General features: G+C 32.2%; 6 protein-coding genes across 9 annotated transcripts; 3 read left to right on the plus strand and 3 right to left on the minus strand.

The window, feature by feature from the left end:
• Positions 1 to 8,401: 8,401 nt before the first annotated feature.
• Positions 8,402 to 64,464, minus strand: LOC134708338 (nuclear GTPase SLIP-GC-like). Its single transcript, XM_063568792.1, has 21 exons — positions 64,151 to 64,464; positions 56,596 to 56,679; positions 53,351 to 53,576; positions 49,339 to 49,551; positions 48,335 to 48,517; positions 43,526 to 43,713; positions 42,500 to 42,581; positions 41,282 to 41,416; positions 39,321 to 39,479; positions 38,099 to 38,257; positions 35,690 to 35,878; positions 35,067 to 35,221; positions 30,598 to 30,763; positions 22,461 to 22,544; positions 21,561 to 21,719; positions 19,895 to 20,015; positions 17,363 to 17,467; positions 16,290 to 16,561; positions 15,732 to 16,014; positions 12,414 to 12,638; positions 8,402 to 11,575 (listed from the first exon to the last, which is right to left on the minus strand). Exons 1-21 carry the CDS (start codon positions 64,306 to 64,308, stop codon positions 11,559 to 11,561), a joined length of 3,363 nt encoding a protein of 1,120 aa, XP_063424862.1. The 5' UTR covers positions 64,309 to 64,464; the 3' UTR covers positions 8,402 to 11,558.
• A 2,588-nt stretch (positions 64,465 to 67,052) lies between these two features.
• LOC134708339 (BRCA1-associated RING domain protein 1-like) lies at positions 67,053 to 71,850 on the plus strand. Its single transcript, XM_063568793.1, has 3 exons — positions 67,053 to 67,313; positions 70,263 to 70,361; positions 71,337 to 71,850. Exons 1-3 carry the CDS (start codon positions 67,142 to 67,144, stop codon positions 71,645 to 71,647), a joined length of 582 nt encoding a protein of 193 aa, XP_063424863.1. The 5' UTR covers positions 67,053 to 67,141; the 3' UTR covers positions 71,648 to 71,850.
• Positions 71,851 to 76,041: 4,191 nt separating this feature from the next.
• LOC134708343 (ATP-binding cassette sub-family F member 1-like) lies at positions 76,042 to 110,222 on the minus strand. 3 transcript variants are annotated; one of them, XM_063568797.1, is made up of 20 exons: positions 109,966 to 110,222; positions 108,298 to 108,381; positions 107,753 to 107,891; positions 106,894 to 106,949; positions 106,307 to 106,423; positions 105,462 to 105,562; positions 104,485 to 104,570; positions 102,568 to 102,707; positions 100,405 to 100,553; positions 100,064 to 100,147; positions 97,802 to 97,926; positions 97,341 to 97,453; positions 96,202 to 96,376; positions 95,169 to 95,243; positions 93,995 to 94,065; positions 82,225 to 82,257; positions 81,602 to 81,673; positions 78,291 to 78,452; positions 77,419 to 77,491; positions 76,042 to 76,685 (listed from the first exon to the last, which is right to left on the minus strand). In XM_063568797.1, the coding sequence occupies exons 1-20, from the start codon at positions 110,098 to 110,100 to the stop codon at positions 76,501 to 76,503; spliced, it is 2,175 nt and encodes a 724-aa protein (XP_063424867.1). In that variant the 5' UTR covers positions 110,101 to 110,222; the 3' UTR covers positions 76,042 to 76,500. The 3 variants fall into 3 exon arrangements, with proteins under 3 accessions (XP_063424867.1, XP_063424869.1, XP_063424870.1); XM_063568799.1 differs by having other exon boundaries at positions 96,202 to 96,372; positions 97,337 to 97,453; XM_063568800.1 differs by lacking the exons at positions 107,753 to 107,891; positions 108,298 to 108,381; positions 109,966 to 110,222 and adding an exon at positions 107,685 to 107,690 and having other exon boundaries at positions 106,894 to 106,951.
• LOC134708340 (uncharacterized) lies at positions 82,691 to 85,841 on the plus strand. Its single transcript, XM_063568794.1, has 2 exons — positions 82,691 to 82,787; positions 83,449 to 85,841. The coding sequence occupies exons 1-2, from the start codon at positions 82,747 to 82,749 to the stop codon at positions 84,944 to 84,946; spliced, it is 1,539 nt and encodes a 512-aa protein (XP_063424864.1). The 5' UTR covers positions 82,691 to 82,746; the 3' UTR covers positions 84,947 to 85,841.
• LOC134708342 (uncharacterized) lies at positions 87,351 to 93,842 on the minus strand. 2 transcript variants are annotated; one of them, XM_063568796.1, is made up of 2 exons: positions 93,228 to 93,356; positions 87,351 to 90,356 (listed from the first exon to the last, which is right to left on the minus strand). In XM_063568796.1, the coding sequence occupies exon 2, from the start codon at positions 90,346 to 90,348 to the stop codon at positions 88,597 to 88,599; it is 1,752 nt and encodes a 583-aa protein (XP_063424866.1). In that variant the 5' UTR covers positions 90,349 to 90,356; positions 93,228 to 93,356; the 3' UTR covers positions 87,351 to 88,596. The 2 variants fall into 2 exon arrangements, with proteins under 2 accessions (XP_063424866.1, XP_063424865.1); XM_063568795.1 differs by lacking the exon at positions 93,228 to 93,356 and adding an exon at positions 93,744 to 93,842 and having other exon boundaries at positions 87,352 to 90,356.
• A 2,294-nt stretch (positions 110,223 to 112,516) lies between the features above and the next one.
• LOC134708344 (uncharacterized) lies at positions 112,517 to 121,440 on the plus strand. The gene is made up of 3 exons (XM_063568801.1): positions 112,517 to 112,626; positions 118,562 to 118,683; positions 121,176 to 121,440. The coding sequence occupies exons 1-3, from the start codon at positions 112,612 to 112,614 to the stop codon at positions 121,270 to 121,272; spliced, it is 234 nt and encodes a 77-aa protein (XP_063424871.1). The 5' UTR covers positions 112,517 to 112,611; the 3' UTR covers positions 121,273 to 121,440.
• Positions 121,441 to 121,896: the final 456 nt, after the last annotated feature.

A 121,896-nucleotide genomic window follows, 5' to 3' on the forward strand; every position in this document is an offset into this window, starting at 1 on the left:
AAGCGAATGATTCAAAAGACTTGAGCAGAATATGACTAAAAGTCATTAAATGTATAGCAGAAATCCTTTTAGGTAAAACTCTGCCGGTAGAAACTGGGTCTTTTATTTATATAATATAAAATTAAACTTTAAACAAAAATGTTATCAAGGAAAAACGATGGAAGATACAAAAGTGACATTCAAAACTCAAAATTAAAAAAAATCACTCATTTCAATAAGGCAAAAGACGAAAAACAACGACAATGCTAAAATGTCAATAAAACGCAAAATTGAAACTTGAAATTATTATCTTCGCAAAACCCCACAAAAACAGGAGATGAACTCAGATACTTTGATAGGTAAGCCGTTCATCTTTATCATGTGGCATCCCTCTTATTTAATCACAAGTCTGCTGCACCCCTATTTTTACAATTCTTCCTAGTATATCTGTTTGTTCACGCTTCGTTGTCAATATGATGTAACTTGGTGCGACTTTCATACAAGTAGGAGGTTTAGCGCTGTAAAACTGGGTTCAATACGCGGTTTTCTACCTTGGAAAATGCCTCTACAAAGTCATAAATATGACAGTTGTTGTCCATTCGTTTGATGTGTTTTATCATTTAATTTAGCCATTTTATTAGGACTGTCCGTTTTGTATTTTCCTCGGAGTTCAGTAGTTTTGTGATTTTACTTTTTTATATGAGGATGGTTGAGATCTCATAGACCCGGCCGGATTTTGGCCCCTGTACCAAGTCAGTTATATCAACAAGATATGGAGCGTTCCTCATTTAGGTTTGATTACCTTTACACGTGCAAATAATCTAGAGAATATATAGAACAACAGCAAGCACACTATGAACTATATATAAAACTTCAGACAGGACTTAACCATTTAAACTTTTTAAAATACTTTTCTTTTTCGTGAATATTTAGTTTTTTCCAATTTGCGATGATGAAGTTTTTTAATTCTCGTACGACAAATATCATAGTGATCTTGCTTTTTTATCAAATTTAATTCTATATTACAGTACATTTGTGTAGCTTTTTTTTATGTGACATTTTTACTGCCCAATTAACACCATTAATAATCGTAAATCTGACGATAGAAATACCAATTCAGGGGCAGCAACCCAACAACGGGTTGCCTGATTGGTCTAAAATTGTCAGGACAGATAGATCTGATGCCGACTGACGGCCTTGAAATTATACAAATCGGGCATTAATCTGTTCATTGTTCATTTATTGTTTTCATTTATGTAAGTTTCACCTACCTGCCAACCTTTATTTTCCCATATTTTAACAGTTTTCACAGAGACCCATCGATTTCGGCATTTTGACTTTCACTTTCAAATGAACGTCAAGTCACGAGAGAGTTCGTGGCCTCGAGACTCAAATATGCAAATATTTATATGTTTTCACCTCCTTTATAGGAGATCGATGTTTAACATTTAGTAGCCAACCACGAATTTTCACCTCCTTTACAGGAGATCGGTATTAACCATTTAGTTCCGATCACATTACAATCGGTAGCTCTCGGACATTTAGATAACTTGCATCGTAAATGAACGAGGTGTTAAGTTATTGTAATTTGCATAAATGATCACTGTTTTCTCGTGGTAATGTGATAATCTTTGAAAATGAAAGGCAAAATGCCGAAATTCATGGGTCACTGTGAAAACCGTCTAACTATGAGAAAGTAAAGATTGGCAGGTAGGTGAAACTTACATAAATGAAGAGATAAATGAAAAATTAACAGATTGATGCCCGATTTATATAATTCCAATGCCGTCAGTCGGCACCAGAAGCAACGAAGCAGCGCATCTTTTTGGGGTGGGCCAATATTCACTTTTTGAAATGGGACGAGCTCTGACGTCCCACGGCCCCAGCTTGTCTGGCAAAACAGCCGTTGGGCGTCAGAGTACTGTGAAAGTACTTTAATTCGTGGGTATCAATTTTCGTGGTTTGAGCAATATTTACATGTTCGTGGGTTTTTAAATTCGTAGATTTTAATTTTCTAAAATAAAAAAATTAAAAATTAAAGCCTTTAGAAACGAACGTTACAAATAGTCTGGATTGAAGGAAATTGTAAAGTAAACATTGACCCTAGTAATCGTAGTAATAACACTGATTAAGCCATGATAAAGTGATCAACAGATTAAAGACCATCTAAGGTGTTAATTAGGCCATAAACATGCCACCTACAAAAAACGGTAACATAAACAAATGCTTAAAACGTATCTTAAATTGTCAAATAATTTATATTATCAAGCCCAGCATGAAATTGTTATTTCCAATAATTACGAGAACTATGAGGATATAAAATGAACACTTTATCATACTAGCATATCAAAACCGGAAATCTGAATTTCATCGATCAAAATTATTTTTTATGAGAATTAAATATCAAAAGTTGTACAGTTTATGTTGTTAAAAAAGATTAAATGGGTATAATCCTGCATGTGGTTGTAGTTCTGTGACTGCTATTAAAGTATTCTCAGCTTTGGTGTTATTCAATGTATTCTCTAGATCATATCAGTAGTCAAACCTTCCGATGGGGATCTTTTTATGTCGAGATTTGGATAATGGTTATTTTATTTCGTTGGACACTTAAATCCGTGGATAAAGTCATCTACGAAAACCACGAAAATTGGTACCCCACGAATAAAACTACTTTCACAGTAATATATGACTAGTTTTTTGTCCGCTATAGTGTAATTGTGCTATGGTTATGTTTAGCTAGTTGTTTGTCTTTCAATTTCGCTTATGATGCTTGTCTTTGAAGTGTTTTAATGTCATTTTGATTTATCGTTGTTCATATAATTTCTTTTATTTGTTGTGATTCAAGATTTGAACGCAAGTTGAACACCCGAATTAAGCTAGCTTTTGCATGTATTATTAACTCAAAGTTTACTTTTAATTGAATACTTTCAGTAACCTCGTTCTATCTTAAATTGATCTCAAAAACAATATATATAAATATATATATATATATGAACTGAATTTCAAACTAAATGCATGACAAAAACCGTTTCACAGTAAACTTCGTAAAAACAATAATGTGTCCAAAGTTCAAGGATGCCCCACTCGAACTATCATTTTCCATGTTCAATGGACCGTGAAATTGGGTATAGCATCTAAATTGGCATTAAAATTAGAAAGATCATAGCATAGGGAACATGTGTACTAGTTTTCAAGTTGATTGGACTTCAACTTCATCAAAAACTACCTTGACCAAAAACTTTAACCTGAAACTCCCACTTTCATTTTCTATGTTAAGTGGACCGTTAGATTAAGGTTAAAAGTCTAATTTGGCTTTAAATTTGAAAGATCATATCATAAGCAACAAATGAACTAATGTTTAAGTTGATCGGACTTCAGCTTCACCAAAAACAATACCTTGACCAAAAACTTTAACCTGAAGCGGGACAGACGGACGTACGCACATACGAACGAACGGACGGACGCACAAACCAGAAAACATAATGCCTCTCTACTATCGTAGGTGGGGCATAAAAATGTAAACCTTTAAAAGGTATGCAGTATGCACAATAGACTTTTAATAACAAACAAGGTATTTTACTTTTTTTAAAGGGCTACGCTGATCTGCACTGGGCAATAGAATGTAAATATTATATTTTTAATATTCCGATTGTACTACGTTAACTCACCAGTCAGATGTTATTATTAAATTACTGATATAATTTTTCGAACTTTTCTTCGTGTATACTATTTAGAACTAAAATGCTGAAAACCGTTTTCAAACGGCATATGTAGACAAAACACGCGCCTGACATATTAAATTATAAGCCTGATACCTTTTAAAATAACTATTAACATGTCGTTATGTTCTATTGTATTGTTTATTTGAGCATTTCTCTGTCTTGAATGTTCTTCCATTTATCTGTATTGTAGTCCTGCTATGTAATGTTGTCATTTTAGTATTATATTTAACATTTCAATTAAAGCGGGAAATTTGGCTAGCCACAGGTTCAACCAACCATTTTTTCTTAAAATGTCCTGCACTAAGTCGTGAATGGCTATTTTTATCGTATAGTTTGTTTCTGTGTAAGTTGCATAGTCTTGTGGTTTTTTGTTGCACTTTAGTGTTTCTGTTGTTCCGTTGTTTTAAAATTTCATCTTATATTTGATGTGTTTTCCCTCAGTTTTAGTTTGTTACCTGGATTTGTTTTATCTCAATAAATTTATGACTTTTGAACAGCGGTATACTACTGTTGCCTTTATTTTTCCGTCCGGGGCCTTCATCCCCGATCCTTGCACCCCCGGTCAATCAGTACCTTCAGTTGAATGAAATCCTAAAGCTACTCTCCTTAGAAGCAATGGGCTACACCTTGGGCCAAGCCCAGTACATGGCTACGGACAGAGAAGTAGAGGCAGTTTGTGGTGGCCTTATAGAGGATAAGTAAGTTAGTAAGTAGCTTACAATTTTCTTCAACTTTGTACTATATTTCGCTTTTTGAACATTTGTTTTATTCCAGTGTCACTAATAAATCTTTTGTAGACAAAGCATGTGTCTGCCTCATGAAAAAAAAATCGATCCTGATATCTATGATGATAGATATAGGAAGATGTGGTTGTGTGCCAATGAGACAACTCTCCATCCAAATAACAATTTAAAAATTAAACCATTATAGGTTAAAGTACGGCCTTCAACACGGAGCCTTGGCTCACACCGAACAACAAGCTATAAAGGGCCCCAAAATTACTAGTGTAAAACCATTCAAACGGGAAAACCAACGGTCTAATCTATATAAATAAAACGAGAAACGAGAAACACGTATATATTACATACATGTAAACAAACGACAACTACTGTACATCAGATTCCTGACTTAGGACAGGTGCAAACATTTGCAGCGGGATTAAACGTTTTAATGGGCCCAAACCTTCTCCCTTTTTCTGGAACAATAGCATAACATCACAACATAGAAGTTTATTAACACCTAAACTCTTTAATAATATTCAAATCACCTGTGTGGTTAAATATAAATTTCATTAAAAATTCTCGAAATAACTTTTAACAGAAGATATCATATAAAAAATTTGTAAGGGTTCCGCGGAACCCAGTGTCTCGCCTACTTTTGCTGTAAATCGCAGGCTCAACAAAAATGAGGAAAAAACTCAATAGAAATATTCCTTTTGATACAATCTTCTGATTGTAAGAAGCTTCTGTAAAAGTTTGGTTAAAATTCAGGATAGTTTATGAATCTAATAAATGTTTAAAAACAACTGCAGACTGTGTATGTATGTATGGTTAACTGGAAGAAAATGTAAGTCCATTTAAAAGTAAAATACGGAAAACATGGATTTATTTTTTTTACAAAATTTACTTCTGGATACTATTTTATGATCATTATTAAGCTTCTGTCCAAGTTTGGTACAAACCCAGGATAGTTTAAGAAAGTTATTAAAATTTAAAATCTTTAACCACAGAGTGAATTAAATGTTTCCCAGTAGAAAAACTATGTCCATTTAAAAGTAAAATATGGAAAAAATGGAATTTTATTTTTACAAAATTTTCTTTTGGATACTATATTATGATCATGAACAAGCTTCTGTCCAAGTTTGGTAAAAAACCCAGGATAGTTTAAGAAAGTTATTAAAATTTTAAAAACTTTAACCACAGAGTGAATGTAATGTTTCCCCGCAGAAAAACTAAGTCCATTCAAAAGTAAAATATGGAAAAAGTGGATTTATTTTTTTACAAAATTTACGTCTGGATACTATCTTATGATCATAAACAAGCTTCTGTCCAAGTTTGGTAGAAATCATGTATAGTTTAAGAAAGTTTTAAAATTTTAAAAACTTTAACCACAGAGTGAATGTAATGTTTCCCCGCAGAAAAACTAAGTCCATTCAAAAGTAAAATATGGAAAAAATGGATTTATTTTTTTACAAAATTTACGTCTGGATACTATCTTATGATCATAAACAAGCTTCTGTCCAAGTTTGGTAGAAATCCAGTATAGTTTAAGAAAGTTATTAAAATTTCAAAAACTTTAACCACAGAGTGAATATTTGTGGACGCCGCCGACGACGACACCGACGACGACGAAATGTAGGAATCGCTTAGTCTCGCTTTTTCGACTAAAGTCGAAGGCTCGACAAAAAAGAAGATGTTGTATGATTGCCAATGACACAACTGTCCACAAAAGAGTTTTGTGAATAGGAAGTAAGAAAAACTAGAGGCTCTAAAGAGCCTGTGTAGCTCACCTTGGTATATGTGAATTAAACAAAGGAAGCAGACATTTCATGACAAAATTGTGTTTAGGTGATTGTGATGTGTTTGTACATCTTACTTTACTGAACATTCTTGCTGCTTACAATTATCTCTATCAATAACGAACTTGTCCGTGTAGTTTCAGAGGAAAATGTTAGTAAAAATTTACAAATTTATTTTTATGAAAATTGTTAAAAATTGATTATAAAGGACAATAACTTCTTAAGGGGTCATTTGACCATTATTGCTGTTTACAGTTTATCTCTATCTATAATAATATTAAAGATAATAACCCAAAACAGCAAAAACTTCCTTAAAATTACCAATTTAGGGGCAGCACCCTAACAACGAGTTGTCCCGTTCATCTTAAAATTTCATGGCAGATAGATCTTGACCAGATAAACAATTTTACCCCTTGTCAGATTTGCTCTAAATGCTTTGGTTTTTGAGTTTTAACCAAAAACTGCATTTAACCTCCATGTTCTAATTTTAGCCGTGGAGGCCATCTTGGTTGGTTGCCTGGGTAAAAAACCACACTTTTTAAACTAGATACATCAATGATGATTTTAGCCAACTTTGGATTAATTTGGCCTGGTAGTTTCAGAGGAGAAGATTTTTGTAAAAGATCATGGATATTTACGAAAAATGGATAAAAATTGACTACAAAGGGCAATAACTCCTAAAGGGGTTAACTGACCATTTTGGTCATTTGACTTATTTGTAAATCTTACTTTTCTGAACATTATTGCTGTTTACAGTTCATCTCTATCTATAATAATATTCAAGATAATAACCAAAAACAGCAAACTTTCATTAAAATTACTTATTCAGGGGCAGCAACCCAAAACCGTGTTGTCCAATTCATCTGAAAATTTTAAGGCAGGTAGATCTTGACCTGATAAACAATTTTCCCGATGTCAGATTTACTCTAAATGCTTTGGTTTTTGAGTTATAAGCCAAAAACTGCATTTTACGCATGGTTCTATTTTTAGCCATGGAGGCCATCTTGATTGGATGGCTGGGTCACCGGACACATTTTTCAAACTACATACCCCAAAGATGGTTGTGGCCAAGTTTGGATTGATTTGGCCCAGTAATTTCAGAAGAGAAGATTTTTGTAAAAGATTACTAAGATTTACGAAAAATGGTTAAAATTGACTATAAAGGGCAATAACTCCTAAAGGGGTCAACTCACCATTTCGGTCATGTTGACTTATTTGTAAATCTTACTCTGCTGAACATTATTGCTGTTTACAGTTTATCTCTATCTATAATTATATTCAAGATAATAACCAAAAACAGTAAGATTTCCTTAAAATTACTAATTCAGGGGCAGCAACCTAACAACTGGTTATCCGATTTATCTGAAAATTTCAGGGCAGATAGATCTTGACCTGTTACATAATTTAACCCCCATGTCAGATTTGCTCTAAATGCTTTGGTTTTTGAGTTATACGCCCAAAACTGCATTTTACCCCTATGTTCTATTTTTAGCCATGGCGGCCATCTTGGATGGTTTGCCGGGTCACTGGACACATTTTTTAAACTAGATACCCCAATGATGATTTTAAACAAGTTTGGTGTAATTTGGCCCAGTAGTTTCAGAGGAGAAGATTTTTGTAAAAGTTAACGACGCCGGACGACGCTGGACGCCAGACGCCAAGTGATGAGAAAAGCTCACTTGGCCCTTTGGGCCAGGTGAGCTATAAACAGTAAAATTTCCTTAAAATTACCAATTTAGGGGTAGCAACCCAACAATGGGTTGTCTGATTCATCTGAAAAATTCAGGGCAGATAGATCTTGACCTGATAAACATTTTACTCCCTGTCAGATTTGCTCTAAATGCTTTGGTTTTTGAGTTATAAGCCAAAAAATGCATTTTATTTTTAGCCATGGCAGCCATCTTGGATGGTTGGCCGGGTCAAAAAAACACAAACTTTAAACTAGATACATCAATGATGATTGTGACCAAGTTTGGATTATATTGGCCTGGTAGTTTCAGAGGAGAAGATTTTTGTAAAAGTTACGGACGACGATGACGGACGACGGAAGCCAAGTGATGGGAAAAGCTCACTTGGCCTTTTAGGCCAGGTGAGCTAAAAAAGGATTGCTGTGTGGTATTAGTTTTACTCATTGTTGAAAACAGTATTATGACCAATCATTGCTTACATAAAATTAAAAAAACAGTGTTATGATTATTTATTTCTAATAAGTAAAGTGTTAAAAATCTAAATTATATAAATACTAAAAAATTTATATTACATTCTTGTAAAAAAAATAAAAAAATATTAAACTAAATGAGAGATCTCTTATGACTATCAAATATATATATAAATTAGGCTAATAGTGAAAAGAGTATTTGTAAAATTTCAGTACTGTATCAGTCTAAATTCAAACATCATTAAGTTTAGGGAATCGTGGTCTTTATTGGCAATGTTTTGCATTTCATATTGCTCAATAAATTTCACTTCCAGTGTATTGCTAGGTTTTTTTATCAAATAATAATGATACTTTTCTGGTGACGCCATAAACAACAATTTAATTTATACAATTTTAAAAGCAAATACAGTTTAAGCAGTGTTTAAAAATTCGTCACTAGAGGGCAAGTTGGCAAGAAAAATGAACACATTATTGTAAAACATACCAGATTTTTTAGCTGCCTGTTTCTTTGCCAGTTACATTACATTTTTAAAAGTCTTTGTCATTTCACAAAAAGGGTAAAATTAAACAAAGTTGCAGATTGAATTAATCTCTCTTCAAACTGATAAATGGTAAAATACTTAAACTCATTGATAGTAAAATTATTTCAGTATGAACCAAGTACAGTGTAAAATAATGTTTACCATCATGTTCCCTTAATTTACTGTAAGTTTAAAGAAGTTGATATATTCTTTTAACAATAAATTTATCAGGAAAGAGAGCTTAAAGGAGTAGGAGGGATCCTGATCCCGAAATCCCAGGCTTAAAAACAAGAAAACTTGAGGTCCCAAACTTTAAAAGGTTAAAATCCCTTCATCCTGAAATTCGAAGAAAAAAAAATCCCAGATCCCGAAAGGGCCTATCTCATCACTAGGATGAGCTAGTTTCTTCACTTATTAATCAATATAAAGAGACAAATTCCAACTGCAACTCGCTAACACATAATTTAGCTGAAATGTATAATAAAAAGAAAAATTTATACACAATGATTCATTTCTAATTAAGCTCAATAAGATGATAGGCAACTTCTGTTGGGGCTCATTCTTTGGTCATTTGTTCTGTTGAAGTTTGCACATTTATATTATAAAAAGCCTTCCCATTTTAATTCATTTCTTTTCAAAAATAAATTTCAATTGCATCATTTTGTTTTGATATATGTATGTACATGTATGAACAATGTTATTCAAAAACAATGTAAGTTATGAATATTGCATAATATAAACCATGATACTGGCATATTTTGTCCATAAACTCTAAAATATTTATAAAACTAGGTCAATAAAAATAATCTGTCAAACAGTATTAATAGCTTCTTATATTTGTATACAGAATAGTAACATTATTTACAGTTTCAAAGCTTACTGGTTCGATAATTCTAACAACATGTTTAATATATTTATAACAATAATGAACTTAGATTTTATGTTTACTCTTTCTTCCAAAATGATGCCTCCTATCCTTTTATCTATAATCACACATTTTGACAGCCTCCCCCCTTTACTTAATAATTACTTCTTTTAAGCCTCTCACTGGACGTTAAGCAACCAACAATCAATCAATCTTTTAAGCCTCTGAAGAATATTGCCTTCAAAAAACTGTTTTAGACTTCATCAGATTTGTGGTAAAGCCTTCAATATAAGTAACTGAAAGCATAAAATGGCCAGAGTGAGTTACTTTTTTTTTTTATGAATTAAGGTCATTTTGTACCTGAGGTCTGAATTCTTATTCAAGTCGATAAATTGTAAAATATATATACTGAACCGCAAAAGAAACTCAAATTGTCAAATGCATTGAAAAAAAAAATCATTTATTTTTGGTTTAGGTAAATTACCTTCAAATTATGCTAGGATTATGTTTATATCTCCGTTAAGTCTGACTGCGTTTATTAACTCAGGCCCTCTAATAGTGGTTTCTCTGTGTCTGTGGGACACGTATCGCAGTTAAATTTCATGATGATGAGTCGCAGTCAAATTTCATGATGATGAGTCACAGTCAAATTTCATGATGATGAGTCACAGTCAAATTTCATGATGATGAGATGCACATTGAATCTGTGCCTCTATAAGGGTATTCAAATGGGGGAAGTTTTTGCCCAATCACAATCTGTTTGATGCAGTACTGATGCCATGCCTTAATCCATGGCAAATAGAACAGGCAATATGAAGTTTGAATGCTGGACAGGGACCTCAAGTCGTTGCAAATGCATTTAACTGCAATGTAGGTACCATCTAACGTCTATGTGATTACCACAATGCAACAAACAGTACAAATGAACATCCACATACTCAACGATAATGGCGGACACACACGCTATTGACTGGTGACCTGAATTAATTAAAACTGTAATATGATGTTAAAATGATGTGAATTCGATAGATAACAAGAGTATTTATACGCCCATTTAATAAAGGAATGTTGCATTTTTTCTTTCATTAGGTTTGCCTTAAATTACTGCGACGTTTCTTCTGCAGTTCAGTATATTTCAGACATTCATTTTTGTAAAAACAAAAAAAGCCAGCACACAGGCCAATTGACTATGTTTCAATGTACAATGTATTTTCTGTATTCATGAAAATGAAAGTTTTCTTAAGTGGGTCTCATTGGGGTATAGGTGTGACGCGGGATTGCGGAATTTTTGTAAGAGTGACCCGTAAAAGTCAAATTACTGTCGTGAAAACGGGAAATGAGGTCTTGGGGGACACAGGAAATGACTAAAAGATGACAATTGCTTAAGTATATAGTGTAAGCGGGATACGGGAATCTGACAAAACAGTAAGCAGGATCCGGGATCGCCGTTCGGAACCCCCCAATGAGACCCCCTCTTAATTTCAGCTGTAAATATCATTAACAATTTCATGGATCTTAATGTAATAACATGTTTGAAATAATTCGTTTACAGCGACTGGTGTACAATGAGGAAGACATTGAACCATAATATAAGAGGGAAAGGGACCAAAATATTGGAAAATTCCTTTTACACCATAATACTTTACTATTTTCATATCAATAGAAAAATAACTTGAATATACGACAATAAACATCTCTAAAGACATTCTATTATGTTGCCAATTTATAAAATGTTAAATCTAGTCTCAGAAGTATTTCATGTTAAGTTATCCTCTATTAATTTCAATCCATCCTCTTAACTTTTGTTGGCTCCTAAAATAAATAAAAAAAGTATACAAAACATAAAAATATGACTAAAAAGGCTATGTAGAATTACCATTTTATACTACAGTGACCCAACAATAAAATGAAAGGCAAAAGATTAAAAGATATAAATTTATAGAAAACAAAATAGCATTAATTCTAAATTTGGATCTTTACCTTGCAATAACCATTACAGCAATAATGAAAGCAAATTAAAATTAAAAAACTATTTTTTCAAGGTAAGTTCACTGTATACCCCTATCTTGGATAGTACAATAGTAGTACACAATTGTTCCTAGTTCTTGCATGAATCAGAAAATTTTGAGACACGTCTGCACTTTATGTGTAAGAATGTGTATTTGTATAAGGGAAAATAAGTTATTAATTGCACTATCCAAGATATTTGTATTTATAGAATCTGTTTGTAAACTTATCCTTTTTAAGGGGGATAACTCTTATAGTAAATTTATTTACCCAAAATGTTATCAAAACTTTTATATTATTTTTTTCAGTGACAGCATTTTTCTTTTTAATTTTTTTTTAAAGAATAGGAATTATAAAACATATCTTCTAATATTTTATTTCATAATTCTATCGCATAGATATCTTTTATTTCACAACACAGTGTTTTTCATGAACAAACTGCAAATTTAGGCAATTTTGCATGACTTCTAGCTTGAATTGTAGTAAAACTACAAATACTCATATGATACTGTAGACTGTCTGACCCCCAAATTGTTCCCAACAAAAATAAATTATGAAACAGTCCCTTGCTTATTGGCTTATCTTGTGAACTACTTTTTTTTTTAAAGTTCCCAACCTTGTCTCATGATAATATCAAACTTACCATCATTATAAGCTGCAGGTTCTACAAAATGTTCACCATCAAATATCATTCTTCTTTTTACCCCATATAGACCTAAGACCATATAGTGTGAGCCTGGTACCAAACCATCTTTACAGTGAACAAACTTTTTATTAATCTTTCTTGTAGGAAGATCATTACACTGAGATGTGTTTTGGTCATTTATGTGGTCAACCATTTCTGTGTTTCCTGATGTCTGCGGTGATTCTGTAAATTATAGTTTATGTCAACATTAAGTGAAATATGACAAACAAAAAAATACAAGAACAAGAACATGTCCCCAGTACACAGATGCCCAATTCAAACTATCATTTTCTATGGCATTGAAATAAGAAAGATCAAATCATAGAGAACATGTTTACTCAGTATCAAGTTGATTGGACTTCAACTTCATCAAAAAACTACCTCGACCAAAAACTTTAACCTGAAGTGGGACAAACGATTGAAAGGATGAATGAATGAACAGACGACCTGACGCACAGACCAGAAAACATAATGCCCATAAATGGGCATCTTCGCTAGCCAAGGGTTACGATCCACTCCCGTTCTCTTCACCCTTGGCGGATTGAGATAAAATTTCGGACACACAAGGTAAGGATTTTTATTGGTTGCAGTCAAAACTCGCTGCATCCAATCAAAATGTGCATATAACATGGTCATGTGTAAATGTAGAAAGTGTTTGTAAACAATTGCCACATGTTTTTTGTGCAACAAGCCTTTACATCCCTAAACATACGACTATATTTAGTGAAAACTTGAATGTTTTTAATCAACAAATAGAAGTTCCTGTGTATGTTTCATGCACAATTGCATGAATGTTCACGTATGCTTTCATTTCCGGCTTTACCAAGTGTGTAGAATCTAGACGCTACCGTGTTTTACCTCCAAATTGAAGAGTTCAAGTGCGTAACCATTGGTCAAGACTAATGTATTCGGAATTGGCGTGATTTTTATCTTCCGATAGATGGCGCAACATTGTTTTCACAAATGTTTGCTCAATCTGCCAAGGGTGAAGAGAGCGGGAGTGGATCGTAACCCTTGGCTAGCGAAGATGATAAATGGGTCATGAAAATAAGTTATTCTTTTCTATACATCAATATAAAGAACATCCATGTATGAGGCTTGGGACTATTATACTTACATTATTATAATAGTCCCAGATGTGACAAAAATATTTTGCTTTGAGCAATTTATTCTTTTATTGTTGGTGTTAAACATCACTTTCAGAAACCCTGGCTATATTGTATATGTTGTAGACACCAGTTTTAATTGGCAGACCTATTTTATAAAGATTGGAGTCTAACACTAGTGTGGGGTTCATACTCACACCCTCAGTGTTGGTAGGCTAGTGATACTGTAGATAAGATAAAATTGGATTCTAACACTAGTGTGAGATTCATACTCACACAGTGTTGGTAGGCTAGTGATACTGTAGATAAACTACTTAGATCACATGCACACAGGCCAAAGAAGTCTCCCTTTTACTTTGGAGTAAAAAATAATTTGGTTTTAATTGAAAAAGACAGCAGAAAGGAAAATAAGTCAAGTTGAAATAGATTTGCGCTTCAAAATTTCGACAATACACTTCTAATTTCATCTTAATGAAAACCATTTTTACAGAGATATTTTATGTTTTTAGATATAGCGATGCAAGTATTTATTGCAAAACATATTGAATAATTTGATTCAAATTGACTTTTCTAAAAAAAACATTCTACCAATTGTCTTAAAATTGATATAACGTTGCCACTTAATTTTCCACTTTATAAATATGAAAATGATTAAATATCATTGAGTTTTTTTAATTTTATTTGTGTAAATCATACAAGTGGCTTCGTAATATCTATTATGTAGGAAAATCAGATTTTAGGATACCACACTACAATTACTTATAGTTATTCAGAGCTGTATTCATGCTTTTTATACTTAAAAAAACTATTCAGTGACCATGTAGTATGAATTTAGAAATAATTCATGGGGGCTTGAATATATCGTGATTTTACCACGGGTTGGCCCTTTATGACAAATATTTTACCCTGAGCGATAGCAAGCCCCCATGAATTATTTCGATTCTAATAAGACAAATACGGCAATTCTTTTGGATCGAAGCGCTCTAGGTGGAGGCAACATTTGCCGTTCCCATAAATTAACGCACTTTTAGATTGGCGGTAGAGAACGGAGCAAACAGAATTAGTGACATGCTCAAACTATTTACAATAACATATTTAGATAGATTTGAATGAATTTTAATGATAATTTACTTATATATCTTCTACGTATATAAAAAAGGGCTTATACCACATTTTAGCATCGTTTGTTTACGTTTCCTTGTTGTGATGATTTTCGTTATCAGAGGCGTGTATTTTCCCGTAAAATTATCAAATTATTACGTCATCATATTATGACGTCATGTACTTCATTCATAAACAATCATATGACATGGGAGTACAATCGCAACAGCCCAAAAAATATATTCATATTTTACCACGGGTGTGTACTCAAAGCGTTTGAAGGACCTCATGTTAGAATTATATATAATATGTTTATGCCGTATTTGGAACAACTTTTTGGAATTTTGGGTCATCAATGCTCTTCAACTTTGTACTTGTTTGGCTTACTTTACTTTTTTTTATCTCATTGTCACTGGTGCGTCTTATGTAGACAAAAAGCATGTATGGTGTATACGATAATAAGCCTGGTACCTCTGATAACTATTAGTATGTCGAAATGTCATGTTGTAATGTCTATTTGTGTATCTCTCTGTCCTGAATGTTCTTGTATTTCTGTACTGTAGCCCTGTCATGTAATGTTTTCATTTTGGTGTTAAATTTAATATTGCCATAAAAGCGTGCAGTTTGGCTAATCACAAAACCAGGTTCAACCCACCTTTTTCTTAATATGTCCTGTACCAAGTCAGGAAATTGGCAGTTGTTATCTTATAGTGTGATTCTCTGTGTGTTGCATTGTGATTTTGTTTTTTTTTGTTGCACTGCAGTGTTTCTGTTGTTTCTTTGTTTTCCTCTTAAAGTTGATGTATTAACCTCAGTTTTAGTTTGTAACTCAGATTTTTTTTCTTCTCTCAATCGATTTATGACTTAAGAACAGCGGTATACTACTGTTGCCTTTATTAATGTACTTTTATAGTTCCTCATTAACTAGTTGAAAACAAAATTTCATAAAATTCTGTGAAATCAACAAATTAGGTACCTATTACATACAGGGTAAAACTATTAATAACCCTCTTTAAAGCATGTGGTATTATATAACAATTTCATAAACTACTATTACATTTCCTAGTACCTTTTGGCTGCAGACTTTGATAGTGAGTTTCCCAGTAATGCCCTACTAACAATGGAAGTTTCTCATTACACTCCTCTCCACCATTCACCCAAACTAAACTGTCATCTTTATCTGTATCGGGAGAACTAGTTACTATGATAATATTCTGCTCCAACATTCTCGCCATGGTAACAACTATCACATGATCTGCCCACTCCATGTTCTTTGACATGGATTCACAATACTCCATGAAATCTCCTTCTAACTCAACAAAATCTTTCAGGTTGACCAGCTCCCCATTGGCCTACAAATTTTCCCAGGAAAATGCTTTCATCAATACAATATCGATAAATACAGGTTATATTTAAGTGTTTTACTATTGGGTAAAAGATTGCTTAATTGTTTAATTCACTAAATTATCTATATTTTATGAATACATCCTTGTCACATTAACAAAGAGTCCTTAACTACTGTTACAATTAGAACTTGCATCATAAGCTCATTATGACTAGAAATGAAAAGTTAAGAAATAACCAAGACAACAACAATTGAATAAGATTCAGAGGATAGATAACTCACTGTGTAAGTAGGCTTTATCTTTAAGTAGGTTGTTACTTCTTGTCTCAGAAGTTCTGGAGATTTCCTTGGTAACTGAAGTCTGTCTAGCTGTGAAGAAATAGCTTCAAAGAAACAATTACCATTGCCTGGTGTTCTACCAAGGAATTCCATACCATGGAAGTTACAGTACTCCTTCAATCTTTCTTCAACATCATGCTGCTTAGAGTAGTCAGCTACAGATTGTTTAATAGCTTTATCAAGATCCTCTGGACTGAAGCAAGTTTTAGGCCTACCTATAACATGTTTGTGTTTAAAAAATTAATAAGGCATTGAGGGTATACTGTAAACCAACTTTATTTCGCGTTTTACCTTGTCATGACTACTTCGCCGCTATTTAATTTCGCGGTTATCTGATTTTTACTTGATGAAGTTTATTAAGGAAAGATCAAAGATTAACATATTCGCGATGATTTTTATTCGCGTTATTTTTCTACTCACGAAAGTTGCGAAAATAAATCGCTCGCAAAAATAAGTTGGTTTACAGTATACTCCATTCAGAGGTGCTCCTACTTAAAGGAGGCTAATACACAGAAGAAGAAGAAGTATAAAAGAAATACAGAGGACATGAATATACCACATTTCAATTTTTAATCTATGAAAATAAGGTTAATGACTATGAACATCTGACAGATGGAAACTTCTTTATATAAGGCATTTTTATACAAAGTGTGTATCAGCCAAGTCTTCTATCCTAGAAATCACTGCAACTGAATTAGCATCACTTTGTCTTGCATTTTGGATCTATTGTATCTGATGTCATTTCCAAATTTCACATTCTTATGTTATTAAAGTGAACTCTTCAATCAGAGCAAAGTTTGAAACTTGGCATATAATTTAAATGCCTTCATCCTAGTGTTGTTTATTTCTGTGTCATTTGGTCTCTTGTGGAGAGTTGTTTCATTGGCAACCATACCACACCTTCTTTTTTATTTGCACTATGTTTCAAGTTGGTGTGACCAGACTTTTATGGTAAATTAAAAACTTTACATCTGTAAACTGATAAGTATCTTGGCTCACAATGATTTATTATTTACCTGCTGTTGGTGATGACCTTCCAGTCCTTGTTTCTGATCCAAAATCTAGCTTAATACCAAACGTGTTACATAAAGCTGTTAGTTCTTGATCAGCTTCATCTACATCTATCAACAAATACAAAGTAAACACAATGAGTTCTATGACCAGAAATAGCAGTGAAATATCTTTTGTGAAGGTAAGCTTTCTAAAATAAGAATTGAGGCATTTTCATGCTAAGCATATCCCAACATTTTATTCAAAGTATAGAAAATCATAAAGTAGTTTGAAGGCTTACACATTCAAGTTGATAAATATGTTCTGTGTTACTTGAGAACGTGTGACAAAATTTTTGAAGTTCATTCAAAATATTGAAAATTTCAAAGTTTCTGTAAACCAGAAGTAGGTGTCAGACAGATCATTGAACCCTCATTGGATTTTCACAGCCAAAAATGTTTTTTAATGTGTAAGGCACCCCTGGCGAATTGAAATATGTAGGCTGAAATCAAAAGTATATTTTTTTGAGGCTTAAGAAATTTTTTGTACATAGCTTTTATAAAAACACTTAAATCTGATTTAGTAGTTTGATTGGTAATAAAAAGGGGGAATAGTATACACCTATTGACTGGGTGTGAGGGTAATAGCAAGTTTGTTGTCCCTGAGATACCCACTATTGCTAGTACCCTCACAACCAGTCATTAGGTGTTTTATTATAATGAACAACACAGTCATTAAATGTCTTTATATACCAAATTAACCAATTTTCTAAAAATGTACATATATCATCTGAAAGAAAAGAAAAAAAAATGTCACATAACTTGACATGCACAAGATGAACTATACATTTTTTTAATAGTTCTTCTTGTATTTGTAAATATTTCATTAATTGCATTCAAGACTAGATATAGTAGTGTAAAATTTTCTGTGCATATGATAAATATAAGCTGAAGTACACCAAACGCAAATTCACTTTTAGAATACGAAGACCGAACCCATATTATGAACAAGGATCTTAAAAAAATGCGCTGGAAGATTTGCTCTCTTTTATAATGTTTCTTGTAAGTTAAATTACAATTGACACAAACAGATTATACTGTTTTCAATATTAGATTTGACGTTGCCAACCAAAATTTCAAGTGGTTCATCTTCTTTTGGAAAACTAGGTGTTGAAAATTATGCATCACTAGATTTCAAATTCATGTTCACCTATTTAATCAAATTTTCATATTTGATTTATAACAATATAAAACATTTATCCCAACTATTAAAAGTCTAAAATAAACAATTTTAACAGGGCACTAGCATGAAAATATGCTGCTTCGTTTCATGTGTATTTTAGTCTAGACACCATCTAACTAATTACTGAGTTAACCTCTAAAGTCATCTGATGACCATATACACAATGTGAACATAAATATAGTTATAAATAGATTAAGCAAACTCTTGCTATTGAATTATTCTAGGTATATATAATTTCATATTATAGATGAACTAGAGGCTCTTAAGAGCCTGTGTCGCTCACCTTGGTCTATGTGCATATTAAACAAAAGACACAAATGGATTCATGACAAAATTGTGTTTTGGTGATGGTGATGTGTTTGTAGATCTTACTTTACTGAACATTCTTGCTACTTACAATTATCTCTATCTATAATGAACTTGGCCTATTAGTTACAGAGGTTAATGTATTGTTAAAATTTACAAAAATTTACAAAATTTATGAAAATTGTTAAAAACAGACTGTAAAGGGCAATAACTCCTTAAGGGGTCAACTGACCAATTTGGCCATGTTGACTTATTCATAGATCTTACTTTGCTGAATATTATTGTTGTTTACAGTTTATCTCTTCTTATCTATAATAATATTCAAGATAATAACCAAAAACAGCAAAATTTCCTTTAAAAATTACCAATTCAGGGGCAGCAACCCAACGACTGGTTGTCCAATTTTCTAAAAATTTATGGGCAGATAGATAAACAATTTAACCCCCATGTCAGATTTGCTCTAAATGCTTCAGTTTCAGAGTTATAAGCCAACATTTACATTTTACCCTTATGATCTATTTTTAGCCATGGTGGCCATCTTGATTGGTTGGCCTGGTCACTGGACATATTTTTTAAACCTTTCAGGCCAGGTGAGCTAAGAATAAATATTTATCATCCTTTTTACCTGTATAAGAATGATTTTTTTGTGATTCGAATCAGTCAATCAAATGAATTACCTTTGATTCACTTTCAATGTTGACATTCTTTTCCTTGAAATAACTTTACAAATACAATTCATGTGTTATACATCTCAAGCTAAGGGGTTAAATTGAATTTCACATGAATACAGATTCAATGAGGTCTAATTACTCACTTACAAGTGAATAATTCATAATCAATGTATTTAAGTTTATTTTGAGAAAATTGAACCATACTAGCTGCTAAAAGACAATTATTATATACTATTTGCATTTCATTATTGATTGAACAAACAAAATAATATATTCAATTTTCTATATATCTTGTAGCAAGTGCCCCTTTAAGAATTTTAAAACAACTGAATTACCCACCATCAAATATTGTATTTCGAAGGTCTTGTGTGTCTTTGTGCGTCCACAAAGGTTCAAAGGTCGTCTTTATAGACCTAACCAGTTTGGTACATACACTTAAAATATCTTCTTTTATTACTTTCTGCAATTATAGAAAAAAATTTAATTAGCATTTTTTCTTCAATGCTGAAACTAAGTAACCCACATAGTTTCTACATATATTAGTATGAAATAAGTTTGATTCATTGCATCTTTAACAAAAAAAAATTAAAATATATGATATGTTTTTTCCACTGTAATATCTTTATGAGCAGCAGGTATTATTTAACAGGTAACTGTTTTCATTGCCTGAGTATAGATATCATTTCTCTGCATTGCCATTGGTCAAGAATGATGTAGTCAGAATAGGAAAACTTTTATCTACTGGTATATGGTGCAGCATTTTAATCACAAAAATTGGCTTATCTGCCAAAGGTGGAGATGAGATATCTTTATGCGGGTATAAATATTTGAATAATAGGAAAATATGGTTATGGTAAACAAAGGATAAAGATCATTTTGAGCAATGACATACAAGAAGGAAGTAAAAAGATCCTAATTTATTTTTTTTCGAATTAAGAGGATAACCGATTTCTAGAACTTTTTAAACAAAAGAATACGATGACTTAAGACACCATCCGGTGTAGTAAAAATGTGAAAAGACAAACAAAACTTTTAATGTTCATGTCACAATATTTTTACACAAATCATGACATTAACATATAAACAAATTATTATGGTATTTGTTATTACAAGTTATCAGTTTACAATCAGACAAAACTTTTAAATGAAAAATATCTAATGTCTTCGTACATTTCGTACTTATATGGAAACCTGAACAAGCCAACCTACTATTAAAACCTGCCATTCTTCATAGTCCCGTAGCCGGCTGGTTTATACAGGTTTTACTGTATTACTTTTAAGAATCAGAATATGTCTGACATTTGTCTGAGCGAGGTTAAACACAAAACAAATACTGTAAATTCAGAAATTAATGCGATGTTAAATAAAAAAAAAATAAAAAAAATTGCATTTTTGTCTAAAATGACAAAATCACAATGAAAAATGCACATAATAATTTCTTAATTTTCAGTAATTCACATTAAATTCTGAACTATGTTAAAATGGCAACTCCATATTTGTTGTAACCTTCAGCCATACACAAGCAGGACACTAAATGTCCAGAAAACATAACAGTATTTAAAGCAATTGTCAATTGTATTCCATTAATGTGTTGCTAAAAATATAAATAACCATACCATCAGAGCTTTGTTCTGATAATTAATGTGTTATCAAAGACAAAAATAATCATACCATCAGAGCTTCTAGTTCTGCTAATTAATGTGTTATCAAAGAAATAACCATACCATCAGAGCTTCTAGTTCTGCTAATTAATGTGTTATCAAAGACAAAAATAATCATACCATCAGAGCTTTGTTCTGATAATTAATGTGTTATCAAAGACAAAAATAACCATACCATCAGAGCTTCTAGTTCTGCTAATTAATGTGTTATCAAAGACATAAATAACCATACCATCAGAGCTTCTAGTTCTGATAATTAATGTGTTATCAAAGACATAAATAACCATACCATCAGAGCTTTGTTCTGATAATTAATGTGTTATCAAAGACAAAAATAATCATACCATCAGAGCTTCTAGTTCTGCTACGATCTCTTTTGACACTTCTTTGAACATATCTTTTCTCTGTGTATCTATCCCCTTTTCCAAATTCATCTTCATTCTTTGTATAACACCTTTTCCCTCATCAGCACTGCAATCCTTATAAAGTTGTTTCAATTTTGACTACAAGTAAACAAAAAGCAGGATGACAGGTTGATCTCAAATATGTCTACAAAAATACAGAAAACCAGAGGCTCCAGGAAGCCTAAACTTATGTTTTTGTTAGATAAAACAAAAGATATCTTATTTGAAAAGTCAGTAAATTTGGGTTTTTAAAAGAAATTAGAAGTTGTAAGATGCTTAAATTAATACAATGCAACAAGAATATTTTTGTTGATTGGAAACTGGGTGCCTCATGCTTTTTTTTTTTTTTTTTTTTTTTATCATTTTTGCTATTCAGAGTTTTTGTGTATCCATTATTCCATTCTAGATCCTTGAAATTATCCAAAAATTGTAAAGAGTGTTAAATTGTGATATAGGTTCACTACAACGACTCCTTGAGTTGCTTGAAAATTTCATGTATCGTTTTGTGTAACAATAAAACTGCCTAGCCTTTTTTGCCAATACATTGTATTATGATGGCAATGCATATACAAGATGGAGATGTGGTATAATTGCAAATGATACAATTTTTCATCAGATACCATATGGCATAGTTGTCTGCTATGGGTACACTAAAAATCATTTAAAACAGATTATGAAATAGTTTTATAACACTGTTAGAAACATAAGATATTAATGTTCTAATGAAATTTAATATTGGTTTATAAAATTGTGGATTAAAACAAAAGAAAGTAATAATCACAGTGTACTACTGAAGGAAGGGGGTCACTAAGGAATCCATAACAAATTAAGTAATTCTACCTGAATTTTTGGTGAAGACAATCTATGAATCTGTCTCTGACTGCTGTCCACAAAGTCTTTGAGCTCATCAATTCTATTATGTAACTAGAAGTAAAAATTATCATATTTTTATTTAAAAAAATCAGAGATATTCTGACGATAAAAAAGGTTCTACTTAACAAAAGAAAATTCTATCTGATTATTAAAACTTGTTGATTAAACTAGCAGGTCAATACTTGTGGTAGTGGATATCAGTCCCAAAGGTACTAAAGGCCTAAAAACAATAATTTCAACACCATCATGAAAACTTTACCCAGATAGTTTTGGCCTATCTTTTGATGCTTACAATATTTTTATATATTTTGGCTTTAGAAACTTTGGGTTATGAGAATACTTGATGAAGGTTATTCTAGAAAACCAATTTATGTCAGTGTTGTGATGAATATATCATTTGAATTTTACATTCAATTTGTAACACAAGAGGCATATGTATGTAACACTTCCAAACGTGTCCTTCCCACCAAACGTGTCCGATTCCCCCAAACGCGTCTTTTCTCCCTAAACTTGTCCGAAATGTACAATAATCCCCAAACGTGTCCGATAAACGTTATTCGCCAAAACGTGTCCAATATTTAACGCCAGGACGTCTCATGTCTTTTAGCGATAATACATGTATCTCTTAAAGGGAAATCACACTATTGTTTATACGCATTGCTCTCGGCGCCGCCATAGTGTCGTAACTGTATTATGACGTCGCCGTTTTCGATTCCGCCGTAAATATTGCTAATTTATGAAAAAGCGAAAGCTCGAAGGCATGGTCCACTAAACTTTCCGCAGGAGAAATGATAATGGACATATCATATTTTTTACAACTGATATGTTGTACTAGCGAGTTTCTAGATTGAATTGGGGTTTACCTGCGGAATACAAAAAAATGGGCAAATACTGCAGAATAAAAGACAAAAAAAAAAGTTTGAATGATGAGGTGCTAAAATATCAAGAATACAAATATTGGAAACACGAAATCAACATTAATAAATGAATGACCCACTATCGAGACCAATATGATTAAAAGATCTATGCAATACAAAACACATAATCATCATGCATAATCAACACTAAGAACTTTGGAATTGCATAGCATATTCAATGTAACTTATATTTAGTACCCTCTTCGACCATTTTCTCGATAACGAAGTCGGTGACATATATAATTTTTTTTTTTAATTTTCTGATGTTTATGTTCAATATCTAATTGAATTGTAAATTTCCAAAAATATTATGGACTCATCTTGATCTTAAGTGCAAAAATGAAAATGCTACTCAAAAATAGACGAAAGCGGTCATGAAATGGCACAACTTTGGCAGCGTATTGCTGCGATGCGGTATGTAGGGTTCAGCGTATATTTTCGGGGGGGGGGGGGGGGGGGGGGGGGGGGGGGGAGGGGAACATATAGAGTACCAGCATGTTTGCGTATATCAAACGGAATTTCAACTTACAGTTTTCTCATATCACATGCATGCAACGTCATAACTATTATAGTCTTCTATACTACATGTATAAATAATTCATCAATCATCTCATTTCATATAAGTATTTATCCGGCTCAGCCTGTCGGGTTTTTTATAAAGCAGAGTCGAATTCATATGTTCTAGTTTTGAATATGCATTAAACTTGCCACTGGACGTAAATGTGTGAAGTCCTATTTGAAATCGTTATTTATTTCACATGTGGCGACAAAAATGATCTAAGTGTCGTCCATCTTTCGCAAATGTTCCTTTGATATCTAACGCCTCTGTACCCTGAACAGTTGGGACAAGTTTGGATACAATATTAAAGCTTCATACGGTCTAAATTTGGATTGTGATACAATTTTTGACATAATATAGGTTTCTGACACAAAATAAATGTTGGTAAAGGTATTAAAAATCTATTGTGCAATACTGTGCAATTGGAGATTTCTTATCGAGATATTTCAAAAAAATTGCAAAACTAGAGGCTCTAAAGAGCCTGTGTCGCTCACCTTGGTTTATGTGAATATTAAACAAAGGAAGCAGATTGAAAATTGACTACAAAGGTCAATAACTCCTACAGGGGTCAATTGACCATTTCGTTCATGTTGACTTATTTGTAGATCTTACTTTGCTGAACATTATTGCTGTTTACAGTTTACCTATATCTATAATAATATTCAATATAAAACAGCAAAATTTCCTTAAAATTACCAATTCAGGGACCGCAACCCAAAAACAGGTTGTCCAATTCATCTGAAAATTTCAGGGCAGATAGATCTTGACCTGATTAACAATTTTACTTCATGTCAGATTTTCTCTAAATTATTTGGTTTTTGAGTTATAAGCCAAAAACTGCATTTTACCCCTATGTTCTATTTTTAGCCGTGGCGGCCATCTTGGTTTGATGGCCAGGTCACCGGACACATTTTTTAAACAAGAAACCCCAAAGATGATTGTGGCCAAGTTTGGATCAATTTGGCACAGCAGTTTCAGAGAAGAAGATTTTAGTAAAAGATATATAAAATTTACGAAAAATGGTTAAAAATTGACTTTAAAGGGCAATAACTCCTAAAGAGGTCAACTGACCATTTTGGTCATGTTGACTTATTTGTAAATCTGACCTTGCTGAACATTATTGCTGTTTACAGTTTACCTATATCTATAATAATATTCAATATAATAACCAAAAACAGCAAAATTTCCTTAAAATTACCAATTCAGGGGCCGCAACCCAAAAACAGGTTGTCCAATTCATCTGAAAATTTCAGGGTAGATAGATCTTCACCTGATTAACAATTTTACCCAATGTCAGATTTGCTCTAAATGCTTTGGTTTTTGAGTTATAAGCCAAAAACTGCATTTTACCCCTATGTTCTATTTATAGCCATGGCGGTCATCTCAGTTAGTTGGCGGGGTCACCGGACACAATTTTTAAACTAGATACCCCAATGATGATTGTGGCCAAGTTTCAAATAATTTGGCCCAGCAGTTTCAGAGGAGAAGATTTTTCTAAAAGATTACTAAGATTTACGTAAAATGGTTAAAAATTGACTATAAAGGGCAATAACTCCTAAAGTGGTCAACTGATCATTTTGGTCTTGTTGACTTATTTGTAGATCTTACTTTGCTGAACATTATTGCTTTTTACAGTTTATCTCTATCTGAAATAATATTCAAGATAATAACCAAAAACAACAAAATTTCCTTAAAATTACCAATTCAGGGGCAGCAACCTAACAACGGAATGTCAGATTCATCTGAAAATTTCAGGGCAGATAGATCTTAACCTGATTAACAATATTACCCGTGTCAGATTTGCCCTAAATGCTTTGGTTTTTGAGTTATAAGCCAAAAACTGCATTTTACCCCTATGTTCTATTTATAGCCATGGCGGCCATCTTGGTTAGTTGGCGGGGTCACCGGACACAATTTTTAAACTAGATACCCCAATGATGATTGTGGCCAAGTTTGGTTAAATTTGGCCCAGTAGTTTCAGAGGAGAAGATTTTTGTAAAAGTTAACGCAGGACGACGACGGACGACGACGCCGGACGCCGGACGCCAAGTGATGAGAAAAGCTCACTTGGCCCTTCGGGCCAGGTGAACTAAAAAATTAAAATGAAACGCCACCCCCTCCCCTTTTGGAGTAATTACCACCTAAAACAATCCCAGCCTTCCCTCTGTGGTATGGAATCTTGTAGTAGAATTTTAGATAGATCAATAACACAAGTTATTGTAAAATTATTAATAGTAATTTTAGTAAAATGCTTGTTTGTGGCCCCTAATTCCTGAACGTTTTGAACAATTACATGTACCCCTTAGATCAATTTCAGCCTTTCATTTGTGATATGGAACCTTGTGGTACAATTTCAGAAAGATTCATTGCTTCTTAATGTCATATTAGAAATATAAGAAAATCAAAAGGGTATTTACATCAACAGATATAAACAATTTATCAAAGCGTTTTTGAGTTAATATCCGACATGTTGACGATGAACGGACAGACTGATGTTTACCATTTATGTCCCGTGACCGGGTGTATAATAATTCAACACGTACTATACATTTGGCTTTACCAATCTCCATCAAGAGAAATATTTAACACCCACACACACACACACATGTCTTTATGTAGAGATATACACATATCTCACAGAGTACTGCTAAACTGTAACAAACACATTAATGGTCTGCCTGGTGAAAGAATAGTCTGCTCATATAGACAAATGTTTAGTGCTGATGTTCATGTAATATTTGCCACGAAAAGTTTTGCAAAAATCAAGAAAACAATGGTAAAAAAATTAATAAATACATGTAGTAATAAAAGTTCAGATGTAGGTTCGAGTTTGGATACCTCAATGTGATCACTGTCGACAGTGATAAAGGTATATTGTCGGAGACCGTGACTGAAAAAGACATCCAGTTTTTTCACTCTTTATTCTTTGGTTCTTTAAACAAAAATAACCAACATGATATATCAGAGAGTGCTTAAATATTGGCACACACATTCAATTAATTATTTTCAAATTAACTATCATTAATGAGGGGTTGGGGGCAGAGGGGTCCTGATCCCGAAATCCCGATCTTAAAAACATGAAATCCCGAGGTCCAGAATAAAAAAAAAAACTCCTGACAACCCGAACATCAAAAGAGAAATCCCGAATCCCGAGCTTAAAAACACTTCATCCTGACGTCCCGAAAAAGGTCATGCCCCCTCATTAATCAGTATTGGCAAAAATAGGTGCATTTACCACTGTGACATTGAAAGATAAATGTGATAAAAGAATATACATTCAAACAAAAAGAGGTGCACCAACAGAAAAAAGAAACCACATTCTTACTCTTAATTTCATCAGATCTCAAAATTTAAACTCTCAACAAAATTTCTACTCTATCTAACAGTATAACACAAGAAGTTTCTAAGTGTAACTCGAGCTTAAACTAGAAATCTTACTGGAATAAATATTCGAAATCAAAATAAAACTGAAACTCGAACTTAATTTGTGTCGATTATGGAGCGTTGTGTAATAACAGAAATGTTAGCCAATTTTAAATTTCTTGCGAAAACGGTGTCATTGAGAGCTGGGTTTATTCTAAAGTGCCGAGTTTGTGGCTATTTAAACACGGCAATTCGGGTTTTATCTTCCCCGCAGTGCAATGGACAAGTTAGTGAATTTATTTTGTTTGTAGTCTAAACGGAACATGTTACTTTTCAGCCCAGATACCCTCAATCTTCCGAAGTAGAAGATTCTAAATCTGCAAGCCGTAAATTAATTCTTTAATACAGCATGAGGCACACATTAGTTTTTCCTGTACAACAAAATGCAGTTAAAAATTTTAGATGACTCCAACTTTGACACTTACTTTTTAATAAACTTTTACTGTATGTTTAATAATGAATAATCAAAATACCTTAAAAAAATATTAAAGTTTTAACCCAATAGTTCCAAGCATTGCAAGAAATGCTGCTATGCCAGCAACGTCGTTCCATAACGTAACGTTAGGAGAAAAAGTTATAATTCCCGCCAAAAATTAATAATAAGATTATTTCCACTGTAGCGGATTTAAATTATCGGTGACCCCCCTTTTTTATTAATGCTTTTAAAATCTCACCTGAAGCTGCAACTAATGCAGAAGTTTGAAGGCAATTAAAAATGGCGGGAAATGTAAAAAGGCCTAAAAAATAAGGAAAGTGAGAAAAATAAATGTGTATAAGATTAAAGTTAGAATTGACAGTTTTAGTTAAACCAGTTAAACATCGGTTTTCAATAATTTTGCCTTCTTTTAGCATTTTTGAGCACTATTTTTATATTACAGTATAACGCAATTCTTTACTTTTTGATGACGTCATATCTCGAAAACAACATCGGTGACCCCAATTCTTTTTTCGCCTAAAATATTGAAATAAGTATGATCTGTCTAAATGCGAAATTTCAATGAATTATTATAAGTAGTTTAAATAGTGTGATTTCCCTTTAAATAAAATCACTGATAACGTGTTACGGCAATCTTATGATGGAAACACAGGTGACAAAGTTTTCATTTATTAGCTTTACCTAAGTAAATTAACTGTAGGTTTTTAATGAATATCATAATTCAAAATTTAATCTGTAATTGTTTAAAAGTATTTCAAACTCATTTAGAGCGAACCTGCACTTAATTATAGAGTTGAATTAATCGGTGACTTTTGTAAATTATTTTGTACTTATAAACTCCAATGATGCTTTTATATTTATCCGAACTAAGGACACACAATCTAGAGTACTCTATGCATATTTAGAGCGAAATAGTTTTACATTTGCTGTATAAATTAACTTTAGACTGTTGATAGCGTATTTTCAGTTGCAAGTATTTCATGCATATTTAGAGAACATACATGTTTTAATGATTTTACTTTTCTATACTGTTTGAATTATCTTTAAACTGATGATTGCGTATTGTCCAGTTGCAAGTATTTCATGCATATTTAGAGAGAAAATAGGTTACAAGTTTTTATTTTTGTACTGTATACATTTATTTTAGACTGTTGATCGTCCAGTTGCCAGTGTTTCACAATATTTAGAGAGAACATAAAAATTTTAATGTGCAGAGAAAGGGACATATTCATCCGTCAACTGTATAGTTTATCTAAACATGTTGCTTACAATTTACATACAACATAGCCAAAATGACGCCCACACTTTTACCCAGTTTTTTTTGGCCGGTTTAAAAAAGTACCTTATCTATATCTTTAATGAAATGGTAAAATTAGTATACGTAAATGGAATAGCAATAACCAAATAACGCTTGATATGGACAAGTTTTGGGGAATGGACACGTTTGGGGGATTGTTGAGAAATGGACACTTTTGGGCGTTATACAAATCACACACTTTGGCGATGTTTTTAACTAGACATGTTTTGCAGTTCAGTGACGTCAATGTGGACACGTTTGGGGGGAAGGACACGTTTCTGAGTGTCACATATATACAAAAATCTATTGTCCACAAGATACTTTGCAATGCTCCCCTTAATGCATGACATAAAATCGGAGACAGAACTATAATTTGACATACAGTTTAATGCATTTCAATCATACTGAACATGTGAGTTTCTTTCCAAGTTCATGTGATCACAATTTCTTAACCGAAATCATTAACCTAAAAATTTGTAAGGGTTCCACGGAACCCAGTGTCTCGCCTACTTTTGCTGTAAATCGCAGGCTCAACAAAAATCAGGAAAAAAATCAATAAAAATATTCCTCTTGATACTATCTTGATTGTAAGAAGCTTCTCTCCAAGTTTTGTAAAAATCTAGGATAGTTAATGAATCTTATAAATGTTTTGAAAACTTTAACTGCAGACTGTATGTAATGTTAATTGGAAGAAAATTTAAGTCCATTCAAAAGTAAAATACAGAAAAAATGGAGTTATTTTTTTACAAAATTTACTTCTGGATAACCACAGAGTGAATGTAATGTTTCCCCACAGAAAAACTAAGTCCATTTAAAAGTAAAATGTGGAAAAAATGGAATTTAATTTTGACAAAATTTACTTCTGGATACTATCTTATGATCATGAACAAGCTTCTGTCCAAGTTTGGTACAAACCCAGGATAGTTTAAGAAAGTTATTAAAATTTTAAAAACTTTAACCACAGAGTGAATGTAATGTTTCCCTGCAGAAAAACTAAGTCCATTTAAATGTAAAATAGGAAAAAATGGAATTTTATTTTTACAAAATTTACTGCTGGATACAATCTTATGATCATAAACAAGCTTCTGTCCAAGTTTGGTAGAAATCCAGTATAGTTTAATAAAGTTATTAAAATTTCAAAAACTTTAACCACAGAGTGAATATTTGTGGACGCCGCCGCCGCCGACGACGGAATGTAGGATCGCTTAGTCTCGCTTTTTTGACAAAAGTCGAAGGCTCAACAAAAATGTACTCTTTTCACAATATCACATTTCAATGTGTAGTGATCATTAAATTTGGGAATTAAAAAATATCAGCACCTAATGGTAGAAAGAAAACCTCAAAAAGACTATTATCATTAAAACTACTATTATCATAAAAACTTTTAACTTAAATATGGGACAATCAGAAAAACCCTATGCCCCTAGGGGCCTTTGCTATTATATTTTTTCCTGTATAAATTGAAACAGTACCTTTTGCCAAGCATTGACATTAATTCTTTCCTTCAACCTTTCAAGCTGTGGTGGTGGTATACAAGCTTTCATTTTGTCAGACAGAGACAGTTTGCTTATATAAACTCTTATGGTTTTATCCAGAATGATATCATTATAATTATGTAGTATCTTCCATAAATCTTTACTGAAATTAGAAAAAAAATATCATTCAATAAAAAACCTTTTGAATTCATCATTTATACCAGTTTTCAGGCATGAAAATAATTGTATTTCAATTTGTGGATTTTATTTTAAATTATCATTAATTTAGTTCTATTTTATTAAAAAGCTTATAATAATCTATAATGGAGCCTCTGTCTCTTTTCTTTGATCTCTGAACTACCGACAAGCAGATTTATATACTATTTTACATGAACGTTTATATTGCATAAACTTGCTCAATATATATTGCTCCAGTCTGATTTAAATAAATTTCACCATGATCAAAACTTGACATGTAATGTAGTGGGACCACTTTTTGGCCCCAATATATAGCAGTTTTACAAAATTTATAAAATTTAAACTTTTATTTATTTATTTGAAGGTAGAATGCTGCTGCTACATAAATATAAGCTGTATTTGACAATACAATGCCCTTATGTCGGTTACTAACATCATTAAGTCTTGCTAAATTACTGAAATCTTCACAATTGTTGCATTTTAGTTAAATTTTAGATGGTTTCTGTCTTAAATGAAAGTGGCCACATTCGTGTTCATTTTTAATATTGAAAAGTAAGTTGTATTTGTTGATAAAACATAACATATATAAAGGTTGAGGATGAACACAGATGCGGCAACTTTCATTTCTGACAAAAACCATCTGAAAGGTGACATTTTTTGGCATATTTGATAGATTTTCAGCTTGAATCGGAGCATTTTTAATGACTAAATCAGTTCAAATCTTTCCAATCAACTAATTGAATCAACTGAAATAGACAGTAAGTGTTTAAAAAGTGTTCAAAATCTTTCCTAAAATCAATCTGCTCCTTTGACGAGGTCATATAAAAGCCAATCAAAATGATTGTCAGATTTAGGTTTAAATTGAAAGTTTGTTTTTTAAACTGAAGACGAAGTTGAAGTGATTGTTTTCAAGCATGTATTCAAGTTGAAGTGAATGTTTTCAAGCATGTATTCAAGTTGAAGTCAATGTTTTGAAGCATAAAATTGAGAATGGAAATGGGGAATTTGTCAAAGAGACAAAAAACCGACCAAATAAAAAACAGCAGAAGGTCACCAACAGGTCTTCAATGTAGCAAGAAATTCCCGCACCCGGAGGCGTCCTTCAGCTGGCCCCTAAACAAATATATACTAGTTCAGTGATAATGAACGCCATACTAATTTTCAAATTGTACACAAGAAACTAAAATTAAAATAATACCAGACTAACAAAGGCCAGAGGCTCCTGACTTGGGACAGGCGCAAAAATGCGGCAGGGTTAATTATGTTTGTGAGATCTCAACCCACCCCCTATACGTCTAACCAATGTAGAAAAATTAAACGTATATCAATACGCACATTAAATTCAGTTCAAGGGAAGTCTGAGTCTGATGTCAGAAGATGCAACCAAAGAAAATAAACAAAATGACAATAATACATAAATAACAACAGACTACTAGCATTTAACTGACATGCCAGTTCCAGACTTCAATTAAACTGACTGAAAGATTATGATTTCATCATATGACCATCAGGCACAATCCTTCCCTTTAGGGGTTTAGTATCATACCATCATAACATATATGAGAAGCACATAACCCGTGTCATGCCAACAACTGTTTTTAGAATAAATGTGTTTAGTTCCGATGCAAAGACCTTATCAGTGACTCAATATTAACGCCAAAATATGCAATCTTTAATGTGTCACCAAGGTTCGCTCGAGAGCACTGTTAGATAAGGGGGAGCTAACTCGTTTGTGCTGGAACCAAGGGACAGGGGGTCAGTCTATCGCTAGACTTAATGTTCTGATAGGCATAGCTAAAACGCAAGGAAGGTTTTCATAATTTAATTACTGTAACAATTTAAACGAATGATGATAACAAATCAATTAGGAAACAATTCCAAATAATAATCTAATTAAAGTACAAAGAATCAAAACTAAATATCAAATCCAAAGTAAAGTTATTTCTCCTTAAAATGTAAGATATAAGCTAAATGCCAAAATTACTAAATCATAAAATGTACTTAATCTCAATTTCAAAATATAAAAGTCTCAAAATAAAAGTTTCTCAAAAGTATTTTCTAATTTTAAAATTCATGAGTCAGAGATAAATTTAGTCTCACACTACACAGTCAACTGGTAGACTGGTAGACAGTCTTATAGGGCCAGTATAATGACATGAGTAGTGTGAGGTTACGCTTCCCAAACACTGACTTAGATCTTAAAAATTATCAAAAATAAAAGGTGAGTCAAAAATACATTTTTGTCTAAACACTACAAAGTCAACTGGGAGACTGATCGACAGTCCTACAGACCCAGTATAATAGACTTTAGCAGTGCAAGGTTAGGTTTCCGAAATTTGACTGATTTTCCTAAATTTTACAACGCTATTTATATTAAAACCAAATATAAATCAATATGACTCGACATGTAAATATTACTCTCATTAACAAAAAATAGACATTAATTAACAAAGCCTAATCCTATAATGTTTTGATAAAACTTTGATAAAAAACATAAACTTTCCAAGTGACATATGCTAATTACAATTAGTCTTTCAAAATTAAGTGCTTTGAGCAAACTGTGACATTCCGAGTACTAATGCCACAGCATAGGTAAAATTAATAATACAGATTAATTAAAACTTTTACAAAATACTAACATTTAATTTCCTTTCATAAAATAAAACATATTTTTATCCAAAATAACACTAACACAAATTTAAGCCAAATAACACACCATGACAAATGACTTGACAACAGTATCATAATTATATCCCTTCTTAATAAGTCTATTCAAAGGTTTTGTAAGTTTCTGAGGTGAATACTGACACCTTTATGCTTTATAAAGAATATTTTCATAAAAAATTGGATGTGAAATACCTGAACGTATAAAAAGTCTGCATTTTGAGCTATATTTACGCATGATGTCTTTATACCGATGATAAAATTTAGTAAATGTTTTGACTAGTTTGTGATATCAAAAACCCTGGTGTAATAATTTTTCAGTAATACATAAATTTCTCTCGTTAAAATCTAAAACATTGTTACATACACGAGCGAATCGTACAAGTTGAGATATATAAACACCGTAACATGGTGACAAGGGAACGTCACCATCTAAAAACGGATAATTAACAATAGGAAATGAAAAATCATCCCTTTTATCATAAATTTTAGTATTCAGCTTTCTGTTAGTGATATAGATATCAAGATCGAGGAAAGGGCAGTGGTCATTGTTAGTATTAGCTTTATTTAAAGTAAGTTCAACAGGATAAATTTCATTAATATACATACTGAAGTTGTCATTATTGAGAGCCAAAATATCATCCATATATCTAAAAGTATTATTAAATTTGTTTATCAGATGTTGTTTCGATGGGTCTTTGCTTATTTTTGTCATAAATTGTAACTCATACCAATTCAAAAACAGGTCTGCAATAAGTGGTGCACAATTAGTCCCCATTGGAATTCAGATAATCTGACGATATACGGAATCCCCAAAGCGAACAAAAATGTTATCTAGTAAAAATTCAAGGGCATATATAGTATCATGTATTCAAGTTGAAGTAAATGTTTTCAAACATGTATTCAAGTTGCAGTGAATTTTTTTAAGCATGTATTCAAGTTGAAGTGAATGTTTTCAAGCATGTATAAAAGTTAAGTAAATGTTTCAAGGATTTATTCAAGTTGAAGAAAATGTTTCAAGCATGTATTCAAGTTGAAGCAAATGTTTTCAAGCATGTATTCAAGTTGAAGTGAATATTTTCAAGCATGTATTTAAGTTGAAGTGAATGTTTTCAAGCATGTTATTGTTTAATTTCTTTGGTTACATCTCCTGACATCAGACTCTGACTTCTTTTGAACTGAATCATAATGTGCGTATCGTTATGCTTTTACTTTTCTACATTGGCTAGAGGTATAGGGGGAGGGTTGAGATTTCATAAACATGTTTAACCGGCCGCATTTTTGCGCCTGTCCCAAGTCAGGAGCTTTGGTCTTTGTTAGTCTTGTATTATTCTTAATTTTAGTTTCTTGTGTACAATTTGGGGTTTAGTACGGCGTTCATTATCACTGAACTAGTATATATATTTGTTTATGGCCAGCTGAGGGACTCCTCGGGGTTCAGGAATTTCTCGCTGCATTAGAGACCTGTTGTTGACCTTCTGCTGTTGTCTGTTCTGTGGTCGGGTTTTTGTCTCTTTGACACATTCTCCAAATCCATTCTCAATTTTACTGTAGGAAGGATGAGTACAACTTTTAAGAACTTTGAAGACAATTATGAAACTTACTTAAAAAAATCTGTCCACCTAACCAGAATACTTATGATCAATGGAGAGACTAATTGGTAGTTAAAATCGATTTCTCCGACTCCAACAGATCTTGATTTATAAACACCATATCTGTTGACTGCAGCCTTGTATGATTGCCATTTGTACAATTCATCCTGAAATATAATGTATTTAATTACTTGTCAAAACTGGTTTGTTAAATTAATTCAAATTAAATCAAACTTTACATTTTTTATATATCTCGTAGCTAATGCCCCTTTAAATACATCACCATTCTAGTCCAATTATAGGAACTTGATGTTACAGTAACAGATAACTTTGTACAATAAATACAAGTGAACCCAGTGAAATTAAACTGACTTTTAGAATAATTAAATGCACACAGGAGGTTCAGCAGACTCACAATTTTAATGCTTCAACATTGGAAAAGTTTTTTGTGCTAATGTAAGGTACATGAATCATTAATCTATAATCAGGGGCGGATCCAGCCATTTTAAAAGGGGGGGGGTTCCAATTAAATGTCCCCATTCAAATGCATTGATCGTCCAAATAAAAGGGGAGTTTCCAACCACTGGAACCCCCCCTCTAGATCCGCGCCTGATAATTGAGTGTAAATATCTTACCCAACTTTTACACACTGCCACAGCTGTTTCCTCGGCACTTTTAACACCCTTTGCCAGATTGTTCTCAGTCTTTGATATCTCTTTTCTTAACTCATATAGGAGTTTTACTGAGGTGTTCTGTAGTTCCTGTTGCAATTCTTCACAAACTTTTTCAACTTCAGATTTCACAATTTCAGAGTCGTCTTTGAACTGAAAAAATAAATAAATTTGAAATTAGAAAATTAAGAGGGTGCACACTCACATAACCCACAACTGCCACAAGCCAACATTGTCACTGGGCAAAGAAAATTTCACCAGATTGCTCAAACTCTAATAATTCCTACAAAAGTCAACTGATAAAATTTCTTGTGGTAAGGCCACACCAATTTAATTTCTTGTTCTACGGATTTTTGGACTCCAAAAATTGGGGCGAGCGAGCAATTTGAAAATTTTAATAAAAAAATATTTAATTTGCAAATTTTTGAGGCGAAGCTTAAAAAGTAAAGGCGAGCGATTATAATTTTTTTTTGTAAACATAAAATAGTAGGTTTTGACTATATTAAAACTGGATTTATCACTTGTACCTTGACATTTCTTTAATTTATGAAGTATTTTTTCCCTGTTCGACAAGAAATAATTGAATAATTAAATCTGGTCTATGTATGTGTGACTGACAATGAGACAATTCTCCATCCAAGTCATAATCAGGTTCAGAACAACCCCTTAATGTTATGAATATCCCTTTTATGAGGGGTCAAAATATTAAAGTCATAATATATTTTTTTTGTAAAAACACTTTAAGTACAAAAGGGCTTATATCTTCCCAAAGAACTATAATATTTGGTATTAAATGGTCAAAACATGTCCAAGAATTTTGTTATATTCCTGGACTTTAACCATGTTACCACATTTACTTTAACAGTTTAATATTATTCAAAATAAGTGGACCCATCCCTCTTTTAGAAAAGTTGTTTACAATATAATGTATTTCTCCTCTTTTTGAGTAAAAAATTCTAAGTTGTCAAAGGTTTTGTATAGTGGCACTGTACAAATCCTTAGTATTTCTATTTTCTTTTCTACAACAGACTGAACAGTAAACATGGTAAAATGACCCCTTCAAGGCCCTTGTCTGAGGGATGGTTAGTCCCAACCTGATAATAACATATAATAGGTCAAAGTACGGCCTTTTACACAGTGCTTTGATCAAGACCAACCAGCAAGCTATAAGGGACCACAACTTAGTATTGTACACAATTCGAACAGGAAAACCAACGATCTAAATTATATTTCCAAACGCCGGAAAAATTTACCAATGAACCACATCAACAAACGATAACTGCTGAACGACAGGTCTCTGAATCAACCAGGACAGGTGCACAAACCTGCAGCGGGTATGACCGTCACCATACATTATAATTGCAGTTGAAGGCAAATCCTTCAGAAGTTCTTTGTACTTTATTTTAACAACGTACATTTTTTTTATAGGGAATATAAGTTAGGGGGAAAGAAACCAACGTTTTGTTCTGTACTGGTATTTCTATTTATATCGGAGCACTCTCGCTTGGAATAAATTGGCTCCATTCTGAAACAAATATTCTCGCAGATATTTACAGTGTTGTGGGGTGCTGATAGATTTAAAATCGTTATATAAAGGCTAGACTGTGATTTTAAAAAACAAATGTTGAGATCTTTACATTATATTTACAAAAAAACGATGCGGGAAATGGACATGATTTCATTTCCGGATGCAGAAAGCGGGAATATAATAAAAATTAAAAAAATCTGTTTTGAAAAAATAGGTGCGGGCGGGTCCGTCGAACAAGGAATCAAATTGGTGCGGCCTTTATTTATTCCATTCTTAACATCTACAAGTTTCAGAAAACTCTGTTGGGTGGGTGGTTTTAGAGTTTGCTAAGAAAAACTTTTGCAGTTGAAGATTTAGGCCAAAGTAATAAGTTCAAAGGGGCATAACTCCTAGAACATAAATCAAAACATATTTTCCCCATCATTATTCACATAAGTTGTATGTCCTTATCATCTATATAGTTTCAAGAAATTCTATTGTGTGGTATCAGAGGAGTTGCAATGACATGAGCAGGACTGATTGTTTTTATTCTACATCTCAAAAGGGGGCCTCAATGGCCGAGTGGTCTTAGTAGTTGAATTACTGTATCACTAGCCTATCAACTCTGGGGTTGTGAAATTGAATCCCACACATGAAAGGTGCACTTATCTCCAAACTTTATTGACTAGAATTACCATTTTAATTTCTCGAGGTCATTTTTATTTCTCTCTTTTGTACTCTAGCTTCCTCCACTATAATAAAAACTAATCGTCACGAAATAGCATGACAGTGCTGAAAGCAGTGTTAAACAACAATCAATCAATACATAAATATCTAAAGTCCTGTCAACTCTTAAAGCCTCTTACCTCAAAATCATTTTCTGTCAGGTAATTTTTTATTTCATTTAGAAAAAGACCTAAATTAAACATCAAAAGCTCTGTAGCAGCCTGTTTCTTTCTTTCTCCCATCTCACAGATCCATTTCCTTAATTTAGGAATTTCTGTGTCTTCTACATTGTCAAAAACCTGAAAGAAAAATTTACATTTTAGTGTTTGTTTACATGTTGTATATAAATACATTGATATGGGAGCAGATGTAATATCTATAGACACCAAATTGATGTGTCTTACAGATAGAATAGAGAATGGAAAAGGGGAATGTGTCAAAGAGACAACAACCAGAAAAGATTATAGACAGACATATAAAAATTGCTTACTAATTACAACTTCATATCATAGAGCTACAATCTAGTTTTGGATATTTGGTTGAAATTACCAACTGATTATCTATTACTAATTTAATATTGGTAAGCAGAAACCAACTAATTATCGATTATTATTGCATCATTATAGCTTGCTCTTTTTTATTTATATGAAATCATGCATTAGGCCCCATTAATGTACAACATAGAAAGAAAGAAATTGATGCATGCTTTTTTTTTTTAAACTAATAAATGTATTCATATATGCATTGTACAATCAATCTGTAAAGTCAATGCTTTTATCACGTTTATAAAGAAATAAATTCTTTATAAACTTGATATAATGTAAACCAGAAACAGAGGGGAATTTGATATGCTTAATGTCAGGAAACTATCAAAACAATCTATTGAACATAATCTCAATAGATTAGCAACATCCACAAGCCCAACCACTTATTCTGATAATTGGAACAACACTTATAAAAACAATCTTTCAGACAGACAGACAGACAAGACAGACAGATGGAGTCAACAGTCACTAGACCTCCTTCCACCATCAGTAACATAGGTAAAAGGTTTGTTAAATTAATTTAACATGATAACAGTATCGATCAACATACATTTAATATATATTTCAAATTCCTGGGTAAGAAATTTACTTGTGTTTTCAAATTGCTGAGTTCCTTGTTGTGAACCCACAAACCAATTACTTGATAGTGAAGAAGACCCAGATGACATCATTCTATTGTCAATACTTTAGGTATCACACATTGTACTACAATGTTTCAATCATGATGAAATTTCCTATGATAAATGTCTTAGTTTTTAATCAACTATACCAACTTTCAGTTGAATGGGGCATAAAAAACATGCCCTTGTTAACATACCGTTGGTGGCTCATTTACTTCTTTTAAGCATTGATAGTCATTTGAACTGACACAGAAAACTCTAAGATTATCATCATTGTTATCATTGTTATCATTGTTATCATCGTTATCATCTTCATCGTCTTCATCTATTCCTTGATTGGCAAACCTCTTCATGTCCTGGTAAAATAATTGTCAATTAATTACAGTGTTATCTTTTATATTGTCAATTAATTACAGTGTTATCTTTTATATTGTCAATTAATTACAGTGTTATCTTTTATATTGTCAATTAATTACAGTGTTATCTTTTATATTGTCAATGGTTTGGTTCTGATGGAAACAGGACTGTTAGACTTTGAGGATTCAAAAAGTGGTTTAACTGTTAGTCTCAGAGGGTATCCTTCTCCCAGCAGTCAATGTATTGAATTAGCACAAAATTAGCTGATTGAATTAAATAGACTCTATAAATTTGTTTTACACAAATTTAACATGTTTACCTTCAAGATTTTTATTTCACTAAAAGAGGTAAAATAATTATACTCTCAATTTTTAATTATAGTTCAACAAGTCAAAGTAGTATACGAAATTTCACCAAAAACCTGTAACAGCCCATTTAATGTTACTTGACCATAACCTACCAAATATCACTATTTCATTAATTTCTGCTTGATTAATAATATTATACTTAGATACAAAATAGCCAGCAGAACAATTCTATAACATGTTTATTAAATCATTTCTATATCATTATTTCACAAACAAGAGTGCACACGCTGAAATGTCTCGCCTTCTTTACTAATCATTGATATTATGTTGATAGTCCTAAGTATAAAGCTTTATTACAACTATCACATAAACTTAACATTAACCAAGATAACTAAATAAAGACCAATGAACCATGAGAACGTGGTCAAGGTCAGATGAACCATACCAAGCAAACAAATACAGCTATCAATGCTTCCATACAACAATTATAGTTGACCTAGATACTTATAGTTTAAGAAAAATAGAAAAATAAAACCTGCGCCACTGACATATAGATCATAAAATATTTCTATACACCAAATATAGTTGACATATGGCTTATAGTATTAGATAAAGAGACCAAAACTCAAAAACTTAACTTTGACCACTGAACCATGAAAATGAGGTCAAGGTCAGATGACACCTGCCCGCTAGACATGTACACCTTACAATCATTCCATACAACAAATATAGTAGACCTATTGCATAAAGTATGAGAAAAACAGACCAAAACACAAAAACTTAACTATAACCACTGAACCATGAAAATGAGGTCAAGGTCAGATGACACCTTCCAGTTGGACATGTACACCTTACAGTCCTTCCATACACCGAATATACTAGCCCTACTGCTTATAGTATCTGAGATATGGACTTGACCACCAAAACTTAACCTTGTTCACTGATCCATGAAATGAGGTCGAGGTCAAGTGAAAACTGTATGACGCGTATGAGGACCTTGCAAGGTACGCACATATCAAATATAGTTATCCTATTACTTATAATAAGAGAGAATTTAACATTACAAAAAATCTTAACTTTTTTTTCAAGTAGTCACTGAACCATGACAATGAGGTCAAGGACATTGGACATGTGACTGACGGAAACTTCGTAACATGAGGCATCCACATACAAAGTTTGAAGCATCCAGGTCTTCCACCTTCTAAAATATAAAGCTTTTAAGAAGTGAGCTAACACTGCCACCGCAATAGCCGCCGCCGGATCACTATCCCTATGTCGAGCTTTCTGCGACAAAAGTCGCAGGCTCAACAAAATTCAGAAAATTCAAATACATATTATGTCTTCATAACATACGACAATATTGTTTTAAGTATTTCTCACTTAGAATATCAAAGTAATATTGACATCAAAGTGTACAACAGTCAGTTTGAAAATCATGTATGACTTCAGAAAGTTTCACTTATCAAAATTTTTCAAATTATTCTGCACATTACCCTGAGTCCTGACTTGTAATCTTCTTTCAGTTGCTTCCTTGCTTTTTCTGATCGTGCTTTTCCACATATAACTTTCATAGCCTGTTGTGTTTGGCTCAAGTCTTTATCTATTTGTAATCTCTCATTTCCAGAAACCTTTCAAAAGTTAGAAGACATATATATTATGCACAAGTTCAGTGATGTCAATGTAGGAACAGGAGATCATTTAAAAGTGATGTTCCCTAGAAGTCAAAGGGTCTCAGCTGCTTGAGGCCCTCAGAAGCTCTAGGATTAAATACTGTCAATTCCGATATTCTGGCACCAAATTTTATCTATTAAACAAAAAAGCCTTTTTGAAGTAAATTAAAATGATTTATTGTTTTAAATATTGAAATTCAATGACTGAATCTTGCTTCACGAACATATAAGATTTCCATCATCCACAAAAACTGGTACCTTCTAAGTACTTAAATAAATTAATCCACAGTAAGACCTATCATGAAGTACTTGGGTCGTTTTAAAAATGAAGACTGTTAAGAAACTATCTATCTAGAGCTTGGCACACTGGTATGTTAATCTTACATTATAATCAATTGTCATGATTATCATCATTATGAATATATTTAATACTTTTTAACATCAACTTAAACCCTTGAAAATAATAATGAAATAGTTTTCTGGTTCATGTTTCAAAAACACATACAAGACTTCTTATTTGCCTCTTATTTGTTAAATCTATTCTACAAGAAAACAGTTTACCTTTGCTCTTAGCAATAGAGGATTAAATAAATTGTTAAAAAATTATGGGGTCAAACAAAAATTTGACATACAAATATACATGATGTACCTCAAACCACACAAATCACCAACACATGAGTTCTCCAAGAGCATTTAAAAAAGACAAAAAAACAAAGCATACAACATATGGTACCGATAACAAAGCTTGGTACTATCACAAAATATTGTACAAGCTGGATATTAAAGATAAACGTGCACACAAACCTTCACCTTTGCCTATATGTCACAAAAGTAAAACAAAGAATTAGAGAAAATGTAATAAAGCTCAAACTCAAGAATTAAATCAAAACTATTTTGAACTACACACATATAGACTATATACCTATTTTGAGAACTATTGGAAGAATGATCTGATAAAAGTGATGTTCAAATGGTAATTCATTAGGCTTTACGACCATCACTTAAGCAAAGAACAATGATCTTTCATGGCTTCATACTTACTGTGGTATTTAGAGCTTTCTTTAATTTATCTGATTTGTTCTTCAGAGACATCATTTCAACATTTTTATCTAGTTTTAACTCCCTAAAATGACAATAAAAGACATAAATAATGGTTTGAACAAATAGTTTTTAATCTAAATTATAATTATAAAATTTCAATAACATATGTAGACTTACCTTTAATGCAATTTTTTATAGATTTTACTTGTGTATGTACTGCAGGGTATGTAAATACTTATAATTTTCATCATTATTTTATTTTATTTTTGATTGACTGTTATATATATTTAATATGTTTTTATGGTATCCATTGTGATATATTTTCCCTTTAAATGCTCTTAATTTACATCTTTATTCTATTTAATTTCTGTTTTATTCTTATGTTCATATATATATATATAATTGCTATTATTGTATGCATTGTGATACATGTATATATTTTCCTTCAATTTTCTTCAAAAATGCTAAAATTATCCTTGATACCTGTATCTAAAGTTCATTTCAAGTATTTTGTTGAAGAAATAATGTGGAAAGAGCTTCTTCACTCAGTCGTGCTTTGTAAACGTACACAGATTTTACGTATCCGTTTATGGTCCATGTTTTACCATTGTCAAGTCAACATCCGGTTAGAATGTGAAAACGAAAGTAAAGTAAAGTAAGGCAGATATGTGCACTCTTTGAATGATGCACTGCCAATTTAACAGTTACATCCGAACATCAAATTCATATCATATCAAAGTAAAGTTTAAAATCGTTTTTTTTAAAGTAATGTCAATCATTGGAATGGCCATCTGAATTACCATAAATGCCTTTTGTGACTAAGTCTTAAGGGATTAAAATCGGGATCAGATATGAAAATGTCCGGCTGGCTCAAATATTTTTTGGAAGCCCTGCTTGTGACCCAATCTTTTTATTATTGTTTTTTAAAAAGTATGATATAAACTACATTTTGACAAATTATAAAAAAAATTCTATGGATTATTATTTAGACATCTACCTTAAATGATAAGTGTAAAAGATATATACCTTGTTAATTCTGTACAGTTCAAGTGGTCATTCTTTGTACATACAAATGCTATATTATCACTAGAATAGTTCCCATCCATAAATAATTGACGACGGAAACTTTCTCCCATTAACTCTTTGGCTATTTTATTACTAAAGGCCCGGTGCACTTCTGCCACAACCAGTATGTTTGAACAGTTTTCTAAATGCTAACAAGATATATAATATATGTCATAAAATGTGATGTGATATAGAAAGAACATTTATATTGCAAATAGCAACCGATAAAAGAAAATATGTAAATTTTCTTGTTTTTTTATTTAAGGGCGTTTTCAAGATTTTGATCATATAATAAGCATGAACAGTATTCTGAAAATGAGCCATATTTTTTTCTAATCGTAATTTTTTTTTAATTTTCTATTTCAATTCATATTATTAAAACAAAATATTTTAGGATCAGGGATGAAGATGAATGTGTGGGATATAATTAACATTTACTAACTTTACTACAAAAATAACACACAATTAGAGGTGCCAAAAAAGTATTTATGGCATAACAACAGTATATTGCTGGGTCTTCCAAGTGCTCCACGAAACCCCTTTCTAAATTATTAACATCCATTTTATCAGCAATCTAAGACGGGCTTCAAAGTTATTGTGAAACTGCCTATTCTAGAGGTGGCGTGAATCAGATGTGGATACTTAAAAATTCCAAAGATCTTTTAGAGTACATACAATCTAAATCGCTTTCATCTTGTAACAGTATTAAAACATTTGACTTTTCTACTCTTTACACAAGTATTCCACATTCCAAACTAAAAGACAAATTAAAAGAGTTGGTATTACTTTGCTTCATAAAAAAGAATGGCCAACGTAGATACAAGTATCTTGTCTTAGGGAGGGATAAATCCTACTTTGTAAAGAATCATTCTGATTCAAACAAAAAATTCTCTGAAACCGATATTATCAAGATGCTTGATTTTTTGATTGACAACATATTTGCTACATTCGGAGGACGTATTTTTCAACAGACTGTCAGCATCCCAATTGGAACAATCTGTGCCCCTCTACTTGCTGACTTGTTTCTTTATTATTATGAGGCTGACTTCATGCAGGAACTTCTTAGGAAGAAAGATAAGAAGTTAGCAATATCCTTTAACTCTACTTTCCGCTATATAGATGACGTTCTTTCACTAAACAATTCAAAATTTGGTGACTATGTGGATCGCATCTATCCCATCGAATTGGAGATAAAGGATACTACAGATACAGTTAAGTCGGCTTCATATCTTGACTTACATTTAGAAATTGACAATGAGGGTCGGTTGAAGACAAAACTTTACGACAAAAGAGATGATTTCAGCTTTCCAATTGTGAACTTTCCATTTCTAAGTAGCAACATTCCAGCAGCACCTGCATACGGGGTATATATCTCCCAATTGATACGATATTCCCGTGCTTGCATTTCCTATCATGATTTTCTTGATAGAGGGTTACTGCTCACAAGGAAGCTATTAAACCAAGAGTTCCAAATGGTGAAGTTGAAATCATCCCTTCGTAAATTTTACGGACGCCATCACGAGTTGGTTGACCGTTATGGAAAAACCGTTTCACAAATGATATCAGATTTGTTCCTTACGTCGTAACTACAATCCCCTTCCCTTTCATGAATTTGACCTACCGAATAAGACTATTTACCGGATTTGTAATCATATAAGCAACACGACGGGTGCCGCATGTGGAGCAGGATCTGCTTACCCTTCCGGAGCACCTGAGATCATCCCTAGTTTTTGGTGGGGTTCGTGTTATTTATTCTTTAGTTTTCTATGTTGTGTCATGTGTACTATTGTTTTTCTGTTTGTCTTTTTCATTTTTAGCCATGGCGTTGTCAGTTTGTTTTAGATTTACGAGTTTGACTGTCCCTTTGGTATCTTTCGTCCCTCTTTTAAAGTAATATTACAACTATTACTATATGAGTTTTGGTATTTTGACATGATTTAAAAAACAGTACTAGGGCCTAATCATGATAATCTAGCCCTTTGAGAACCTTCCCCTTAATACATCTTTAATCTCATTGCTTCTGATTACTAATCTCTTAGCACAGACCCAACACTGGCATGTTAACTAAATCTGTTGTAAATAGTATATAATTTTGAAGATTTAATCAATGTTTGGGACTAAAATAAAATATTGTTTGTTTCCCCAATCCCGACCGACCCGGAATAATTTTATTGCCGATTTTGTGTAGAATTTTTTTTTATCGAAATTCATGTGGTGGTGCGGTGCTCCTATGAAATGGAAAAATCAAAACATAAGACATAAGAAGGAGACGCTGTTCTTCACAGCGCCTTTGAAATCGGCATTGTTGAAAACGCCTTGATGACGCGACTTGGCTTTCTTCTTCCACGTGGTCTCGGGTCTTTACAATATTCAGAACAATATTCTCTATGCTGTTCATATATTTACATAGACGCCGTTCTGTCAGTTTTTGTTGCCGTTTATTCGGCTGGAAACTTTAAGAAAGACTTGGTAACAAATGTATTGCGCAAATTTTCAAAGAAGGAAATGTTCGAAGACATATGTGAGGACGTGATAGCCGATTTAAAATTGACTGAAGAGGAGGAGGATGCTCGTGACAAAAATGTGGTTCTACAGAAATATTTAGTCCAGACTACGATGATGACATGAAACTGGCACTAGACTTTAATAAAGACTTTTTGTTTATGTAATTTATACATCTTTCTCGTTACTCGTTTTTTTTTATATAGATTAGACCGTTGGTTTTCCCCTTTGAATAGTTTTACACTTGTAATTTTGGGGCCCTTTATTCAACAATTCAACATTCGTTTGATGTGTTTGGACTTTTGATTTTGCCTTTTGTTTTAGGATTTTCCTTTTTGAATTTTCTTCGGAGTTCAGTAGTTTTGTGTTTTTACTTTTTATACAAGCCTTTATATATATAGCTTGCTAGGTGTGAGCCAAGGCTCCTTGTTGAAGGCCGTACCTTGACCTATAATTGTTTACCTTTATAAATTGTTATTTGGATAGAGAGGTGCCTCATTGGCACTCATTCCACATCTTCCTAAACATATTAAAGTTTTTGAAATTTTGCATTGAATATTGATGGGAACTCTAAAGAAAAAGAAGCCTCCTCTTCAAATGTTGTCAACACCTTTGACAAAATGATGGGAGCCAGTCAAGCTGTCAACAAACTTTCTAAGGGAAAAGAAGAAGCTATTAACAAGTTAACAGGTATGCATAATAAGTGACCGTCCCAACATTTATTTCTTGCAAGCAAAGGTAGACTTTTTTAGGATAAGGACCCACCTTTGTTTGCATTCTTTTTCTTGCAAATTTTCAAACCCTTTACCTAAATTCCCTAATGATTTCCTTATGCCCTTACTAATTTAAGCTGAGGCCTGTAAGCAATTGATTTAAATTAATCATTTGGTCCCTAATAAAAGCAGATCACTCCTCACTAGTCTTGTGAAAGCAGACAGCCCATGCATACTTCTCTAAATAGAAGGCTGCCACAATGGCAACTGTTCGAGAATCCAGAGCATTTGACAGACTGCTAACCAAGTATGACTACTGTTGTTGATCTGTTATCACACCTGAAGGAATGCTTTTATAGTATTCCTAAAAGATTTTCCTATCATTTTTAATATATAATAACATGGTCTTGCATAGCATGATTTTGTTACCCAACATTGAATGAAATTTCCACATCTAACATACACTTTCAGTTCATGATTATATTTTATATGCATGTTCCATTGAGTTATTCAGTGTTTGATATGGGTTCAATGTTCAAACCCTGTTTCAGTGGAAAATTGCATACTTCAATGAAAGGTATAAACTTCATTCTACTAGTACACTCTGACGTTGAACTTGGACAGATTTCTGACAGATTATACTGCTTAATATAATGAACAGAAGGCTCAGTATTTTAGAGATTTTCTTCATTGAAAATTCCATATATATATATATACATAAGTACGTCTGAGTCAGTGACAACCCTACAACAGATGTATCCATCGGATCGCCATCAATGATGGTGATACATGGCTGTGTACATAATGTATATACAATTCGTCTAAACATCAACCCAACAATGTTAGATCTGTAAATTTGCTTTCGCAAATTTTTGGTTCTTCCCTCGCCGGGATTCGAACCCATGCTACTGTGATATCGTGACACCAAATCGCCTGCACTGCAGCCGTCCCGCTAGACCACACGACCACCTGGGCTCTCAAAAAAAGAGCTTTATATACAAAGTACTCTAGGCCGTAGTTTTTTTATTTTTAGTTTTACAAACCCTCCTACCCTAATAATAACTATGGCCCTAGGATATTATTTTTTTTATTTATTAAAGATCTCTGTTGTTCTTTATTTCAGGTGATGTTGTTGAAGGCGTTTTGAATGTGCACCTACAGATAGACTGTGACGAAGACATGTTGAATTCACGTATTATGACTCTACTGTGGCACAGCCCGATATATGTGCCTTCTGTACAGCTGTGGGGGCAACAAAGACTGTGTCATTATTGGAAAATTACCACCCAAAAGAAACCCAATTAAATAAACTATTACAAATTATACATAGAGTTTTATTTAAGAAATCTGACATGAGGAAACTGATAGCTTAATACACCCTAGAATTTAAAATACAGCCCTATAATGATGGTTTGTATAATTTCCTATTTACAAGTAAAACAAAAAAAAAATTACCAAAAAAATAAAATAATTCCCCTACCTACCTACCCTCACCTGACTTGATAGGGTCGGGTTTGGGGAAACAAACAACTATTTATTTTTGGCCTTAACTTACTTCTTGTGCTATCCTATCTCTAGCCGCATTAGCATCACCTACTCCCGGCAAGTCTACTAATGTACACCCAGTAAAAAAATTGGGAATTCGTATCGTCACTGACTTTATGATTGGCCATAAGTGTTGTCCTTCTTCCTCAGTACTTATAATATACTTTTCTATATTACATCTAAATTCTGGAAGCTGAAATGATGAGAGTGTATTGATATGTGAGTATAAAAAATGCTTTAAAAAAGATATCTGTAAATTCAGAAATTATTGCATGCATTTATTATTGCGATATTGTCATTTTAAACTAAGATGTGATTTTTTTGTCTTTGCATAATAGAGAGAAATTCGTAATTCGTATAAAATAATTCAAAATGCAAGTTTAAATTTTTGTGATTTAAACCCCGTCATATTTTTTGCATTTAAAATAAAAACATCGCAATAATTTCTTAATTTACAGCATTCAACATGTTCAATTGGTATTTATAATGTGACAAAATATATAGAAAAACACCATATTATATGGCAGAAATCTAACAATGAAATAATTCCTATAATAAGATTCAAGAGGATGTCCAGCTTTAATAGCTATTTTTAGTTTTTGTCAAATTATTAAAGACCATAAGACCAAAGCTAACATTCATTTGAATTTTATTTTTAAAATGAGGCTTTTTCTCATATATTGCATGTAATATTTTCTTAAAATTTTTGAAATGGCTGCTGCTTAGAGGCAATGGAATTAGGTGACATATGCTATTACTTGCAATAGTGATTCATGATTTTTTTCTTGCTTTCATGTTTATACAAACTTCAATAAGTGTTATAGTCAATTATGTTCCTTATATATATTATTTATATTTATTTTATCTATAACATCTGTTAACTGATTGAAAAAGAAAATACAAATGTAATATCAGCCATGTAGTCCTGAGGAAAAATAAAGAACTGAAGAAGGCCAATGGGCAAAACGTCTCAAAAACTGGTTGATTGATACAAGAATATATTATTTAGTTTACCGTTTTTGATTTAAAATGTTTCATTGTTCCCAAGTGAGAAGTGATGTCGTTTTCTCCATTCAAGTCATCTAGAGATGAGAACTGTCCATAAACAGCTCTCATTTTTAAGAAAGCCACTCCAGCTTCAGATTGTTCATCTGGTCTATTATTCTTCATTGTTCCATCATTCTTGGTCATATCTTTGATTAAGACATCATATTCTTTCTGCCATTCCTGCAAATATTTACATTGTTATAAAACAGAATAGTACTCTATTTTCTCTATCATAAGATGAAAAATTTGCTAATAGATAAAATAATGAAAATAGCTTTAGAATGAATTTTAAAATACTATTGCAATATGCTCACATAAAATACACAAAATTACATTGCATATTGTATAGAAGCTTATCTATTGTTGAAGATTGTTTACTATTTTTATCTTGTTGGGTTCCTGCATGATTATGGTAAACTAAATTAAGTTGTAACACACATCTCCTTTTTTCCTATTTCAGGAATTCAGCATTGTAATTTAGTGCTTGAGTAATAGAATTTTAATACATTCAATGTTTGTCCTCCTAATTACAGCTGTACTAGAATCTTTGTTCCATGATTTTAATTATTTCATGATAACTTTAAAAAAACTTCATTTAAATTGGAACGAATCCTTATCAGCAGTGCAGAGCTTCTTCTGATTATCAAATAGCAATAAATCAATGATTTTTTCATTTTATGCGTGCAAGCATGGTAAGGGGTATTTATAGATGGCTTAAAATGCAAGAATTTGTTTAAGATGACAGAGACAACGGACGCAAAGTGACTGCTTCGTGCCAGGTGAGCTAAAACTACATGTAAATTGGAATGAATCATGATTAACAGTGCAGAGCTTCTTCTGATTATCAAAAAGCAATAAACATGATAAATCATTGGATTTTTCATTTTATGCTTGTAAAGCAAGATTTTGGGCTAAAGATCATTTTGTGTTTAAAGATTAAGTATCTTATGCATGTTAATATGTATGTTTTTTTGGAACAGTCTATATTTCATTTGAAGTGTTGTAATAAATGTAATATGTATCATGTAAGCGTATTTTCATTCCAGCATGTCCAGTATGTACATGGAATGCACTAGAGTACAAATTTAGTCCCTTATGTTTTTATTTAGTTGGAAAAGAAACCTTATAGACAAATGAAAGAGAAAGTAAGAAAACATGTCAGGAAATTTTCAAACTAGCATAATTTGTCCTAAATGAAATATTTCCCTCTCAAAAAGGTATAACCATCAGTAGAAGCAATTGAAATCATGTTCGTCTATCTATATATAAGGATGAAAAAGAAGATGTGGTATGACCAGGGCTTCCAAAATGTTTCTGAGCCAGCCGGACATTCTATATCTGATCCGGATTTTAATCCCTAAGACTAAGTCACAAAAGGCAATTATGGTAATCAGATTGTCATCCCAATGATTGACATTAGATTAATCAAAGAGCTGAATAGCTCTGAGGGGAAAGACGGCCCTTGTTTCTATTTAATTATGTTTTTGGGAAGGGGGGGGGGGGGGTATATTTTGATAGTTTTCATATGAAGAATGAAAAAGAGAACAGCTAGAAAATGTAGAAAGGTTGACAATATTGAAATCAATTGTTGTTTATGTAATTTCATTTCCTTAGTTTAGGATTCAATTTTGACCAATGGAAGAGATCTGCATCTTCTAAATCTAAACATTTGATTAAAGTTGATAGCTAATTATCTAAAACTCAACTGAATTCTGTCATTTCACAACAACTACAGTATTTTTTGAAATCTTGATTGTGTACCACTGAACTGCAGGCTAGGGCCATTTTCCATTTTTTGTGACAGTACTCTTGGATTTTTAAGTTTTTTCTTTAGAAAGTGTGGACTGAAAAATCTTTTCAGTTTTAAATTTCCATTGTTAAAGTTCCGAGTTACAACTCTCATCACAGGGAAACAGGTACTAATAAAAAAACAATATGAGTGATGTAAACTGTGTGAAGCTTGTTTCCAAATCTTAATTTTGAAATATTTGTAAATAATAAATATGTTTAAACTACAAAATGAAAATTTTTATTATGTAGGTACACAAAAATTTAGTTTTAATAGAAGACTAATAATCCAATGTAATGTCACATTTGAAGTGTTTAAATACATTAACTACTATTTTAGTGGATAATTACTCATCAATTGAGGTGCTCCTGAATTGGAGGAAGATTCTCAGAATTTCACAGAAAAAAAGTGGTCTCACTAATTAGCGACAAGAAGAATTTTAGCGACAAGAAGCGACAAAAAGAAGATTTTTTTCTCGTTGCTAAATAGTCTTCTTGACGCTTCTTGTCTCTGATTAGTGAGACCCGAAAAAAGTAATAAAATCGTTTCTTTCCCCTGTCTCATGTAACCCCACGATCTTTGTTTATTTTGAAAGTTGTTGACCTTCAAATTAAAGTATTGTATGTTGATGTTTAAATCATCTACAGTAAACAATATTATGTTTAGATTTAACAAATACAAATTTGTAATTAGTGCACGATCTCTAAGAATGATTTAAATAACCAGTGAACTGGTGAAGGATATCCCTGCTTCTTCCAAGAATGACGTCACTATAAAATACAATGTAGGTTGGATATACTAGTATTTAGAATATATATCTCGTCATACTAATTTTTCCCGGATTGTAAAATAAACGTAAATAGTGTAAAGGAGAGTTCAAGATACGATAATTTCGTGAGAAACAGAAGGGAAATGTGTAAAAAAGTGTTTAAAGTCAAACTATTCATTTCTGGGTCTCCTTCTCTTCAATCTAAGTAAGATTTGTTGGGGGGTTTTCCACACTATAACATGTATAAAAACAAAATGAATGATGTGAGGGAGTGTCACTCTGGTCAACCCCATAGGGGATTGATGGCTTGAAGCCGTCTTTCCCCAAAAACGATATTTAACTTTACTTTGATATGAATTTGATGTTCTGACATAAACTGTTAAAATTGGCATTGCATCATTCAAAGTATTCATATCAGCGTGCTCATATCTGCATTAGACTCTTTATTTGTGCAAAATGAGATTGTCTAGAACTTTATTTTCGTTTTTTAAAGTCACATTTTTCCAAACCTGGATGTTGACTTGACAATGGTAAAACATGGACCATAAACAGATACGTAAAATCCGTGTATGTTTACACAGTACGATTGAGCGTAGAAGCTCTTTCCACGTTATTTCTTCAACAAAATACTTGAAATGAACGTAAGATACAGGTATCAATGATGGTTTTAGCATTTTTGAAGAAATGTAGGATGCATAATTGAATTTCCCACCTGTGCACATGTGCACATGTGTTCTAGTTCATACACCGTAGCTCTGACGATTTTTCATTTAAAACCTTTTTAAATGTTTCATCGAATCATGTTTATAAATGTTTTTTATTATAATTTTGATCTTTTGGACTAAATCAATTAGATACAAACCGCTGAAATGTACGAAAATAATTGTGAATGAACCGATTAATTTATACAATGTCCGGTACTGAAAATAGTTTACCTGTCACCTGAACAGGTTGTTTTCAGCTGTCCAACAACTAATTAGCCTTGATTAAAATTATAAAGTATTGAAGTAGGGGTTGTTTTGATAGTATTTAATCATCATGTCACTTTTATAACCGGAAATGTATGGCTGTTAAAGGCATAAGGTTGGATAAAAAAGATCATGAATTTATATGTTAAAATGACCGAAAAAGCCTTTGAAACTAAAAAGTAGATGACCGTTTCATGCTTTGCCCAGCCAGACTTTTACTGGACATTATACAAATGACCGAAATATATGACCGTTTTGGAAGCCTTGGGTATGACTGTCAATGAGACAACTTTCCACAAGAGACTTTCACAAGCAAAAAAAAAAATGTAAAAATCTAAGGGCGTAATCTGTTTGTTTATATACATAGACCTCTGTTACACACATGTCAATTTAAAATCCTATATACAAACTTATAGATACATGTACAAATGGATATGCACTGTAGTCACGTACCTCCCTGGATAAAAACTCTATGTCTGCTTCATACTGTTCCCCATCTTCATTGTTTTCTATCTTTACCACCACAGATGTACATGCTTGTGTTCCTGATGTTGGTAAAACACTAAACTGATCTACAACAGCATTGATCAGACTAGATTTACCTGCGCCAGTAGCTCCTACAACCGCTATGGTCACTTTTGGTATAATTAGCTGCTTTTCAAGTTCTTCCAAATCTTTTCTAAAAATCAAAAATTGTAAAGCTGGATTGTATTACTTTTCCTAAAAAATCTGCAATTTTCTTGTCATTACAGAGACATGATGAGTATTTGTTGCAATTATCAGAGGCGGATTAAGAGGGGTATTCAAGGGGCCTGCCTCCCCCCTTTTGAAGTTCTGTTGCAAATAAAGCCCCATCCTTTTAAGAAAACATATCTTGTATATAGTTTAAAATTATTAAATGCTATTGTTTTTTTCTGGGTTTGTAACAATATGGAATTGGTGGACATTTCATGATTCTAAGGATTACTTGCGAGATAAAAAAACAAGAATGTGTGACACGGATTGATGTCCCACTATGTATCCATAGTACAAGGATGCCCCATCTGCACTATCATTTTCAATGTTCAGTGGACTGTCAAAATGGGGGAAAATTTCTAATTTGGCATTAAAATTAGAAACAGCATATTATAATTAACAGGTTTACTAAGTTTCACTGGTTGATTGGACTTCATCAAAAACTACCTTGACCAAATGGCAAAAACTTTAACATGAAGCTCAGAACAGATGGATAAATGGACGGTAGAACAGATGCACAATGCCTCTAGGTGAAGTATAAAAACAATACATAAAAAATACAACTATTAATCAGATCCATGTGTTGTTACACAATTCCTCCCCCATAGGTTATGTTAAACAGTTGTTGACAAGGTTGGCTTGATTGAGTCTACATTTATATTTTTGTCAGGTAAAAAAGGTTCTTTGGCACATAAAAATAAAAACCAAGGTAAAGATGTAAAAAAGCGTCATGAAAAGCACAATTAATTAAACAGACACATGACAGAGTCGGTGGAAACATTTAGATTTCAATGGTTGAAACTTGAATGTTTTTCAAAAAATACTTTTCAAAATCTTGCAATCTATATCATGCATGTTAAGTATATTTTTATACTGCTGTCTTTTGATCATAAAAAAAGAAAGCTTCCTTAAAGTTTGACAATGTGTAAAAACTTTAAAACAGATTGTACCTAAACATGCTAAATGCTGCAGTAGACTGAAGTTGTCTGCACCAAGAAAAACAGGAAAACATATTACCACTATTTTAGTCCAATTTAAGATTTTACATGGTACGTTGCAAAAGCACTCATGTTCAAAATCTAAAACTTAATATCACTGATAGAAATAACAATTGATTTGTATTATAACAATGATCATGATGATAACTGTAATATCTGCGATTATTCCATTTAGAGATGAATACACAGTAACATATGTAACGAGACTGAGAGAAAAGGTACACGCGTGTGAGTTTGAAGCTACATACGATGAAAGAATATTGGAACATTGTATTCAAACCATAACCAATCAGGATTTGATAAAGAGGGCTATAAGCAAAGGATGGAATTTAGATAAATTTGTGGAAGAAGCAGGACAGATGGAAGACACATGTTTACAGATGAAGGATATGAAAGGAGATCCCAGAGACATCGGTACGTTGTCAGCAAATAAAATCCAAAGCTATAGGGCACATGATTTTGAAGAAGATTGCGGTTATTGTGGATTTGATCATGGTGAGGGAAGAAAATGTCCTGCATATGGTAAACAATGTAGAAATTGTGAAAAATACAATCATTTTGCGTCAGTATGCAGAACGGAAAAGAAAAAACAACAGTACAGAGCTGGCAATTTTAGACGAGGAGAAAGAAGTGTGAAGAAAACAACGGAAGACAAAAATGAGACAGATTCGAATACAGAAATATCAGATTATGATGAAGATGAAGATTATTTTGGAGAAACGATCAAACATATAATGAAAATACGAAAGGTCAAGACCATAAAAGGCATAAGAGACATAGAAAAAACAGTGACGGTAAGAATAGATGACGTAGATGTGAGGGTGGAACCTGACAGTGGAGCTGATGTAAATGTAATGGATGAAAATCAATTTGTAAAATTTCAAAGTAAAACATACGGCAGTCCAGTATTAGAAAAGAGTAAAATCAAGTTGAGCACACTGCAAAATTCATTACCAATCAAGGGAGAATTTACAACTATCATAAGAAACAAAACATGTGGAACAGAGGCAAAATTCGTTGTTGTAAAAGGAAAAATCAATTCTCCACCATTAATTAGTAAATCCACTTTGATTGAGCTAGGGATGATACAGATAAGAACTGATGGTTCTTTTGTAAAGAAAAACAAATTGAGAATACCGGCAGACAGTGGACCAACTTTCAACTCCGAGAAACATAACCAAGTCACAACAGGACGCCAAATAGCCAATAAAGAAGTTAACTTATTAAGAAAATCCATCAAGAAAACACAGCAAATATCAAAGTTAAAAAAGAAAAATACATATACAGATAAGGAGCAGGAGTTTCATAGAAGATATCACCCAAACTTAAATGAGGGGATAAATGAAAGAGACAGACAACGCAAAGATAAACTCAAAGGGTATGGTGAAAACAGCAACAGGAAGATTAAGAAAATGGGCCCCCCGCAAGACATGCGCGGGAGGGGGCAGTGGACATACAGAATTATGGGCCCCCCCGCAAGACAGGCGCGGGAGGGGGCGGATAAAGAGAACTTTGGAAAAGTCAGGAAACCAGGACTGAAACATAAAGCAGAAGAACCAGGAGACCGATACATAGTGAACATTCGAGAGACTATTATAATTTATACAAATTGAGAAAGTGAAAATCTATATTATATCTTTATTACAAAAACATTATTAATGAACAATACAGAGACTGTGATAATTTACTTAATGTAATCATACTTTATTTTACATATTTTAATTTAAATTTATAAAGTCATTTTCCAATTCAAAGTTAAGGAGGAATGTAATATCTGCGATTATTCCGGGAACGTCACGCACAAACCTTCGGACTTTTACTTGTTACGTAACGTCGCTACGGCGATACCAATTGTATATTTTGTAGCCATTATTAAATTACCATCTGAACCATCAAGTCTTGCTTCCGATCTTTCAATAACCATGATAACCATGATAACAGAAGGAGATTAAAAAATTGTCTTACTTCCAATTATCCAATGTTTCTTTACATTTGTCCTTCTTCTGTTTAGCTAAAGAATTTTTTATATTTGATATCAACTGTCTACACCTGGAAGATAAAAATATATATAAAAAAAAGGAGAGTGGATATAATATGATGCAGCATATACAGAAAATCAATAGTATTAAACTGATACATCAGCAATGTGAAATGTACATATACTCAGGTACTTGTTCTTGAAATGTGATAAATTATGTACATGTATCATAAAAATGAGATTTCATTTAGATATATATAACTATTAAATTAATCGACAATGATCATGATGATACACTTACATGTATCATGATTCAATGATTGTCATAACAATTTTTTATTGCATTATTCATGTATGTGTGTTTGTTTGATATTTTGTAATTGTTTGTTACATGTCATTGTATTTCATGAGGGCCTCAGGCATGTCAGGGAAGATTAGCTTTATAGCCAACTGTGTAACCCTCTTTAAATAAAGAATTATTATTATTATTAGGTCTTTCCACTTTTCTGTGGAAAGACCTATTGTTTTTCTTCTGATTACTTTTTTTTTTTTTCGCTTAATTTTGTTTTTGCGATAAATATTTGTTTAGCAATATGTTGCTTAGATATTTGGTATATGATATCGAACAGTTTATGCGCTTTTGAAATTTACCCTGCGTAACCAAATACTTTTCTTTGTACATGTAGGAGTTATCATCCCAAACATTGTTTTCCTTGTGTCCACTACTCCTCCACAACCGTAAAAGATTACAAATTTATTTTATAAAATTGCTAGTTATACCCTGCGCATGGTTTGTCCTATTTGGACTGAAGCAATATGAACACTCCATATGAGAGTTATTTCCCCTTATGTCACAAATTATAGGCAATACACCTTATCGCTTTTTAGTCCATTCCTGGAAAAACAGTCATTTATACAACTTCCTGTTTAGGTCACGCGGGCCGAAAATGGAGGTCATCAGCAGTGAGCTGAGGGAGGAAAAACTTTAGAAAGTGATCATCAAGAAACTTTGATATAGTATGATCCACTTTTTTCGAAATTAAAATTGAAGTAAAAAACAATATTCTGTTTGAAGTATTTACGGTAGTTAAAACAGGTCTCATTAAAAAGTATCATGCATGGTGAATTGTTTAAACAGGGTCCCAGATAGCTTCGATTGGATGAAAAAGTTGTGTAATTTTAGAACTTACCCAGAATGGAATAAATAGCGATTAGGTGTATGGTAACAAGCCCCTGTGCCTGTGGTCTTTCCACATTTTACACACAAATACATAGCTGTCAACTGACCCGTATTCTGCGGGTGTGACCCGAGATTTTCATAATTCTGAGGGATCACCCGGATCACCCGCCGGGTCATTGATATAACGCAGGAATTCCGAAAATGACCTGATTTTTCATGTATTTCTTAGCCTTGAGATTGATTTCATAAGCAATATTCAATTGAAATACCGGCAAATTTGTAATTCTTCCATGAACAGAAAGTTTATCTAGCTATGTAAACTGTCAAATTAAGTGACCCATTAAGTGCATGGCTTCACTTGACAGCTTTGGTGTCAACACACACTGTTAATTAATACCAATTAATTACCTTAGCTTTAGGTCGTAAATAAATTGCTCTTTTCGTTTACAAAAATATTTCAACCAAGATTTACTTCCCCTTATTTGTCAGTATTCAAAATTATTCCTTATATTTACGTATATAGGTGAAAAATATTTAATAATGGAAATATAAAATTCAAATACATATTGAAAAATAACTTATATAATATTGAAATTCTGCTCGAAAAAGTTTGTACGCGTTATGACCTGAGATTTGAATCTTCAATGCAGGTCATGACCTGCATTTTCATCATCACAGGTTGACACGTATGCAAATAAACCATTTTTTAAATTTATTTCACTTTATACAACAAGGCCGTAACTAGGCATCTTATTTTAGTGAGGCAAAATAATTGAGCCGAGCGAAGCGAGGCGAAAATTTTTTTTGCAGGGTATGAAATGAATGGTGCAAAGTCCTGCATTCTAGGCAATTTTTAGAGAGTTTAATAATGTTTTGAATTTGGACACTTTTTATATAAATTTTTCATATTTTAAGACTTTTACTAACACCAAATTTTTAACATTTAAATGTATATGTAAGATAATCATCCAAATATCACTGATTTGAGTCTGCTGCCAGAACATCGAACAGACATCGATTCAGTAGAGTTTGCCAAATTTTTCTATGGCCAGTTCAGTCAAATCGTTTCAGAATCATAATTGGGTCTGCTGATATATTATCGCGATGAACATGGAGCATGGCAAGACCGCACAATCTCTCGCCACTCATGCATGCTCTTTTCCAAGTTTTCAGTCGTTTCAGGGCAGTGTGTTTCTAAAGGTAGCACATTATCATCAACACAATGATCGATGTCATCTTTCAATTCCTTCTCCATCAGCAATTCGGTAGCAGCATCAGTGTAACAGTTTTGTTTGCAAAAGGGAATTAAGCTTTCCTGTATAAGCACCATCATACAGTCGCAGTTACAAATTATTAAACTCGCTTTTATGCTGACAAAGAGTAGACAAACTAGGGATAGAATGAGATAAGATACATGTATAAGATTCTATCTATGGAGTAAGTATATATGATATGGGTACAGGGGAATTGGAATGGAGTTTTTGACGTTTACATGTAGTTCCGTAATTTCAAATTATTTCTGGAAATAGTTGGTGGTATTTTAGTTCCAGAATCTATAAATTTAGGGGTTAGGGGTTGGGGGTGTCCGATTCCGAAACCCCGAATATAAAGAAACGAAATTCCGTAGTCCCGAATAAGTAAAGACAAAATCCTGTGTTAAAGGTTCTACCATTCCTCAATAATATCAAATTGGAATATGGGATATTCTTTCAATTTTTAAGGTTAAAGAAACATGGATAAAAACTAACCCATGCATTCATGTTTCATATTATTTATATTTTATTTATCTGTAAAGAGAAAGATTAAAGTTCGTGAAATGAATACGCAGACAGGACTGCCCCCTTCCGAAGACCAGTACTTGGTTTGTCAGTCTACTTATCGTTTTTGGATTGTTCTAATGAAGTTATATACAATACTCAGAGTCTGTTCACAAAAAAACTAGTTTACTATAGAATTATTCCTTCTTTACCTTCACTGTCGCTTTTCCTTTTTTCTGCAAGAGCCTGTTTTTAACTTAAGATCCATGATGATTTACTAGGAAGAGACATGTATTGTCGAAATGCGCATCTGGTGCAACAAAATTGGTACCGTTGATTTTATTACTACCACTGGGTCGATACCTCTGCTGGTGGACTATTAGTCCCCGAGGGTATCACCAGCCCAGTAGCCAGTACTTCGGTACTGGCATGAAAATACGGATTTTTTGTGTTATTAAAATTTGCTGTTACAAAATATTAGAAATTATTATAAATTAAGGAATGTATCTCCCTCATGCAAAGCTCTGATTCCTTTCACGAATTTGGCTATACTTTTTGGACCTTTTGGATTATAGCTCTTCATCTTTTATATATGCTTTGGATTTCAAATATTTTGGCCACGAGCATCACTGAAGAGACATGTATTGTCGAATTGCGCATCTGGTGCAACAAAATTGGTACAGTTGATTTTATTAATGTAATCGAGAAATATCACCTGTTGAGATGCTGAGTTATATCCAGGAAGAATAGTTTAAAAGGAATGATGACATGTTATAGAAATTAAGGTTGAGACAGAACAACAAATGACTATTATATTTATATATATGTATAAAAAAAATCAATGTCGAAATTTTAGTGAGGCAATTGCCTCACTTGCCTCAAGGGTAGTTACGGCCTTGATAACAATAATTCTATAATATTTTTAAAGCGCCACCTACAATATATAAGTACAAAGGAGAAACTACATTTGTGATAATTATTTTACAAGAGAGGATAATTTACAGGGTACTTATAAAGTGAGAAACGGAATCGAAACGAAACGAAACGAAATATAACGAAACGAAACGAAATACAACGAAACGAAACGAAATATAACGAAACGAAACGAAATGAAAAATGAAGAAATGAAATACAACGAAATAGGCCTATATATAATATATCTTTTACATTGTTATAGGAGGTTAGGATTTTGATTTTAAAAAGGTGGTGTAATTAATTGGGTTTTTTTTATTCCAAGTTCCGAGATTCCGAGTCCAAGTTAAGGGGGCTACCATTTGATTTTTTTTTTGGGGGGGGGGGGAGAGGGCTATGATGAAATAAAAAAAAAAAACCTGCAGGACAGGGATTTGAGTATAAAAAAGGCAAGACAGGATTGTTTAGTAAAAAGGAAGGCAGGATGAGCAACTGGGCAAAAAAACGGGATAAATTTATATAAAAAAGGCAGGACCAAATATAGTGAAAAATTAAAAGGTAGGACAGAGATTACAGCTAAATAAAATGCAGGACAAAAATATTCATCCTAGCCCATAAAAATCAAATGGTATCTCCCTAAGTTTGAATTGGCGAAGTTGTATTTGACAAGACATTAAAAATGTGAAATGCTAACGGCTGTCGAGTAGCCATACCGAAACCTAAATTGAACTGAAAAAGAGATCTGAGGTGAACGTTCTGTGTTACTCCTTTTTTTACCAAACATGAATTTGAATGGAGATTTAAATTTGGAATGTTTTTCTCCTTGGTTGGAGACCCCTTCAATCTTTTGAAAATGACTGGATCCGCTGCCTGCTGACGTCGATGAGAAAGAAAATCAACATACCTAGATGGTCAGAAAGAGTCCACCATGTTTTAAGTGATTAACAAATATCTACATCGTGTTGCAAGCTGATTATCTCAATATTGAAACATCTTACTGACAGCAATTCGGACTTGTGTGTAGATTAAACCAATATCTTTGGTTAAGTTGCTTTCAAACTGAACCATGAAATCATTACTTTTGAGTGTAGTTACTTTTGAAAGTAGTTTAGTCCGACATATAGACAACGTTCTGTTCATCAGACTAGACTACTCTAAAGGGCGGGTGGATTGGTTTGAATTGTTTTACATTTATTATTTCGGGCCTTTTATAGCTGACTATGCGGTATGGTCTTTGTTCATTGTTGAAGGCCGTACGGTGACCTATATTTGTTAATAACTGTCTCATTGGGTCTCTTGTTGTCTTATTGGCAATCTCACCACATCTTTTTTGTATGTACAAAATCATTCCTTTCCCTGAAATCTAGTAGAACAATTGCTTAAAGTATCTCTGAAACAAACTCAGTGACATGACAAAAATTGGACTTTGATCAATGAACCATGAAAATCAGGTCAAGGTCAGATGACATTTTTTAAACGGCACATTTCATCTTATTAGCATCATATAAACCAAATTATTGATAAAGTACACCCCTTATAATGAACTATAGAAATGGGGTCCAAGTCAGATGATACCTGTTATTTGAATACAGCAAATATAGTGCACCTAATGCTTAAAATATAGGCGATATGGATTTGACCACGAAAACTTAACACTGACGTGCATGCAGATTTTACAAGATACTTAATTGTGTATATTTTGTATGCATGCACCTGTCCTGGATTATTTAGGAGCCTGTTGTTCATGTGGTTGTTGTAGTTCATATGTGTTTTCTGTTTCTCGTTTTGCATATAATGTATTGTGTCGCGGATCATACATATTCTGAAGTGTTGATATAATTGTTTAAATCGCGTATTTTTCATAGAGTTAATATTTTATAGCGTCTTTTTATTTTATAATGTTTAACTTCTGTCTAAGGTTAGGTTGAAAGCTGGCGAGCCTGTTAAACTGTTTAAACCAGATGCATATTCAATACTACTGTCAGTAACCTGTTGTTCAGTGGTTGGTGTGGTTCATAGGGGTTTCTCGTTTTCTATATTTTGATTTACTTGTTTAAAGTTTGTATTCAATGGCAATTTTGGGGACTTTATATGTAGCTTGCTGTTTAGTGTTAGCAAAGACTCTGTGTTCAAGTCGATGCTCATTGAACTGTTAACTTAAAATGCATTGCGACTTGGATGGAGAGTTGTCTCATTGGCACTCAAACCACATCTTATTTATAGCGTTGGTTTCCTGTTTAAATAGTTTTACATTGATCATTTTTTACCCTTTATATCTTGTTCGGTGATTGTTCATGAGTTCGTATTGAAAGGCCGTACTCTAACCTATAATTGCTAAGTTAAACTACAATGTGGCTTGGATAAGAGTTGTCTCATTCGCACTCATACAACATTTTCTGTTTAAAATCAAAATCCTAACCTCCTATAACAATGTAAAAGATATATTTTATATAGGCCTATTTCGTTTATTTCGTTTCTTCATATTCCATTTCGTTTCGTTTCTTCATTTTTTCATTTCGTTTCGTTTCGTTTCGTTGTATTTCGTTGCGTTTCGTTGTATTTCGTTTCGTTTCGTTATATTTCGTTTCGTTTCGTTTCGATTCCGTTTCTCACTTTATAAGTACCCTAATTTACAAGAGAGATTACTCTGTCATCACGACAAAGATTGAAGATTGAAGAAAAGTGAAAAGTCTTTAAGCATACCAGTCAACTGACCCGTTTTCTGCGGGTGTGACCCGAGATTTTCACAATTCTGAGGGATCACCCGGGACACCCGCCGGGTCATTGAAATCACCCGGGAATTCCGAAAATGACCCGATTTCACCCGCATTTCTTAGCCTTGCGATTGATTTCATATATAAGTAATATTCTTTTGAAATACCGGCAAATTCGTAATTCTTCCATGAACATGAAGTTCATCTAGCTATGTAAACTGTCAATTTAAGTGACCCATTAAGTGCATAGCTTTACTTGACAGCTTTGGTGTCAAACACACTGTTAATTAACACCAATTACCTTAGCTTTAGGTCGTAAATAAACTGCTCTACATTTGTTTACAAATAGAGTTAGAGTTACTTCCCCTAATTTGTCACCATTCAAAATTATTCCTTATATTTACGTTTTATGGGTGAAAAAGATAAAATGATAAAATATTTAGAATTCAAATACATTTTGAAAAATAACTTTTCATTATTTTAATACTTTTATACAATTTAAAAGAAAAAAGTTGAAAACTATTTTTTACATTTATACTGCCTTTAACTGTATTACTATATTTTATCTTAGTCTAATTTCCTACTTAGTTCAGAGGTGCTGTGTGAGCCAATAGTCTCAAACAATTTAAATTACAATTGAAAAAAAATTCTAGTATCTGATAATTACAAAAAGTAAAGAACATAAAACTGTTTTACACAAATTTATTAAAATCTTTAAAAGTGCAATGAAATAATAATTAATTAGAATAAAATGACTTAACCAAGTGAACATGCATTGATGTTTTGGTATTTTCCATATACATAATAAGAAAATGTACCATTAATACTGAAATTCAGCTCGAAAAAGTTCGTACGCGTTATGACCTGAGATTTGATTCTTCAAGTGCATAATTTTCATCGTCACAGGTTGACAGGTATGCTTTAAGACCTAATTATAACCATTGATAACTCCATAAGTAAAACAAAGTGGTATTCATACTTATATAAGACGTGTCCTTCCTTTGATTTAATTCGAGCAGCTCCATTCACATCTATACTTTCAGAAGCTGTATCAACTGTTTCTACTTTCACTTTCTTTGTTGCAGGACTTTCTTGCTCATTTATCGGTTCAACGTTTTCTCTCTTAATCTTTGACATCTTTCCGATATAACCAGACTTCACCAGCAACAGTGCCTATTATGTAACATCTAAATTCGTTGTAGAATAGTCTCATAGATTACTTAGATCATCTATGTATTTTTATAAATTCAAATTTGCTAAAGCGTATCAATCGTAACTTCTCGGGCTTTTACAATCGACTACTCGGAAGAACAAATACAAATAAACAAGCAATAGCTTTTATACAAAGCTGATAACTAATAATATTGAAATTCTAAGTTCTGCTTTTTAGCAAGAATTTGTATAACTATACAAATCCTTGTTTTAGTAACAAAACCTGTATTGGAAGAATTCAAAGGTTAATGTGGGACAGAATACAAGTCCTGCAAATATTTTTTCCAAAGAAATTTTAACCTATAATTAAAGATCCATTGGGAACTTTTCTTAAATACTTCAGTCTATCCAATCCGATAAGATCTATAAGAAAATCATCTTCGCTAGCCAAGGGTTACGATCCACTCCCGATCCACTTCCGCAAGATACCAGAGGGACAGTCAAACTCATAAATCGAAAATAAACTGACCGAATACAAAAGTTTCAGGAATATTTGTTATATATTATAAAAGTTCTAGGAAAAGTTATCATGCTTATTACATAATTAAAGTTCTAGCAATATGTAATTATGATCAAAGTTCGAGGGATATTTACTATACTGAAATCATATCCAAAATTAGTTCTAGCTACAAACGACAGGAGCCATTTTCCAATAATAAAGTTCAGACATTTTCATCTGAAAATTTGTTTCTAACTTCATGCTTCGGACTAAAGTTTATCCTAAATTTTCTTCATTTGTACAGATTAACATACCACTTAGTTACAACTTGGCATGCAGTAATAATATAGACTTATCTTTAGTGTAAATATTTATAATCATCTTGTATATGTTTTATATATATTATTGGAATATCTTCTCTGTAACTATTTTTTTGGTTACTGAGAATAAAGATCATTCATTCATGCATAATCTATTTGTTTTCCTCCATTCTTCGAGGCTTTCCCACTTTAGATTTTTTACCATATTGGTGACACAGCCAGGTGTTCGGTCTGTGTAGTTGTTATTCACAAATCGTGCAGCTCTTTTCTGAACCTGTTCAATTGCCTTGATTTTATTTTGGGCGGTTGGGACCCATACTGTGCTTGCATATTCCACTACAGGTCTTACTATGGAACATATGCAGCTGCCTTTACAGGTTTTGTACAGCCTTTGAGGTTTCTACGTATAAATCCCAATGTTCTGTTTCCTTTGCCTACTGTATTATCTATGTGTTTATATCATGTTTGGTTGTTGCTGATGGTTACTCCAAGATATTTACTTGCTTCCTCTGTGTCTAGAGTATGACCGTGAAGATGGTACGATGTTTGTATCACTGGTCTATTTTGGGGGGATATTCTATTGACAAGGCATATTTTGGCATTAAAAACTCATCTGCCATTTGTTTTCCCAGTCTTCCAATGCTGTTAAGTCCTTGATTTTAAGTGAAGAAGATCACTGTCAGCTTGGTTGTTGATGGTACGAAAGAGAAGGCTGTCATCCGCGAACAATTTGATCTCTGATGTAGATGCTGTTTCTGGCATGTCATTAATGTAGGCCAGGAACATTATTTATGTGTGCATGACTTGATATGTTTGTTTTGCTTTATTCAGTTTGCTCTTCTTAATGCATATACCGATTTTTTTATTAAAACTTTTATGTGATATGTCCATAACAAAGTCGCAGGTGAGTTTACTATAACATTGTCTCAAGTGAGTTTACTATAACATTGTCTCAAGTGAGTTTACTATAATATACTCGCAGGTGAGATTTATATAACATTGTCTCAGGTGAAATTTGTATAACATTGTCTCAGGTGAGATTACCATAACATAGTCTCATGTGAGATTACCATAACATAGTCTCAGGTGAGATTACCATAACATAATCACAGGTGAGAATACCATAACAAAGTCTCAGGTTAGATTACCATAACATAGTCTCAAGTAGGAACCATTGCAAAACGAAACAACGCCAGTGATCCCTTTCAGGTTTCAGGCAGACGACGCCCAGTGTCTTGGCTTACTTTTGCTGTTAATCGCAGGCTCAACAAAAATGAAAGAAAAAGTAAATAACAGTATTCCTCTCGATACTATCTGTTGATTGTAAGAATTAAGCTTCAGTCAAATTTGGTAAAGTTCAATAATAGTTTATGAATCTAATAAATGTTTTAAAAACTTTACTGCAGACCGTGTATGTAATGTTAACTGGAAGAAAAACCGGCAAAGTACATTTTAAAGTAAAAACAGAAAAACCGAGGTACAAAATTTTAAGAAAATTTCCTTCTACCGGTAGATACAAGCTTTTGATGATAAACAAGATGCTGTCCAAGTTTGGTACTAATTCATGATAGTTAAAGAAAATTATTAAAATTTTAAAAACTTTAACCACAGAGTGAATGTTATGTTTCTTGACATAAAATACGTAAATTACGGAAAAACAGTAATTTTTAATTTACAAAATTTACTTCTGGATACTATCTTATGCAGATAAAGTTAAACAGAGACATAAAATATATTGAGACACATAATACAAAATGTATTTGGGTCATGAACAAGCTTCTGTCCAAGTTTAGTAGAAAAGTTAGGAAATTCAAGAAATTTATTAAAATTTCAAAAACTTTGAAAACCACAGATCGAGTGAATATCCGCGGAAAGGGAGACTACTCTTTTCTATTTTAAGAACTCTCCAGTTTGGAGGACATAAATACATGATTGATGTAAACAATAACCTGACAACAAGCTTTTTTCACATAACATTTTGTATTTTAAAATATACAAAATGAGTGGAGTTCTTATGTCGAAGATTTTCATAGGAAAAGACATGGAAAGTCGTCTTATTGTGGCATCTGAAATTGGTGATCTTTCAACAGTCAAGAAATTACTTAAATTCAAAGTAAACTCAAACTCGAAAGACAGCGATGGGACGTGTGCACTATCAAAGGCTTGTGCCGGTATATTGATAAAGCCAAAACTTTTATTACCATTATCAGTCTTGTAACTAATCTACCTTTTAAAAAATCTTATCGTTCCAAACCCGCAACACAACAATAAAATCATCAATATAAAATTGACATGTATATTGTATGTTGCCAATATGTTCTATTATTAAAATTTCAAGTGGTATTCAGTAATTTCAAGTGGTATTCAATCATTCGAGGTACCGGTATATGTCATATATACACCTTATTGATATTTCAGTATTTGTCTGCCATTGATAAATGTAGGCAGTGTCTGCAAGTACCCGCCACCTGTTACCTGTTACCTGTTACCTATTCTGTACATTCCACCTTTATCAGATGAACCACTTCAGTCGGAATATCCTCTTGAAGTGTAGAATCCCTTATATTCACTATTGGATTAAAACATCTTCTTTTATACACTTATATACACCGCCACCACACTTATTTAAAAGTATTCAAACTGTATATACAGTCATATTTTAAAATCTAAAACTTGATAGATTCATCCATTGTTATTTTGTCCTTTATCTCACTCGAGTCTCTCTCCTCATCGATAGAATATATATACATCACATCTATCCACCAATCACATAGACTGTGAAACTTGCTCAGCTCAGCAAATGTCTAATTCACAATCCTTATACTTAAACATACTCATCAAATGCAAACTGTAAGTCCTAACCCTTACACTTACTCTTAGTATATACCCCTAATCAGAGAGCCTTATTACATGCGGGTACGAATAGTAAAATTGCTGTTCGTAGGCTCCACTTCCGGTTTTATTATGAAATGCCTTCGAATGGGGTATAAAACATGAAATTATATATATACAGAATTTTATCGCAATTAGTGAATAAATTGATTTAAACTACTCACGTTTTTTTCAGTTAATAAATATTCTTAAAATGGAAAAGAGTGATGTACATGTGGGGATGACATTTCATAGTTGTCATGAATTTATAAGAACTGTCGATTGATTTTATACAATTGTATAACAGAAACTCAGAGTCAATTGCAGCTGCAGAGAAAAGAAGAACTGGAAACACAAAAAATAAAGAGGAATTAAAGTTTAACAGAATACTTTTTTCATGTATTCACGGAGGCAAAAAAACAAACAAATTCGATAGGAAAAAGGCAGAAGAATTTTAGTTTTAAATTAAATTTGCCGCATTTCATTCCTTAATCATGTCTGTCACTACTATGTGTTAAAGAAGTCTCAGGTCAAGTTTTTTTTATGTTGAATACTTCTAGTTTTTCTATTTTAAACCGTTCTTAATAGAAAGGGTATGTCTACTTTTTGTACATTTCAAATGGAATGTCCTCTCCACTTTAAACTTGGCGTGACTAAATATGGACAAAACCTGATTGCGAGGGAAGCAACATGTTTATTTGATCATCTTCTGTTTTACATTTTACTAAAAGATTATTTTGAAATCTCATATGGGTATTTTTTGAAATTCAGTAAAATTTAATTCTTTTAATTTGCAATTACATTTTATAATAGTATTAATTTTTATCACATGTGTTTTTCTTTTTTTACAGGGACTGTACAGTTTCATTTTCCATCAGTGTGCATTTAATTTGCAATGTTAATTATGTATTATTATTAAATAAATACAATTTGAAAATATAATTTTTCATACTCTTCACTTGTTCAACACAAATTCCCATATTATCGATAATTTCCATTTATAATTCTGGTTTTATTTCTGATCTGATGATATTTTTTATAAAACAGGTTGTGGGTATGCGTAGCTTACGAATGGCAATTTGAATATTCATACCCACATGCGGGTACACCCAGACACTGCCATAAATGTAATTACAATTTTGGGTGGGACTTGTTTCTAGCAAACGGCTTACGCCGTTAGCCGTCGGCAAACCGGCATGACACTTGTTTGTAAAAATGTTCAGCACTGCGCATGCCCGGCTGACGCCGCTCGAGCCGGTTTGATTTGACCGGCTAAGCGGCGAAAAACATGGACGACTGTTGTAAGAACCGAATTTGTCAATTTAAAACTATTGTAAATCATCGCGAAATAGCCAAAATGCGCTATAAACCGCATAAAACCTAACTAAACAAACTAACATTTGTATTTATATACTGTACTAGAATTGCCAAGGTTTCAGGGAAGATAAGTATTTGTTCATAATTGTATTTGAGCTTTCTTTAATAAAATATTTCGTATTTCGTAACTTATAGTAGTCACCCTTTATAAATAAATTATTACTTGTTATTATTATTATCATATGTATCCCTTTGTTTATTGTTAATAATTTATCAACGTATAGATGCTTTCTCGCACTTGAGAACGTTTTTGTTAAAAGAGGGACGAAAAATACCAAAGGGACAGTCAAACTCATATATCTAAAACAAACTGACAACGCCATGGTTAAAAATGAAAAAGACAAACAGAAAAACAATAGTACACATGACACAACATAGAAAACTAAAGAATAAACAACATGAACCCCACCAAAAACTAGGATTAAGTTGTGAACGTTTAATAAAAATATCACAATTCAGTCTGTGAAAGATATGGTTGCAATTTTCCTTCTTCATCGTCCTCAAACAGCTGGAATAGGCCATAATCTATTATAGCTGGTAGTAATGGTCCTTGGGCAGCCATGTTAGATTTGCCTGTATATAAGCCGTTCCACTTGTTTCTCGCACGAATAGGCGTACGCCGTTCACATGACCGGCGCATGACCGGCTTACTAGAAACAAGTGCACCCTTGGTATTTTGTTGGTTTTTTTGTCTCCAAATGACCTTGTATCTGCCCAGAATAACCTTTTGACGTCAAACAACAATCACTCTTTAATTTTGTGACGTCAAATGCTTTGAATTGTCTGTATCTGTATGATTGGTTGAAAATTCCAATTCTGGCTTTTACTCAACTTAGCGACCATAAAATTTACAACTTTATTTCTGTTTTCAGGAGGATTTACACCAGTTGTAAAATTACTGATAGAGAATGGTTGTGATGTTAATATTAAAGGAAGATTAAATGTAACACCACTTCATGCTGCAGTGATAGGTAAGGTTTACTGGTTATACAATATCTTTCTCTCTAAATATGAACACTGTGATTATATCTTATAAATGTATGCATGCTGTGGCTATATAGTCATCAAATTATGGTGATTTTTTAAGATTCTTTGTTTGATATATATAAATTGTTATTATATCCAACATATTATGTGTTAATTTTTCCTCACAGCAGCTGAGTGTGTTTTTCAGAACACAGATAAATAGATATAGCTTGATCAACATATTAGACAAAGAATTCTGTTGAAACTTATGTAAGGGGCCGTCTTAAACTTGGTGTGTGTTTTTTTCAACAGACTCCTATTGCAATGATATGTTATGTCTAAGCATTATCTCCCCTTTATACAGAAACCTGGAAAATTCTGCCATTTATATATACTCCTTAATAATAGTCCATTTGCCAATTACCGATTTGATTCTGTTATTACATACTTTTTTAAACAAATTACTTCCCTTTGTCAATTGTAGACTGGTTCTATTCCGGATAAAAATGGCTGTTGCCAATGCAAAGCATGATAATTTGAAAGTGATGTATCAGTGGTTTATCTTCTTTTTCATGAAAAATAAGTTATGGTGACAAAAGATTATAGCTAAACAACAAATTAATGTAATTAAAAGATTTGAAAAACTTTTAAAGGTTACTCACATCACACAGGTAAATTTGCTCTTTTCCCTAACTCTCTATAGTTCATACAAATTTATGTCCCTCATAAGGGTGACAACAAAAAAGGGTCAATTACAGGAATTGGCAAATGGACTGACTATTGAAATAACTAAATAAAACATTTCGTCTGCTAATTTCCAGTTCATAAAATTGTGTAAATGTTATAATATATCAAAGATTACAATTCTATCTAGCAAAGTTAATTATTTTCATTTTGTAAAGACAAAAATAAAACTATTTCCTTAATTCTGTAAGTACATGTATATTGTTTTATGCAAATAGCAACTTTTTCTTACGTAGGAAACCACAGTGAAATTGTAAAGCATTTACTTATTGCTGGAGCTAAACCAGAGGCAATGACAGTGACAGGCATTAAACCAATAGACTTGACAAAACATGAATCTGAAATATGGAACATTATAAATGATATTAAACAGGGGGATATGCCTGAAATTGAGGAAGTCAGTGAAGTATTTGAAGTTCCAGATTTCAGTATTCCTGGTGGTGAGAAAAAGACCAGGAAAAAGTCAGGAAAAGGCAAAAAGGGAAAGAAAGGAAAAAAAGGAAAGAAGGGTGGAAAGAAAGGAGGCAAAAAGAAGAAGAAAAAATGAACAGATTTCTGTTATATGAATTATCAGAATACAATTATTTTTACTAGTCCTGTTGGTCTATACTGATGTATTATTATATAAATACAAGACTGAAAATCACATGTCATATTATCATATCATAGATTTTTAAGAAGATTTATAAATGTTAGAAAAGAAGAGTGATTTAATTTTATTAATAGAATTACAATTGTCAATATTTCTTTCATCTGTTTTGTAATTTCAAGTTATCAGTATGACATCAAACTCAACTACTTGATTAACTAATTACATCCAACCAAATGAAAATGAGTTCCAACATTGTGAGAATTAATGAATAAGATAAGATTAAGGTGGTACCCAACATTTTCACTAAAATTAATTTGGCCCATTTAATTTTCATAAAATTTTGACAAAGTGTTTACTTTGACCCTTCGACAAAAATATGAAAATTTCAAAAAAATTGAACCAAGCGTTTTATCAGAAAAATTACACTGGTTATATGGGCTATTTCAAAAAAAATGATGCCTTTCCTTTAAACCTTTGTCAGTCTCTTGTATGATACTATATCTGTAATGTTTTTAGGTCAGATAATGTATTATGATTAGTTGGTCCTAACTACCAAAGATAATAGCAGTAAGTGCTCTGTTTAAAAAATATTGTCCAAAATTGTACCTCAAAATGTCAGGAGTGTAACGCTTTTAGTGTGACATTTAGAAGAAAGCCTGTGCATTCATTGATGATATAGAATAAATAAGGGCAGATACAATACCAAACAATATCTTTCATCCAACTATTATATCTTGACTATGATTTCTTGTTTAATTCTTCCATATATTTACATTTTTATGAGCCTCATAAGGTAAGTCAAATAAGTTTGTGTTAAAAAAAAAATGTTAGTAAAAGTCAATATGCTGCCAGAAAATGTCTTTGTAGGTGAAATAACATGTTTCTGTACATCTTGCACGGTTTATTTTTTTTGGTAAGTATCATAGCTTGGCACAGGTGCATCCAGTTGACCCTGAAGTTCTACTACTGGGATATTATGGTTACAATAAGAGGACTACCCAGGTCTGTCAGGAGTGTAACAACTGGGTTAAGATGTATTTTTTTTAGAAACAATGTTGTTATAGTTGTTGTTTTTTCTTGAATTTCAGTGAACATTACCTGTTACAGTTTATCAGTAACAAACATGCCATTATTATGGCCTTCATTGCTTTTGTATGCTCAATACTTCAATGTCAGGAGTGTAACACAAAAAAATGCCTTATTTCAATCTTATTAGCAAAGGTAAGTTATTGGAAGAAAAACAAGCTGACAATTATTATAAAATGACATTACTACACAGAATACAAGTCTACATCATTACTTTTGAAATTTTTGAACTAAAATTGCAATTGAACTAGCTTGTTTAAATGTGTTACAGTCCTGACATACAAGTATTGAGCATAAACAAGCAATAAAGGCCATAATAATGGCATGTTTGTTACTGAAAATATGCAACAGATGGTGTTCACACTCAAATTCCAGAAAGGAAAACCAATAATAACAACATTGTTTCTATAAAAAATAACATGAATGTTACACTTAAACATTTTAAAGCGTTACACTCCTGACATTTTTGGGTACATTTTTGGACAATTTTTAATATACAGAGCACATACGGCTACCATCTTTGGTAGAACGAACAAACTTATCATAATACATTATCTGACATAAAAACAGCATATATTTAGTATCAAACAATAGACTGAACAAGGTTTAAAGGAAAGCCATCTTTTTTTTTGAATAGACAATTAGCAAAATTTGTAAATATGTAAGAAGTATATATTTTTTTTTAACCTGTTCTTAATTTGCACTAAAATAATATGTGAAATACAAAGACTCTACATGATTTCAGGTCAGTTTCAGGTTAAAATATTGTAGCAATAAATTATGGTCAGGAGTGTAACATTTGTTACACTCCTGACAAGTTTCTGATGTAGCTTATCTATAACAAAATTCAACATGATTCTTAATTAAAATAATTGTAACATCTTTACAATGTTATGAGAAAGCTGATCTGTCTTGTAAAATTGATTTTTCTGCACACTATTCACCAAAGATTCTTAAAAATTTAAGTGTAATTCTCATTAAACATGTTAAAAGTTTGCTCTTTGCTCAGAAATTAAAAAAATATGAAATCAAATATCTAATAAATTTATTTATTTGTGAGATTGTAAATTTAAAATAGATATCATTACTGATTTTCTAAACATTCCATTAAAAAAACAGTCTTACAGTTACTGAAAAAATATGTCAGGAGTGTAACAAAAGGATAAAAAACACATGTTTGTATTTTTTAAATGAAGAAAACTTAGAATTGACTGAAGCAATTGTTGTGAAATTTTCAGAGGATGTAATTAGATCATATATGTTTGCTTCCTTATACTTTTTATATAAAATTAAAGCTTTTGCAAAGAGATATAAAAACTTTTGAAATAAGATATTAAAGAATACACTAAAAATTGGTGAAATTTACATATTTAAAAAAAAAAAACTGTTTATAAGTAAAAAAAAATTGCAGGAAAATCATTTAGTACCTTTATTGCAACAAACAAAAAAATTACATTGATATTTATATTCTTATTTATGTTTGTCAGTTGATATTATTATTATGTTGTTTCCTTTGAAAAGTGGATGAATTCTTATGAGTAAATGTTGTTAAAATTTTTGTTTTTATTATTTTGCATTAACCCTTGGTAGTTTTGTAAACTTGAATGTCTCTGGATTAAAGAAAAATGATAGAAAAAAGATTAGCAATGACTTAATTTTTTACCATGTATGTCACACTTTGGCATCATTTTTTTTTAAATAGCCCATATGGCAGTTTGACAAATACTTATTTTGATCATTGAGAAGCTTAATATTCCCTTAAAACGTTTAGTTGAATTTACAGAGTTATTTCCCTGTAGTGTTAGGTACCTCCTTAATAAGAATTTTCAGTCTACCTGTACATAAGAATTTGTGTACAATGAAATCAAACCTCTGATGGATGAATAGAAAATCAATAGAATACTCAATCTTCATGTTTTTCATTGGTATCTTCTGCCCTGTTTTACAATACAATGCACAGTAGTAATAAGATACCATAATGGTAGCTAGAAATTTGAGAGACTTTTTTTAGCTTTAGACTGATGTGAAAGCAACTTCTTAGCCCCCTATGAGCAAAGTTCCTTTTTTTATTACTCAAACAAAAAGATAAAGTTGGGATGACCAATTTCTATCAAATTTCATAGCTAATCAACACCACATGATCAAAAAGTTGTATTTTTTCAAGATAAGTAAAACAAATATTCCAAGAGTATGATTAAGGTTCGTACAGCAATCCTGCATTTCATAAAGAAATTGGTTTGCTTTACAACTAATTATAATTTGAAAAGTTTTAAGGTTTATGACTGGATGCAAGTCATACATCTGTTTGTGTACAGACTTGAAGTTCTTAATAATTACCCTCAAGTCACCCTAGCCATAGATGTTAAAGCTGTGAAAAGATGACATGTTTTGATAAAGATTAAGATTTTGATTTGATTCATGGTGTTATGATGCCACTTTTAAGCACAACATTTAGGCTATTTCGTGGCAGCCAGTTTTTATTGTTGGAGGAAACTGGAGTGCCCAGAGAAAACCACTAACCTTTGATAGGAAAACTGACAATCCTAGCAGTGGCAGATCAAGGGGGTTCCCGGGGGTTGCAACCATCCCTTTTTTATAGCCGATCAATGCATTTGAATGGGAGCATATAGTTGGAACCCCCTCTTTACTCTGGGTTGGGAACCCCCCCCCCCTTTTTAAATTGGCTGGATCTGCCCCTGCTTAGTTAATTAAGATTGGAGTTGAGTGCACCCGCATGAGCAGGTTTCGAAATCACAACCCCAGTGTTGACTGAGTCTGCTAGTGATTACAGTTATAACTACTTAGACTACTGGGCCACTGAAGTCTCTTTAAAGATAAAGACAAATAACAATTAAAATGGTTGGTATTGCAGTATACTCCAACTTGTCAATTTCATTGCCAGGCAAGTTTTCAATCATAAAACAAAGGGCATGAATTGGGAAGAAAATGACTGTATGAATCAACAAGAGATTTAAGGTGGATTGGTTCAGGGAGATAACTCTTTAAATCAGTTATGCGTTTGTAAAAGTCAAGTATCATCAATGTATTTTAAGCATCTACCTGAAACAGATTGAAAATAATCTATGTAACATAGAAGCTTAGAATATATTTATAAAAATGGTTGACACAAACGTACTGATGATTTTAAGAGTTATTTCCCTTAACCTAGGTCTACCTCCTTAACTGATGAAAAAGTGTGAGTCTGCTAATAAACACCTTTAATTGCTAGGGAAATTTTTAGTGTAATAAATGAACAAACATCATAGGTTTTTAATTTTTTTACTAGAGCAAAATTCTTTGTTTAAGTCCACATTCGTACAGGCATAGCTTATAGCAGTTGTTGAATAAGATCTTATGATATTTTTCAAGACAGGTTTACCACTGTTATGTACAGGTGTTTTTGAAACTGTTGAGAAAACTATAGCAGTCCAGCAAGTTTGTTTTTGTTCATAAGTCCATGCTTTTTGGTGACTAATAAACTTGAAATAAACTTATAAAATGGACAAAACAATAGGTAAACATCATCTAGATCTGAACCCTTGTATATGATTTTTCTATATTTAAAACAAGATATAAATTAAAGTTTTCCTGTCACTAAAAAAGTACTTAAAATTACAGATGCTGAGAAAGAATATCGTTGAACTTTTACTAGAAGATGAATAGCCTTCTCTCCTATCCTCAGATCACCAATAAATAATGCACAATATAACACCACATATTTATCAGTCTGCTGTTTCCACATCCTGTGGTTGTGCTATATGAATGTCTTCTCCAAGTGATTCTAATAGTTCTCTTCTATACTCATCAAAATCTCCTTCAATTTCATTTAATGTCTGATCTTCTACAACCCATAATTGACAATCTGTCTCTCGAATCAGTCTTTCGTCGTGACTAACTATGACAACACCTACAAGCAATCAAAATTCATGTAACATCCAATAAATACAAAAAATTATAAAACCACAATAAATGCATCATGGTCATCACAGTATATCAGTTTTATTTTACCTTTTTATAGAGCAGTTCCTAAAGCCTTAATTCCCCTTAGGAAGAGGCAAAAATTGTTCCTAAAGTCTAATTCCGCTTAGGAAGAGGCAAAAATTGTATCTATACAAGTTACTGATAGCTGAGCAAGTAAGTAACATATGTTTATTACTTCTTTTGTTACAGCACTGTTAGAGTTTTCTAGTTGGCAATCATATCCCATTTTCTTATATATGCATATATGTATGAATAAAAGAGAGGTTGGTATGATTCAACGGAACAGCAACTGAAAGACACATACACAAAACAAAGACATCTTAAAGTCAACATGATCATGGTCTTCAGCAATAGATAAGTGTCTATTCAATATATCCAACTTTTACTCGACCCTAATCTAAAAGAGGTGAACATGTTAATCTCAGGATATAAATGATCTTTTATTAAAACTAATCACCCTAGAATACAAAAAAAAATAATATAAGACAACTTGGTACAGGCAATGGAAATGTGGACTGTTGAACTGTTTTTGTTTATTGTATTATATTTTTTTTTAATCTTGGCTCTCAAGCTCCCTGCATTTCATCTGACAGTAGAATACACTAAAACATACAGTAGGATCAGTACAAAAAGTGTATAAATATATATGTAAATATTACCTCCTTCAAATGCATTGATAGCATCAGCTAAAGCATCATTAGATTCTATATCCAGATTATTTGTAGGTTCATCCTGTAAAAAAAGTGTTGAAAGTATTGTACAAATTTAGCTTAAAAACTGTTCAAACTTTATAAAAAACACAGCACTTTTTTTTATAGAAATAAAGCAAGTAAAAAACTTTAAGATACATCATACTTTACAACACAGCAATATCATACTAAAGGTCAAATTTTACATAAATTCATTGGTATTTTAAATTTAATGACTATTTTGGAAAGTAAATCAGTGTTTTTAAACATTTTTCATTTCTAAATACCACATATTCTCTGTTTGATTTTATAAGACAATTGCTGTTGTTTTTGTCTTTTTCAATCCTAGACACCAGACATAGGAACATTTATAAAAGTTAATCAGTTGTTAACCTCACACAATTTTTATGGTTTCTATTAGAGACAAACTGGTACTATCCTTTTTCTCTCAACAATCTTAACAATATAGACACAGGTTCCCAATGAACAGTCACAAATGTCACAAATAATCTCTACCAGGCTTTTAAATGCATGGAAAGCTTTCTATTAAAATGTATTGATTTCGTTATGATGTAAAACAAGGTCACAAGACATAATTGATGTTTCTGAATGGCAAATTTTCAAAGGGAAATAAATTTTTGAGCTCATTATAAATTTCACTCTGCATCCATTTACCAAAAAAATGCTCCTCAAGGCATAGCTTGATGCGACTGCAGAGGTTGAACCCTGAACAGATGGGGCAAGAATGGACACAACATTCAAGCTTGTTTCAGCTCTGAATTTAGAATGTGATTAAATATTTGACACATCATATGTCTCTAAAATCTATAAATGCCACTGACCAGAATGAGTACATCAGGTTGTCTACTTCGTAAATCAGCTAAGGCCACTCTAGATTTCTGACCCCCAGACAGATCTCTTATCTTGATTGTATGTGCATGACTTGCTAGACCAAATCTTCCTAACATTTTCCTGGCATCCTGGTACGGAATGTTGAACAATCTCTGAAATCAATGAATGTTTTAAGTATGAGATTATTGTAGATTCATTATTATTAGTAAGATACCAATTTAAGTAGGTAAAATGAACCATGAATTTATAACTAATCACACATTTTATGTAGGCTTGAATGCAAACTTTGGTAAAGCCACAAAATATTAAATCCACAAAAATACAATTTTCCTCAATACAAGAAAATTGGTACCAACAAAAATGAATGAATCCACAGTAGACTGTCTCCACCTACATATCTACTATACATGTCTTAACATGATGAGCAAACAGTTTTATCTTTTCTTCACTTGGCCCATGTCATGTCAGGTTCAAGTTTTGAAATGCCTATGTCATTTGATTTAATTCCTGGAACTTTTATGATGAACATTATGTGGTTACTAATATTTTTCACATTCCACAAGATTATGATTGTCTTTATGACATCCTTACGCTAAATCCATTTGATGTGTACTGATTGATATTCCAAGTCTTTCAAACACAATTGTTTTATTCATTGTTTCTGGCTTTCAACTAGATTTCAGTAACTGTGAGTGTCTTCAGTACTTTTGCCTGTTGATTTATTTTTTTGTATGCTTTGGGGTATCTGATTGATTCTAGCCTTTTTCAACAGATTTCTTAAATTGTTCTTATGTTTGGCTGTTTCACCACTGTAATAGTTTAGGGTTGGGTAAGGAGACGGAAAACATGTACATGCAACATTCTGTATGTGAATGCTCAAAGTCAAGAACCTGTAAATCAGTGGCTGTAATTAGTTGCTGTATATCAAAGGAGTAGGTTTAGTAAGATCTCTACAAGGCAGCACTCGCACCCACACAGTGGAAAGGGATTAATATAAGTTGCAAAACTCGTTTCCCTATCCACTATAAAGAAATATGTTTAAACTAACTAAGACCTCTTTTTGGCCCCAAAATAGAGCAGTTTTACAAAATTGTGAAAAGGTAATCTTTTAGCTATTTGTTGGAAAGAAAAATGCTTCTGTTACATAAATATGGACTGTTTTTGACAATATAATGCATATATATTGGGTACTAGCATCATAAAGTTATGCTAAATTACTGAAATCTTCACAATTTCAGCATTTTAGTTAAATTTTAGACGGTGTCCGTCTTAAATGAAAGTGGCCGCAATCGTGTTCATTCATAATATTGAGATTAAAGTTGTATTTGATGATAATACATAACATATATAAAGGTTGAGGATGAACAGGGATGCGGCCACTTTCATTTTTGACAAAAACCAACTGAAAAGTGACTTGTTTTGGCATATTTGATAGATTTTTCAGATTTAAGCTTGAATCGAAGCGTTTGTTATGACTAAATCAGTTAAAATCTTTCACATAAACTAATTGGATCAATTGAAATAGACACTTAAGTGATTAAAAAGTGTCCAAAATCTTTCGTTAGATGAACCTGAAATTTGAGGCCAAAATCGGTCCTTACCGGACTTCTTTATATTGAATGAGGCCATTAGCCTTGTAGTTCAATTATTTTACATTTGTCATGACAGGTTTTTTAATAGCTTACTATGGGGTATGGTTTTCACTCATTTTTGAAGGCCATGTTAATACATATACTTACCAACGTCAACATTATTTTGTCTCAAGTAGAAAGTTGTCAAACTGAAGGTTTATCATCAAGCATGTAATAGCTTTATATCTTACTAGAACACACCCGTTTTATCGCGGATCCGTGACTGAATTAAAGTATATAACTATGCGCAAGCTTTATTTTTTAATTTAAGTATTGTCATCTGATAAAGTCATGCCGATTATAAGATACACAGTTTTCTCTGCTTTCAAATCTTTCTGTTATAACCCGTCGAATTGGAACTTATCAATTGTTGGTAATATTAATTATTTGGAAAGAAAAGGTCCGGGAATGGATTATTTTTTAATCAACAGCATTGTCCTATATTAGTTATAAATAAAGATGAATTATTTGATTCGCTGTTATGGTGTAATACCACCAAATCATGGTACGTCACATCCGGTTGCATACGAAAGTAGGTATAAAAAAATATTCCCTTGAATTTGACCGTTGTAGGTAATTAATCCTACATTTTATTGCAGTAAAACTATTTCTGTGTCATAAACATATGTCTTGGTTATTTCAAAACATCATTGTTTTTTATTTGTGATTTCTATAGAAAATTTTGTAATCTTGAGGTTACATGGTGACTAAACCTTGTACACAGATAGAATAAGGGGAGAAATTTGATTGGTTAACTTCCAATGATGGTTATTTTCTTATATGCAATGAAATGTTATGTGAAACTTTTTCTATAGAACTGAACAGGATAAAACTTTCCTCATGCCAAGTATTTCTTTATTTGAAACAAAGATAAATTCTGCACAATTTTTTGAAAAGTGCAAATTTAACAAAGACTAATAGGGGAAAATCAATGGTGGTATTACACCTTATACGTCATGCCAGCTAACAAATTGAAAACTGTACCTATACGCCTTATTTTACCTCCAGATTTTTTTTGTATTCTTCATATTGTTATTTTAGAGAGTCTTACTACAAAAGGTAACAATTTGATAATTTAGTAGGGTCAACCCTGTGATTTTGACCCGTGTATATAGCATATTAATCCTGAATACACCGTTTGGTGCTGCGCCTGTCAGATGCAGAACGTACAGATAAGGTAATAGGTAACAGGTGAATATACTATTGGTATCGGTATCGGACTCGACCCGGAACTTCTTAAATATTGGCAATATTAATTACGTGGAAAACAAAAGGGCCTGGAGTAGTGTAATTTTTAATCTACACCTTTCAACTATATTAGTTATATTTAAAGTTGAATTCTTTGATTCGTCGTTTTTTCGTGATGACGGCTGACAAATTGGACCTCGTAATTTTAGTATTATAGATACTGTATAGCGGGATAATATTGTAGGGTGTAAATTTTTTGCTTATTTACGAGGATAGAATGAAATAGTCAAAATAAATTCCCCAAATTTAAAAGTGTACATGCAGAAGTATTGATAAAAGATTTGAAACCACCAAAATAACAACAGCCAAAATATTTTGTATACCTTATTTAATGAAAATCTACCATTTTTTTTTTATACCTTATTCAATGAAAATCACCAAAATTTACACACGTGACAATAACCCAGTATAAGGTAATTTACCTGTAAATATTCTACTGCAGATTCATCTAAATTTAACTGATCAGCTGAATGTTGGTTATATTTTCCAATTCTCTGAAAAATTAGTAGTAATCAATTTATTCAATGAGGAATGTAAAAAAACAACCCACCATACTTTGAACCTCAGCAAATTTGGAATAATAATCAATCAATAAGTGTTTATCATTCCTGAGCACCTGAGACCCCAGTTTCTGGGTTTGTGTTGCTAAGTCTTAAGTTTTCTATGTTGTGTTATTTGTACTATTATTTGTCTGTTCGTCTTTCTAACGTGGCGTGGCGTTGTCAGTTTATTTTCGATCTATGAGTTTGACTGTCCCTCTGGTATCTTTCGCCCCTCTTTTGTGTAAACAGCATAATTCTTCCCAGCATGCAACACAAAATCAATTTATAGTTTAGCCCTAATCTGTACTTTTCAAGTTTGTTATTAATCTTCACAACAGAAAATCAATTTATCACTTGGCCCTACTTGGTACTTTTCAAGTTTGTTATCAATCTTCACAACATGAAATCAATTTATAACTTGGTCCTACTCGGTACTTTTCAAGTTTTTTTATTAATCTTTACAACAGAAAAATCAAGTGTATAAAATACATAGCATTACTTACCAGTCTGTGATTTTTCCTCATTTCTCCTGTTGTCTATAAAATAAACAAATGAACACTAAATTTATCCATCTATAAATAAACATAAGTGAGCAATTTAACTACTCAACTATAAGCTAAATCTTAAGTTTAGTTATATATAAGAATGAACCTTGATTACTTCTATTTCTCTTTTTCTCTTCATATCATCTAGCACTAATGATAAAGTCAAATATGATTTCATTAAAAAGCCATATAATAAATACTAATATTAAGCAGCTGTTACAAGATTGCATGAATTGACCCAATTAGCCATATATTGAAAAAGTAACAAGAAGAGAATGGAATATATAGAAGAAATTTAATCAGAAGCCCAAAAAAGGCTTTGTAGAAAATTTTGCAGGACATACTTTTTGGTAGATATATATTTCATCAAATATGTCTGTAAAAAGTCCGCAATAGCAAATCCGGGGGTAAATCCGTATACGTTCCGAAATTAGTATTCCGGTATAACTTCCGGGGCGTTCAACATCATCAGCAGCTAAGATGAACGCAGCATCCTCCACTATGTTCACGAAGAAAAAAAGGTAAGGCAGACATGAATAGCGTTATCTTACTTTAAGATTTATATTTGATATGTGATATGAGTGCCAAAGGCAACTAGAAGCCCAAATGCAAAATGACATGTTTTTTTTAAAACTTTTTAAGCGTAACCGTACGTAGAAATTATTATAAATTAAGGAATGTATCTCCCTCATGCAAAGCTCTGATTCCTTTCACGGATTTGGCTATACTTTTTGGATCTTTTGAATTATAGCTCTTCATCTTTTATATATACTTTGGATTGCAAATATTTTGGCCACGAGCATCACTGAAGAGACATGTTTTGTCAAAATGCGCATCTGGTGCAAGAAAAATTGGTACCGTTAATTTTATTGTGTTAGTCAGTTACTGGCAGTAATACTGCACTTTAGTCAAGTGCTATAAATTGGGATGCCAACTTTTCTGCTAAAATGACAGAACTTTCAATCTATTGTCATGATTGTGTACCTATCTGAACACATTTGACCCCCCCCCCCTTTCCAAAAAAAAGAAAGTAAGTTATATTAATACAATGAAAAAAAAATTGATAAAAATTATTTTAAAATTCTAACTGTCCGACAACATATCCAATTATATTACATTGATTGCTTAGAAATAAAATAATAATATGACCTTTTTTATCATGTTTATTTTTATATTTTTCAGCACTGGAAAGAAATATTGTTGTGTCCCAGGATGCAGTCATACATCTGACAAGATAGGACCAGATGGAACAAAATTTATACTTCACCGTATTCCCATGTCAGAAAAAAAAGCCCATATTAAAAAACTGTGGATTCAGAGACTTAAAAATGTGAGGGCAAACTTAATTGTTAATGACAGCACAAGAGTTTGTAGTGCTCATTTTGATGGACCATTTACACATGAATCAATTCCAACTATCTTTCCTTCTAAGCCAATGAAGAAGGTGACTACACATCGTCCACTTTTTAGAAAAGAAGTCCATTCAGAAAATACAAATACTGACACAGCGGAGTTAGACGAAAATGAAAATATAAAAATACCAAACATTAGTATCATGAAGGATCTTAATATTGCCTCTGACATTGACAAAGTAAATACGTGTTCATTCAGGACAAGCTGTACACAAACTGAAATTACTACATTTACAACCAATGCAAGTACATGTACAACAACAGACAATATTGAGACAGATATCAAGATCCATTCTGTGAGTGTAGGCATTCAGACAGACTTGCCACAAATAACAATTGAAAATGTGAAACATGATAATGCCAAAGTTAGATTTTACACTGGATTTGTTAATTTTAGTGTTTTTTGGATGTTCTTTTCAGTACTACTTAAACATGGAGCAGATAAGCTGAATTATTGGGAAGGAGAATCCCGATCCATGGGTGAAAAATCCTACCAACAAGAAGGAAATTTAAAACCAGGAAGAAAGCGCTTTTTAAGACCAATTGATGAATTCTTTATGGTTATGATGCGATTGCGACTAGGACTTCTGCAGGAACATTTAGCTGATATTTTTAGAGTGTCTGAATCCACTGTTTCTCGTATAATGAACACTTGGATTAACTTTCTATTTGATAATTGCAAATCATTAGTAACCTGGCCAACACGAGAACAAATAGTTTGTAACTTGCCAAAACTTTTCACTGGGCATCCAGATACAAGAATTGTGGTAGATTGCACTGAATTTTACATTGAAAAACCTTCATCATTAAAGGCTCAATGGATGACATGGTCTGAATACAAGCACTCTAACACCTTCAAGGTACTGATTGGTGTAACACCAAGTGGCATGGTAACTTTCATTTCTAGACTGTGGGGAGGAAATGTGTCAGATCGACACATTGTGCAACATGATGAATTTTTGCCAAAACTTAGCAAAGGGGATGTAATTATGGCTGATAAGGGCTTCACCGTAGAAGACCTGCTTCCAGCCGATGTGGGACTAAATATGCCACCAAGAGTCTCAACGAAGAAGCAGATGTCACACCTGGAATTTTTTAAAACCAATAGCATTGCTTCTGCAAGAATAGTTGTGGAAATGAAAATGGAGCAAATAAAAAACTATAATATACTAAACTCTCGTTTACCAATATCTGAGGCTCATTTATCAGAGCAAATGATTTTCATTTGTGCCGCATTTACAAATTTGTTGCCTCCACTTCTTAAATAAAACTGTTCATGTATTTTGCTTGCTAATCATGCCAATTTAACTTCCAAAATTTAAAACTTATTAAGACCAAATAATGGAAATTCCAAGATATTCATATATTTTGTATTTAATGGTTGTACATGTACATACACAGTGTCAGGGATGCAACATAATCAGTTGAAATTGTTGTATACATTTTTGTATGCTTAAAAGCAGAATCGATAGAAAAATATGACTAAAATTATATATAGTTATTTTCAGTATGTCTGTCATGTCTGTCATTAAAAATAAAACATTTTAAATCATGGGAACTCTTTTAAAAAAATTAAAACACAAGTTTATTTTAACAAAATTAATATATACTTGGTGTATTTTTGTCAAAAGAATCAACACTAATATGAAAGAAATTACCTTTACTTTAATTATTAAATGATTATATTATTTAAAAACTTTAACCTACATTTTATAATTCATATAATTTCTTTCAACTGTTCTGTCTGTTGTAAATGGAAAGTGTCAGGAGTGCAACAAAATCTGGTTAAACACGGTGTTGATATACTATTTTTTTTTATTTATTATTATTGATATTTGAATAATTTTTTTTTGGTGTACGCCTTCTAAAAGGGTTACTCTTACATGGAAAGTAATTTATCTTCATTTTCTTATCATTTTTTATCATTATAAAATCTTTTTTGAACCTGAGCCTCCAAAAAAAATGAGGGAGAAAACGACAAAAATAAATGTAAAACAAACTGTATTTATGACAGAAACTAATAACTATATTTCCTGCAATTATTTGCAGAGCAAAAAAAACTGTCAATCTCGGTTTTGAATTCTTTTCAAAAGGTAGTAAGCAATGTGTTCATGTTATGTTTTTTTTTTTGTTATATCCTGTTAATAAAAATGATGAAACTTTTTTAATCATTTCTTGATTTTATTGCCCTCTTGGATTTTACAAACTTTAATTAACATAGAACCTAAAATTACCAAAGAAAAAGTATTTCAACTCGATTGACAAAAACATTCAGTTCCTGCCTCATTTATTTTGAATTCACTTTCATCCGCCATGTCCATCCTCAACAGATGTTGATTTTGGAGAGAAATTTTAGGTGTAAACAGTTTGTCTGTCCATCTGTCAGTCCGACATCAGTTTCTCACACTTTTTTATTTATTTGTTCTTGAAGATATTGATTTGATATTTGGTATATAATTTTATAATGACTCGATTCCTATCAATTTCGAATTTTGTCTTAAGTCTGATGATTTTGTCCAGAGTTATGGTTCTTGGACTTTTGTTTTGGCATGACTACTTTTATTTTTGTTTAAATTTGTTTTCTTTATTTTGTACATAAATCAGGTCATTAGTTTTCTGGTTTCAATTGTTTTACATTTGTCAGTTAGCATGGTTATGGCCTTGTATATCCTACTATGCAATATGGGTTTCACTCACTATTGAAGGTCATACAGGTCTTTGTAAATTTCTGTGACATTTAAATTTAGTCTCATGTGGAAAATTGTCTCATTGGCAATCATGTACCACATCTTTTTATTAATATTTATTTCATTTATACGAACCATGAAAACTTAACTTTGACTATTGAACCCTGGAACTGAGATGAACCGACTAGGCATTCATGTATCATACAATCATTTCATTCAACAAATATAATAAGATAAGAAGAGGGGCTAAATAGTATGTACATGTACATTGTACCTGAACAAAGGGACAAGAGGTCAGTATCATGAGTCTATAGCTAGACTCAATGTTCTGATAGGCATACATAATCTGATGTACAGTAGTTGTCGTTTGTTTATGTAATTTATACGTGTTTCTCGTTTTTTTATATAGATTAGACCGTTGGTTTTCCGGTTTGAATGGTTCTTCACGTCTAGTAATTTTGGTGCCCTTTACAGCTTTTTGTTCAGTGTGAGCCAAGGCTCCGTGTTGAAGGCCGTACATTGACCTATAATGGTTTACTTTTATAAATTGTTATTTGGATGGAGAGTTGTCTCATTGGCATTCATACCACATCTATGATAAACATGATAAAACACCAAGAAGGTTTAAATAATTTAATTAACAAAAACACCTTTGATGAATGATGATAACAAATCAATTAATAAACAATGTCATACAGCAATAATAAGATTCTCATTTAAGTACAAAAATATGGGGGAAAAAAATATTTCTTACAATTTACAATAATTTGATTTTGGATGTAACGCATCTTCTGATTGGCTGACGTCGTTTTGTTTATCAGCCCATAGACATAATATAGTCATGTGACCGTGACGTTTTTTCATGATTTACTCCGGTTTAAAATGAAATTTAGAATTAAATTATAAGAAATAATTATCACTGTAATATTCGAAATAACATAAAATATGTGGTGCACACTTTAAAAAAACCCACTACGTGGGTTATTCAGTGTGCACCACATTTTTTATGTTATTTCTTCATAGACAGAAAAAATATTACAGTTATTCCTTAAATGTCAAAATAATAAATGTTAAAACTCCTAAATCATAAAAACTTAATTTCAAAAATCATAATGTAAAAGTCTCAAAAATCAAAATAATCCTCAATAAGAAATTGCCAAAGTAAATAAAAAATATGAATAAGAGCTCTAGATTAACTTTAATTTGTCTCAATGCTGCACAATCAACTGGTACATACCAATGGAAAGTCTTATATATAGGTCCAGTATAAAAGAAATGTGTAGTGAGAGGTTATTATTATATAGTTTCTGAAACTCTGAAGCCTTTCCAAAATTTGAAAATGCTACTTATATTAAAATAAGAAATTAATCATTTCGACGACATGAAAATAAAAGTGCTTTGATCAAATAAAGCAAAATTGAAACTACATTAAACAATGGCTCGTCCCATAATGTTTTTGGTAAAACTTATACATCTGTCATAGCCCCATACTAATAATATATATAATAACAATTCATGTTTACAAACAAATTATTTGAGTAAACTGTGACATGTCGAGTACTTGCAATATCATACATGTACATGCCATAGGCATGATAGATAAAGATAATATTTGCCACTTACATGTAATATAAAACACCAACTCATCCATCAATGACATCTTTTCTACTTTAATAAAAGAATTACTCCATAATGCTTTATGCTATTAACTATTGCCATCAACATGATCAAAGTTTTTGGATGTTTTTATGTTTGTTTCATTTACATGTATACAAGTGCCAAAAAATGAGAGATAATAGTCATAGAAAAATTTGTTTGTGGTATGATATAACCATGATAACTACCGTATAGTCATGATAGTATTAAAAAGACTAAAGGACAAATGTGTGAATAATAACTAGGAATTAAAAATTATAAGCTTCTCAATGATCAAAATTAATATTTGTCAAACTGCTATATATTCAATGATTTTTTTCTGATAAAGTGTGTGGTTCAAGTTTTTTTGAAATTTTTATATTTGTCAAAGTCATGAAAGTGTCAAAGTTAATATTTTGTAAAAATTTTATGAAAATTAAATGAGCCAAGTAAATTTTAGTCAAGGTGTTCAGTACCACCTTTTAAAAAAGTCAGGGAACATTTATTGCTGTTTATATTTATATCAGCTATTTTGGATATACATGTATATTAAAGTAGGTTTCTGATAGTCAAAATGGTAGTTAACAAGTTAAATTCTAATACAGTGGTTTCCCCCGTTCTACTCTCCTTGTAAATATTTCTGGTATAACACAACCAATATAAAATTCTTTGAGCTTTTGCAACATAGAATTCCATGTAGATTCATCAAAGTTAATTCTCTCTACACTGATACCTTTTTTAGTCCAAATTACAAAATCTACCCAGTTCAGTTCATACACTCCTAACTGACCCTGAACCTGATACATATAATTACTTGTGTCTTTTAATTCAAGCTGTCCATCTACTTCATTGCAACAGAAGTTGGTATCTTTGGCACACTCAATTGGAGTTTTATTCCTCCATGGTTCCTTTTTACTGTCTGAGCCATACGGACATTTTACTTCAACTAAGCCAACACCACATTTGTTGCAAGTGACCAGTGAATCGATGCTAGCCCCTAAAAAGGGATATTTGGGGTTGACTAATAGTCCACGAGACTCGACTGTAGTATTTCCACATTCCTTTGTATGTTTCTGAATGTACTGACTTACAGCAACCGATTCATATTTGCGTCCATACTTTATGCTCTTGACCCTATCTGGAACAGTCACATATCCACAAATTTTTTTCAACAAATTGTCTGGCACAAGCTTTTTTCTTTTATAAACTTCTCCCATAACAGATGCTGTTATTAAGTTTTTTCGAGCCTTTATCCAATTAGTATTGACACTTTGACCTCTTGTTCCCTCTTCAAGGGTTTGACTAATTGCATCTGTAACTTTTAGGTTGTCAAAAAAGTGTGTGAAGTCTTTAACACAGGTATCACGTGTAAGACTTACAAAGTCACAAAACATATAGTCCGGGTAGAACAATTCCAAAAAAGGATCAATATTTGCATTTTCAAACCTAAGTGTCTGATATAAAACACACTGTGGATATGCATTCTCCAACCCTTTTAAAATGTCATCTAGAAAAGTCTCATTCTGAATCTCCTTAATAGGTCCAGCTTGGTATATTCCAGGATATGGTCGGACTTTTTTTGTTTGTGTTTCTTTTTCTGTCTTAGTAAAAGTTATATCGCAGACTCTTGCAGGACTTGGCTTTCGCTGCAGAGGTCTAGGACGATCCCAAGTACACTCACTTGATGTGCATGAATCTTTGGTTTTAACTAAAGTATACAGTAAAGCACCTACATGCGCACAGAGACCAGCCCCACCTGCCTTACAGTTGCATCTAGCATTGAAGATATTTCCAAATTTTCTACCTAGGCATACATTTAAACTATAAAATTTGGCAGTCATGCCAGATGTCCCAATACTAACAGACTGTTTCATAGAGGGTAAACACTTGGACTTGATATAGCAAAAGTCTGATAAATCACTATATAGTATATCTCTGATAAACCCTTCATTGCATAGTCGTTTTGCCTTTTTCATTTGTCGGTCAAAGTGCAATCTTGCTCCTGTTGTAGGGTTCTTTTGGTAGAGAAAATAACCGTCTACATCTTTTGAGGCCAAACCATTTGGAATGTCACTAAAGTCTAGTGTCTTCCAATTTGAAATCTCATGTACAGGAATTAAATCCTCACCTAAGTTCTCATCTGAGCTATCTGGATCTGAATCCATGTAACCAGACATTGCTCGATAAACCCGGTTTACCAATACTTCCTTTAATCCTGACTTTTTCAATTTGTGTTTTTCTAACCACTCTTGAAGTTTTGTCACTTTCCATAATTTTAACTCTGGAAGACTTGAATGTAAATCGGGTGGTTCCTCTGTTTCTGATTCTTGTAGATCTTCTGATAACATTTTCAAATCTGAAAGAATAAATATACATAAGAAAAAATATAATTTACACCAGGATACTTGTTACTGCAGGTACATATTAACTAGAGGATCTAAAGAGCCTGTGTCGCTCACCTTGGTCTATGTGCACATCAAACAAAAGAACACAGATGGATTCATGAAAAAACTGTGATCTTGGTGATGGTGAGATGTGTTTGTAGATCTTACTTTATTGAACATTCTTGCTGCTTACAATTATCTCATTACATTCAGTTGTTTTGTTGAAATTTTATAAACTTAGTGTTTCAATTAGCCACATTAATTTTATTCAAAAGCAATACTGAAATTACATATGCATTAGAGACATATTTACATAAAATACATGTAGTATTTCCTACAAGGGGGCTTTGGCATGGTATGGCGCCCTGCCTTGTTTTCTAAACGCCCTGCCCTTTTCAGGAAAAACCAGGTGCTCCGCAGGGCGCAGCTATATACGACCCCAGTGGTCGAACCCTGAACAGTGTGGGCAAATTTGGTCACAATATTCAAGCTTGATACTGTCTGAATTTGGATTGTGATCAAATTTTTTACATAATATGGGTTTTTGTCACAAAATTAATGTGGTCAAAGATCTAACAAATCTATTGCACAATACTGTGCAATTGAATATTTCTTCTTGCATTCTTGAAACTTTTCAAAATTTGAAATTTGAAATTTTTTTAAAAATGGTAAACAAAAAATCCCCACCCCACCACTTTTTGAAACCCCCATTGGATCAATAACCCTTAAACTCATTCCCATGCTTTCTTTTGTAGTATTGAACCTTGTAGTACAATTTCAGAGAGATCCATACACTTAAACACAAGTTATCGTCATGATTGGTTGGAAACTAGAAACATGCTTCTTTTTGTCCCTTTTTAGGCCCTTAAATCCTACATATTTTGGGCAATTAACCCAAAACTTAATCCCAGCCTCCCCTTTGTTATATGGTACGTTGTGGTACAATTTCAGAGAGATCCATACAATTACACACAAGTTAAATTATTGTCTGGAAGCTAGAAAAATGCTTGTTTTGGCCCCTTTTTGGCCCTTAATTCCTAAACTTTGGCCCCATAACCCTGAAAATGAATCCAAACCTTCTACTTGTGGTTTTAAACATTGTGATATAATTTCAGAGCAATAGAAATACTTGTACACAAGTTATTATCCTGAAACTAGAAAAATGCTTGTTTTGGGCCCCTATTTCCTAAACGGTTGGGACCTTCATCCCCAAAATTAATCCCAACCTTCATTTTGTGGTATTGAACCTTCTGAAAAAATTTCAGAAAGATCTATTCACTTAAACTAAAGTTACTATCCGGAAACCAATGTGTCTTCTGACGACAACGACGCAGACGACGACATCATACCATTATACGATCCCAAATTTTTTTTGGGGTCGTATAAAAATTGGTGCCATACAAATTTCATGAATATACAAGTAGTTACTGTAGTTAATCATGGATCACCAGAGGCTATTTAATGGTGGAGCTACTCCACCGTAAATTTTTCAGCTCAACCCTTACCTTGAAAATTTTTAACAATTTTTACTTCAAAAGTATAAATTCATGCCTTCATTACAATTTTTTTTTACAACGGCTTTAACATGTTTAATTTGATTATCTTTTTCCTAATTAACAGATAATGATCTTGTGTGATTGTAATTTCAATATCAGCACCACCCTTAAAATAAATTCTGTAGTGATCCCTGAGTTTTGTTCTATTTCAATACTTGAGTGACTTTTGGTATCACAAATGATACAATATTCTTATCACAAAGCAAAATATATACATGTAGATTCAACTTTTCACTTTTAAGACTGATATGTATGATATTAATCACAAACAGTAATTCACATAGTTATGTGCATGGCAGCAGTTTTTGTTTTTGTAATTAGTTTATGCTTGCAGAAAAAAAAAGTATTATGTTTTTTTTAAATTAAGTTAAGAGGGGTGCTTTTTATTGAAATTACTACATGTACTATGTAATTTCAGTTTTTATAACACATTTCATTACAACTTGATGTAGTTCCTAACTTTGATATAACTGTATACTCAGAGTAGACTCATGAAAACTGTTCTTGTCATGCTTATACCTCATTGTTACATTTTAGTGTAGTTTTAATGTGTATATGTAACAGTGGTTTGATTCTGCCAGTGCACTTTATCCAGAGGAATAAAATACCTAGTGATTTTTATCCACCAACAAAAATTCACTAGGTTTTTTTTTTATCCTGGTCCAGTGTAAAACATCCACCAGTCACTATAACATTCTAAAAAAGCTTTTTTGAAGGGGAAATATATATAAAATTGGGCTTATTGATATTTTTTCATGTAATTGAAACGTGCATAGTTGATCTATGTAATAAATGGAGAGTTCTCGTCCAAGGAATGTTCACACTATTGTTTTTGAACCAGGAATGATTACACTAGTGATTTTGTACCAGAATGATTGCACTATAGCTAGTTATTTTATACCGGGATTGATTACTCTAGTGCTTTAGATCCATACATTGATGAAGTGTTTTAGTACTCATTATTCATTAGATTGACTCAGATTATTTAAACTGGTTCCTTGGAAATCTAATTTTAATCCTTTTATTTATGTAAACAATAAATCGGTCTAAAATAAACAAAAACAACAATATCAAGATCGACCCTTTCACACTATTTACATCCAATATTCTCAAGGGAAAAACAGCTACCCGGAATAAAAACATGGTGGAATGAAAGTACGCTTACATATATACATTGTGTACCTACTGATTAATGAAGGATCTGACTTTTTAGGTTTTTTAATGTGTTTAGACTTTCCATTCTCAATTTTAATTTTAGTTTAGACTTAGAAGTAATATTTTTTTTACCTTTAACTTACTCACAGTACAATACTTTAAATACCACTGAAGTGGATGCTAGGGGCCAAGGCCCAGCTTGTCAGGCAAATCAGCCATTGGATGTCAGAGTAATCTCGCACTAGACGCCTTCTTGACCTTGTTGTAGGGTATGAATAATTCATTCCAGGGACTGTCAAGATAAAAAACGGGAATAAAAGGCCTAATCATTGATAATTTTTTCCCATGTACATGTATTGTGTGCAATTTTGACCCATGCACATTTACTCTTTTAAAGTCTTTATCTCTTTTTTTCTATTTACTACATTCATTGTCATTCACCTGGGACATACTCAGATAAATTCCTACCTACAACCCTGACAAATTCAAGTTTTTTTAAACCATTGTGCTAAACTTATCAATTTGACGTTACTGGTTGAAAGACACAAACGGCAAACACGGCGCGAAAAAAAAATGTGCCAACAAATGAAGAAACGTACCCCTGAAAATAAAGAACGACGCATACAGAACTGTCAATCATATACTTACAATTATGAGAACTTCAACCAAGTAACTAAAACATCTCTACTTGAATGGTACACTGTATTGTGTCATTGCAAATCGTTGTTTATATAATATCGGTAAAATTCATCAAGGTGTAGTGCAAAGACTGCGTTCCTGAACGCCCCGGAAGTTGATTTCGAGATAAAACTAAAGATCGGAACAAACACGGAAATACGTCCGGAAAAAATATTGCGGAACAGAGCCATTGTATGCTGCACAAGAGACTTAGTACTTACTGGTTCAATATCTCCCGTTAACAATTTCAGGAATGTACTTTTACCAACACCATTAGGCCCAACTATGGCAACTAAAAAAATATATCTCTAGTTTAATCACTGAGTGACAAACATAACATGAATAAATTATGTAACAAAAGTTTATTAAAATATGTTATAGTGCTACCCCAGGATATATTTATAACCCTGTGGAAAGCCCTATACATTGAAAAACTATCTAATAAAAATCAACAGATTATTTGTATTTGACTAAGACTGTCAAACATTTTCAAGTCTTGAATGACTTACATATTTCTTTTCAACTTTAAAATGTAAAACTTGTAAATATCAAATGTCAAAATCATAATTAATCTTTTGAATGCTGATAATAGAACAGTAAATTTATACAGTACAAATATTAACTAATATAAAAAGATGAGTGAAATATAGGATTAAACACATTTTTTCTAGAGGTTATTGATGTGTAAACCGGGGCGATTAACTCACAAACTAAATAAAAGTCCAAAGGACTTTTATGTTGAGTTTGTGAGTAACAGCCCCAGTTTACACATCAATAACCTCTAGAAAAAATGTGTTTAATCCTTATAATTCTTCAGCAAAACATTTGAGATATTTAATAAACATTTTTTGTGTTGATGGCTACTATGTATTTACCATCAAAAGCACAATGGCAAGTCGTAACTAAGGAGTACGCCGCCATCTTGACTTTCTAAAAACCATAAATGTCTGATAAATACAACGGAATCTTAAATGAAATAGCACCTACCTAAAAAACTTCATTTAATTAAATGTTATCCGAATTTGAAGCATACATGTAATGAAATAATCTTTCCCTTGAAAATTTCCATTCGTATGACGTTGTGTTTTGCGCTGAAGTAAATTCGCCAAATCCTTCATGAAATTTCGCGGTATTTTATTAAATTTATTTCTTTTTTGTTATATATGCACTAAAATAGTCACAACTGTTATGCAATTGTTATTAAATCTCAATTTGCTGAAAATCCCGGGATCACTGCAAGCTTGTGTAATGACATGAATAAATAACAAAAGTAGTTTCGGAAACATGGTTTATCGAAGTGTAAACTTAGAGAAAAAATCTTATTGACCAATCCATTTCAATTATTTATAGATATGCAAATCATATAAGAATTATACAGTATTAAATAGCTCTCACCTCTTGACTTCATATCAATACCAAAATTAAGCTTTTTAAATAGGAAATCACATTTGTCATAACTGAAATCTACATCTGAAACAGAAAAAAAATCATTTTAATATGAAAGACATAGATGAAGGTATGTAAAAGCCCTAGAATTCAAAGTTTTAAAAAGTGCCAGAAATCTACAATTTACCATTCTTTAGCATGTCAGTTTTTTTTTTAAATGTTTGAATTTTGTTTTACACATTGGTATTATTAGATTAGATTAGGAATTTTTTTAAAACTCACACCTCTTGCAAAATTTCAGAAACTGGTAAAATAGTCTCATTTCGAGATCTTGTCATTCATGTTTAGCAATGAGCCAATTAAAATTAAAATATTTTGCTACCAGACTTGGGGTCAATTACATCGGAATGTAATTAATTAAATTACACATTACATTGCAAAAATGATCAATTACATCAATTACACATTACACTGTTTTTGTAATGTAATTAATTAAATTACAATTACTTTACTAAAGTAATTAATTAAATTACACATTACATTTCGTGTCATCTATAGACTAATACACAAATTTCAACATGAATATGACATCCTTGTGACATATCAACTCACCCCACCCACAACATTGTGTATGTGCTGGTACCAAGTTGAGAACCTGTAACTCAGTGGTTGTTTGTTGTTGTATATTTTATTTGTTTTTTTGTTCCGTTTTAATTGGTACATACATAAGGTCGTCATTTTTCTTGTTTGAATTGTTTCAAAATTGTCTATTTTGTGCCTTTTATAGCTGAACTATGCTGTATGGGTTTTGCTCATCGTTAAAGGCTATATGGTGACCTACTGTTGTCAACTTCTGTAATTAAAGAGTTGTATTATTAGTAACCATACCACATCATCTTATTTGTATAAGATCATTTCCTCACTGATGTTCCTTAAACATGTAAACTGAGAGGCAATGGATTAATTTTTTTTTAATAAAAACATGTCACACAAATCCTTCAATACATCAGGGAAATATACTCTGTATGTTAAAACAACTTACCAATCAGTCCTAAAACAGGCGGACTAAGGGGTGCTGGATTAGGGAAGTCAAATTTGACAGTATATTCTTTAGGTCGAGGCAATAGTTCTTGTGGTCCTTTATCTTCCTGTTCAGTCTGTAATTTGGATTTGTTTTTTTGTTGTTTCCTTGTCAAAGCCTCTTTTTGCTTGGCTTCCTAAATGAAAGAAACATAACCTTGTTAAAAAATGTCACACTTTTGAATCAAATAATAATAAATGGGGCAGGTGTTCATGGGACACATTTGATGCCCCCACTTCCATTTAAGGTTTAAGGGGACGTAATTCATGACCGAAAAAAACATGTTGCTACTTAGAATTGTATTTGAACAGAGTTTTGAGTATTTTATTGTGTATAAAAAAAGAGGGACGAAAGATACCAAAGGGACAGTCAAACTCATAAATCTAAAACAAACTGACAACGCCATGGCTAAAAATGAAAAAGACAAACAGAAAAACAATAGTACACATGACACAACATAGAAAACTAAAGAATAAACAACACGAACCCCACCAAAAACTAGGGGTGATCTCAGGTGCTCCGGAAGGGTATGCAGATCCTGCTCCACATGCGGCACCCGTCGTGTTATATAAGTTTCATAACATTAAGTTCAGGAATATTTAAGTTGAAGAACAGGTGTGGATGTACAAAAGACAAAGAAAAAACTTAACATTCATTTTTCATTGAAATCTAAATCACAACAAAAAAATATGTTTCTTATATGTTTTGAGTTTTGTAAACCAATGAACAGAAAAGAAAAAATTCAGTATTTTTTTCAATTTATAAAGTGCCATAACTCTTAGAATGGTTAAATAGACACCACCAAAATTCAAATTTGATCTGTGTTTTGTGATAATAAGTCTTTTGTATAAGTTTCATAACTTTTGGTATAGGCAAACCAAAGTTAGAGAATGAAAACCAACTTTGGGATGTGATAGACGTATGTACATATGGATGTACAGACAAGGGTAAAACTAAATGCCACTCTGCTAAGACAGGTGCATAAAAATAGTCTTAGCATACAATTTTGACCTTGTACATCAATTGGAATAAACTGTACCTTAAATTAAAATATTTTTAAAAAATAAATCTGTTCCTTAACAATTCTATTCAATACTTGCAGCTTGTTTTGTTGACTTTCCGGATGATTTCATTTCTCTCAACATTTTTTCCTGCTTTTCATATGCCTTTAGTTGTTCTTTCCTTTTTTGTACCAACATTTTCTTGAATGTTGCTAAAATAAATAGATATAAAATTTATCTCAAATTGTTCTAATAAGGTAAATGAAATATACCTTTTTTTATAAATCGTAGAACAAGTCTTAAGTTAACTAAGTCCATTCACACCACCATTCTGTCATTAAGGAAATTGTGATTAAGAAATTACAAAAAAAAACATTATTTCTAGTTTATCCTGCTCAATGATGACCACTAAGGTGCTTGATGAACATTTAGAGTGCAGGGATACAGGCAATCCCTTCTTTCTGGTAAATGACATCATAAAGGCGTGCATAATTGAAGAGTTTTTTCTGGTGAAGCACAAATTTGAAAGTGGTCTATTGCCTACTATAACTAGGACCTACCGTAATTGCCTCTGTAGTAGAATAGTTTTTGTTGATCTAAATGTATAATATCTGAACAGACATTATCCAAGAAGCTCTGGTCATGGGATACTATCAGTAATGTTTTCTTCCAACCTTGTAAGTAACTGTAAAAACAAGATTTGATTAGTACAGTCAATCTGTTATTATTTGTTGAATACAAATTTTTCTTTAGTTTCCATTGTACAAGTGAACCAAGAAAAATCATAGAAAAAGTTTTTTTATATTGTTTGACAAGAATCTTAGAATGCCTTTGGTGGTCATATGTTGTATGTTGGCTTTATAAATATTTTGATATGAGAGTCACTGATGAGTCTTATGTCGACTAAACGCGTGTCTGGTGTACTAAATCATAATCATTGTACCTTTGATAACTATTGTATCTGATTGATACCATAAGAAAGATCCTCTGTACAGAACCTTTAAGGCATTGTTTTCGATGAGTTCTGACACTTTAATTTCATTTCATTGATTGGGTGTTCAACACGATTTCAGGACTATTTTGCTATTTGGTGGCAGTCAGTCATTTCTGGTGGAGGAAGATGAATTGCCACTAGAGAAACATCGACCATGTGTTAAAAATATGAAAATCAGCAACATGATTAGTTCCAGTAGTAGAGCAAGATCTGCAAACCTTTCCAGAGCACCAGATGATCCCGTTTTTTTGTTGGGGTTCATGTTGCCCATACTTTAGTTGTCTTTGTAATGTTTGTTGACTTATAAAAAAGAAGATGTGGTATGATTGCCAATGAGACAACTATCCACAAAAGACCAAAATGACACAAACGTTAACAACTATAGGTCACCGTACGGCCTTCAACAATGAACAAAGCCCATACCGCATAGTCAGCTATAAAAGGCCCTGATAAAACAATATTAAACAATTCAAAGGAGAAAATTAACGGCATTATTTATGTAAAAAACTGAACGAAAAACAAATTTGTAACACATAAACAAACGACAACCACTGAATTACAGGCTCCTGACTTGGAACAGGCAAATACATAAATAATGTGGCGGGGTTAAACATGTGAGCGGGATCCCAACCCTTCCCCTAACCTGGGACAGTAGTATAACAGTACAACATAAGAACCAACTATAAAAATCAGTTGTTTTTTATTCAATGTCGTCTTTGGCCTATCAGCAGGGTTTCCCCTGGGTCAATTATTTTTTTCGCCACCTCTTTCGCCAAAACAATATATTTTTCGCCACTTTATTATTTTTTTCGCCAAGTAAAACAATATATATTTTTCTTTTAAAATTTTCCTTTTTTTTTCAGCCCCCCCCCCCCCCCCCCCCCCCCCTAAATAAGAAAAGGTTTTACAACAGAACGAAGCATCTTATCACTTGAAATTGATCCCTCATGTTAGGTGTAGTCATTACATTGAAGGGTTACTCTCATGCCTCTCATGCCAACCTTTTGAATATATTTCTTCATAACGACAGTTTTCTTTTCTAGACCATCGTAAATAAGTAAAACTATATGCTTGAAATACGTGTGTCACTGAAACGACTTTGGAGTACCCACTCAAATCAATGATCTATATGAAAGTTAAATGATAAAGTTTTAAATCAGAGATCTTTTTTGCTTTTGAATAGTTCCCGTCATAACAACGATTTTCTTTTCTGGACTATCATTAAAAGAAGGAGAGGCAGCATAAAAATTTTGCTTCAAACACGTGCGTCGCAAAGTGGTTAATAGTTCCCTTTTGTGACATGTGACAGAAGCCATTTAATCATATCATTTTGTCATATTATAACAATCAACACCTTTATTAATTAGTCCTTTGATGTCGATAGCTATGAGTGCAATCAGCTGATTATTGATTTTCTGTCAAAATCTTAACGAGTTCAAGGTGAATTCCGAGTATTGTCTGATTGGTAAAGTCAGAGAAACCCGAAAAAAGTAAATAAACAAGATGGCTGAAATTAAATCGTTTTATATATTTCTTTCGCCAAATTCTTTCGCCAAGGACGAATTTTAATCGCCACAATTATTATTTTTTCGCAAATTGCGAAAATGGCGACCGCCAGCGGAAACCCTGCCTATCAGGCTACCTATGAGCTACTGATCTATCTTCATACTGTTATGGACAAGTTATAATATTCAAACATTTAAATACCCACATGTAAATATATTTTAACAGAGCCTAATTAACATTTAAATATGATTGAATATAATTGATTTTAATTTCATTCATGTACAGAAGAGAGTTTATAAAACTGTAGAAGTTAAGTACTTACTTGTCTAACCAAATAACAGCATTCAAATCTAAGTGATTTGTGGGTTCATCCAACATTAATAATGTAGGTTCCAGAAACAATGCCCTAAAGTAAAAAATAAAATATGGTTCATCAAACAAATCTTAGGCGAGTCAACATATCATAATAATAACATTTTAGCTACAAAAAAGTATCTAAAAATGCATAAAAATTGTCTGACAGTGTTAAAAGGCTTGTACAAGTAAAATGAGAATTTTTGATTTTCTGCTTCGGTCAAAGTTAATAGTTTTTGACTTTTTTAAACATATACTCCTAATAAACTCAATAATCACATTAAATAATGGAAAATTCCATGTATTTACCTAGCCAATGAGACTCTCATTCTCCATCCACCTGACAAACTTTTTGTGGGCCGTTCCATCATAGGAATGGTAAAACCAAGACCTGCCAAAATTCTCCTTGCTTTAGGTTCAGCAGCATCGGCACCAATAGCTCTTAATTCATCATGGACCTAATAAAAATAAAAATGTCTTAATCTTTACGTGTAGAATCAGAAAGGCTAACATGGTATTGGTTCCCTACTTTAACCAAAGCTATTCTGTTTATGTAATATTTTGATCCATGCTTTGTATTTATTTAAACATGATTAAAAAAAACTATTTCCCAAAAACTGATGAAAATATGATATGTATAAATAGAAGAATGCCTAAACTGGATTTAGAATGCAGTTTTACCACAATTTAAGGATGTTCGCTACTCTGTTAAAAAATAACAAGCTCTTCAAAAGACTGTTATGAATTGATAGTATAAAAATAAAGAAACTGAAAAAGTTGAAAAAATGGAGGGTCCGTGTGCTCGTTTTCGAGATAGAAGCCATTGAAAATTTGGTGGGAAATAATTCTCTCTAGATTATTCATTTAATTAACATTGGAACCTTATCTGTTTCAAAAACTATGAAAAATAACAAGAATTTTATAAAACTTTGAAATATGGCTTTTCAAACTTCATGTTATAAAATTATGAAAAGCAAAGTAGGGGTTAGTGGGCAAATTTTTTAATAACAATACAAGGATAAAACCAGAGGATTCCGAAAAATCTGGCAAAAAATCCAAAATTTGGAAGAGCAAACATCCTTAATACAAAACTTTTTAATCATATTGCCTACATCATACAATATCTCAAGTAAAATTCATTATTGCAAGTTATCAGTTATTGTATCTATGAACAAAATAGATCTGATTTGTCCTTTAATATGCCATTTTTTGTCAGTATCATATGAAACTTTAATTCTGGCTAGGATAAGGGTCATAAATCATAAAATCACTATAATGTTTGTTTCAACAATTTCAATAAATGTATTCTATGATTCTAAGTAACACAGATAGTTTTAATTCTATATTTCATGAATGCTTTAAAGGCATTGATAAAACTGTTTATTACAAGTTACATTACTGATTTGAAGAGTTATTTCCCCCTAGAATACCTCCAAATTATGACCCATATCTTTGACAAATACTAAACCATAACCATAGGTAGCAATATACAGTTAGAAAATTAGTTTCACATTTTGGCCATGGTGAATTTTTTAAATATGAAAGTGTTTGTACAAATAAAATTAGATTTTTAGATAGTTGAAGAAGAATTTAGCCTTCCAAGTCGGGTTAACCGTTTATATGTACATTTAAATTGTTTTCAGCATGTTTTATAGGACATTTTCTGTCTGACAGTTGGTATTTTCACATCTGTATTGCCTAAAGATCCATAATCTATTGTAGTATTTTTCAACAAAGAATTCACCCACAATCTTTTCAATTCAATTTTATTGGAAAACCGAGTAGAAATAATTTTGTTTTTACCTCTTGATAGATAAATGTCTATGGTTTCAGGAAAGGTATCACCCTAATGGATTGAAATTCTCCTTTGGACTAAATTTTCATACTTTTGTGGCATTTTCATCCTCCCCATTTTGCAATACTTTGTATTAAATAAATGCAGATTGTTGCCATGGTTACAACAAAAAGAGATTATATTTCACCATTATAGCTATTGGAAATCAAATCTATGGAAGATGCTCTTTCCATTAATATACACATGCAAAACACAAATATAAAGTCTTATTTGTTAGAAAGGAATAGACTCTGGTGGTTAAAAGTTATGAGTGTCAATTAAAAGCTTTTTCCTAACTGTGATTGCTACCTGATTGTATGAGAAAATAGATTTCAACATTAAGGTGGTACCTAACACTATAGGGAGATAACTCTGTAAAATCACCTAAACGTTTTAATGACGTTGTGTTGTTAAGGGAATATTAAGCTTCTCATTGATCAAAATTAGTTCTTGTCAAACTGCTATATAAACAGTGTAATTTTTCTGATAAAATGCTTGGTTCAAATTTTTTGAAAGTTTTATATTTTTGTCAAATGGTCATGGTAAATACTTTGCCAAAATTTTATGAAAATTAAACGAGCCAAATTAATTTTAGTCTTAGTGTTGGGTACCACCACCTTAAGCCGACATCTACAAACCTCTTGTAGTCTGTCCACAACTTTGGTGTTTCCTTTCTCTGCCTCTGCTGTGACAGTTTTTAATTCCTCCAATAATGCTGTCCTCTTTTTATCTGCCTGTAAAACAGCAGTTATAGCCTTTGTGTCGTCAGCCTGGACCTCTGTAATACACCAAAAAGAAATGCAATAGTGACCCAAAAATCATATAGGTTGCACTTTGTTAATAAAGCTGTTTATCAAACCACGCCTCTTTTGGGGAGATTTAGAATATTCATAGAAAATTAATTTTGTTTACATACGGGTTCCAAGTTATGCTCTCTGTGTTCCATCTCATAGAGACATAACTTGGGAATGTTAAATATATATGTGCATATTGTTTACATTGAAATCTGTGGTAACCCTTCATTCGAGGTAGGGGTAGTTAAGAAAATTAGTGTTAGTTTAAACTCTTAAAAGTTCAGGGCATATAAATGTTGAAAATAAGCCCTATATTTAGACCTTTGAAAAAAAATGTAATGCATATGAATTCAATTCTAGGATAAGATTTTTTTCAAAACTTCATAGTAAAAGGGCTACAGTTTTAGCCATAGAAAGAGTTGCTATGGGAAATTGCATTTTCAATATTTACAGAAATGCAACCTATTGCAAACCTCCCATCCCATAAGGAAATAAGAGATTTTAAACATTTTAAATGGTAGATTATTTCATTAGAAAAGGACGTATCTATATTTTTCAGGAACACATAATTATCCATGGTCTTCTGGATTTCTTATTGAATGTTTTACCTTGTTTACAGTACAGCAAATCAATGTTTTACCTTGTTCACAGTACAACAAATCAATGTTTTACCTTGTTCACAGTACAGCTTATCAATGTTTTACCTTGTTCACAGTACAACAAATCAATGTTTTACCTTGTTCACAGTACAACAAATCAATGTTTTACCTTGTTCACAATACAGCAAATCAATATTTTACCTTGTTCACAGTACAACAAATCAATGTTTTACCTTGTTCAAAGTACAACAAATCAATGTTTACCTTGTTCACAGTACAGTAAATCATAATTTTACCTTGTTCACAGTACAGTAAATCAATGTTTTACCTTGTTCACAGTACAGCAAATCAATGTTTTACCTTGTTCAAAGTTTTACCGTGTTCCCAGTTCAGCATATCACTGTTTTACCTTGTTCACAGTACAGTAAATTAATGTTTTACCTTGTTCACAGTACAGCAAATCAAAGTTTTACCTTTTTTCACAGTATAACAAATCAATGTTTTACCTTGTTCACAGTACAGCAAATCAAAGTTTTACCTTGTTCACAGTACAACAAATCAATGTTTTACCTTGTTCACAGTACAGTAAATCAATGTTTTACCTTGTTCACAGTACAACAAATCAATGTTTTACCTTGTTCAAAGTACAACAAATCAATGTTTACCTTGTTCACAGTACAGTAAATCATAATTTTACCTTGTTCACAGTACAGTAAATCAATGTTTTACCTTGTTCACAGTACAGCAAATCAATGTTTTACCTTGTTCACAGTACAACAAATCAATGTTTTACCTTGTTCACAGTACAGTAAATCAATGTTTTACCTTGTTCAAAGTTTTACCGTGTTCCCAGTTCAGCATATCACTGTTTTACCTTGTTCACAGTACAGTAAATTAATGTTTTACCTTGTTCACAGTACAGCCAATCAAAGTTTTACCTTTTTTCACAGTATAACAAATCAATGTTTTACCTTGTTCACAGTACAGCAAATCAAAGTTTTACCTTGTTCACAGTACAACAAATCAATGTTTTACCTTGTTCACAGTACAACAAATCAATGTTTTACCTTGTTCAAAGTACAACAAATCAATGTTTACCTTGTTCACAGTACAGTAAATCATAATTTTACCTTGTTCACAGTACAGTAAATCAATGTTTTACCTTGTTCACAGTAAAGCAAGTCAATGTTTGCAGGTATAGTTAGAGCTCTGTTTGCCATGTGTCTCAGCAGAGTTGTCTTTCCATGACTGAAAAAAGTTATAAAATTCTTATGAATAGCATATAGGGATTTCTCTTTTATAAGAATATCTTTTCTGCACCATGAAAGTTGTCATGCCATAGGGATGGTGTTTCTTTGTGTTTATCAAAGAATTATAAACCATGACCTGGCTTACAAGGATCTGTTTATTTATCAGTCTGACAACAACATTTCTGCTGCAAATTTTTTCAAGGTTATCATGAAAAAATGAAAGTGCCAAAAAAGGTCTGTAAAACTAAGAGTAGTAACAGTGTTTTCAGTTCCTTGAAAACACAGCATGGTCACAGTATTGTGTTTCAATCAGATTAATCAAACCACTGCTAAGAAGTAAAAAATTGAAACGTTTTTTCTCTCAAGTCTGCAAAATAAAGGGACTTCATAATGGGATTCATTGAATTAAAGAATTTAAAAAAAAACGAAAAAACTTGGTTATAATTTGAATGTTTATCTAGAATCTAATTGGTTTTGAAGGTAGTCTTAGTGTAAATGCAGCCAAAAGTCTGTTTTGTTATGATTCATTTTTAATACAAGGTCTTAGCAAAACGGATACCAATCATGGGTTTCACTTCTGGACCCAAAAAGTCGTGGGATGACAATAAATGTACATCCCAATCAACCCTTTAAAGCAAAGGAGATTTTAAATTGTTTTAAGTTTAAGATTTTTTTAGTTTTCGTCAGTTGAGACCATCAGGTTATTTTTAAATCATACTCAATTACTTTAAATGGGGATATATTTTAAGAATTATTTTTCATGATTGAAGCAGAAAGAACTTTTCCACAAATACAATGTCAAAGAACACATCTCTATTCAAGATATAAATCCTGGAAATTTTTTTTGGTACACCTTATTTTGTTCAATTTAATTTTTCCATAAACTTACCCATTTGGTCCTACCAAACCATAGCGTCTCCCAGCTGTGATGAAAAGATTGGCATTGACAAATAGGTCTTTTCCCATGGCTGATATTGAAAAGTTTTCAACCTGAAACATGTAAAATATGAATGAGTTAGAATATCATTTTACAGCAAAACTCACATCTTTTATTAAGATTCCTTTTCTAAAATCCCTCTATAATTTTCATCTTCCATCAGTTTTACCGAAAAGTAACTTGCCTATTGTGCAATTTTTATCACATTTAATTACTCATGCCGATGGAAAGAAATAATTTGATTGGAAACAAGCTGATGATTTTAGGAACAAACCAGCAAAGCGGTACAGGAAATTTGAAGCAAATTTCCGTCCAACTACCATGCATAAATGTATCTACACATAGAATAATTTTCAACTGGAAATGATTTAAACTGTTTTTTCTGCTCTCTGAGACAACTTCTCCGTGTATTCTGACAAATGCTGAGATATCAATGCTTATTTGCACTTGAACCTGTAGATTTGCCATTGTAATATTTCTATGATATTTTTTAATTAGATGAAGGGTATCACCCTGAAAACAGAGAAATATCATTTTTATAGTCAACTAAGGAAGACAACTCTTTGTTATTGTGAAAACCATAAAAACTGACAAATTAATTTTATCAAAAATCAGAATCTTCCTATGAACCCTAATTTATTTATGGTTGAAATAAAACAGTATCTTAAATTTGCACATAACTATGTGACTTAGAAAGAATATGATCATAGTATATTCTCTATTTTACTTATATTTATACTGATATTTTTGCTGCCAGAAAATCTCTTCTTCTCTGCCATTCCAATCTTCCTACTTACCTTAATATCGAGTTGATTTTCCAGAACTGCTGATTTAGATGACTTTTCTGCTTGGGACACGGTAAAATTAAGGGTTGATTCTGAGCCTAAGCTTTTCAACTGGTCTTCAAATTCCATCTGAAATTATTTTTTTCTTGTATTACAATACATGAAACCTTATTTATAAATGTATATTGGATCCTTGATATATGTCACCACATCTAACTTTCCCCTCAACAGTAGAAATAACATCTTTTCTTTAACATGTTTTAAAAAACTTTTTTTTTCAGCAACCTCAGTAAAAGTGAAATTAATGAAAAATTAAAATTAATCTTTGTTTAGTGCTTCAAAAGATACCATTAAAATTCCAATCATTCAGTGCAGCTTGATAGGACCACAGAGATTGAACTAGCTTGAAACATCTCTGAATTTAGATTGTGCTTTAATATTTGACACAGAATGAATGTGGTATAGGGCCTTACAAATTTGAGAATGGACATTTACCTTTTTAGGCCAACTATCTCAAATTCGAATCAATTCTTAAATTCAGCATATCAAAGAATCTCCAAGAGTTCATTTTTTATGGTAAAATAATGATATTCTATTACCTTTTTCTTCAATTTCTTCATTTCTTTCTTGCTTAACTTTGGTTTTGCTTCTTCCTCTGAAATACAAATGTAACATAAAGACATCATAAAAAATGTTCCTAATTAGCATTGTTGTAGTATAAACATTAATTGTGCCTGCCAATAAAAAGAAAGGTAACAAAAAATTACATTTTTTCTGTATCATTTTTTTCTTCTAGTGAAGCATATTTTAAAAATACTTTACTATATCAAAAAGCACTTTACCCCATATGGGCGAAGGGTTTAAAACATTATACCATTGGAATGTGATAATTACAATTAATCCCCAACTAAAGAAGTCAGTAAATAATGTCAAAATATGTCTGATCTGCCTACATTTGGACATCAAATGTCAATACAATTGTTTTAAGGTCATCTACCTCACAAAATCTTGTGATGCAATAAAGAAATGTGACTGTCATCAAGGATACCACAAAACTGTTCATATTCAAGATATTTCAAACATAAAATGCTAATACGTTGAATTTTAATAAGACTTTGTCAGATGATGCCAATAGTTATAGTAAAGATTCTCTTAAATTGTTTTGTTGTTTCTTGGCTGCGCAGGATGTTTCCACAATGGAACTAGCCATGATAAACGGCATAAATTCTGGGGTTTTTTCACCATTTAAAATAATGACGTAATTGTGACGTCATCAGATAACAAAGATTATGTATTTATTTCCTTTTTCTTCACCTCAATCAGTTCCGAACATTTTTTTGTGTCAATTTGAAGTAGTTGTTAAACCCTTAATGCCCCTACTCCTTTACACTTAGTATCCCCCTTCATGCCCCTACTCCTTTACCCTTAGTATCCCCCTTAATGCCCCTACTCCTTTACCTTTAGTATCCCCCTCTTCTTCCTCTCCATTTTCTTCTTCATTCTGTTCCCTTAAGTAAGCTGCATCCCTGTCAACCTCTACTGGGGAGGTTTTCTTTGACGACGTTCTTTTTTCTTTTTTGACAGTCACAAACTGAATCTAAATTTAAACAAAGAAACAAACATGTTTAAATTTACAACATGACAACAAACCACAAATTTAAATGTCAACAAGATTAAAAATTTTCTAAAGGAATGTTTGCACTTAGCAAAAACAACAAAATACATGTAGATATCCTCAAAAGGGGAATTTTTCGACAATCCACAAAAAATTGGGTATCCACAAAAATATCCGCAATTCTTGTTTGTAACATCTGTATAACTAAAACTACTGTAAGTATCAACAACTCTTTTGCAAAATGTTGTCATAAAAAAGAATGTCATTTTGGAGCTCTTCCCATTGACAGACTGTTTTGTAATGCCATCTTAGCCAAGAGTTGCCTGCAGGTGATCCAATTTTATAATTCTACAATTTGATTCCTGATAAAAAATTATGATGATACTACCTCTTCTGTTTCTTCCTCATTATCTTCCTCATTTTCTTCTTCTGCCATCAATTCTGCTAACTTCTTTAACTTGGACGATTTGCCCTGTAAACAATCTCGAATTTTAATATCATATATGGTAGACAATGTACATCAATTCTACACACCATTGATTACAAACATGGCTGTCAATTTTTTATGTGTTACATATTTGGTTTGCGTTTATTTTTTTATACAGATAAGGCCATTAGTTTTCTCATTTAGATTGTTTTACATTGTCATATTGGGGCCTTTAATAGCTGATTATGCAGTATGGGCTTTGCTCATTGTTGAAGGCCGTACGGTGACGTATAGTTGTAAATGTCTAAGTCATTTTGGTCTCTTGTGGATAGTTGTCTCATTGGCAATCATACCACATCTTCTTTTTTATATGAACATATATTGAGGCCTGATGTGTATGGATCCAATGTCATGAGTCGAATCCATAAACAATGAAACAGCCATTGGATGTCAGTTATCTCTAACTAGTTGGAACTATAGGGGTTTGATTACATGTAAACTTTACCCAAAAGCAATATCAAAATAATCATTGATGCCTGCAATTTCCATATGAAATATCTCCCCTGTCAAGAAATAGTGTTAAGCAATTAAGTCTCAAAAGTAACAATTATTATTTACTATTGTTACTTTCTGTAGTCAAGTGTAGTCACTGTAGCCAGTTCCTACTTTTTATATTAACTATTCACCATTTAGTATGGATCAGAGTCAAACAGACTTGGGATACAGTGGAGTACCCGGTGTCCGCGCGGCCGTTGATACCGCGCATTAGCTGATTTCGTCATATCAAAACAGTAGCACTAATAAAATCGTTCTTGTTATTGTTTTAGCCTTCCGAAGGGATGAATAAGAATAAAATTGATAAGTTCAAGAGTTCAATAATAACTGTAATCCTGTGATTTACAATATTTGGCCAATTTCCATTAAAAAAATTACATCATCAGATAAAATTTGTTTTATTTTAGTCACATTTAAATCAGATTGAAATATTTTTTGCTCTGCATCCTTGGCAGTGTGCTTGGTTCAAATTCAGCTTTATTTCGTAGTAAAAAATCTTTCCATTATTCATAATAAGCTATTTTTGGAAGGCATGCGCGAAATCACCGGACATTGGAGGAACTCTCAGAACAGGGGTTTCCCTAATTTTGGAAACACATTACACAAAATCTTGAGAGTAAAAGCATACAAACAGAAGATTTTATGAAATAAAAGTATGTTATGAATGTGTTAACACAATATTATCCAATTATTGGTTATATCAGTTGAATGAAGTGAAGTCATATGTCTTAGGTGCGCGGATACACCGGACTGCACCGTAAATCAATATGGCAGAGAGATTTGTGGCCGTTTGGTTTGAGACAGAAAGATTCCTTTTCTTTAAGAACCATATTATTTTTCATCATGGAGCCACGGACAAGGGTTATGCAGGCTATTGCAGGTCCCTCAACAACTTGGACAATGGAAAATGTACCCTGTTTTTAACAGACAGAATCCTGAGGTACAATGTACGTAACATCTCAGTCTTCTGCTTCATACATGTCATATAAAATGACAAATTCACTTAGACATATCACTATGATAATGAAGACATGATGAAAAGCAAATGAGTATGATATAAAGCTCTCTTTTCACCTTTTCTTTCTTTTTCTTTGGTTTTTCGTCTGATTCGTCCATTTCCAAACCGGCCATTCTCTCTTCTAATTTTGAATCCCCGTCTTCTTCGTCCAAGTCACTCTTCTTTTTTTTGCCCCTATCCTTTTTAGGCATGATTTATATTGTCAAATCAAATAGATATACCGTTGTTTTAACTAATTGTGCGATTAAACTTCTAAGTTTTCCAGATTGCTCAATCTTTTTTAACCGGAAGAAGCATGTGTGACGTGTTAAACTCCGATACAAACTCCGATACTAATCCGCAATTGGAAGGTCTAGATAGAGGAAAAGTCACCGTGAAAGCAGAGACATATTTGTATTATATGTCTCTGGTGAAAGAAAGAAAGAAAAAAAAAACCCAAGTCGAATGCATTTTTTATTTTTTAAGGTCGGGTTTACATGATCATCAAACATCAGTTCTGTATACATTCTTCTTCTTCTTTGAATTAGATACAGGAACTCACTCCTATAAGTCACGGATTTAGTGTAGGACTGTCACGGTACTACCGTCCGTAGACCATTTTAATACTTTTTATGAATATTATACCACTTTAAAATGAAAAATAGTTTTCGCTTTTATTTTGTTTAATACTACATGTTATTATTTACATGAACAACCCCCCTTTTTTCGTTGGTGTAAATGTTTATCAAAGTCAATAGCTGAACTTTTAGGAATTTTGGTCCCCCTTCAACTTCGTAATTTATTTGACATTTTAAACTTTTTTGGATTCGAGCGTCACTAATGAGCGTTTTTTTTTAGACGAAACGCGCGTCTGGCGTATATACTAAATAGTCCTGGTATCTATGACGAGTTAAATGATGATCGTAAAAATAAGAAATGCTCATATAGATTAATAATTATCAAGCAAAAAGTGTATGTTTGTATCATGACTTGTGATAAGATAGTATTGCTAAATAATAGGTATACCTAAAGCCATTCATGATAGTGTAAATTATAAGTTTTTCTGTAACCGATTTCAAAATATGTAAAATCTTGCATAGCAGACAATACAAATACAGTAAAGATCAGTAAATATAATTCTTTCTTTGCTCGGGTTAACATCCACATGAAAATTCATTTCAATTTTTACGGTATTCAGAGCCATGATAATTATATCCATTCTAGTTTAAACTAAACTTAACATATATTCAATTGAAAATAACGTATACGAATTATCATCGATTAAACAATCGTGTTCCTGTATGTTATCAAAAAACTTGCCTCTTATAACCGAAAGCTTGGACATAATATTGCCATGCTGTTATGGTATAGTAGTCCAAGACAAAAAAGGGGGAAATTAGTTTGTTCCGAAATAACTTGAAACCGTGCTCCTTTTGACAACAACAGTGAAATAGTTTAACTGGACCCTGTTCTACACTTTTCGTTGCAAAGCCGCTTAGATGGAATGGCAGACCAGCTTATTAAATGGTCGGCCTGATATATAGGCGATAATTTGCGGGCAGTGAGAACGAGTTGAAGCCTTTTTTCTTCTTCAAGACATTGGGATATTTATACTTACTGACTGAAAGTTTTTTTTATCAGTAAGATGATTTGAAGGATTATTTTAATTTATTGCTATATTACTATTTCAAAGCACATTTTCAACATTTTTTGATAAATTGAAATGTTTATGGAGCCTGATTTAAATAACATCAGTAATTGCATCATTATTAATAAATACCTTACTGAACTTGATATAGAAGTAAGAATATTTGGTATGGTTGCAAATGAGGCAACTCTCCACCAGAGACCAAACGAATAAAAAGCACTGTGAACTATATATTGTCATCGTAGGGTCTTCAATAGTGAGCAAAACCCATACCACATCAAGGTCTACAAAAGGTCCCGAAATGACCGTGTTCGTTTTTCTCTGCATGGACGTCACCTTTCTCTTCTAATGATGATATTAAGATCAGTATTTATTCAAAAATAACTATAAGTTGGTCGTTATCGTAGTTTCCAGCTTTCAGCATTGAAAATATGTTCTTTCAAAAACTGCATGCTTCATTATTGTTTTACAGGATCCTACGAAAAGAGCTGACCGTGTCCAATTTAATATCTTACTCATAAATTCATGTTCCTAAGATTTTGTAAAGCAATACCACGGTGTTATGAGTGGATGGTAAAGGATTTGTAAGAGGGGCGAGAGATACCAGAGGGATAGTCATAAACTCATAAATCGAAAAAAAACTGGCCGGCAAAGCCATGGCTAAAAATCAAAAAGACAAACAATAGTACACATGACACAACAGCTTTGTAAGTCATGAACTAAAAAGCAAGACTAAACTAATTTGTCCGGTACTCGGTCCGGTAGAATCCTGTAACCAATTTGATCGTGTCTGTTACAATATTAAACATCATTATGAAAAATATAAGACATATTCTGCTTACTAAATAACAAAAGAGCCTTAAACCTAGTAAATTTTACTTTAAAATCGACCGCATTTTTACAGAAGTCCGAGAGGTTCTGATTTTTTTAATTTAGCCAGTCTATTAGCTAACACATACCCCCTTTTTATAAGCAAAATAACATATTACCAGCGCACCGTGTGCAAAATGTTTTCTAGCTTCTGACGTGTGCAAACTTTTACATCACTAAAAGTTCAAGCATCCGTCCTACGAAGATGCCTCCAAAATTTGTGAGTATTACGATTTCGATTTTTTGAGAAAAAAAAATTAGTTACCTTTTCAAAACATGTTTACTATCGGAATGTTGTGATGTATTTATAAATGTAGATATAAGTCTAACAAAGGCGGAAATATCTATATGTAAAATATTGAAGTGGATTTATATCTCGGGATTTATATTAATAATTATCTTTATTGAAATCAACATTCTTCTTAAATATGCGGAAGGCATCCTGTTGGGTTTATAACTTTACATATAACATGTACAATAATATGTAAAATACTTATGTCATGATCACGATTTTAAACTTAGAAAGATGTGGCCATTTATACATATCGTATTATTAAGTAAAAAGTAAATATTGATTTTGTAATATAAAATATGAAATTCAGTTTATGTTTGCATTATTTGTCTATCCTATGGATTATTATATGTGTAAGGAACTTCCGAAGAGAATAAGAAACTAATATACCATGCAATGGGTTAGTCTTTAGTCCAAAACAAAGAAATTATTTAAACTATCACTCAAAGGAGACTATGCATAACTGGTAAATTTACCGAAATCATCTGAAAATGGTATTCGGTACTTTTGAGATCGGTAGTGGTAAAACTTCTTAAATTGAACATGGCAATTAATGTTTTACAAGTTTTCTACACGAAAATAGATATAAAAGATTTTTGTTCTAATCTACACCCAATTATTTGAGATAAATATGTTTGGAAATACCGTAAGAGTCCTCATATTTCGTTCTCCAAGTAAATAAAACTTGGAATTTTATGTATGTCTCTAACTCGGTCTCTAATTGCCTGTTTATCAGTAAACATCACGTGCTATTATTTGTTTTTATTTACAGCACATTAACATCATGAATTTATTAATTGAGAATAAATAATTGTAGATTTTAATTAGTTAAAAGTGGCTGGTATTTTAATTAAAACATGTACTGCACTTAGCAGTCACGACCGAAAATTCCAAAATTACAATACACTGATTGTTGTGCATGTATAAATCTTTTCAAGAATGATTCTGAATGCCGTCCTCTATTTTGTGTTTCTACAAAGAAAAATCGAACTACCATGTATTAATCCTTACACAAAGTAAGTGTTTAAATCATTGCATCTGTGACCTAGCCTGTGTACTCTATGGACCGGTGCAGCGTTAATACAGACATGTAAATAAGATATTGCATAATAGTGCACCTTTGCATACATTTTCAAAATGATATACAGGTGAGAATTTCAAAGTAATGAATCACTGAAAACAAATTTTGTTTGCAATATAAAGACGACATTGATTTCCCATTCACATTCATCTATACATTCTTTCAGGGCATTATTACTCCCCATCAACCGTGTCAACCGAGGCTCTATACAGGCTCATCCGTGTGACCACAATTTATGTTGTTAACAAGATGTGTAGGTTTATTTTTATAATCATCCGTCCACTAGGGCGCAGGGGTCCATCAAAAATTAAAAAGAACACAAAAAATGTTAATTCATATATTGAAGGAAGTTGTTGTTTAACAATTATAACCCCTTAACTACTAGTAACGAATCTTGCTCAAACTGGTGCTTGATCCTGTAGTGAGGTGAGGGTTTTTGCTCCGTGTTGAAGGTCACTGTGAATTTAAGATGAAAAATCGAAATTAAAGTACTGTTTGATTGCTTTTTGTGTGTTTTTGCTGTTCATGTACTGATTTTGTATCATGGACGGATACCCCATACCCCTGTGTTTCTATTAAGAGATTGAATCTTGTATACAATATATGCATAAATGTCTAATATTATATAGAATAGTTGAAGTTTCACTAAATGAAGTCAATGATCTTAAGGACGTCGTCGTTTTATTTAAACAAACATCTTAATTTGGGTGATTGTCTGAAAAGTGAAAAAAATGTATGCAGAAAAAATTGTGATGACAGGACTGAAATAGTATAAAAATGTAGCTACATGATTAAGCTAAGTGTGCATAAAGTGGATTCAAATACCAATAATCAATTAATCAATCAATTAATAAAAAAAAAAATATTGCCCAAATATACATTGTTCATCAGCCAGGGACGGTTGACAGGATTTGTATATACATTCATCTTGTTGATATGGTTAACTATATTTGATTTCCTTCATTTTTAAGAGAAGGTAGCCATTGATACTGAATACTAAATGCATTGTCTAGTGGAAAACCCTAACGAACCTCTTGTTTAGTGTACGTCAAAGTGCAAACAAATATACAACTAATTGCTATTTCTACATTTGTTTGGAATTTCGATGTAACAGCACAATAACAGACTGTAAATGAACTTTTGACAGATTAAATGGTTTCTATGGAAATACATCCCCCGCATGTTGATTAATACCTGTTTACAATTCAGTTTTAGAACTACTAGAACTATCTATATGTATATATAGTATACTTTTTTTTTATATAATATCGTGCAAATGCGCACTGAATACTCAATTCTACCATACAGTAATTAATCAAAACCAAGGTAAAATTTTAACTTTAAAACAGAGTTTACAGATCTGGAGATATCAATTTTCATTCTATTTATGGATTATGTAACCTACAAACAGGAATTGGGTTCTGAAAAAAAGTCTACCGGTATTTTCCTTAAATATAACACGATCTATTAAGAGACCCCCCCCCTAGTTCTTGGTTGAGTTCACTAGATTTGCACATTTATCTTTTGTTCGTCGTCCTTTTATCAGTTTCTCTACGGTCATGACGGTATCTTAATAGTGTTGAATGTCCATTTCATTTCTCATGTCTTTGGTTAACAAAAAATAAATTTTTCCGAAAAACATTTATATGTGTATGTAAGTAATCCAATACCTTTTATGAACCATTTATATAGAGACACAGACACGTTAACTTTTATTTCTATAGAAGTCGCTCTTCACTTTCCTACTACCTGTCGATACATTTATTTTTGGCATTGCACACGTCAGTCTTCTTTGACTATTAATTAATGACGTTAAAATACTAAATCCCCGGGATGTGTTTTAGTTGATTTTAGTCTCTGATGCATGTTTTTTTTTTTTTTATTAATTGGTTTTGGCTTTTAAAACTAGTTGTCAGTAACTGCGAGTACTCTCAAATCGTATTTTCTTGTTAATTCGACCTGTTGATACTGTTTATAATGCTTTTTTGTTATTTGTTTTATTTATATGGATCTTGTCTGTACATCAGCTTTGATTATTTGTAATATCTTCAATTTGTCACTTATTCCTACGGCTCCATTTGTATAAACTTCAAGATTATAATCATTTTTTTAAAAACGGTTTTTTTCGAAAGTGAATTTTGATTGGTTAAATATTTCTCAGTGATGTCCTGCCATGGCTTTGTTTGAATTTGTACGTTAGCTTTTTGGTCATGAATGGTTGTCTCTAATATTTAATTAACTGTGCATTTGTATTCAGATATCGCAGATCAAGTTTATTCGTTCATTGTGTAATCATACGTTTTTTGATTGAGTTAAGTCTGCCAATTGATATTTTATCGTATGTTTTTCTATGTTGTGATGTTATGCTATTGTTTCAGAAAAAGGGAGAAGGTTTGGATCCATTTAAACGTTTAATCCCGCTGCAAATGTTTGCACCTGTCCAAGAATCTGATGTACATTAGTTGTCGTTTGTTTATGTAATATATACGTGTTTCTCGTTTCTCGTTTTGTTTATATAGATTAGACCGTTGGTTTTCCCGTTTGAATGGTTTTATACTAGTAATTTTGGGGCCCTTTATAGCTTGTTGTTCGGTGTGAGCCAAGGCTCCGTGTTGAAGGCCGTACTTTAACCTATAATGGTTTACTTTTTAAATTGTTATTTTGATGGAGAGTTGTCTCATTGGCACTCACACCACATCTTCTTATATCTATATAGAAAAATATGTCAATTTTAATACACGTAAACTTAACTGATAAACTCGTGATTATACTTCATCCATCAACACCAAATGATATATAAAAAAAAGTGTTTTTGGTTTTTTTTTACCAAAGAGTCATTAGAACTGAGAAAAGGAGACCAATAACTGTTTATAGCATGTATATAATTATAATTGTCGACTTTTTCTCGTGTTTGTTTCTCGAGGTTTGTTTTGTATATGTATTTGCCATGACAAAAAATGCTTGTTTTCTGTTTTGCAAATAAAGATATAAATTAAACTCCCTTTTGTCACACTTTTGCTAGTTATTTATTACCTTAAATTTTTGTTACTTAGGTACAATAACTTTTTTTTCTATAATGAATTAGGGAATGTGTAAATAGCAAAACCAGAAACCAAGAAACCAGAAATCAGAAACCAGAAACCAGAAACAAGAAACAAAAAATATAAAAAATATGTAATGTTGAATATTATTTTTTTAATAACTAAATATAATTGATATAATATAATTACACATTTATATTAAACTGATAAGGACTGTTCTTTTTTTTTTTTTTCTATGTAGCTGAAAACCTTATCAGATGAAACAAAACTTATATACAAAAAAGTGTCAGTTCAGTGTTGGACTGCATACTTAACTTGTTACATTGAAAGGATGACATTGATTATAGATGTTTTAATATTGTTTTATATTCTGGCTGTAAACATATCTTTCAAGTGGCATTTTGAGTACAAATTGTGTCATGTTATTTAATCATTTAGATAAATAGTGATCAGAATACCACAAGTGAAATTGGAAAAAAAAATCAGTTACACTGTTCATAGTTTCTATGTAAAAATGAGTAAAAAAAGAATAAACAGTCTGTTGATTCAAGGGGATACATTTGCACCATTCGAACCATTCTTAATATTACAAAACAAAAATGTTTAGGCCAGGGATACCTGATGAGGATAGGCTTAGATCTACATGGCCATAACAGAAACAACTCTTATAGTATTAAGAACACAGTCCCGGCTCTATGTTTCTTTTCTAAAAATACACACACAATAATTATACTACAAGCAAGTGTTTCTTAAAAAAGTATAAAAATAAAAGCCGAAAAAATGAATTCCAAAACAAGAAATATTTGTCATACATTGAGTATACCAGCTCTTAATTACTCTAAATCTATGCACATAATACTTTGTAAATGAAATTAATTTCGAAGGATACTGGATTGGTCCTGGGCCTATTTGATTTAAATATAGGGTAGTGATTCAAAAAAACAGATTAGTTATTTTCTTGGGGTAAAAATGTATAATATTTATGTAGTAGAATTAAGAATGGAAATCTACATACCTTTCACTGCATCAGCATAGGTCTTCTTCAGGAAAACTTTTTTAGACATAGTTCCTAAATTTTAAGTTTGGTTCGACTGGTTGAACAGATGATTATGAGATTTACTTATTAAAACAATGAAAAAAGGAAAGAAAGGAAATCATAAATCAAATTCAGAGGTGATATTTTCTTAAACTTTATAATTGTTTTACATCAGCAACCCTTTACTATAGTAAACACACTTTTAAAAGATCTATAAAAAATGTCAACCTTTCAACACAAATAAAAATCTGTACCAAGTTATGTTTGTGGTCTAACACTGAACTGACACTTTATAATTGTTTTACATCAGCAACCCTTTACTATAAAGTAAACACACGATTAAAACATCTATAAACAATGTCAACCTTTCAACACAATTAAAAATCCAACACTGAACTGACACTTTTTTGTATATAATTAAGTTTTATTACAATTGATAAGGTTTTCAGCTACAGCAGGTGCATAAAGATCAGAGTTCTTATCAGTTATACATGTGTATTTATATCAGGTCAATTATAATTAGTTATTAGAAACATATTCAATATTAGATAATTTTTAATTTCTTGTTTCTTGTTTCTTGTTTCTGATTTCTGGTTTCTTAGTTTCTGGTTTTGCTATTTACACATTCCCAATGAATTACATGCATACGAACATTTAAAAACAAATGCTTTGGTATGACGCATCTGTTTTACGTTATCTTTTCAGGGTGGAGCCGAGAAGTGTGAGATATGCCAGAAGTCGGTGTATGCAGCAGAAAGAATTGAAGCTGGAAATAAACCATTTCATAAATTATGTTTTAAGTGCAGCGATTGTAAAATGTCTTTAAAGTAAGTCACATACCAGTCTTCAAACTAAGCCCAAGAATTTGCATCAAAATGATGTTGAATAAAAAGTGAACTTATCTCCTGCACCACTTAGAAAACACAATATTTTCAAATTAAACTGTCACATCAATTATATTATGTTAGTTCACAGATGCCACATGGTTTCTTTCTCAATTCATAGGTGACAATTACAAGAAGAGATTAAAATAAATACACAATACCAATCAAGAAATGTATCTTTTTTTTCTTATATATATGTGATTTTGATTTTTTTACAAAATTTAATTTTTTCAATAAATTGCAAGATCAAAATATTAAAAAAAAAACATATTTAAAAATAATTGGGTTTTCAAATTAATCTTAAAAGTCAGGATAAATAACATCAAGAACAATTCCAAAAAAAAGATTAATTAAACACCAAAAATTAGGAAAAATGGGGGAGGGTCAACCCCATAAGTGCCTGTGCATTTTCCCTAAACTTTAAAAGTTTAACAATTTTGTGTTTTAAACATCTGTTTGTTGTAATAATATCAGTCGCCTTATCAGTTTGAAATGACAGATTTATAGCACTACTTAACCATTTTATAATTGAGAGAAGATATGAAATTTTCACTTTCTTGTGCATGGATGTTGGACTGATACTATACTATACAGTATATTTATAGATACATCATTTGTTCATTAGGATTTTTGAGTTCTACGGATAAGAAATTGTGATCGCTTCTCTATCACACTGAAAGATTGTATTCCGAATTATAACGCATAAAAAGGGCAACATTAGAATAACCTGGAAAGAAAAAATACAGAAAGCACACACAGATCGAGCAGAAGAATAACCTGCATGAATAACTTACTATTATCATATACTTAGACTAAATAACATATGATTTTTAATGAATGTATGATAAAAGCATTAAATTAACGTAAATTTTTCTCCATTGTTGAAGCATATGATAAAAAGATCATAACATGTAATTTTTCATATCGCATGTATTAAAAGCCCTCGGTCAATATATCACCCCTCGATCCATGCAGCTCTTGGACTGATATTGAACCTAAGAGCTGATAATACATGCGATATGAAAAATGCCATGTAATAATCTGATATTATAGAATAGCAAGAGGCTATTTTTTCTGGTCAGTAAGCCAAACATTTTCATCATGGCATTGACTTACTGACTACGTTATAATTATACATTCCATTATCGTTTTTTAATATGTTGCATTAACAATTCACTTTGTGTAATGCACTAGATTAGTAACTTCTTTATCACAGAAATAACCACGATAAGCATGTAAATGACAGAATTGGCTCGTCATCATTTTCTAAAAATTATTGTCACACATTTTTCAGGTATCTTTTCATTGTATTATGCTGATAACGAAAGGCATTGATATGAAAGATATACTATACTAAGCATGCATCTTTTGTATTTCAAAATATTAACATCAAAAGGCAATACGCTATTTAAAGAAAATCCCATATCTTAAAAGTAATGAAATTTATTGAAACAAACATAGATAGTTATTACCTATACTACTATTATAAGCAAAAATTAAGAGTAAAGAAAGATCTTTAGAGGCGGATTTATGGAGCTTTATTTATGGTTAATCTAAACTCAAGGATAAAGGGGGCAGTGTCACTACTTTTTCAAAATGATGGGCCAATATCTGATCTGTAATGTAAAATTAAGAATGGAAATGGGGAATGTATCAAAGAGACAACAACCCGACCATATATAGAGAAAACAACAGCAGAAGGTCACCAACAGGTCTTCAATGTAACGAGAAATTCCCGCACCCGGAAGCGTCCTTTAGCTGGCCCCTAAACAAATATATACTAGTATACTATACACCCTTGCCTAAGTGACGTGTATAAGATGTTAAATTAAGACGTCTGAATTTATGCGAGTCGCAACATTTGGTAAACACCAAAGTATGGTCTCATCTCCAAAACAACAACAAATCTTTTATGAACTTTAATTTATACATACAAATGTTCGTTTTATATCTTACCTTTATGAAAACTATTCATTTGAGTACGCTTTGAATGCATAGTCTATACAGTTAATAGTTTAGAGTTAGATACAAGAAATCAGAATTCGAATATTTTCATGAATTACAAAAGCGTTGGACACTATTTGTATGATTTGTGTTAGCTTTTAATTTTGCAATTTGGTAAGGGACTTTCCGTTTTGAAGTTTCTTTGAGTTCGGTATTTTTGTTATTTTTACTTTTTATTCACAGAGGTCCATTACTATCTAGCCTTTTAGAATGTTGTATAACAATATAAAAACAATAATAGTCGTTCAAAAAATCTAAATCCTGTACACATGAGGCTAGCCTGAGCTTTAGAAGCTTACGTCAACTGCGTAATCGTTATTGGGAATCTTTTCAACTTCTCTTTTTTTATACTTACAGTTTGAACAAATTATAAACAAGCACATGGCATATTGTATTGGAACGTTTTCAACTTTGTTTTTCTTTACTTGCAGTTTGAACAATTATAAACAAGCACATGGAATATTGTATTGTACCAAACATTTCCAGGAACATGTGGTATCTAAAAATACTCAAACACCAGTGTTGTGACGGATCACCATAGAAACAAACAACATATTTTGTGAATGAATGCTGAGCCAAAATTGAAAAAAAAGAGATGCATTTAGTTAAACAGGCGTATAATATTGTAGTCTTACAGTGTGTGTTTTGTAACACAATGTAGTATTGTTTTGTAAATATTAAATATGATTCACTGTTGCTGTTTTTTATTTGTTGCATTTCAAAATGAATTCAGAATTCTGGCTAAAGAGGGGGTATAGTTTTAGCTAACTAATGTGAAGCAAGGAATTTTATGACGAATTCAAAACAAAGACATATTTTCCATTAAATTAAGTCCAGACTTGGACAACTGTCATGATTCATTGGAAACAATTGACCAATAAAGCATCTGCCGATTACTGCCACTGATGTGGTCAATCATTATGTGTTTACTAACAGCCGATTTAAGAGAAAGAGAAAAAAAAGTTAGCTCCTCAGGGATTAATAGAACTTCTGTGGCAACATTGTAACATGTCAATCTTAATAACAAGAGTGCACATTCTGAAATGTCTCACTTTCTTCATTGACCACTGATTGAAATATAGTTTATTGTCCTAAATAAAAAGCTTTTCTTCAAATTAATATCACATAAACTTAACATGATCCATGAAATTG

This window comes from Mytilus trossulus, chromosome 2, assembly GCF_036588685.1.
Source record: "Mytilus trossulus isolate FHL-02 chromosome 2, PNRI_Mtr1.1.1.hap1, whole genome shotgun sequence".
NCBI lineage: Eukaryota > Metazoa > Mollusca > Bivalvia > Mytilida > Mytilidae > Mytilus > Mytilus trossulus.

Coding starts and splice junctions, on each gene's coding strand:
- LOC134708342 (XM_063568796.1), bottom strand. CDS start 90,348: ATGTTATCAGAAGATCTACAAGAATCAGAAACAGAGGAACCACCCGAT.
- LOC134708339 (XM_063568793.1), top strand. CDS start 67,142: ATGAGTGGAGTTCTTATGTCGAAGATTTTCATAGGAAAAGACATGGAA. Junction 67,314..70,262: donor ACTATCAAAGGCTTGTGCCG/GTATATTGATAA, acceptor TTCTGTTTTCAG/GAGGATTTACACCAGTTGTA. Junction 70,362..71,336: donor ACTTCATGCTGCAGTGATAG/GTAAGGTTTACT, acceptor TTTCTTACGTAG/GAAACCACAGTGAAATTGTA.
- LOC134708344 (XM_063568801.1), top strand. Junction 118,684..121,175: donor GATTGTAAAATGTCTTTAAA/GTAAGTCACATA, acceptor CTTTACTTGCAG/TTTGAACAATTATAAACAAG.
- LOC134708343 (XM_063568797.1), bottom strand. CDS start 110,100: ATGCCTAAAAAGGATAGGGGCAAAAAAAAGAAGAGTGACTTGGACGAA. Junction 97,454..97,801: donor CTACTACAGAGGCAATTACG/GTAGGTCCTAGT, acceptor TATTTATTTTAG/CAACATTCAAGAAAATGTTG. Junction 96,377..97,340: donor GAAAGTCAACAAAACAAGCT/GCAAGTATTGAA, acceptor TCTTTCATTTAG/GAAGCCAAGCAAAAAGAGGC.
- LOC134708338 (XM_063568792.1), bottom strand. CDS start 64,308: ATGTCAAAGATTAAGAGAGAAAACGTTGAACCGATAAATGAGCAAGAA. Junction 56,680..64,150: donor GAAGGACACGTCTTATATAA/GTATGAATACCA, acceptor TTTATCTTCCAG/GTGTAGACAGTTGATATCAA. Junction 41,417..42,499: donor AGAAAGCTCTAAATACCACA/GTAAGTATGAAG, acceptor AACTTTTGAAAG/GTTTCTGGAAATGAGAGATT.
- LOC134708340 (XM_063568794.1), top strand. CDS start 82,747: ATGAACGCAGCATCCTCCACTATGTTCACGAAGAAAAAAAG. Junction 82,788..83,448: donor ATGTTCACGAAGAAAAAAAG/GTAAGGCAGACA, acceptor TATATTTTTCAG/CACTGGAAAGAAATATTGTT.